This window comes from Bactrocera oleae, chromosome Y, assembly GCF_042242935.1.
Source record: "Bactrocera oleae isolate idBacOlea1 chromosome Y, idBacOlea1, whole genome shotgun sequence".
Classification (NCBI taxonomy): Eukaryota; Metazoa; Arthropoda; class Insecta; order Diptera; family Tephritidae; genus Bactrocera; species Bactrocera oleae.
The window spans coordinates 4,579,229-4,723,407 of record NC_091542.1 but is presented as its reverse complement, the minus strand read 5'-3'; the positions used below and the strand labels follow the sequence as shown (position 1 = coordinate 4,723,407).

Here is a 144,179-nt window from a genome sequence, read left to right as displayed (position 1 = left end):
TACGATGCACTCCAGTACCATTGATATTCTGGCAAGGACATGCCAGAATTGGAGTTTAGAAAGTGTATATCTCAAATTCGTATAAAATCATGTGTCGTTATTGTCGGAGGACATGACAGGGAGCAGCCGTTAGTTGTCAATTACGAACAAGGCAAAATTGCTTAGCCTTTACTGAAAATTTAAAATAATACAGTTGCTGTTTTCAGGGTTGTGAAAATTAAATGACCGCAATATACAGAGAAAAATGAAACCTTTTTGTATCTATAACTATATCAATTACAACGTATAAGTTGCTTATAAAACAAATAAACGAATATTGAAAGTCCTAAGCTCCGACATAACCGACATTTAAAATCTTTTAACTATTTTAATTACACATTTGAAATTTAACGTTAAACCGTTGTTCCTGAGTTAGTAGTGACAATTTTCCGGTAGTTATTCATATCTATACCGAATTTTTCACGAAGTAAGAGAAGTAGTGGCACCATGAGTGTACATAACTCTGATGTATATTGATATTCAATGAGAGTCTTCGGGATTCATCTGATTCATTCACCATAATAGAAACATAAATCGTAATTTGTTGTAATTATCTAAAATCTTTTGATACTATTTTTAATGCCTTTCAGTTACTCACTTAATTGGCAATTATGTTCCTATAGATATAGGTTTTTATAAAAAAATAAAAATAAAATTTCCCGCACCATTATTCTATTAATTTTACTAAAACTTTTTTACTAAGAACTAATAAATTAAGTATATTTCTTGAATTAACAAAAGTGTTTACAATCTATATGCCGTTCTATGCTTCTTCTTCTTAACTCAAAAGAATTACGTCACAAGATGGCGGTTGGCGTAATCTTGTATTCCATCATTCTTGACATATGCTGTCGTCGTAACCGATGCAAAACCGTTGACCGTATCAGTTGATATGACCTATCTTATAAGAAGACGACATGTCGGCCACTAATTATAGCCTAATGCTTTGAACACAAAGACGGCTACACCAGAGCGAAATCGAACAACGGTAGATCGATTTCGTTGTCGGCGTTCTACAACCTTACGCCTTCCGTAATAAGGTGGCCTTACCTGCGTAGCGGAGGCTATGCGCAACCGGACAGACTTTCTCCTACACTAATGGGTCCAAAATAAGAGCCAGTTAGAAAATAATTATAAAAACAAACCGAAGCGTGGTCCACTGATTGCGCGGGAACTATCTTACCTAAAGCTGGAAGTGCCGTCAGTGGCAGCTAAGAGACAAAGGTCAGCTGAAGAGGCTAAGCCGTCAGCTAAGAGACCGAAGACTAAGGGCGTGACGCCTGCAAGCTCTTTTGCTGATGTGGCGCGGAACCGCGTTATTATTGGGGTGCTGGAAGTGGGTGCAAGCCGCACTGACGAATGGGGCGTTGAAGGTGCTAGTAAGCAATCCAGATCCACCCCCGGTCATGTACGGATGCAGGATGGTATCAGGGTCAGATAAAGATGATAGCGTACGATGAAAAGAGATTGATCCAGCTATATAAGGCCGCAATAGCTAAGGTGAGGGAGCTCTACCCCGGAGCCAGGCTCGTAGTGACAATAACACACGATTATATATGAAAATGAACACAATACGCGACGGCGGCGAATTTCGCCCACCATATCGATTTTGAGATAGAGCTATTTCTAATTTTACCGCCGACCGGGGCGTCAAAAACGGCATCACCATTTCAAAGAAAGATTATTTTATGTTAAATCTTCAGGATTTTGAAAAAAACTGAAGAAAATGTCTGCGTTGGCAATATTAAGATTGTTTATGTTTTGTTTCGTCATTTATTGTGATATTTTGGAGCACAGAATATACATTAGCTGCGACGAAAATCGTCGGTACTGTGTTTTACACGGCGGCAACACTCGGCGAAAATTCGTCCGACGGCGTCGTCCGTATTTTACTTAAGTTATAACGTCGTTTCTTACAAATCATTATTCATGTTGTCTTCGTTGCGTATGTTACTTCGAATATTTTGTTTTTAATTATAATTTACAGGATTATAAACACAGTCAAATATATATTATAAAAAATCTAAATATATAAAACTTCAGTGTCTGTGTGAATGTTCCGAATGGGCTCAAAAACGAGTCAACTTATTAGAGTTGGGATATCCATGTGCTTGGGTCAATCTAAATGATAGGATATTCATTACTTAAATCAATGGCCTCAATATTTGATAATAAACTGATAATCAACGTTGATTATTTTTATTAATCGTCAGTTCCATAAGTGTGGAATAGAATGCACCTTTAACGTTATTCTTTACAAAAAAACTTCAATTACTCTGTTTAGGAAAGTGCCACTCAAAAAATCTAACCTTAATATCCGTAGCAGAAATAGTCGATGTACACATGTTGAAAGAGCTCATGAATCAATTGAACAGAGAGCAGAAAGAAATGCAGCTCAAAGAATTCGCACAGCTGAAATTCGTGCCCGAGAATCACAAGCACAACAACATATAGATTCCTTTAGAGAACAAAACCGAGAAAACCATCAGACCAACCGTGCTGTAACACGTGGATCATTTGTTCGTCTTACATTTAATTATGAACCAGGCATCAATTGCTCGGCTGATTCAAAACTTACTTTTGGTGCGATAGACAAAATATGCAATTATTGTCAGGCGTTAAAATTTCGCAATAGAAGACCGGCATGTGTTGCTCATCAGGAAAAGTTGTATTGTCACCACTCCCTACTCCACCTGAACCTTTGAAATCCCTTCTTTCTTGCATTTCAAATGAATCACAATTATTTTTGCGCAAGACAAGAAAATTTAATTCTTGCTTCCAAATAAAGTCGTTTGTGTTTTGTCATCTGATGGTCGTAATTTTGAGACAACATTCATAATTCAAGGCCGGGAATACCATAAGTATGGTTAATTTTTCCCAATGCCAAATGAAGAACGAAAATTTCTTCAGATCTATTTGATGGGCAATAATGAAGAACGTGTAACAACTCGATGCCAGTGATATTTCATTGAACAAGCAGAAGAGAGAGCAATTGTTTTGTCATTAGAATTATTTTAGTTCAATTGTTAAAACGTGACAATTATCAAATTGTCATCCAAACGGACAAAGTACCTACCTACCTTATATTTGCGTCCAGGTCACGTTTTTTAATTCGTAGTACGTTGTCTATATAATTTTTCACGTTCTTCCAATTTTCTTCGTTTTGGAGCATGACAGTTATGGTGTTATCCGCATTCAGGGTGCCGACCAAAGTGTAGAGCCTATTTCGCTGCGTTTGCCAGCGTGTGCATTTGAAAAATGTGTGTTCAGCGTTGTTGTATATACAGGACGGCTCTTCGACTTTCCCCATTTTATATAGATACTTCCTAAAATAGTCATAGCATCTGAGTAGTGTAGAAATCCACCACACCATGTTCCCTGTTAGACCATTCTTTTATGTTTCGGATTAGCCTGGCCGTCCATCTACCGTGGCGTCCTTGCTCCCAGCGAGCTTGCCATTGTTCCAAGGTGTCGCTCTTTATTTCCTCTTTTGTAGCGGCAGCGTCTGTTCCGTGTTTCTTCAAGGTCCACATTTTCTTTCGTTCAAATGCTAATAAGTCGATGGGTGTGCCCGCTTATTACATATACAGCTTCGCCCGAGACTGTACGGTATGCCGACGCTACTCTTAGAGCAGCTGTGCGATACACTTGTTCGAGGGATTTGCGTCGATTACTTTTTGTTAATGTGTCTGCCCATAACTCTGCTCCGTAGAGCAAGACATTTAGTGTTGTCGACATCAAAAGCTTCCGTTTTTCCTGTCTGGGTCCTCCGATATTAGACATCAGCCTGCTCAGTTGGCTAGTAATTATGGACGCTTTTTTCGCAGCGTGTTGAATTTGTGCCCAGTAGGTAAGGCTGGAGTCTATTCTTACCCCCACGTAGTTGACAACCTTTTGTGTCCTTAATGTTTCTGTTGTTGCCCTCATGTCTACTATAGTCGGAATATGCTTCTTTGTTAGCAGTACCAGCTCGGTTTTTCAGTGGCAAGTTTGAGACCTTTCGCATCAAGCCACATTTGTGCTCTGATCATCACCTGGTTTAACTTCCTGCGCGCATCTTCGGTGTCTTTCGCAGTGATTATCGCGGCGATGTCATCTGCGTAGCCTACAAGATAAGTATCGTCGGGCATATCGAGGCTTAATATGCCGTCGTAACTGACGTTCCAGAGGTCTGGGCCGAGAATTGATCCCTGCGCAGCTCCGGACGTGACCTTCAAATGTCGTGGTCCTTCGGAGGTTTTATACAGCAAAACCCTGTCTTCCAAATAGCTTCTCACCATTATGCTGAGATATGCGGGTATTTTAAATTTTTCTTCTAATGCTTCAATCATGTTTTCCTATCGAGCGCTGTTGAAGGCGTTCCGAACGTCAAGGGTGGCGAGTAAAACAACTCGTCTAAGTTTATTGCATCCTCTGTGCGCTTCTTCTACGCTCCTCATGACATTCTCAATAGATCCCAGTGTTGATCTACCCGGTCTGAAACCGTATTGTTTCGGTGATAAGCCGCCTGCCGTCGTGATTGCTTCTTCTATCCTCGGTTGCAGCATTCTCTCGAGAAGCTTACCGGCTGTGTCAAGCATGCAAAGAGGCCGGTATGCTGATGGGCTATCTGGATCACCTTTTCCTTTACTAATTAACACGAGCTGTTGTTTTGTCCAAATTTCTGAGAATACGCCGGCTTTTAAGACAGGTATTAAACAATCCGAGTAGCACGTTTAGGCGTCTTTCGGCGATTATTTTTAGTACCTCTGCTGGTATTCCGTCTGGTCCGGGTGCTTTGTTTGATTTAAGTTTTTTTGCCCCCGTTTGCAACTCTTCGATGGTGAAGAGGAGTGCGTCGTTGGGTGGTTCCGTCGGTCTTATTTTCTCGGCCCTTGTTTCATGTGTGGGAAATAAGGCATTGACGATTTTGTCCACTTTATGTGCGTTCAGTTGGGGGGGTGGGGCCCGACCACCTAGTTTTTTCATAACGACTTTATACCCTAGACCCCACGGGTTTATGTTTAGGTCATTCCGAAGCTCTTCCCATTTTGCATTTTTGCTAATTTCGATAGCTCGCTTTAGTTCCTTCTTCGCGGCGTGGAGATTATACATTTCTGTTGTTGCGTTTCCTCTTCGTCTGTTTCTTGTGTAGACCCGTCTTAGGTGAAGGCACGCTCTTCTTAACTGAGCAATGTTCTCTGTCCACCAGTATGCAGGGCGTTTTTGTCTCCTGCTTTGGCTCCGAGGCATTCCTTTCCTACATGCTTGGGTGATTAGCCTCATTGTATTCTGTACGTTTTCTCTTACGTCGCCTATGTCGTATTTTGGGAGGTCTTGCTTATCAATTTCTGAGATGAGTGCCTCGCTATTAAGTTTAGATACATTCCAGTTTCTTGTGTGCCGTGTAAATTGTTCTGGGTGACTGTGTTTTGGGGGTCTATTTCGAAGGTTATGTACTGGTGGTCACTGCCAGTGTAATCCTCCATAACCTCCCAGCGCTTTACTATGTTTGCTATGCGCTCTGACGCTAGTGTGATATCTGGTGTAGTTTCTTCGCAGCCTGGTCTCCTAAATGTCGTTGCTGCTCCAGTGTTGAGTACCATTGCGCCGAGCCTGGCGGCCATGTCAAGTACGCGTTTACCTCTGGAGTCAGTATTTCGCATTCTCCATTCAATAGCTTTTGAGTTAAAATCTCCTGCTATTGTAAAGTGTCCTCCGATATCTCGGGCTGTGTCTTCTATGCTGTCTAATTTGGCTTGGAAGTCCTGGATATTGTCGCTACTTGCTACTGGGGGGAAGCCAAGTCGCGGCAGTGCCGCTTTTGTCTTCTATCCATATTCCACTCTGTTTCCTTTTGTACTGCTCGCTTATAATGACAACGTCGTAATGGCGCTCCGTTGTCATTTGAGTCAGGAGTGCGTCCGCAGTTTTACTTCTGTGCATGTTGGCTTGGAGAACTTTCATTTGTCCACGAAGTCTTTAAATACCGTGCATTTGCTTGAGCCCAGTAGGTTATCCGTTCGGCTAAGTTTGGCCTCTGTGCATATGCAGCAGGTTGGAAGCTTGTTGCACTCTTTAAGCCTGTGTCCCGGATGGCCGCATTTTATACATATACCTTGCCCTCTTCTGGCTGGTCCCTTGCAATCCCAGGCAAGGTGTCCTGGTCCGAAGCAACGGAAACATCTTTTGATAGTCTCCTTTAGTCGTAGTCTGCAGCTGATCCATCCAATTTTGACTCTCCTCTGTCTTAGCAGTGTATCTGCTTTAGCACTTGGCAATGTAATGAATGCTCTGACCTGCCCTCTACTGTTGGGTGGAGAGATGTTTACTTTTGGGTCAGGAACTGGTTCTCCAAGAGCGCTCTCTGTTGCTTCGATCACTTCTTCCTTTGTCGTTAGGGAATCGAGATCTCTAATCTCCACTGTAGACTTTGGTTTAAGGTCGGCTACTGATGCGCTCTCTTTTAATGTACTCTTTAGAGATTCGAAGAAATTCGGGCTTGCCACTTGGCCTTTTTTTAGCTCCAGTAAAAGTGCTCCTGCTCTAGTTTTTCGTATTCCCTTTATTTTGACTCCTGTTTCGTCGGGCTTTAAGTTTGTTTTGATGTCCCTAAGGACATCTGCGTAGCTGTTTCCTTTTGTTGGCTTAATAATAACAGCTTCCGAGAGTCTTTTTGGCCTGATTTTGGCGTTGGCCTTTTCTATTGGCTTTCCTGAACCACCAGTTTTTGTGGAGCCCTTTGTTGATTTTTGACGCTCGTCAAGTTTCCTTTGCTTCTTCGGCATCGCTGTTTTCCACAGCTCGGCCTCTCCCTTTCGGGGACGTGTAGCGGTGCGTGTTTCTGCCGGGCTGGTGGCCCGTCGTTTGGATGTAGTAGCCTGGGGCGTTGTCATCGGTTGATGATAAGTTTCGGCTATAGGCTGCGGTTTCTTCTCTGACATCATCCAGTTCCTTCGGTAGCTTTTAATGATGTCGAAAAGCTCTTCCAGCTGAGCTGCTCCGTTTTTTACGTCGAGAATGACGTTCTTCTGTTTAGCCATTGCCTGTTTCATTTTTTGAATGACGGCTCCGCACTTTTCGAGGGACTCTTCTTCTGCCAATCGCGTTTTGTGCACGAACTCCTGTCTCGGGGACTTTTGTGGGGTATGGGTTATTTTTGCCGATGTTGGAGTGTTGTGTTCCGTCATTGGTCTTTCCAGGATTGCAGCTGAAATCGTCGTTGTAGACTCGGTCGGTACCAAGTTTCCTTGGCGGGTATTCGCGCTCTTTTTGGTCACTGGTGTTAGTTGTGACGCTGGCGATCGCAGAACCCTGCTGCTTCTACGAAAAGCGTTGTTGTATTCGTCGTTTCTGTTGTTCTTCTTGTTGTGATTTCCTTTCGCTGTTGTCGTTTTTATTGTTTTGATTTTGGTTTTGAGTGTTCATGTTCAATTGGGTCTCCGCTTCAAGCCGCTATCGCCGCACGTTGTACAGTCGCCCTGACAAAGGGCCCGTGGTTGTCTACACTTACGGTAGGTCACGCGAGGGTTGACACAAGTCCTCATGAGAGATTGTGTTCAGAGCCAGCCTTGAAGACCTGCCAGGGTTTTAACGAGACGGAGGCGATTGTGATATTAGCCTACCAGCCATTTCAGCAAGGTGTCACCCTTGCTCTCTGAAGTGGTAGAATATCACTCTCATCAGCCCGAAAAACAATTTTGTCCTATCAGTTTTTTCCAGTATGCCTTAATCAGGATCTTATGAAATGTTGAAACACTAAAACTGACAAAAAACATGCGAATACAACTCTAAAATGAACCAAAAGCACAAGAGTTTTCTAAGCAATTACTGAATCTTGGAAACGGTGAAATAGAATATCATCAAGATACGCAACATACAAGTATTAGATTGCCAGCTAATTTCTGTACTGTCGTTCAACCTAAAAATGAACTGATATAAAGTGGCTTCCCAGACATACTAAATAGCTGTTTAAATAATGACTGGCTTAGTAATCGTACTGCGTAAACAGCTTACTCAAATATAATTAATTTATATCTGAGCCACAGCAAGCCGTGGCCGGGTCTTCTAGTATTATATATATTCCATATAATGTTAGAATTGGAGGTTATAAAGTGTATATCTCAAATTCGTATAAAATCATGTATCGTTATTGTCGGAGGACATGACAGGGAGCAGCCGTTAGTTATCAATTACGAACAAAGCAAAATTGCTTACCCTTTACTGAAAATTTAAAAAAATACAGTTGCTGTTTTCAGGGTTGTGAAAATTAAATGACCGCAATGAACAAAGAAAAATGGAACCTTTTTGTATCTATAACTATATCGATTACAACGTATAAGTTGCTTATAAAACAAATTAACGAATATTGAAAGTCCTAAGCACCGACATAATCGGGAACAATCTTTTAACTATTTTAATTACACATTTGAAATTTAACGTTAAACCGTTGTTTCTGATTTAGTAGTGACAAGTTTCCGGTAGTTATTCATATCTATACCGAATTTTTCACGAAGTAAGAGAAGTAGTGGCACCATGAGTGTACATAACTCTGATGTATAATGATATTCAATGAGAGTCTTCGGGATTCATCTGATTCATTCACCATAATAGAAACATAAATCGTAATTTGTTGTAATTATCCAAAATCCTTTGATACTATTTTTAATGCCTTTTAGTTACTCACTTAATTGGCAATTATGTTCCTATAGATATAGGTTTTTATAAAAAACTAAAAATAAAATTTCCCGCACCATTATTCTATTAATTTTACTAAAACTTTTTTACTAAGAACTAATAAATTAAGTATATTTCTTGAATTAACAAAAGTGTTTACAATCTATATGCCGTTCTATGCTTCTTCTTCTTAACTCAAAAGAATTACGTCACAAGATGGCGGTTGGCGTAATCTTGTATTCCATCATTCTTGACGTATGCTGTCGTCGTAACCGATGCAAAACCGTTGACCGTATCAATTGATACGACCTATCTTATAAGAAGACGACATGTCGGTCACTAATTATAGCCTAATGCTTTAAACATAAAGACACAACTACACCAGAGCGAAATCGAACAACGATAGATCGACTTCGTTGTTGGCGTTCTACAACCTTACGCCTTTCGTAATAAGTTGGTCTTACTTGCGTAGCGGAGGCTATACTTTCTCCTACACTAGTGGGTCCAAAATAAGAGCCAGTTAGAAAATAATTTTAAAAACAAGCCGAAGTGTGGTCCGCAAACACTAAAGGAGCAGAAGCCTAAACTGGCGACAGGAAAGCAACAGCAACGGAGGCAGTCCACACCAACCCCTGTAGCCCTGCTAAACAGGGGAAAGAGGGAGATCCCAAAGGTGATGCTGCGGGTAGTGCTTCAACCAGAGAATTACCTACTTTTAAGATTGAGGACCCAGCGAAGGCAAAGTATGCAGAGAACGACGCGCTGCATATCTACTGATGAGGAACTCACAAAAGAGCTTCAGGAATCCATTGATTGCGCGGGTGCTATCTTACCTAAAGCTGGAAGCGCCGTCAGTGGCAGCTAAGAGACAAAGGTCAGCTGAAGAGGCTAAGCCGTCAGCTAAGAGACCGAAGACTAAGGGCGTGACGCCTGCAAGCTCTTTTGCTGATGAGGCGCGGAACCGCGTTATTATTGGGGTGCTGGAAATGGGTGCAAGGCGCACTGACGAATTTGGCGTTGAAGGTGCTACTAAGCAATCCAGATCCACCCCCGTCATGTACGGATGCAGGATGGTATCAGGGTCAGATAAAGATGATAGCGTACGATGAAAAGAGATTGATCCAGCTATATAAGGCCGCAATAGCTAAGCTGAGAGAGGTCTACTTCGGAGCCAGGCTCGTAGTGACAATAACACACGATTGTATATGAAAATGAACACAATACGCGACGGCGGCGAATTTCGCCCACCATGACGATTTTGAGATAGAGCTATTTCTAATTTTATCGCCGACCGCGGCGTCAAAAACGGCATCACCATTTCAAAGAAATATTATTTTATGTTAAATCTTAGGGATTTTGAAAAAAAATGAAGAAAATGTCTGCGTTGGCAATATTAAGATTGTTTATGTTTTGTTTCGTCATTTATTGTGATATTTTGGAGCACAGAGTATACATTAGATGCGACGAAAATCGTTCGTACTGTGTTTTACACGGCGGCAACACTCGGCGAAAATTCGTCCGACGGCGTCGTCCGTATTGTATTTAAGTTATAACGTCGCTTCTTTCAAATCATTATTCATGTTGTCCTCGTTGCATACGTTACTTCGAATATTTTGTTTTTAATTCCAATTTACAGGATTATAAACACATTCAAATATATATTATAAAAAATCTAAATATATAAAACTTCAGTGTCTGTGTGAATGTTCCGAATGAGCTCAAAAACGAGTCAACTTATTAGAGTTGGGATATCCATGTGCTTGGTCCAATCTAAATGATAGGATATTCATTACTTAAAATAATGGCCTCAATATTTGATAATAAACTGATAATCAACGTTGATTATTTTTATTAATCGCCAGTTCCATAAGTTTGGAACAGAAGGCACCTTACACGAAATTCTTTACAGAGAAAACTTCAATTACTATTTGTAGGAAAAAAAATCTAACCTTAATAACCGTAGCAAAAAAACTCGATGTACACATGTTGAAAGAGCTCATGAATCAATCGAACAGAGAGCAGAAAGGAAATCAGCTCAAAGAATTCGCACAGCTGAAATTCGTGCCCGAGAATCACAAGCGCAGTGTGATAATCGTCGACAAGAAAATGCATTGAGATTCAGGGTGGCATTCAAAAGTTCAAAAAAGTATTCAAAAGTTATTATTGGTGCGATGGAAAATTTATGCATTTATTGTCAGGAGTTAAAATTTCGTAATGGAAGACCCGGCATGTGTTGCACATCATTAAAAGTTGTATTGTTACCACTCCCTACTCCATCTGAACCTTTGAAATCAATTCTTTCTGGCATTTCAAATGAATCAAAATTATTTTTGCGTAAGACCTGAAATTTTAATTCTTGAAAAATTCAAGAAAATTTCAGAGCTCTTTTATAGGCAATTGTGAAGAACGTTTAACAACTCGATGTCAGCAGCGATGAACAAGCAGAAGAGAGATCATTCGAATTATTTTTGGAGGACAGTAATCTTTTGGTTCAATTATTTAAAAGAGTGTTACCACAACGAAAAGGTGACAATTATCAAATTGTCATTAAAGTAGACAAAGTATCTTTGGGAGAACACCGATTCAATGCACCAACCGTTGATGAAGTAGCTATTTTTATCATATATCATATCATATCAACATTAAACAGTGTGACTTGTCAAATGTAATGAATTAAATAAAAAAGAACGAACTGCTATGCATATCGATTACGAAACATGCAAGAATACATACAGAATGCAACGACTTGTAACCCAAGTTGGCAGGAAATCAATCAATTCATCGTCACGATATTACTGCACGAGAGTTTAAGCACAAGTTGAAATCTTTGATTGATTTCATTGTAAAATATTCAGTTATTGGGAAAATGTCTTGTTGGTTGTATTCAATTGAGTGGCAGAAACTAGTATTACCTCATGCCCACATTTTAGTTTGTCTTGACGCTAAAATTAATCAACAACAAAGAAAATAATACAAGTATAACAGTGGCGACCTCCCACCGAATGCGGGTAATAACTATAACAACAATGGCAACAGATCAAATCAAACTAGAATGTCATACCAGACAACAAACAAAAATTATAATCAACCGAGAAACTTTAGCTCACAAAGAAACCTTAAACAACAAAGAGACGGAAATCAAACACGAAATTATAACCAATCAGGAAATTATAATCGATCCGCAATAAACCAGAGCCTATGGATATTGGCAATGCAAATATAAATTTTCGGTGGGACCCACAAAACAATTACCCCATATAATAATAGACACACACTTAAGAAAGGTATATTTCATCATTGAAACTGGAGCAGAGTTCAGTCTAGTCAATAAAAATATTTGTAACCCGAATTGGCAAAATGAAGTAAATTTACAAGTGACAGCAATGGGAAGAGAAACGCAAGTTAAGAAACTTTGTCGATTCCCAATATTTAAAAAGATGTCATATGCGAATTTCTTGAATGTAGTTCCAACAAAATTTTTGATGGACTCATTGGTAACAATAAATAACGATGCTAACGAAGATAAATGCGATAATAGATTACCCAAACAGAACTATAAAAATAAATAAAGCAATAATTAATTTTTACCTAGGAAAAGAAGAAGAAGTAGGTATATAACATAAAGAGTTATAAAGAAAATGAGGCGGCAATATTCAATAACAACATAAAAAATAAGTGTCACAGAATTCGTTGACACTAATCATCTTAACAGTATGGACAAAACATACTTACAAAATACTAAAATGATAAAAGCGTATTTTATAACGACAATGATAATCTAACATTTACAAGTGTCTATTTTCCAACCTTTTGGAAGTATTACACTCACCACTCAACTTCAATATCGTTTCGCAATAATTGAATACACTTGAATATTTTTCGCAGTAATCGAGTAAACTGAATTTTAATATATCTAACACCCACTTGATACAATGTCACTTGCGACGCAGCGCATTAAAAAAAAAGAAAAATGGAAAAATGGATTGATTGTCCGGTTCAGGTTCGATACTTCTACGGGAATCAGCACGGTGACGAGATGTCCACTTCGAATTTTGATACGCAAAAGAGGCCAGCCGCTACCCGTGTTTTGGTTTTGTTGATGGTTGGTGGGGTGATCGCCGGTGTGTTGGATATCCTGGGTGGTAGTGTCGTTGTGTGAGGTGTATGGTGAATGTTGCGAGAGGTGATGTGGTGAATGTTGCTGATGTGTGATGTAGACTGTGTTAGTTGATGTGTAGATTGTGTTAGGAGTGTTGGCGTGTATGTTTTCGGGACGACGTAGGCTCATTTAGCCATCCCGGCCCCCCTAGGCGAATATTAGCCTAGCAGACGCTGAAGTTGTTGCAGCGTGTATACGACGCTGCTCAGCCCAGTGGCACGGCGCGGTGGTAGCCGAAGCTGGCTACGGCGCGTAATTGCTTCGTTGCGTGGGCGCCAGGAACGCGGCTCCGGAGGGGGGGCCAAACGGCGAGGTCGTGATGATGTGTGTCTGGGGAGTCGCCTGACTACGCCGCGGCGGTGGGATTCAGTTAGTCGACCACTGTCGCGCCTCGCGGTGCGGTGAAGGAGTGTGTGAGGCTGCTCACCGCACATCTGACAATGGCCCCTTGACTCACATGCGGTTGTTGCATGGGTGTGCGCCAGACAATTCAGGCAGTGGCCATGCGCCTGGGCGATTTGCTGTCGTTGGACTGGTGGCATACCTTTAAATATGCCGCAATGTTGCAAGCGGTGTGGGCGACGACATAGCGGGCATCGGAGGCGATGCTGCTCCGCAGACAGCGGGGATGACGGGGTTAGTGGCCGCGTGCCACTACGAGGAGCGATTGGAGGGGCTGTGGTAGCCGTAGTTCGGGGTGCAGGATTTGCCCCAGGGCGTGGCACATTAACGGCCGAACGTATTGCTGGCGTTGGTGTTGGTGCATTTCCGTCCATAATGATCTATATGGGAAAAAGTTATTTAGATTATAAGTTTGTCGCATGATTGAGTTGGAAATTTGGGCCACGTTAAGTGGCATAAATGGGTCGTTTTGTCGATCGACCTTTTACCGGATTTAGGTTTTTTTTTTTGATTTATTAATTTTAGCGGTTTTTGGTTCTTATCGGGTTATTATTTACGTTTGTTCGGTATTATCGGCGGTGGGTAAAAAGCATAGTTTTACGAGCGGTCTCGTTAATGTTCCGGTTTGCGTACGGAGATCGACTACTCGGATGTGACCATCGGAACCATGGTGAAGGTTTTCTATGCGGCCAAGCCGCCATTCAGTAGGGGGGAGACAATCATCGTGTACTAGCACGCAATCTCCAAGCTTCGGCGCCTTTTCTGGAGCTTTCCAGCGGTACCTCTTGTGGAGGTCCTTTAGATAATCTTCTTTCCAGCGGCGACTAAAATTGTGATGGAGAATTTTGATTCTTTCCCATCGGTTTAATAAGGATAGCGACTCCACGTCTGGCTCAGGTATGGCCAGAATGGGTGCTCCTTTGAGAAAATGCCCAGGAGTTAGGGCGGTGAAATCGGAGGGATCTTGCGAGAGGATTGTGATTGGCCGTGAATTGAGTACGGCTTCAATTCGAATTAATAAGGTCGAGAATTCTTCATAATTAAACTTGTAGTTTCCAGCTACTTTTTTGAAGTGGGATTTGAAGCTTTTTACAGCTGATTCCCATAAACCACCCATATGAGGAGCGCTTGGGGGGATGAACTGCCAATTAATGCCTTGGGGTGCGTACTTCTGTACAATCTCAGGTGAGACTTGTTGGATAAAGTCCACAAACTGTTTCTCAGTGGCTCTTTTGGCTCCAATAAACGTTTTGCCGTTGTCACTCATAATTTTTGAAGGAAAACCACGCCGTCCGACGAAGCGAGCGAATGCCGCGAGAAAAGCCTCTGTCGTCAGATTTGTACATAGCTCAAGGTGAACAGCTTTTGTCGTAAAACAAACAAAAACTGCCACATAGCCTTTCATTAAAGTGGGAGATCTTAACATTGAAGCCTTTATCTGGAAAGGCCCAGCAAAATCGACACCTGTTGTTGTGAAGGGCAGAGCAAAGTTGCAGCGTTCAGGTGGAAGTGCTGCCATTATCTGCGTTCGCATTTTTTGCTTGTACGTTGTGCAAACTTTGCACATGTAAATGCACTTTTTTATTTGAGGCTTAAGACGAGGGATATAAAACTCTTGGCGGACTATTTGTTGCATGAGGCGGTGCTCGGCGTGTAGCATCAGTATGTGGACATAATGCAGATATAATGTGGCAAGCCGTGCTTTTTCTGGTATGATTATAGGATGTCGTTCGTTGTATGTCAGGCTGGAGTTGACAAGCCGACCATTCGCACGAAGCAAACCCTTTGTGTCCAGAAATGGATTTAGTACTAAAAGTGAGCTCTTTTTATCGATTGGCTTCGAATCTTTTAGCAATGATATTTCTCGGCTGAAGTAGCGAGTTTGAGTAGATGCGATAAGAGCGCCTTTTGCTTTTTGTAAGTGTAGGTGCGTTAATGTATCGCATTGGGGGTATATTGGAGGTGTTCCGTTAACTTTAGTTTTGAGCTGCTCTATAAATTTGATCATGTATGCAACTACTCTGAGGGCTCGGGGGTACGATGAGAATCGCTCAAGGATGTCAGTATCATCCGATGTTGCATGAAAGGAGTCGATTTTTCGACTTTCTGGGGCAATTATATTGCGCATGGGCGATTGTGGCCAAGAATCGGGAGATTCTGTTAACCATCGGGGGCCATTCCACCAGAGGGTGGTGGTGGCAAGATGCAGGGGTTTGCATCCTCTTGTACCTAGATCAGCAGGATTGTCAGCACTGGCTACATGTCGCCAAGTGGCTGATCCTACTAGGTCAAGGATTTGAGACGTTCGATTGGAAATATACGTCTTCCATGCATGTGGTGGTTTTTCTAACCAGGCGAGTACGATTTCAGAATCGGACCACAGATATAGTTTGTATTGTGCCATGTTTAAATGCGTTTGTACGATGGACACGAGTTTGGCTAGTAGTAGCGCTCCACATAATTCAAGTCGTGGTAGACTTATTGTTTTTAAAGGAGCCACTTTTGCTTTTGCTACTAGTAAGTGGCATGTGGTCGCATTGTCGCTTTGTGTGCGAACATATATAGTTGCGCAATATGCCTTTTCAGAGGCGTCACAGAAGCCGTGTAGTTCGACTTTGTGCTCTGGGGCATAATTTACCCATCGTGGGATTTGTACCTGTGAGATATCATGTAGATTGCTCGCAAACTGGGACCACTTTTCTAAACGCAGTGGTTTTACTTGTTCGTCCCAGTCGGTACCATCTAACCATAATTCTTGTATTAGAATTTTGGCTTGTATCATAACTGGCGAAAGCCATCCTGCGGGGTCGAAAAGTTTCGCCACAGAGGATAGAATTTGCCGCTTTGTTATGGCAGATAATGCAGATATTGACTCTGTAGTGTATGAAAACTGGTCAGATATCGCATTCCATTGGATCCCCAGAGTTTTTGTTGTACTTTCCTTTTCGAATTTAAGGAAATTAGTATCTAACAAATTTTCATGTGGTATATTTTTTAGAATATTAGGGTGATTCGCCGTTATCTTTTTCAACGGAAACCCTGCGGTTTTGAGGGCTTGTATCACTTGTGATAGTGACTCGTATGCTTGTGGAAGACTGTGACTTCCAGACAAGATATCGTCTACATACGTTTGTGTTTTTAACACCTGGGTTGCCAGAGGAAATTCTGACTTGGTGTTTTCTGCCAATTCGTGCAGTGTTCGAATGGCTAAATATGGAGCACAGTTGACGCCAAAGGTAACTGTTTTTAATTTATAGTCGCGGAGTGGACTATTGGGAGATTTTCGGAATATAATTCGCTGAAAATCTTGATCGTCTTTATGTACGACTATTTGTCTATACATTTTTTCGACGTCTCCGTTAAATACGTATTTGAATATACGCCAATTTAAAATTAGTAGCATTAAATCTGGTTGGAGCGTGGGTCCCGTAAATAGAATATCATTTAGGGAATTCCCCGAGCTAGTAGATCTTGATGCATTAAAAACAACTCTTACTTTAGTTGTTTTTTTGTCTGGCTTTACTACTGCGTGATGAGGCAAGTAAAATGAGTGATATTTGCCATTTGTGATTTTTTCGCATGGGCTTACTTCCTCCATGTGGTTTAAATGGAGGTATTCTTCCAACACGCCATCGTATTCTGGCTTAAGCTCACCTTTTTTAAGTAAGTTTTTTTCCATACTTAAAAACTGCTGTATAGCAGAGGTGCGAGAGTGACCTAAGGCGATTGTGTTAGGAAATTGTTGTTTTAGTGGTAGTCGTACGACATACCGACCATTATTTGATCTAGTAGTTGTGGCTTTGTAAAAGTCTTCACAATACTGATCTTCAGGGGTTGTGATTGATATGGGGGGGAGTTCTTCTAACTCCCAAAATTTTTTCAATTGTGAATTGAGGTATTCGTTTGAGATTTCCTCAACCTGAGTAGTCATGGTTGTAACTGGTTCCGGAACTAGTCCACTTAGGATCCAACCGAAAATAGTATTTTGTGCCAGAAGTGTATTTGAAATTTTCTCAATACCTTCGAGTATTATCTGTGGTATGAGATCGCTGCCTAATAGAAGGTCTATTTGAGCGGGAGTGTTGCAGTTGGGATCTGCCAGCTTTAGGTGTGAAACCTTTTGCCAATGCTTGCTATTTATGTGATAGCTTGGAAGCATATTTGTAAGTTGCGGTAAGACTATTGCTTCTGCTTGTATGTGCTTATCCGCTTGGGGGGAAATTAAGGTAATGGGGCAGATTTTATTCGAGTTTTGGACTACTCTTCCGCCCATTCCCGTAATTTCAAAATTGGCTAGTTTTGTTGGCAGTTGTAGCCTATTTTGAGCCCTAGACGCTATGAATGATCGTTGTGATCCTTGGTCTATTAAGGCTCTAAGTTTAAACAGCTCTCCTCGGTGTTCGATGGAGACGACTGCTGTGGGTAGTAGTACTCTACTTTGATTTTCGCTGTGTAGCGTTTGGGTTTTTAATGCCTTTGAGCAGCATGGTGCTTCTTGGCAATTATCGGGATTTCGCACTTCGGGATTTGCTGTTGTAACTAAACCCGTGGCTCTTTTTGTATTTGCGCTGTTTGGGGGTGAGCTGGAAAATGTGCTGTAATGCAGCATTGAATGATGTCGTTTATGACAATAAACGCAATTAAATTTGCTTTCGCACTCTTTAAGTGTATGTGCATGTGATAGGCAATTTGTACAAAGTCTTTTCGTTTTTATAAAATTGTTTCGATCGAAAATATTCATCTTTTTGAATCTCTCGCAAGATTTGAGCTTATGCCCCCCTGTACATAGTTCGCATGACGTTTGCTTGTACTGTTCGGATGTGAACGTTTGATTTTTGAAGAAGCTTCTATTTAAATTGTTGTTGCTACTGGCTTGGGGTCTGTGGAAGCTTCTATTTAGGTCATGTTGAACGGGTTTCGTTCTGACCATTTTTTTATCTACCCTTTCTGCGATTTCATATTGGGTAGTTAGGAAATCTTTCATTTGTTGCCACGTGGGGCATTTTCTTCGTGATGAGAGCGATTGTTCCCATAGAAGTAATGATTTTTCTGGTAATGCGGCAGTGCATATGTTTACCAGTATTGGATCCCAGCTGTCTGTGGGAATATTTTGTGTCGATAAAACCGACAAAGAATTTGAAACAGTGGATTGAAGTTTGATAAATTCTTCACTAGTTTCCCTTTGAATTTTTGGCAAGTTCATTAATATCGATATTTGTTTATCGACCAATATTCTTTCGTTTTCGAATCTTGATTTAAGAGCTTCCCAAGCCAGATTGAAATTATCGTCATTTAGTGCGAACTGTTTTACTATGACGCCTGCTTGACCTTTTGTTTTGTATCGGAGGTGATACAATTTTTGCGCATTTGTTAATTTTGGGTGGTTTATGTAAACGGCTGTAAACATGTCCCGGAAGGACGGCCATTGTTCATAACCACCATGAAATATTTTTGTATCACATGTGGGCACCTTGAGATGTATGCCTGAACTTGCCTCATGACTTTGTACTTGTGGCAGCTCTACTCGCTGATTTGGAGTAGGTGCAATTGCTTTTATTAGCTTAAGTTGATCGAAAATCATTGCTTTAGTTTCTTCGAATTGGTCTAAGCAGTTTTCGTATTTTGCGTAAGCCGAAGATTTGAAATTTTCGGGTAGATCTGAGTCGTCAGATTCTACAATTGCGTCATATGCAGCTTGGAGACGTGACCAAAAATTGTCAAGATTGTCTTTTTTGATTTCTAATACCGATTCAGAATTATCCTGAATCGGCGAAGATGAGAATCTAGTGCAGTATCTTATTAAACTGTCACTTTCCGAAATGAATTTTGTGTAAGAAATGTCTCTACCCCTTTTTTGTTTTGTCGCACCTTGTTTGGAGCGTGTAGCTTCTGCAGGTGTGCATGGACTTTTTTCGTCCGAAATCATTTTTGGTACTTTTAGAGACTGTGTTGTTTTTGAATCTTTTGAGTCTGAGCTCATTTAGAAATTGTGTGAAATAAATTAAAAATTCCTCAGTGTCGACTGATGGATAATTCAGAAAATATCTTCGTATATACTCGTATAAATGTGTGAACGAAAGCTATTGTTAGTGAATATAGTTTTTCACTTCGAACCAAATTAATATTAATTTCCGTATATACTTGTATGTATAACCGAAAAAAAAATTTTTTTTTGTTGATTAGCGTTCTTAATTTCAAATAAATAACTGAAATTCCCGGATTTAGTTGTTATAGATACCGGTTCGTATTTATTTTTAATTTAATTTAATTTACCAATTTATTGAATAAATTTTTTATCTAATTTATTTTTTATTTTTTGATGTCCTTATTTAGGGGTATATAGGTATACCCTAATGCACGGACTTGTAGTTATGTATATATGTACTTGTGCAATTGAGAGCTCGTTGAAGAGATCAATGCACTTTGTACCTATGTACTAGTAAGCACGAATTATTTGTGCTGAAAAATTTTGTACGCAATCCTGCTTGCTTGCTGCAAGGGGTATTGCGGGATATATGCCAAAGTGGACTTTGAATATAAATATAAATTTAGTTTGAACCAATATGTATGTATATTGTTCAAAATTTTGTATTATTTATATAAGATAGTATGATTTTTATTAAATAATGCGCGTTTTATTTACCGAACCGTATTTACCCTATGTACATATATACGGTATATAAGTATAAGCGTATTGTATATTGGAAGTAATGTAAAAAAGCGAATTATGTATAATCGTAAAAGAGCGCGAAAGAGAAATTGGCAATCGCATGTAATGGCGCAATTTTCCGTAAGCACTGTAGTATGTATGTAAGGTTTTAATTGCATGTATAAATTATGTATAGGATATATACATATGTATGTAAAATACGATATGTGATATACGATATTAATATTTAATATTTAATGTTTAAATACATATGTATGTATACGTAATTATGCACTGTATATTATTTTTATATATGTAATTGTTATATATACGTAGAAGTAATTGTAAGTACTCCTTTTTGTACGTATATATATTATATATATATATATATATATATATATATATTTTTTTTTTTTTTTTCGTTTAACTTCGTTTATTGTATATATGTATGTATATTTATTTTGCCTTTTATGCTTTACGTTTGACTTTTCCTTTGCTCACATATATTTCGCAATCCTGCTTACTGCTTAATTAAGCGTAAGGGGTATTGCCGAAAAAATTTGTAAGTATTGAAATACTTAAATTTGGGGCTTTTTTTTTTTTTTTTGTATATTGTGTTTGAATACACGAAGGTAAGCAGATACAGGTAGTCAATTATTATATATTATGAACATATATATATCTGTCGTATATGTATGTGTATGAATGTACATATATAATACAATAAACGGTTTTTCGTTATTTGAACCCGCAATTTAAACCGGTAAGTTAGACCAAATTGGCACCCGTTAACAAGATATTGAACGGTTTTTTGATGTTTTATTACAGTTTTGAACAAAATATAATATGTAATTCGCAATGAATATACATATGTATGTGCATAAATATAAGAAAAGGAATCGAATGGACTCACTTTGATTTCCTCCAAGGGCTTTTGGGGAATATGTATTGCGTGTATATAATAGTTACGTGTATGTACGTCTATGTGTTCTTCTGTGTTGCTTTCCAATTCCTTTGTCCTCTGTTGTTTCTGATTTTGCTAGGTGTTGCTTTTTGTGTATTTCTTTTTGTTAATTCGCGCCCGTATGTGTTGTTTGTATAAACTTGTAATATTAAATTTGGTTTTAGGATCGCGCCCGCAATGACTTTGGGATTATTTTCGCGCCCGTTTTGTGTTTATTGTTGTTATTTGTATGTAAATTAATATGTATTTTAAACTTATATCTCTCTGTTTTTTATGATTTTATCACACCACTTTTCAGACACTGTATTTTATGTTGTTAATACATTTTTTAGTTTTGATATGTATGTATATAGGTATATATATATATACTTATTTTTATCTTTTTTCGAAAACACTGTGCATATATGTATAAATAACTTTTTATATATGTGTTTAATACACTTCACCGCACTTTGGATGCTTGTTGTTTTCACTTTGTCACTGCACTTGGGTTTTTTTTTTTTCCAATAAATGCACCGATTCTTTTTTTTTTTTTTTTTTTATGTTTTATACCCCATAGTGCCGTCCACTAGGGCTCGAAGGACCATGTCTATTTTCCAACCTTTTGGAAGTATTACACTCACCACTCAACTTCAATATCGTTTCGCAATAATTGAATACACTTGAATATTTTTCGCAGTAATCGAGTAAACTGAATTTTAATATATCTAACACCCACTTGATACAATGTCACTTGCGACGCAGCGCATTAAAAAAAAAGAAAAATGGAAAAATGGATTGATTGTCCGGTTCAGGTTCGATACTTCTACGGGAATCAGCACGGTGACGAGATGTCCACTTCGAATTTTGATACGCAAAAGAGGCCAGCCGCTACCCGTGTTTTGGTTTTGTTGATGGTTGGTGGGGTGATCGCCGGTGTGTTGGATATCCTGGGTGGTAGTGTCGTTGTGTGAGGTGTATGGTGAATGTTGCGAGAGGTGATGTGGTGAATGTTGCTGATGTGTGATGTAGACTGTGTTAGTTGATGTGTAGATTGTGTTAGGAGTGTTGGCGTGTATGTTTTCGGGACGACGTAGGCTCATTTAGCCAACAAGTTCAACAAAACATAAAATACTAAACAAAAATGATATTCGGGCTTACTCTAAAATTTATCGATACCCAGAAATACATAAACCAGAAATAGAATAATAAATAGATTAAATATAAATCCGAGGTATAATAATAACATCATCTAGGCCTTACAATAGCCTTATTTGGTTGGTACCTGGTGGCGTCTTGTGATTGGCTACGGGAAATTGAACAGCGTAACTACGGAAGAGAAATTTCCAATTCCAAATATAGACTACATATTTGACAAATTAGGTCAATATATTTCAACACTTGATTTAGACAAAGGTTTTCATCAAATAGAAATGGACGAACGGGGCATACATAAAACAGCGTTCTGCACTGCAAGCGGACATTATGCATTTCTTAAAATGCCTTTTGAATTGCGAAATGCACCAGCAACGTTCCAGAGGTTAATAAACGAAATACTAACAGAATATGTCGGGTAAGTTTGCATTGTATACATGGATGATATACTAGTATTTTCTACAAGCGTAGAAGAGCACCTGGAATTGTTGAGTACAATTTTGCTAAGGTTAAAAAAAAAATGCTATTTCTTAAAACAAGAGACACAATTTTTAGGCCATATGATTACAAAAGAAGGTATTAAACCAAACCCAGAAAAAAATTAAGCAATAGAAAAGTTGCATATCACATTATTAAAATACGAAAATAAATCAAAATGATAAATATTATATAAAAGTATTTAATAAAGAGTTAATAATAGCAAATCCAATTTTAGTTCACCCACATTTTAATAAAGCTTTAATTCTAGTGACAAGCAAATTTTCTTTAGGCGCAGAATTATTACAATCTGAGAGTAAATGGGCATGAAAAAAAGTATAGTACAATAGAAAAAGAGTTACTTCCATTAGTTTGGGCAACGAAATATTACCGTCCATACTTTTTTGGCCTACACTTTATTATTAAAACAGATCATAGACCATTAGTTTGGCTGAACAACCTAACAGAACTAAATGCTGAACTCCAAAGATGGAAAATAAAGCTGAATGAGTTCGATTTCGATATTAAATACATAGAAGGAAAAGCAAATGTAATTGCAGTTGGTTTAATCAGACTAAATTATGAAAATAATAATATGATGGAATTGAATTAAAATGAAATATTTAATGATTATTACTACAATAGATACAGTACACAGTGCAGAAACAGACGGAAAATGCAATCAATAATTCAAAGAGCGCAAAGACAAAGAAAATAATACATCAAAATAAAATAAGAAACATAATAAACGTAACAAAGGAAAGCGATATTTTAAAAAAAGTACAAGAGAATCTACCCGAAAAACGATTAGCCGTAATCTACAGTCCAGATGATAAATTATTTCTACAATTTCAGGAGTTATATTTAAATTCTTTCGCAAATAATGCAAAATTAAAAAAACTAAAAGCAACCGCAATTTTAAAAGATATAACAGACAAAGGAGAACTTTCAACATCGATAGAAGAGAAACACCTCGAAAATAAACACAGGTGAATAAATAAAATTTAGATGAAATAAAGAAAACACACTATTACCCCAAATTACAAAAAGAAATACAGAAATACATCAATAATAGTGAAACATGAAATAAAGCGAACTTCGATAGAAACCCTATCAAACATAATTTAAATATTACGGAAACTCTTAAAAAACATAACGAAATTGTACATTTTGATATTTGCTATCTACAAAAAGGCGTAATGTACCTTAGAAGTATTGATAAACTTACAAAATATGCAACAGCTAAATCATTAAAGGACAGAACTTGGATATCAATTGTAAATGCTATAAAAGAATTAATTCAATATTCAGGCAAACCGGAAACTCTAGTAACAGACAACGAATTAGATACAGTACCAATAAAACATTTCTTAAAGGACATAAAATAAACCTACAGGAAACGCAGATGTTAAAAAGATTGCACTCCACTTTGAATGAGCACTTAAGACTTTTTAATACTTAAGCCAACAACAATGATAATTTGAAAGAAAAAGTATTCATAGCAATAACTGCCTATAATAATACCATACATTCTACGATAAAAAAGAAAACAATTGATTTCATAAATAACCTACTTTCCGAACCAGAACTAATAAAACTCTCAGAAAACCTACAAAAACAGAAAGAAAATGTATTAAATACTATTTATAAAAAGGAAAATAGAATAAACACACAAGATTTTTAGAATATATATATAAAAAATCATAGAGTTAGCAAAGCACAACCAAGATACAAGAGAATAGACAATTTTAAAGAAGAGGGAAATCATTTAATATCTACAGATCCAAAATTTAAAAAAGCATACAAGACATAAGACTCAAGTCAAACGAAAATTTAAATTTCAGGATCATAATGGCGAATATTCCTATATTATTAACGATAATAACGACAATTAACGCACTTCTACAAATAAAGAAGCTTGACAACCAATCGCTATACGCTAAAATAAGGATAAGAGAGATATAAAAAGTGAATCATAGGATAACGATAATACTGTAACGAAGCCGCCCCTGCTTCTTGTGATTTGCTGAGATATACTCGCCGTGTCCAGAACTCTTTAGAATAAATTTGTAAACGATGGGGCCTTTTACAAATCGTATTTTATTAAAATTACCATACATTCACAATTTATCCTTTACTTTACTGTTCAATGCTGTGTTCCGCGTTGTAGTCGCGTCGCCCGAGCGGAGCGATATGCGACTTAGGATGACTTTCGCCCACCATGAAGATTTTTGAGATAGAGCTATTTCTAATTTTATCGCCGACCGCGGCGGCAAAAATGGCATCACCATATCAAAGAAAGATTATTTTCAGTAAAAATATTAAGGATTTTCAAAAAAAATGTCTGCGTTGGCAATATTAAGATTGTTTATGTTTGGTTTCGTCATTTATTGTGATATTTTTGAGCGCTGAATATACACTGGCTTCGACGAAAATCGTCCGTATTGTGTTTTACACGGTGACATCACTCGGCGAAAAACCGTTCGACGCCGTCGCCGAGTACAACGAATATTCGCCGTCGCCCGTATTGTGTTTATGTTATTACGTTTACGTCCTGTGGTGATGATGTCAAACCAATACGTTGTATGAGGACGACGCTCGGATGTTTCTGCCGACGCTCGTGTAGGCTTAGTGTGCTTTTACATTGGGACTCTTTTGACCCTCATTATCGGCAAATTCTCTTTTGGTGTCGCTTTGAGCAGTCACACGAGCAAAAAGAGTCCAGCAACTCGAATCGAGTTTTCTGTTTGTGCGGTTCGGCTACGCGACACTTAGAGTGTGTTGCATAGTTAATTTGTATGTTGGGATGGTGGTCCCACATTTTGCTTGTAATGAATTAGCATGAATGTGGTAGAACAATATGCATAATACCCGCTTAATAGTTTCAAAGAACTACTTAAGACGGGCATTCCCTAATCCACCAGAATGTATTGAATACGCGCTACTAATATTTTCAAAATTTTTAATCCTTGAATTAATTACAATTCTCATTCTAAATAAAATAATATTCGAACTAACTCCTTTGCGGTTAAAAGAAATAAATATGAAAGCATCTTAATATATTATGTTAATATAAGAAAGTACAGTTACCATAATTATTAGAATCTTTTATGTATACTTGTACATTATTTTATTTAATACCGCTTTATGTTATTAAAAATGTAAATTGAATATGTTTGAGTATCTTAATTTTCTCCTTAGTTTTCCTTTTTCTGCGTCTTCATGCGTTGTGTGGGCTAAATTCCGTATGGATATTTAGTTCTCACGAGAAAGAAAAGTTCACCCCAAAGAATTGAAGCAAATCTATATATCGATCGACAGCATTCCCGTGTGACTTGACATGAAACGTCAGTCACTATAAAACGTGGTATAACAAAAAAGAATCAGACTTGGAATAACAAAACGCAAATGACAGCTATGTAATGACGTATGGATGACAATTTGATATTTGTAAGAAATCAATAATAAAACTATTTCTATTAAATAAATAATTAACAATTATAATGATAGTGCCATTGCCCATTCGTATAAACAGTGAAGTGAATTATAAAACTCGGTATGGTTGAAAATTTGAGTTTGAGTTTGAGTGAAGTTTAATTAATAATGCCGCGACCAAGACGATCGAATCTTTCCCGACAAAGCCGTGATGCAAGAAGAATACGAAATACTGCAAATGAAAGGACTGAAGAAGAACAAGAAATTGCACGTGAACAGCGCCGCGATAGTATGGCTCGACTTCGTGCTTCTCAATCACGAGAACAAAGTCAAGCAGCCCGTGAAACAGCTCGGTTGGCAATGCAGAATCGTCGAGCAAACAACAGAGGTCAACAAATAGATAATTTGCGACACAGAACAAGATATTTATCAAGTGCTGATTTGAATCGAGCAGCGTTTCAATACGATTGCAGCAATGATTACAGCTTGCATCCTAGCGTTTGCATTGGGCAAATGGACGTAGTTTGGGAGTATTATGGTGCATTAAAGTTTTCCGGAGAAACGCCTGGATTATGCTGCCTTAATGGTAAAGTGAAATTGCCATTCTTGACTCCGCCACCTGAGCCATTGTATTCATTGCTTTGTGGCGAAACACAAGAATCACGCCACTTTCTTGCAAATACTTAAAAATACAATGGTTGTTTCCAGATGACGTCATTTGGGCAAGATATTATCGAAGAACGAGGATTTAATCCGACATTTTTGTACTTATATAGAATGTAGTTAAATAATAACTTACTTTATCTATTGGTACCTATGTAGTATATTTGCTGATTCTGAACTCTACTCTCCCATAGAAAAAAGTTTTTATAACCCAGTTAATACTGTCTGGTTTTTATTAGAAAACGATAATCATTGGGATACGACAATCGCTGAAGCCATTACCTCTGCATCTCCAAGTCAGATACGCACATTATTCGCTATCATAATTTCGACATGTTTTCCATCAAACCCAAGTAACCTGTGGCACAAAAACGATATTGAGATGAATGAGGAGATACATAATCGTGCTTTACTCTTGATAGAAGATATGTGTTACCTCATGTGCGGTAATTTATTAATCAGGTTAGGAATGCCAGCACCATATCGTGAAATGAATGACAAAGCGAGTTCACTCACCTGTTCAACCTATATCTTAGATTGATGTCTCTAATTAACGTGCACTTGTGCGGCTACATGAATCAAATAATTGGCGCCATATTAGCTCACCCTGTTTAGGCGCTAATGGCCACAAAAGGGTGACACGTTAAATTCCAAAGTGTTTTTTGGTCAATTGTTTTAAAACGACAACGACAACGTACAAGGTGCAACAATCTAATGATATTATTCAGTGACGCAATGTGCAATGAAGCATTGATTGTTATAGAGAATCATTGCATTGTCATCAGCAAGATGTAGGTGGAGAAGCTCATTCAGCATTTAAGCTACTATTAGACATTTAAAATAACAAATATGCAGTGCGAAATAAAAAAAAAAAACAATCGCCCATGGCCAGAGTGAAAAATTATCATTTGTGATGAATGCACTAGGGCACACAAACTTTCGTTTGAGGCATTGAATAGAATTTTGAAAGATATAAAAAACAACGACAAACTATTTGGTGGAACTCTTTACTTCTTTCAGGTGATTTCAGACAGATACTTCCCGTTATTCCACGTTCAACGTATGCAAATGAAATCAACGCTAGCTTAAAATCATCGCGACTATGGCGTAATATTGAAAAAGTGCATATGATAAGATTCATCTGCCGAAACTTCTTATAACAACTGTTAGATATTGTCAATGGAGGAATTGCTATGCGTTAAAATACTGGATGCATAAAATTACCGACGAATTTTTGCACATTCATTAACTCACAAAATATTCGCACTTAACTTTAGATATAGATTGGCAATGATGATCAATAAGTCACAAGTCCAAACGTTGTCTGTTTGTGGCTAAGATTTGGATACAATATGCTTTTCCACGGACAAATCTTTGTGATATGTTCTCGAGTGGGCAAACCCTCCAGTTTGATTCTATTAGCTAAGTACGGACTAAGCAAAAATATTCTTTATTCGATTTCGTTGGGAAATTAATCTTTTTTTATTTTTAATTAAGAATAATTTATTAACATAAATAAACTAAACTTTAATCGTCTACAACTCTTCATTCCTTTTTCAATTATATTTACATCCCCAACACACAAATACTTTTAAAAAATAACGTATATGGCAGATCAACGTTTGCCGGGTCAGCAAGTTATAAATAAAATTAATTAAATAATTTCAACCAAAACAACAGGAATGACATGGAAATGTTATATGAAGAAATAAAAAATATAAAAGCAAAAATAAATATATTAATGCCGATAGAAGAAAACAGAAAACGTAGAGGATTATTGAATATTGTAGAAACTACACAAAAATGCCTTTTTGGAACAATGGACAATGAAGATAGGGAAAACATATAACAACATCTAGAAGTAATAGGAAAAAATAATCATAATATAATAAGAGCAGTAAGTCAACATACAAGTATATACATAAATGACAATTTCAACAAAAATATCAATATATTCAATAGAACCATACAAGACGACAGGATAAAAATAAAAAAAAACCTTGGAAAAAACAGATGATCTACTCCAATTAAATGCTTAGACTTAAGCACTTTGAAAGCAAAATTGAACAAATTCAGGACAACATAGCTTCAGCAAAGCACAATATATTACATATACTAGCTGACCCAGCGAACTTCGTACCGCCTAACAGTCAATTAATGTCGTGTTACCTTTTAGCTGAACAAATTTAGGCTTTGATGAACGTAATACAATGATATCAAATAAGTATGAACATACCTACATAGATAGATATATAAAAGTACTAGCTTTTACCTGCGGCTTCGCTCGCATCGAATCCATCAAATAAGTATCAGATATCATTATAGTAGAAACGGATCAATAGAAAGAATATATTTTATTGCTTGGTTTGGATTACTTACTTGAAAAACTTACTAAATGCATTGAATTTTCAAATTTTCAAATATACTTTATTGAACCAATACAACAAAGATTCAAATATATTTCACTATAACGAAAATAAATAATTTTGAAATGTAACAATTAAAAATAAGCAATATAGATGATTAATCAAGGATATTTTTTAAACTACAAATATATTATATGTTTTTCCGCTGGGTGCAAATATGTGTAAATTCCGCTACATATAGTTGACCGAAGCATGACATTTCTAAATGCACTTCTGCCACCTGTAATGTTTGTCCTTGTGCTTTGTTTATAGTTACGACAAAGCTAAGCCTGACGGGAAACTGAACTCTTTTAAATTGGAATGGAAGATCAGTAGTAGCAGAGGAGCATTTAAATTTCGAATAAGAATTACTGGTACATTTAGTTTCAATTTAAGCTTATGAGATGGTACACCCGACAGTTCAAGTGAATTTAAAAACTCAATAGGATATGATGTATTTAATTTAATTCTGTATCCATAATTGTATCCAGTGACAAATATTCCATCATTTCTCCTTCCACCTCTTTTAAAATGTCATTATTGATTCTATTAACAACTTCATTCTTCATCATTTCCCTTTCCACCTCTTTTAAAATGTCATTATTGATTCTATTAACAACTTCATTTTTTGTTGCTAATATTTCTTTCGCGCACAGCCCCTGATCACTACTCAAATTTTGTTGCAATTCGGAAAACACGTTGGCAATGAGATCCACATCAAAGTGATACATAACCTTCAGCATCAACATCTAAACAACCATCTCCAATTTTTAATAACAGTTCAGCATAAAATCCCGAATCCGTGTCATTATGAAGATTCGTTTTGAGACTGAGTTTTTGAACTCTCGACCATAGGATTGATCATTTTAAGCGTGGTTGAATTTCATCAGCTGGTATTCCCTCTGAATAACCGGAAAACTTTGGCGAAAATCGCCAGCCAGTAAAACTACCATTCCTCCCATTATATCCGTTCTATCTCACAAGTCCTGAAGAGTTCGGTTCAAAGCTTCTATAGGCTTTTTCTGAGACATTGTACATTCATCCCACACTAAAAGCTTATTTTTACTGAAATTACAGATGGGTGAATCTTCCTGTGCAAGATTTAATGGTAATGGTAAACGGAATGTGCCGTACGGCCGCTGTTTAAAAGCGTTGCTGCAATACCCGAAGAAACTACAGCAAGTGCTATTTGTCTGTTTTTTCTGATGTACATTAGTAATAAGTTGAGCAAAAACATTTTTCCTGTTCCTACTCCATCTTTGACGGATTCTATTCTATGTAAAACTTGACAGAAAACATGAGCTTTCATTCCAAAATCATCAAATTTTTTTCCAACCATTGTCAAAACCTTGTTTTCAATTAGAATTAGCGTTTGGTTGTAAATTTGTTCATTGAAAGTATCTGTATGTACTTGCTGAAGTTGATGTAAAATATCTTCAGCCATGTATTTTTTGTACTGATCCCAAAGAGTTTGAGGGTTAGAAAGACCGAAAGAAGATAAAAGTGTAGCGTAAAGTTCCCTTATTCTATCTGGTTCTAATTTTCTAACAATCGTCCTGCCTCACATGCTTCTCTGTATGTTTGACATCTCTGACCATTAATAATTTTAAGTTCTGCAAAGCTAGTTGGACCTCTAACATGGTGCAATAACATACGCAGACAAAAGCATTCGAAATTTGTAACGTGCACAGTATAGACACGACCAAGAGCATCTGATGCTTTAACCATAGGTTGATTTTCTACAGGTGTACGTTGAATGCGACGTTGCCATTGTTTTGGTGAGGTATTGCATCAATAATAACGCGGGACCTCAGAGTACAACAATGTCTTTGTAAAAGTATCATTCTGACAATGCTGGAAAAAGGCAGTCAGTGTGGTCTCAAGGGGAGACAACATTCTGTCTTAAAAAGTATTGTCATTAAAAAACAACGATCCATGTCGCTTCCTTGCTACTGACATATCTTCTTGCGTGGTAGGTTTGTATTTCATTGGGGACCTGCACAGCATCTTTGTTATCCAAATTGGAGATGCCGGATCAGATTGGGCGTTAAAAATTTTACACAAAATTTGCAAATATGGCACAACCCAGCTATTATCAAAGCTCTGGATTTCCCCACTGCGAGCCCGAATGTTAATATGTTTACCACCATCAGCAGGCGCCCTTTGTCTATATAACGGGTAACCCTTATCTCTGTGAGCTGTTTCTCAAATCAGTTCTCAAGGATATTTTTTTGTACATAGGGTTTCGAGTTCCACAGAGCCAATGAATCAAGTTTTTAATAAGAGTGTCGTACAGATTTTTATCTTCTTCTGTGTCTGGAATTTCAGCGCTAATTATGTTGTCAATGTGATTAGGAAGTAGCTTCTGTTTTAACCAAATCAATATGTGCACATGTGGTAGACCTGGTTTTTGCCATTCAATGGAGTACTTATGGTACCGTACGTCTCCAAATATTTTTCCTTTAGTCACAACGTTCATTAATTTCTGAACCATTAAACGAAATACGCGAGCAACTTTCTGGCTGGCCTTTTGAACAGGCATAAGTTCTTGAGTTACATTCCGTCACGAAGGTAAAAGTTACAAAGAAGTCAGGCCTTCCATAAGTTCGTACTTAAGTTAATGCGTCTTGAGTGTACTCATTCAGATAACGGGGACTGTTCACAAAATTGGACGTCAGAATAACCATTTTGCCTCTCATGTTCACCACGTGGAGTTCGATCAGTGATATTGACAACTTTGTAATTATCTGAATGTCAGTGTCTATCGTACTTTTAAAAATGTTCACCAAATCATTGTAACTGTGTAACATTCGTTGAATTTTTAATACTGTTTCTCTTTCTACTCCGTCAATATACTAGCAACGACGATTTACTTCATTTTGTTCATCACCCATAAAATACACCTGCCAAAATTTATACTGATCATTATTTCCTGGAAATAGTGATCCAGTTTGATGATATATTTGTCCTTGTACAGTAAAGGTTGGTGAAAAGCCGGGCATTTTTATCCCTTTATCAACTCCGAAGGATGTCATTTTAAAGCAAGAGTTTCCTTATTTTACTTAGAAGTCGTTTTGACTCATCTGTGAGACTAAACAAAAAAGTTTTTAAAGGTTCTTGTGGTTCACCAAGTAATGGAAGTGAAACTTTACCAGTGCTGCAGCACATTTCAGTAGTTTCATCTTTCCATTTAAAAACATCACAATACTGACATTTTTTATCCATTGAGCCAATAACAACTAAGGGATGATTAGAATACTCAACTAAGAATCATATTGAAAACCAGTACCATTAAATACAGACCAATCCTTAGTCATACAATTTCGACGAGGCGTGATCCTTACTTCTGCATCATGAATTCATCTTGCCTGCAATTGTTCTTGCGTTTCCGTCGCTCTTCTAGCTTCCTGCTGCTTAGCTTGTCTTTCCGAACGTACTCGTGTCTGATGAAAAGTTTCAGCTGCTCTCAAAACACGTTGGCGCTCTGCTTGCTGTTGTCTTCTCAGCTCTGCGTGAACTTCTCATTCTTGATTTCGTGCAATTTTAGCTTTACGGACCGACGAAGAACTTCTTGATAGCGCAGATTTCCGCTTTCGAGGCATTTTAAAAGTATATAAGAGTAACTAATTTCTCTTTGTTATTTCTCTGATTTACGTTTTTTATACATTTTTGTTTCCTTTAATTTTTACATTTTTCGACAAACAATCATATCTGCCAAACTGTTTTTTTCAAAATTCAAAATTTTCTAATTTATTTTACAAACATATATAATCCGCCAAAATAATGTTCTTAATAATCCGTAAAAAGTTTACATAATATATAGGTAAAATAAAAAGTTCATTCGGTTTTTATCTAAGAGATTATGTTATTGTACATAGCATTAGTGTTACGTGTCGCATCATGTCATACCATACGGCGGTGAAAACGTGTTTATTCGCGCTAAAAGTTTGTCTTTGACAGTTTTTCGATTGATTGACACAGTACGTTATGAGCGCTCGTCAAAGATGGACACCAGCAAAGAGAAAATTCGCTATATTTAACAATTTTTCTTCGATCAAGGCGAAAAAGCAGCCAAAGCGACTGAAAAATTAATTTATTTTATGGGCCCGATACTGTAAATGAACGTGTAGCATAAAAGTGGTTTGCTAGGTTCCGTTCCGGCAATTTCGATGTCAAAAATGCACCACGCTTCGCTAGGCCTGTCGTCGAAAATTGCGATAAAATCATGAAAATAGTGGAAACAGACCGTCACGTGAGCACTTATTTAATTGCTGAGGAATTAAAGATAAGCCAGAAAACCGTTTGGAACCATTTGCATAACCCTGGATTCAAAAAGAAGCTCGATGTTTAGGTGAAACACGAACTAACGCAAAAAAACATGATGGACCGAATTTCCATCTGCGAATCGCTACTGAATCGCAACAACATCTACCCGTTTCTGAAGCGGATTGTGACTGGCGATGAAAAATGGGTCACTTACGACAACATCGAGCGCAAACGGTTGAGGTCAAAGCTCGGGGAAGCGGCCCAGACGGTGGCCAAGACCGGATTGACGGCCAGAAAGGTTTTTCTGTGTGTTTGGTGGGATTGGCAAGGAATCATCTACTACGAGGTGCTGCCCTATGGCCTAACGCTCAATTCGGCAATCTACTGTCAACAACTGGACCGCTTGAAGGCATCACTCATCCAGAAGAGGCCATCTTTGATCAACAGAGGCCGAATTGTGTTCCATCAGTTCAACGCCAGGTCACACACGTCTTTGGTGACGCGCCAGAAGCTCCGGGAGCTCGGATGGGATGTTCTAATGCACCCACCTTATAGTCCGGACCTGGCACCAAGTGATTACCATATTTTCCTGTCCATGGCGAACGCGCTAATTGGTGAGAAGTTGGCCTCAAGTGAGGCCTGTGAAAATTGGCTCTCCGAGTTTTTTGGCAATAGGGACGCAGTTTTCCACGAGAGGGGTATAATGAAGTTGGCATCTCTTTGGCAACAAGTTTACGAACAAAACGGCGCATATTTGACTTAAGTCGGACAAATGTACACAAAGTTATCATCTTTTGAAAAATCAATAAAAGCCCGAACGAACTTTTTACTTTACCTAATATTTTTTAATAAAAAGTATCCTATGTTCATTGTGAAACCTCCAACAGTATGTGTACAAAGCTTCATGATGATTGGTTAAGTAGTTTTTGCGTGAAATCGTAACAAACAAACGGACTATCGCAATTATAATATTTTATTATAGATTTGATTGTGATCAACAGAAAGAGAATACAAATAAAATTTTGCTGAGAAAAATGTATATTCATACATTTTCTAGATTGAGGCCACAAATAGTCATTGATTGGCCCTGTGATTTGTTAATCGTCATAGCGGAGGCAAGACGACTCGGCAATTGAATTCGTTTTAATTCAAAGGGCATATCCGTTGGGATCATCGGAACCCTTGGAATACGAACTTCCTCATCTTTAAATTTTTCTATGAGCAGCAACGCGTGAATCACATCGCTCGTCAGTTTTTTTATCACCAAACGTGTTCCATTGCACAGTTTTGGTTGGTTTAAATTTCTATGCATGATGACTACCGAGCCAACCTTCAATTGCAAATTGTTCGGTGGTAAACCAGGCGCATCCAAGGAGTTTAAAAATTCAGTTGGATAATTAGTGGCTTTATCTTCGTTCGTTACGCAGTCGATAGATTTCACTTTCCCACTAAGGCAGCACAAATCAAGCATTTCACCAGCAAATTTCAATACGCCACAATACTGGCAAAGAACTACCAATACTAACTAAACGATGCAAGCTGTAGTCAATGGTGCAATCGAATAGAAACGTTCGATTCAAATCATTTCTTCTTGTATTGGGTTGGCAACTAAGTAATTGCGGATTTCACTCATAGATGGCTTCAGTGGAATTTTTAGATTTGCTGGCGTAGTTCAAATATAAAACACATTTTGTTATTTGATAGTTGAAAATTTAGCTGTCCATAAGTAAAAAAAAGTGTTTTGATCGGTTGTGTAGTTTTCGTAGATCAAAAGGAACATTTTCGTCATATTTTTCTTTTTTATTTTCACAAAGGGAAAAACGCATCGCAGGCTCACAAAAAGTTATGTGCTGTTTATGTCGACGTAGCCATAAAAGGTGTTGTATTCCATCATGACTATGCAAGGCTACACACATCTTTGGTCACTCGGCAAAATTATTTGAGCTTGGTTGGGATGTTTTGCCACATTCACCATATAGTCCTGACCATGCACCATCGGATTACTTTTTGTGTCGTTCTTTACAAAACTCCTTGAATGGTAAAAATTTCAATAATGATGATGATGTCAAATCGTATCTGATTCAGTTTTTTTGCTAATAAAAACCAAAAGTTTTATGAGCGTGGGATTATGATGGCAAAAGGTCATTGATCAAAATGGGCAATACATTACAGAATAAAGTTATTAAGTTCCATGGAAACATTGTCTTTGCGGTTACTTAGTTGCCAACCCAATACTTCGAAGATTATCTCTTTGTTGATCTGTCCGATTAGCTCGACGATTTCTCGTTTCTAACCTAGCCGTTTCACGGGCTGCTTTTCTTTCTTCTTGTGTTTGAGAAGCACGAATTAAGGCTCTTCTTCGCTCCATACTAACGCGGTGCTCTTCTCGTGCAATTTCTCGTTCTTGCTTAGATAATTGACTCGCGATTTCCCGTTGCCTAATTGCATTACGGCTTCGCTGGGAAAGATTAGATCTTCTAGGAAGCGGCATTGTTATGAATAGTAATACTGAATATGTGCTTGCACAAAACCACACAAGACAAACAAATTTACTCTTTGCAAATAATTTTAAAGAGTACCTGAACTTTCGAGACAGAGACAATAGTTTAGATAATAGACTGCTACTTTGGATAGTGCACTTTTTAACCTTGATTAATCTTAGAGAATTAATTAATCTCACAGACAACATAAAAATACATTCACTTTTTCGTAAACGTATAAAATAAATCTTAGGAGTTGTTTTCGAGAATATGAACTTTAATTTAAAGAATATGAACGTTAATAATTTGTCATTACTTCTGAACGAATGTCAACCATTACATATAATATTTGACAGGATGGACAAAAAATGTTTGGCAGGTACGAAACAAAGTAACAATTAGGGAAAATGATTCATCTTTTATAATTACGTTTTCGTCGAGTTTTAGCCGATCTCGAGTTATAAGTGTTGTAACAAACCCGACTTTTTTGTATATATATAGATTATCAACATAGGAAATCGAAAGATTCAATATTGGTATTTATAAATTAAAACACGAAGAGACATCACTCCTCTCATATAAAGATGATACCTTACTCTTAGCTTTAAAAATACCGATTACATACATTAGAACAGAAATATGCAATTACAATGGGTAATAAAATATATAAATATACTGAAGAGACACATTTCAAAAATCTGAAAGAAATTAACATTTGTCCGTTCAACCAATTTAAATTTGAATATAATAATGAAACAATAATCGATTATATCGAAGTCGACACAATCCTAATAAAATCTGCACATAAAATAGAAATGTAACAAAACTGCGACAATAGAGAAATAATACTTGAAGGAAATGCACTAATAAATCTTTGTGGCAACACTTCAAGCTCTAAAGCTATAATTTTTGACTGTGAACTTTTGTGTTTTTATTTATCAAAATTCTTCAAGTCTTATTGATTTTTTTTACTGATTTAATACAAATGTTTAGTGATTTAACTCTGAGTTACAAGATAAATATTAAATGTTTTTAAGTTTTGTGCATTATTAAAATATTTAAACTTTCGAATTTTTGGTACCGAGTCAGCTTTTGATCGACTGAACAGAATCGGTGGAGTTGTTCTATTTGCCGTGCATTTCTAAATCCCATCTGAAAATGTTCTTGTTTCAGGGACCGACTCATTTGAATTTAAATGTAGGAGAGTCTACGTTAATAGTTGCTTTATTTATTTAACCCTATCTCACAAGTATATATCACCCCATTCGGACTTATCTGTATACATGCAGCATGCTTCTTTAATTAATAGTGCTACCTCGATGGCAAATGATGCAGATTCCATAATTGTATTAGGTGATTTTAATTTACCTTGTGCTTCGTGGAAACCTTTCGATGACTATATCGTGCCGATTTGCAATCGGTCATGTTTTAATGAGTTTTTCGAAAAAATGTCCGAATAAATTCGGTAAACGCTTTGATTTAGTATACGTTGATACCTCTTCAAAGTGTCCCGTTATTCAAAGTAATCCTCTTGTTCTACCAGAGGATTCATATCATCCTGTTTTGGAAATATCTGTCGAAATCTCAGGCAATGTACAGGATAATAATCACTTCGTGCTTCTGTACTCGGTTTAATTTTGCAAAAGCTAATTTTAAAAAGTTAAATACAGAACTTTCTACAATAAAACTCGAGGATAGCTGAACGGATTTATCTGATCTTGGTCTTGAAATGTTTGTGGAGATCTAGGGAAGGTTTAAGGTGAGAAAATTTCATGTACAATAATTGCCGGGAAAACCCTCAAAACAGCCCTTTTCTATTTCCCATACTAAGGTTTTCTAAATAAAATGGTGAGTCAATTTCTAATTTATTACCGCTGCATAAAGTTCAAATTTGCGTGCGCGTTGGAGGATCTAATGTCGCGTTCCGAAACTTTACCAAAGTGAATCGCAAAGTCGACTAAATTGCATAGTCATAAAATACATAGTACATGAATAGTGTTCGGCTTGGAGAAACTTAATTTTAGCTCTGTTGTTAATTTCTCAGATTTTTTTTTTATAAGATTGATAAATATTAAGATTTGTCACAAATTAAATTTCTGAACGGAATCATAATATTTGAATTTAGATTTGGCAATCAACAAATATGTCAATCCAAGTTGTCGCATTTCAGAAGACGGAAAACCCTATTACGATATTGAGTTACGATGTCTACATCCTTATATCTTTGTGGCTACGTGTGCTAGAACTTTCTTTACTTTGGTGATGCTTTGTGATAGTGATTAAGTATTGCCTCTTATTTCGTGATTTTCTTTACTGCTAAATGAGAGAAAAAATTTCTCACTTCGATGAAAAACAAAAAACAGTAAAGAACAATCAAAATAATAATTAAAAATTTAAAAAAGTAAGGTTTAGATATAATAAATTGATTAGTTACAATTTACGATGCCGAGGAGAAGACGACCTGACTTAGGTCATCGCAGTCAATCAAATGTGCGAAGAGCTAACCGCACTGATAACCAGAGAGAAACAGATCAAGAAAATAGTCGTATTGCGTTCTTTAGTGAGTGACAATGTAGGAGATAGGCTTAGAATGCAACGAGTTCATGCACATCACACAAACAACAGCAAGCGAGACATAATGAAATTAAGCGAATCCGCAGACGCAGTGCTCCTGTGATTCTTGAACGAGTTGCATTTAACTATGATCCGACAATTGATTAATGTGCCGACAAATCGGTAACAATTAGGAAAATTAAAATAGTTTGTAAATATTGTACAGATTATTTGATTCTCCTGCTTGTGAGGTGAATTTCCCGACTGAAATTTTACGAATGTTCGTAAGTAAGTAAACGTTTAAACAAGTACATATATAGAATTAGTTTGAAAATGAATGAATACGATGCAACACGCGGTAGCTAATGTCGTTTTCATGATATGAGTTTAAAAATATATTTTTTCGCGACGCCGAAATGCGTGCACTTTACTTGTATTGATATTCTTAAGACTGACTTGTTGCATAGATCTTACTGCTATTTATACTAACTAGTATGCTTACTTATTACTAGTTGATAGTTTCTTTACATATAACATATTTTTTGTTTAGATAGAGATTTGTATTGTTCTAAGATAAGGTTGTTTTTATGTATTTTGTTAATGATATTTTAATACATTCTGGTTGTTTGTTAGAGATAAGAATGTTTTGATGCATTTAGTGATAGATAGGAATACCTACATTCCTTAACTCTCCCCTATGTTAAGCAAAAGTGTCCTCACTTTTTAGTGTTGTTGTTTTCTAAAACGGATTAATTCTGTTTCGTATATTTTGTCTGCAAGTTTCCTTTGGTTTACTTACTGTCTCATTTTGTTGCATTGGCATATTTTGACCAAAGTGAAGAGTACAAGTGTGATTAAGCTGAGGACGCTGTATAACATGAATTTTACAAGGTGTCTTCTATATCATCTGTGTGTGAATGGATTGCGCTTTTTACATGTTGCTCGTGAGTGATGTAAGTTTTTTCATAAATATTTGTAGATTTTTTAAATTTATTAATTTCGGTCCTTAAATGGGATGTCCAATTCATATGTGTTCTCCATCTATGATTATATAATATTACCGTGATCCAATACAAGTATAGGTTTGTTATTTTTTTGAGTTATGTTACGTTTGGCTTTCTTCCCTTTTAATAGAGGGGATTATCCTCTGATAAATTTGTGCATATTTTTATTCCTACATTATTTTTGCGTCTAGTTACTCTAACACATTTGTGATTGCATTTTCGTCATTAATACATTTTTTATTTCATTTCATTTTTCATTTTATTGTTAGTGAAGTTATATTATATTATATAATTTACAATTGTTCGTGGTAAGGGGATATTTATAGATTTTATTATAGTGTTTTGGTATAGACAAACATGTATATCTGAATACTCTAGTATGTTTATTACAGATGTATCAAACTCTTCGTTTCTTATAGTGTCTCTGATGTCGTTTATGTTTAACGTGCCTGAATAGCAATTACCATTTTTTGAAAAATTTATTGTATTCGTGATGGTTACAAGTTCTTGGTGGACTTCATTTAGCACCATGTTTTCAGTTATTGATTTAGGATCTAAAGTTTCGAATATCTTTTCAAATTGTGAATTTATTTTTCTTTGTTGGTTGTTATTTTCTTTAAGTTGATATATACCGGCTTTGCTTTCTATTAAATCTTCATGGCCTGGTATGCCTGTGACGAATTTTAAAATGAACCTAAATAATTTAGAGATCTAGTTATGCGATGAGATAGTTCTAGTTGGGATTTTAAAGCCTAAATTTTATTGATTATTATTGGTTCCTCTTGGTTTATGTTGTACATACCTCTTCTTCTGTTTTCGTAAGGTGTCAATATTTTAGTTAAATTGGTGGTACGGGTATGTATTTGTAAAAAGATATACGAAATCAGTCTCAGTTTAAAACATATTTTTTATTTGGTAAATCAGTTATGTGATCACTGAACGTGGAAGTGGCTAGTAGTGGGAGAATTATTAATTTCCATATGTCGTTTGTTTTCTAATGCTGTCCTTATGTATAACTTTCCCTTTCTTTGTTAGGATCGTGCTAATTTGCTGTCTTGATAGAGCATCAGCGACTACATTCTGATGTAGTCTAGTTTATATACCAATTTCCGACCATATTCCTCTATTAAATTCTTCCATCTTTTTAGTTTACTATTTGGGTTCTTTTCAGATATAGAGTAGATTAAGGATTGATGGTCTGTATATGTTGATAGATTAGCTATTCCATATAAATAATTTCTTAATTCCTGTGGCGCCAATACAATGTCTAGTAGTTCTTTTTCATTGGTATTATAGTTTTGTTCAGTTTCATTGAGTGTTTTTGATATAGAGGCAATAGGTTGTCTATTTTGGGACAGTACTGCACCTATGGCAAAATTGCTGGCGAAAAGTCAGGTTGATAAAGTTCTACTTGAGCCTGGAAAGCATTCTTGATTTTCTCTATAGCTTCTATAGGTGCTTAACTTGGTTTTTATTAATTATGCCGTTGTCACCACGTAAGTGTATAGTCAAAGGTTGTGCGATTGCTGCAAAATTTTGAACAAACTTCCTGTAGTAGTTGGCTAGTCCTAAAAATTGTCTATGTTCTTTTCATGTCTTTGGAATGGGATATTCTCTTGTTGTTTAAATTTTCTTGGGGCGTACGGTTACCCTATAGTGTTTAATTATGTGTCGCATTTTGAAGTGCATTGATTATAGTTCGTATGTGTTCAGTATGTTCTTCTGGTGAGGAAGAATATATTATATTAATACGTGATCAATATATAAAAATATGCAATTTTCGGAAAAATTTCGTCAACACATCGCTGAAATATTGCCGGTGCGTTTTTAACCCAAATGGTCTTTGATCGGCAGTATAAATTTAATTTCGTGGTATGGTTGCTTAACACGTCGGCTGTTGTACCTACTATTTTTGTGAGGATAATTCATATGCACTATAGTATTCTTGTGAATGCCTTGATATCCTCCATGAACTTCCAGGCTTAGGCTTTCCATGACCGATACGAGTTTTTGTCTCCATCGAACCTGGGTAATATCATTTGCATCTGTTATTGCAAAAGGAATTTAACGGCATTCCGTGATAGTGGTGACGCTCTGGAATATGTTCTGATTTATCTTTATACTGGTGAGCTCTTCCTGTAGGGCAATTAGTTGCAGCGAAATAATTTGGTCAGGGTGTCAATTTGTGCTCTGGCTTGTGCTGCTTTGGCCATATTTGTTTCGTTCTTATTGTACTTCTTTTGGTTTTTGAAGAGGAGGAGTATGATTCGTTCTTCCGTAGATCCTTCGGATAGGTATGCCTTTATTTCCTTTACTAGTAACTGTTGTTTTATCCTTCTTCAGGATTGTTGTTTCTATTCCTCTTCAGGATTGGGGATTTGTTTGAGAGTTCTGTTTTTCGAGGATTTCTCTGGCTAGTTGGATAACAAGTTAACTTGTTGTCCTTGGCGAGCCCTCAGTTAATATCTCTTTCACGATATGAGTTTAAAATATATTTTTTTGCCACGCCGAATTGCGTGCACTTTATTGATATTCTTAAGACTGACTTGTTACATAGATCTTACTGCTATTTGTACTAACTAATGTGTTTACTTATTACTAGTTGATAGTTTCTTTACATAATACATTGTTTGTTTAGATACATTTGCATTGTTCTAAGATAAGGTTGTTTTGATGGATTTTGTTTAATGTTATTTTGATACATTCTGGTTGTATGTTAGAGATAAGAATGTTTTGATGTTTTGATACATTTTGGTATAGATAGGAATACATTCCTTAACTCGTTCGCGTCGCCTGTTTGGTATGCCTGCCTCGTCTCAACTGATTACTCGTTGTCTGCCTTGTCACACTATTTGAAATCTGCCGTATTGCCATCTAACGTTCACAATCTGTATAATTGTTAAAAGTTACGTTGGCGAAACGCAAGCTTCTGCGCCATCCACCCTCTTTTATGTAGTGCAATGTTAAACCTTCTGACCGAAATAAAACATGAGGTTATATTATGTATTTTATACACCAACCCTTTGCTTATTGAACTGTGCTCCAAAGTCCTTGTGGAGTGGTCCTTAGGGGGTTATGTATAGTTAGAAAGCAAAAAAAAAGAATAAATTTTCCAGAAGTATCTGAAAAAACTTTTAAATTTATTGACCCAAAAATACTTAGTAGTAGTAAAAATATTAATGGGAAAAGAGCTGCAGCTGATCTCCGTGAGATCCTCTCAAAAAGGACCGTTTTTGGTGAACACTATATTTCTAAATTGGATCATTAAAAACCCCAGCCGATTTCGTTTAAGTATTGTTAATTCTAGTAATTAATCGAAGGAAAAGCAAAATAAAATTTTTTGACAAACTGGTGGTTTTTCAAAAACAACAGCGATTTTTTCCGAAATTTCGGCCTTAAATTGTTTATAAAAACAAAAATATTTATCAGAGAGAAAAAATGTTCGATTAATTACTAAAAAATATATATAAAAAACTCGTTTTAAAATTTAAGACTAATCGGTTTAGACGTTTTCGAGTATGTTGGTCACCGACTTTAAAAACACCTTTCTGAGAAAAACGCGTTTAAACTTTGGAATGCACTTTACATGGGATAAAATTATTTTTGTTAACTTACATGGAGTCCTCTATTCCAGGCCCAAATAAAAGACCCTCAGCATATTCGGCACATTCTAATAACTCGAACTGACTAACTGTTGTCTGCTCATCTTCTTTGTCGGTGTAATTCCTCTTGTCGTCATTTAAAACAATAGTGATGTCGTTCCTTCATTAAATATGCCGGGAGCTATGTATGCAGCGATTTTCACAGTTTTCGAACCGGCCGGAACAACAAATAATATTTACATAGTTAATACTTAAACATCCTTCGTATATTGAATTCGTTATGATATCTGTAGGGACGTACTCTACACTATTTCTCACAGGTTATAGATCTGTAGTGTCTGTGCCTGCTGGTTGTTCACCAGGCTTTTCAGAGATTCCTTACTGCATCCAGTCCATTCTTCAAATTTTTTGCGTATTATCCTAGGGGTAGTCGGGTGCTTTGATTGCCTCCCAAATGAAAGGAGTAGAGTCTCATCCCTGCCATCCTTAACGTCTACTACAGTCAGTTCATCTGGGGGATGTTTAGGACTGTTTCACTGACTGTTATCATGTTTCCCGAGGCTATTTATGCTTCTGACTAAACCCGCGTCGTAGACGATCTTCTTTAAATTGAGGAAGAGTTCGCCAGAGGCTGCCTTACTATTTCCAGAACGGTTCCTCCCACAGGCTTCGAAGCTCCCAAACCGCTTCCATAACCTATAGCAATGAGTGGTTGTCCCTACAGTTTAGGATCTTGACATTATTAGGTGTACCCGAGTCTTCATCCAGTCTTGAGGAGAGCGCATCTAGTAGTTTCATTTCTTGGTCGTTTTTTCGGCTTTGCTGTTTGATATTCATTCCTCTATTCGGTTTGCGAGTCTCAGATCCATGGAAATGTATTGCGGACGTAATGCAAAGTGTGCTCGGCTTTCCTCCATTTTTGCCGTAGCCCAAGCCAACCTTTCCCCCTCCTCTTTCGGCCGGTTGGACTGGCAGCTTAGTCATGGATTTTCATCGCTGCTTTGTAGGTTACTTTTGCTTTCATCCCCTCCTTATTGGGTTTTGCTCTCGGCCTAGTCTTTATTGCCGACATAGCACCTTTGGTATCCCTCGGTGAGCGGGGCAAAGCTTCTTCTTCCATAGTATTGACGCCCGCAATGCTTTTCATACTTTCCGCCCCCTAATTGCGTTTTGTGTTCAGGGAACCTTTACGTTTTATACCTACCACAAGGAACCTCATTAGCATTTGTAGAAGTAGCCATACACCCTCTAGGAATATGTATACCTAGCTCTGCCTTAGCTAGACGCCGCCTACTCTCACTGCCAAAGTCTACTCAAGAAACTAGTCTAGATGTCATGCCGTGATGGTGATAACAAGTTAATTCTTCGTCAGTTTAATAAATTCAAGCATATCATCACGAGTTTTTACCCTCCCCATGCTATTCTATTTAGAGAGTATCTTTCGTTTATTCCGCAGTCTACAATATTTATGCTCTTGCATATTCGATACACACAGAAGTAAATATAAGATTATGTACATGTATATATAAATGATAAGGAGGATGGGACGAGTTAAATTCCGAGTGATTGTCTGTCTATCCGTCTATGCAAGCGACAACTTGAGGCAAAATTAAGGTATACTTGTATTGATGAAACTTCGTACACATGTTCCTTGGTAACAAAGTAAATACTCCCACAAAACGCCGTTAATCGAAAGCATATAAATTTTCTGGACGTACTTTACCGATTTCAACCAAATTTGATAAGTTGTATTACTCAGACAATCCTCCATTGCAGTGCAAAAACGGGTGAAATCAGACCACGCATATTTCCCAAATAAAATAATTTTAAATTCAGCTGATTCTTTCACTTTCCAGTCTACAAATCAAGAACAAATTAATGTATCTCGATGAAACTTTGCACGAATAGTGCATTTTAGGTGTGAACCACAGTTTCTATGCGAACTTATCGAGAATATCGGTAAATCGGTCACATATTGTATATTATTGAAATTAGGAGAGAATGCTTTCCTCATAATAATATGTCTCTATTATAAATATCATTTATACCGCAAATATCGGAAAATATATCTTATTTACACCCGCACTTTAAACTTCCTTACTTATTTTTTTCTAAGCCGGTTAATAAGCATTAAAGCCTGCGACCTGAACCAGAATTTGTAGAGCACTTCATTTTCCGGAGAGTACGGTTAACTTTAATTATATTTAGTAATTCCGTTACCTTGGTTTATGCTGTCAAATAAAGCGTATATACAAGTATGTACGTAACCCTAACATCATTTATATACTATAGAACGATTTGTGCAACAAAAGCATTTTTTGCGTGTATGTACTCGACTTACTTTTTTCTTTATGTGGCAGGTTATTATTTAAATTAAAATAAAAAAATAATACTCGGGGTTCCAAACAGAGGGTCTCGATAGTGCAGAGGTACCATGCTTTCCAGTACGGCATTTCCATGCAAAGTGAATTCAAAATCGATTTTGGCGGTCCTCTCCCGAGTATATTGACGAGTTATGATGTTGGTAAACATCTTTGCCGAATCCGGAAGTATCGCATGAAGACCGTACCGTTCGTGTCCAAGAAACAATCACGGTTGTTGCATCGTCGATTCAGGCCAGTCCAAGATTTTCATGTCTTCGAAATTTAGAGTTAGTAGACGGTTATTACAACGGATAACTCATGATGACTTAAACCTGTTTTCGTATAAGGTTCAAATAACAGTTGCTCTAGATTTGCCTATTCAGCTAGAATTTTGCCAAAAAGTTATTGAAATGACCGAAGAAGACAATTCCTTGATACCCGTTTATGTCATTTTGATCTAAACGAAAATGGGAACAAGCAAGATTGCCGTGTTGATGTAAATCTTAACCAGAAATAATCCACAAACGAGCCATTGTGTGGTGCGCAATTTTATCAAGGTGTATTGTCGGGCCATACTTCTTAAAAAAACTGCGCCGAAGACGTATCCCTTTCAATAGCATTTGATTCCAGCAAAATGTACTAACTACATACATAGCCAAACCGGTTATTGCGGAGCTCAATCAAAAATTTTTAAACAAATTGACATTAAGAAATTCCATTTTCAGCTGGCACCAAGGTTGCCTGACTTTTTTTTACGGGGTTATGTCAAGCAAGAGGTGTACAAAGCAAATCCCAGAAATCTCACTGATTTGAAACAGTATATTAAATCGATGAATAAGGCAATCCCAACTTCAACCCTTCAGGTCACAATGTATAATTTTCTAATAAGGTATCTAATATGCGTGGTTGAGCATGGACATCATTTACAGTCCATAATTTTTGAAAGTTATTAATTATGTAAAATAAAATAAAATTTTTTATATAATAAAAAATAAATAAATGTAGTGCACTGATATAAAAAATAGCTAATAAAGTTTGCTTTTGTAGCACCATTCGTGCCCCACCCTATAGTTTTGTTCACTTAACGGTTGTTTGTAGCACCTGAAATTAATCGAGATAGAGTTGCCCACGAGATGCCAACCTCATTATACTCCTCTCGTAGAAGGCTGCGTCCCTATTGGCAAAAAAATCGGAGAGCCAATTTTCACAGGACTCTCTTGAGGTCTAGAAAAGATGGTAATCACTTGTTGCCAGGTCCGGACTATAAGGTGGGTGCATTAGGACCTCCCATCCGATCTTCCGGAGCTTCTGGCGCGTCACCATAGACGTATGTGGGCTGGCATTGTCCTGATGGAACACAATTCGGCCTCTCTTGATTAAAGATGGCCTCTTCTGGATGAGTGCTGCCTTCAAGCGGTCCAGTTGTTAGCAGTAGATGGCCGAATTGAGCGTTTGGCTATAGGGGAGCAGCTCGTAGTAGATGATTCCTGGCCAATTCCACCAAACACACAGCAAAACCTTCCTGGCCGTTTGCGCTCGATGTTGTCGTAAGTGACCCATTTTTCATCGCCAGTCACAATACGCTTCAGAAACGGGTAGATTTTGTTGCGTTTCAGCAGTGATTCGGAGATGGAAATTTGGTCCATCATGTTTTTTTGCATTAGGTCGTGTAGCACCCAAACATCGATCTTCTTTTTGAATCCAAGGTTATGCAAATGGTTCCAAACGGTTTCTGGTTTATCTGTAGTTCCTCAGCAATTAAATAAGTGCTCAGGTGACGGTCTGTTTCCACTATTTCAATAATTTTATCGCAATTTTCGACAACAGGCCTCCCGACGCGTGGTGCATCTTTGACATCGAAATTAACGGAACGGAACCCAGCAAACCACTTTTGTGCTACACGTTCGTTTACCATAACCCATAAACTAAATACAATTTTTCAGCAGCTTTGGCTGTTTTCTCGCCTTGATCGAAGAAAAATTGTAAAATATAGCGAATTTTCTCTTTGCTGGTGTCCATCTTTGACGAGCACTCACAACGTACTGAGTCAATCAATCGAAAAACTGCCAAAGACAAACCTTTAGCGCAAATAAACACGTTTTATATTTTATATACTCACGCCGTATAGTATGACATGATGCGACACGTAACACTAGTACTATGGACAATAACGCCATCTCTTAGATAAAAACCTGACTTACCTAATATTATATTATATATGGTCGATGAAAGTATTTTGTGAGTTGATGAATATGCAGAAATCCCTCAGTAATTATATATAAAGCAATTGTTTTGAAAATGTTTCTGGAGATAAATCTTGAAGCATATATGGCATACATACATGTTCACTGTCAGTTATATTTTTTCATTATTACGCCACAGTCACGATGATTTTAAGCAAGTGTTGATTTTATCAGCGCACGTTGAACTCGGGAAGTGGTTGTCGGCAATCACCTGAAAGGAGTTACAAAGGCCGCCAAATTCTTTGACGTTGTGTTTTATATCTTTCAATATCGTATTCAATGCCTCAATTCATGCATTCGTAATGATAATTTTTCATTGTCTCAGCATTGTGGCCAGTGACTAGTGGTTTTTGATGTTGCAGCCTGCATTATTTTACTGAGTTATTATGAATGTTTTATGAAAATTAAATATCAAACGATGAAGTACACCATTTGGTGTTGCCATCATAAAACTTTTCACTACACTGGAATTAAATATTTTGTTCAAAGTAAAATGTTTTGTGCAAAAAATTTGTAAATGAATCGACTAGTTGGTTCTAAATTAAAAAATTTCAAATAAAACTCTGGCGAAAAGTTGCTGCGGTCCGCGTGTTCTTGATGGTTCGAATCATGCAAACTCTCTTTCTCCTCTGGTCCTGTGTTAGTGCGGTTGGAGTGTTGTATCGAGTTGTGGTGTGATGTGATGTGTACGTGTGGGTGGTCTGCGTGGTGTGATGTCTGTAGGGGTGGTGTGTGTTTGTGAGTGGATTCTTCTTCTGAATTGTGTTGATGTGGTGGTCAAAGCCGATGTGGACGGCGACACAGGGGAAATCGACTGCGTTGAGGATACGTTGCTGGTGCCGAGGAGGCTGCTAGTGGTCGCGTACCACTATGAGGAGCGGTTGCCGCTGTTGTTCGTTGCGCTTGAATTGTCCCAGGGCACGGCACGTTAATAGCGGACCTCACAGCTGACGTTTGTGCTACAGCCATATCCACATACATATTTATTTATATAAAGAATATATACTGCCACTGTATGTGGCAGGAGTGGATTGTCATCAGGATCGATCATTGCATTTAGAATGGTTAGCATTTTCAACGGTTTTGTTATTTGCGGGTTTATCGGTTTGCTATACGATTATTTCATTAGCGTTGCGGTAATACTGTTGGATTGTTCGTTATTGCGGTTATGTTATTACTGCCAATTATTACTTTGGAGAGCGTACTTCCGAACAATTTCAGGTGACACTTGTTTAACAAACTCCACAAACTATTTTTCAGTGGCTCTTTGGGTTCCAATGAAGGGTTTGCCATTGTCGCTCATATGTTTTGAGGGGAAGTCACGTCGTCCGACGAAGTGAGCGAAGTGCCGCGAGAAAAGCCTGCTTAGTCAGATTCGTGCATAGCTCGATATGCACTGCTTTTGTCGTAAAATAGACAAAGACAGCCACAGTAAAATCGACACCTGTAATTGTGAAGGGCAGAGCGAGCTTGCAGCGTTCCGTTCCGGTGGAAGTGCTGCCATAATTTGCGTTCGCAACTTCTGGTTATGTAGAGTGCAGATCGTGCACATGAAAACAAATTTTTTTTATTTGGGGCTTAAGTCGGGGCATAAAACTCTTGGAGGACTAGATGTTGCATTACTCAATGTTCCCCGTGAAGCATAAGTATGTGGATGTAGTTGAAGAGTAAAGTGGCAAGCCGTGGCTTTTTGATATGATTATGGGATGGCGTTCGTTGTAGAGTCAGCCTGGAGTTGACAAGCCAACAATTCGCACGAAGCAGACCCTTTGTATCCAGACATGGATTTATCACTAAAAGTGAGCTCTTTTTATCAATCGGCTTCGAATTTTTTGGAACAATTATATGGCGCATGGGCGATTGTGGCCAACAATCGAGAGATTCTGTTAACCATCGGGGACCATTCCACCAGAGGGTGGTGGTGGTAAGTACTCTTGTACCTAGATCGGCAGGATTATCAGCTATGGCCACGTGTCGCGAAGTGGCCGATCCCACTAAGTCAAGTATTTGAGAAGTTCGATTAGAAATGTACGTCTTCCATGCATGTGATGCTCTTTCCAACCAAACTAGAACAATTTCAGAATCGAACCAGATACACATTCTATATTTATTCATGTTTAAACACACACAGAGCTCAATTCGAGGTAGACTTAGCGTTTTTAGAGGAACCGCCTTTGCATTTCATACTAATAAGTGGCTTGTGGTCGCGGTATTGTTTTGTGTGCGCACAGTATGCCTCCTCAGTAGCATCACAGAAGCCGTTTAATTCGGGTGTTCCAAATCAGTTGCGAACTGAATCCATTTTTCTAAGCGAAGATAGCCATAATTCTTGAATCAAGATTTCCGCTTGTGTCATAACTAGCGAAAGCCACCCTGCGAGGTCGAAAGAGCTCTTCTAACTCCCCAAATTACCTTAACTTGAGTGGTCATGGTGGTAAATGGTTCCGTAACTAAACCACTTGGGATCCAACCAAAAATAGTATTTTGTACCAGAAGTGTTTTAGAACTTTTCTCAATACCTTCGAGTATTATCTGTGGTTTGAGATCGTTGCCAAATATAAGATCTAGAAGTAGTAGTACTCTACTTTGATTTTCGCTATGTAGCGTTTGAGTTTTCAATGCCTTTGAGCAACATGGTGCTTCTTGGCAAAATTTCAAATTATTTTTATGAAGCATTGAATGATGTCGCTTATGACAATAAACGCAATTCAATTTACTTTCGCCCTCTTTAAGTGTATGCACATGTGACAGGCAGTTTGTACAAAGTCTTTTTTTGTTTTAGGAAGTTATTTCGATAGATAATTTTAAATTTTTTGAATCTCTCGCAAGATTTAAGCTTATGCCCTCCTGAACATAGCGCAAGACGTACATTTATTTTGCTGAGATGAGAGCGATTGCGTTTTGAAGAAGCTTCTATTTAAATTGTTGTTGCTACTGGCTTGGGGTCTATTGAAGCTTTTATTAAACGTGTTAAACGCTTTTCGTTCTGACTATTTTTGTGCCTACCTTTTCTGCGATTTCGTATTGGGTAGATAGGAAATTTTTCCTTTGTTGGCATTTTCTTCGTGATGAGAACGATTTTTCCCTTAAAAATAACGATTTTTCTAGTAATGCTGCGGTGCATTTATTTACCAGAAGAGGGTGCCAGCTGTCTGTGGAATTATTCTGTGTGGATAAAACCGACAAACAATTTGAAACAGCGGATTGATGTTTGATAAAGTCTTCACTTGTTGAATTGAATTTTTGGCAAGTTCATTAATATCGATATTTGTTTATCGACCAATGTTCTTTAGTTTTCGTATCTTGATTAAAGTGCATCCCAACCAAATTGAAATTATCGTTATCTAGTGCGAACTGTTTTACTATTGCGCCTGCTTGACCTTTTGTTTTGTATCGGAGGTGATACAAGTTTTGTGCATTTGATAATTTTGGGTAGTTTATGTAAACGGCTGTAAACATGTCTCGGAAGGACGGCCATTGTTCATAACCACCATGAAATATTTCTGTGTCACATGCGGGCATCTTGAGATGGATGCCTGAACTTGTCTCTTGACTTCGTAGCCTGGCAGCTCTCTTCGCTGTTGAGGAGTAGGTGCTACTGGTCTAAGCAGTTTTCATATTTGGCGGAAGCCGAGGACTTAACTTATCGCGTCATATGAAGCTTTGAGACGTATCCAAAAATTGTCGAGATTTTCTCTTTTGATTTCTAATGCCGATTCATACTAAATAACATAACTTGTATATGTTTTTGTATCATAAATTGTATTGGCTTTTAATTATGTATGTTTGAATTTATTTGCCTTTACTTATTTTACCCAATCCTGCTTATACTTCATAAAGTATAATGGGTGTTGCCGGAAATAATCTCAAAATATGTAGCTACAGAGTACCTTCTGCTCAACGCAAAACGAGACTTTATCCATAACTCGACAAGGACATGACATATGGCCATACTTTTTTTTTGCTTAGGTTGGCAGGACTGTTATATGTTTACATATCAAATTTGAGCGCGATCTGTCATATAGTTTTTTTTTTAAGGCACTATAAACAAGTCAACCTCGAGTGTTTTTTTCGAATTTTACTATGGAAATTAACATTGAGCAAAAATTGTTTGTTTGAATAAGTGAGACGGACGCAATGAAAATGTTGCAGAAGGCATATGGGGAGTCTTGCCTATCACGTGCACGTATTTTTGATTGGTATAAGTCGTTCAAGGACGGCCGTACATCGCTAGAGAACTTGCCCCATGGTCGCCATCCAGCAACGTCAATAAACGAAGAAAACGTCGAAAAAGTAAAGAAAATTGTGTTGGAAAATCGTCGTGTGACTGAAAGAGAGATAGCTAGTGAGCTCAACATATCAAATGGATCCGCTCATAGCATTATTCACGATGTTTTGGGCATGAGACGTGTGTCTGCTCGACTTGTTCCAAAATCCAGCTCATACGTCTCGTCTTGTACGCGATTATTTGACCAAAAACAACGTAAATATTGTTCCGCAAGCACCGCATTCGCCCGACATGGCACCGTGTGACTTTTTTCTTTTCCCTAAACTCAAATCGCAGCTTCGTGGAAAGCATTTTCAGTCGATTGAAGTCATAAAAGAGAATTCGAAGAAGGAACTGAAAGCCATACCTAAAGCGGCCTACCAGAAGTGTTAGGAAGATTTGGAAAAAAAGGTGGCATATGTGTATCGTCTCTAATGGTGACTATTTTGAAGGGGATAAAATAAATATTGAAGAATAATTAACCGCTTTTGTTGTTTGAGCTAGTCTCGTTTATATTTGAGCAGAAGTATAATAGTTTTATTTACCTACCGGTTGTTTGTATCACCTTAGGTTATATATCTATATATATAAAAGAAAGTCGTGTTAGTTACTCCACTTATAACTCAAGAACGGCTGAACCGATTTAGCTGAAAATTGGCAGGGAGGTAGTTTAGCCAGGAGAAGAACATAGGCTACTTTTTATCCCGATCGACAGCATTCCCGTGTGACTTGAAATGAAACGTCAGTCACTATAAAACGTGGTATAACAAAAAAGAATCAGACTTGGAATAACAAAACGCAAATGACAGCTATATGATGACGTATGGATGACAATTTGATATTTGTAAGAAATCAATAATAAAACTATTTCTATTAAATTAATAATTAACAGTTATAATGCTAGTGCCCTTGCCCATTCGTATAAACAGTGAAGTGAACTATAAAACTCGGTATGGTTGAAAATTTGAGTTTGAGTTTGAGTTTGAGTGAAGTTTAATTAATAATGCCGCGACCAAGACGATCGAATCTTTCCCGACAAAGCCGTGATGCAAGAAGAATACGAAATACTGCAAATGAAAGGACTGAAGAAGAACAAGAAATTGCACGTGAACAGCGCCGTGATAGTATGGCTCGACTTCATGCTTCTCAATCACGAGAACAAAGTCAAGCAGCCCGTGAAACAGCTCGGTTGGCAATGCAGAATCGTCGAACAAACAACAGAGGTCAACAAATAGATAATTTGCGACGCAGAACAAGATATTTATTAAGTGCTGATTTGAATCGAGCAGCGTTTCAATACGATTGCAGCAATGATTACAGCTTGCATCCTAGCGTTTGCATTGGGCAAATGGACGTAGTTTGGGAGTATTATGGTGCATTAAAGTTTTCCGTATGTAGTATATTTGCTGATTCTGAACTCTACTCTCCCATAGAAAAAAGTATTTATAACCCAGTTAATACTGTCTGGTTTTTATTAGAAAACGATAATCATTGGGATACGACAATCGCTGAAGCCATTACCTCTGCATCTCCAAGTCAGATACGCACATTATTCGCTATCATAATTTCGACATGTTTTCCATCAAACCCAAGTAACCTGTGGCACAAAAACGATATTGAGATGAATGAGGAGATACATAATCGTGCTTTACTCTTGATAGAAGATATGTGTTACCTCATGTGCGGTAATTTATTAATCAGGTTAGGAATGCCAGCACCATATCGTGAAATGAATGACAAAGCGAGTTCACTCACCTGTTCAACCTATATCTTAGATTGATGTCTCTAATTAACGTGCACCTGTGCGGCTACATGAATCAAATAATTGGCGCCATATTAGCTCACCCTGTTTAGGCGCTAATGGCCGCAAAAGGGTGACACGTTAAATTCCAAAGTGTTTTTTGGTCAATTGTTTGAAAACGACAACGACAACGTACAAGGTGCAACAATCTAATGATATTATTCAGTGACGCAATGTGCAATGAAGCATTGATTGTTATAGAGAATCATTGCATTGTCATCAGCAAGATGTAGGTGGAGAAGCTCATTCAGCATTTAAGCTACTATTAGACATTTAAAATAACAGATATGCAGTGTGAAATAAAAAAAAAAAAACAATCGTCCATGGCCAGAGTGTAAAATTATCATTTGTGATGAATGCACTAGGGCGCACAAACTTTCGTTTGAGGCATTGGATAGAATTTTAAAAGATATAAAAAACAACGACAAACTATTTGGTGGAACTCTTTACTTCTTTCAGGTGATTTCAGACAGATACTTCCCGTTATTCCACGTTCAACGTATGCAAATGAAATCAAAGCTAGCTTAAAATCATCGCGATTATGGCGTAATATTGAAGATGTGCATATGACAGTAAACATGCGCGTTCATATGCTTCGAGATTCATCTGCCGAAACTTTTATTAACAACTGTTAGATATTGTCAATGGAGGAATTGCTATGCGTTAAAATACTGGATGCATAAAATTACCGACGAATTTTTGCACATTCATTAACTCACAAAATATTCGAACTTAACTTTAGATATAGATTCGCAATGATGACCAATAAGTCACAACCAAACGTTGTCTGTTTGTGGCTAAGATTTGGATACAATATGCTTTTCCACGGACAAATCTTTGTGATATGTTTTCGAGTGGGCAAACACTCCAGTTTGTTTCTATTAACTAAGTATGGACTGAGCAAAAATATTGTTTACTCGATTTTGTTGGGAACTTGATCTTTGATTATTTTTAATTAAGAATAATTTATTAACATAAATAAAGTAAATTTATTAATATAAATAAAATAAACTTTAATCGTCTACAACTCTTCATTCCTTTATCAATTATATTTACATCCCCAACACACAAATACTTTTAAAAAATAATATGGCATATCAACGTTTGCCGGGTCAGCTAGTATATATAAATGATCAGAATTAATAGACGAGTTGGAATCCGGGTGACTGTCTGTCCGTCCGTCCATTAGTGCAAGCTGTAACATGAGTAAAAATTGAGATATCTTTATGAAACTTCGTACACATGTTTTTTGGTACCGTAGAATGGTTGGTGTTGCGAATGAGCGTAATCCCGCCACTACCACGCTCACAAAAAGACATTAATCAAAAAGAAGTAAATTGCCAAAACTAAGCTCCAGCTAATATGTTTAATGTGCACATCACCTAAACCGCTAAAGCTATAATAACAAAATTCACTGAAAACAAATGTTTTTAGTTATCTATTGACAGTGTGAAAACGGGTGAAATCAGATAACAACCCCGTCCACTCCCCATATAACGGTACTGGTAAAAACTACTAAAAGCGCGATAAATTATGTACTAAACACCCCAGAGACATTAAATTTTATCTCTGGGATAGTATGAGATTACTTTATAGGAACCGCGTTCAAACTTAGACAGAGCGTGTGATACAGCCCACTTATAGGGGAAAATCCACATCCTGTTACCTGTTCAACCGATTTCAACCAAATTGTGTGTTAGATATATAATTGCCAACACCTGAAGTAATTTCCCAGGCTTTGATTCTTGCAAGTTTGAATACTATAAAATTCTCGGTTACATCCTTACTTGTTTGTTATTGCTTTTATTAGAACGGATTTATGTAATAATTAATCCGCAAATGTATACATTTTAACATACATATAATATTAGAAAATTTACAAAAACTAAAAGAAATCGATACGACTCATTTTGATTTCCGCCAAGGGGTTTTGGGGACAATATTATATATCATATGTATGTATGGTATATATGTAATTGTGCGTGTACTTTTCGTTCTGTGGCCCTGTCCTTTGCTAGTTAGCTGTGCTGATTTAAGTAGCTGTTGAGGTTTTTTGTTTTAATTCGCGCCCGTTCTGTTAGGTTGTGTATGTATTTTGGTTGTTTTTTGTTCAGATTCGCGACGGTATTTAATTTGTGATTATTTCGCGCTCGTTTTCGTTTTCACTGCTTCTTGTAAATATGTTTGTGTCACTCAACACTCCACACTTTACTCTGTTTTTTTTTTTGTTGAAATTAACTTTTATATATGTTTTGTTTGTTTTCTATGTGGATATGGATGTCAATCCACTGCACAGTACTTTTCAGTAACTTGTTATATAATATATGTATATATTTTTTTTCTTTTTTTAGTATGTGTATATATGTGTTCTTCGACTGCATATCGCTCTTTAGTCACTTGTTATATTAGGTAAAGTAAAAAGTTCGTTCGGTTTTTTATTGATTTTTCAAAAGATGATAACTTTGTGTAGATTTGTATGATTTAAGTCAAATATGCGCCGTTTTGTTCGAAAACTTGTTGCCAACGAGATGCCAACTTCATTATACCCCTCTCGTAGAAGGCTGCATCCCTATTGGCAAAAAACTCGGAGAACCAATTTTCACAGGCCTCTCTTGAGGCTAACTTCTCACCATTAAGCGCGTTCGCCATGGACAGGAAAAGATGGTAATCACTTGGTGCCAGGTCCGGACTATAAGGTGGGTGTTCTGGCGCGTCACCAAAGACGTGTGTGACCTGGCGTTGTCCTGATGGAACACAATTCGGCCTCTGTTGATCAAAGATGGCCTCTTCTGGATAAGTACTGCCTTCAAGCGGTCCAGTTGTTGGCAGCAGAGGGCCGAATTGAGCGTTTGGCCATAGGGGAGCAGCTCGTAGTAGATAATTCCTTGCCAATCCCACCAAACACACAGCAAAACCTTCCTGGCGTTCAATCCGGTCTTGGCCACCGTCTGGGCCGCTTCCCCGAGCTTTGACCACGACCGTTTGCGCTCGATGTTGTCGTAAGTGACCCATTTTTCATCGCCAGTCACAATCCGCTTTAGAAACGGGTCGATTTTGTTGCGATTCAGCAGCGATTCGCAGATGGAAATTCGGTCCATCATGTTTTTTTGCGTTAGTTCGTGTGACACCCAAACATCGAGCTCCTTTTTGAATCCAAGGTTATGCAAATGGTTCCAAACGGTTTTCTGGCTTATCTTTAGTTCCTCAGCAATTAAATAAGTGCTCACGTGACGGGGTGCTCTGTTTCCACTATTTCCATGATTTTATCGCAATTTTCGACGACATCCCTCTCGACGCGTGCTGTATCTTTGACATCGAAATTACCTGAACGGAACCTAGCAAATCACTTTTGTGCTATACGTTCGTTTACAGTATAGGACCCATAAACTAAATTAATTTTTTCAGTCGCTTTGGCTGCTTTTTCGCCTTGATCGAAGAAAAATTGTAAAATATAGCGAATTTTCTCTTTGCTGGTGTCCATCTTTGACGGGCGCTCACAACGAACTGAGTCAATCAATCGAAAACCTGCCAAAGCAAACTTTTAGCGCGAATAAACACGTTCAGCGCCGTATAGTATGACATGATGCGACACGTAACACTAATACTATGGACAATACGCTATATTTAAGATAAAAAACGAACGAACTTTTTACTTTACCTAATAGGTATATATTTGTTTTTTTATGTGCATATATGAACGCAAAGATGCTTCACAGCACTTCAATTAAGTCATATATATTATATACATATTGTATATACATTTCTTTTCGTTTGTAAAGTTTTTTCAGTCCTTAGTGCTTCTCACTATGGCTCGAAGGACCATGAATACTGTTTTCGTTTGCACTCACCGTTTAAATGCATTTATTAAAACAAAAAAATTACGGTGGAGATTTACGATCTTAAAAACGCGAAAAGTTGCTACGGGCGGCGTGGTTTTGACGGCTCGAATCATGCGAAGGAAAAGGCCCTCTGGACCTGTGTTAATCTGTTTTGAAAATTGGGTTGTGTCGAGGTGTGATGTGATGTGTATGTGTGGGTGGTCTGCGTGGTGCGTGCGTGATGTCTGCATGGGTGATATGTGTTAGTGGGGGGAGTCTACACAGTTGGCTTTTAAACACGTGAGATTACAACATATAGTTATATATGGGGAAAACATGGATTTTAGAAATGCCAATAGCAAGGCTGCGACATTGTTTGCTCTTGAGACTTATGTATTTATAGGCATATCGATATTCAAACGAATGGGAAACTGTAGCCTCCTGAATAGAATCGTAGATTCAGGTGGTAACAATAGTTAGTTTATTATTTTCCTCACAATTTTTTCATATTCTTTCACCGTTTAAACCTTCTGTAGACTTCCACAAATATTTTAACACCAAAATTAGCTGAATCAGCCCAACCGTTATCGCCTTTTATCGAAATTCACTATTAGCCATTGAAGTAACCTCCAATCAGCCATGCATATGTGGCAAATATTTAGGAAATTATTCATTGCGACTTGAAAGGTTGAAGTTAGGATTGCCGCAATTATCGATTTAATTGACTGATTCAATTATGTCAGATTTCTGAGTTTTGTTTTTTATACCTCTTGCTCGAAATATCCCCATAAAAAAAGTCTGCTGTAGTCAGGTCAGGAGACCTTGATGGTCAGTGGAAAATGAAGTTTCTCGATATTAATTTGTTTTAAAATTTTCGTTGAAGCTCGGCAATAACTGGTCTGGCTATGTGTACATTTGCTCCATCTTGCTTGAACCAAACGATATTGGAAGGGATACGTCTTCGGCGCAGCTTTGGGTAAAATAAACTCATTCAACAACTTTAAATAACAATGCCATGACAGTTGCTGTTACATCGATTTCTTCACAGAAATATAGCCTGACAATACACCTTGATGAAACTGCGCACCAGACAGTGACTCGTTCTGGGTGAACTTCGTCACGTGGATTATTTCTGAATTTGATTAACTCCATATATGGTAATTTTGCTTGTTTTCATTTCCGTTTAGATCAAAATGGGCCTCATCAGACAAAAACAAGCGATTTATGAAGTTATTGTCTCCTTCGGTCATTTCAATCATGTTTTGGTAAAACTCTGGGCGATTAAGCAAATCTTAACTGGCTTGTTATTTGAACTTTGTATGGAAACAGGTTTAAGTCATAATGAGTTATCTGTTGTAATGACCGTCTCCTAACTCCAAGTTGCGAGTCGAAACTACGGATCTCTATGGTACGGTCTTTTTGCCATACTTCCAGTTTCGGCAAAGATGTTTACCAACCTCATAAAGGTCCATCTATTCGGGTAGTACAACCAAACTCCCGTTTGAATTCCCATTGGACGGGAATGATGGACTGCAAAGCGGGGTACCGTTGCACTATCCAAACCTTCTTTTTGGTATCACAAGCCTTCGTTTTTAAAAGATTTAGGTAACAACCTGCCAAATAAAAAAATTAGCTCGATTACCCAAACAGAAAAAAAGTTATTACATTTTGTTTTTGTAGCGCAATTCCTGAGCCACCCTGTACTTTCGCAAACATTACTATCCATACAGACGTAAAAACAGAAAGAATACTTTATACAATTTATTGCTTTAAATTAGCGTATCTTTTACTAATTCTGCATGAAAATTGTCATAATCTTAAAAATCTGTAACTAATAGAAAAAACTTGTGACTTAAAACCATGTAGTTTTAAATATTTAGTTTAAGGTAATTTGTCGACACGAGTACACATGAGAAAAAGTGAAGTTGTATTGACTGTTATATTTCTTGCCGTCATCGAAGCGAAGGTAACATAAATATAATAAAATATAATAATCACTGGATAAGTGCTTTTAAAATTTCGGAGTAAGGCTATTGTAGATCCATCTTGAAGAAATGTTATCATCAATCATTCACCTAAAAATAAACGAGTTACCCGTAATAATATCACATAACTTTCGGTTGAAAACTAGTTCACCTATCGTTATTAAGAGTAATTACAATCCACATCAATTATGCAACGGTACACTTTTGGTAGTCAAATATTATTGTATCAATTATTATGACTCGGAATATTTAATGGAGAAACGGTTCACTCGCACCTTTTCCAATAATACTGTCAGAATATCTGATACAAATAGAGCTGAATTAAATTGAATTTTAAAATATTTATAATTAATAATTAAAAGTTTTATTGTTACAAATTAAAAATTATTTGCCATTTCAATATCTCAAATATTATCAACTAACATATTTGAAATTTACTCATTTGTTACAAACTTGAATATAAAATTAATAAAATAAAAAACTCAAAATCATAAATCTTATGTTTAATTGTGCTCGATAACAAAACTAAGAAAATTTTAATGGATGTACATATTTTAACCTCATGTGTTAAAGTCATGGTTACGGAAACACAATACATTTAATGGAATTTTTAGCAGAAATCTCTGATAGGGCTGGGTAATTAATCGGCGATTTAACAGACAAATGGATTGCAAGGATGGTTGCTTTAAAATCATTTTTTAATATTTACGGAAATGTTTACAATTAGGTAGGAATATCTAATGATCTGACATGCCGGCTGCCGTAATTCCGAATTTTCGGCGCCACCATTCCAGTAAATTTATGAAAACTAAGAACGTTAGTTAATTTTAATTTTACAAGGCCGGAGAGAATGTTAGCCAGTACTCTACTGAAATGAATTTTAAGTATAAGTTTGTTGATCTCATATTAGTAAGTGTTTAAAAAAAATTACTTTTTTATAGCTCGTGAGCGTTTTGAGCAGTTTGTATAGTAACATAAAAAATTTAGTTTATTAATTGATATGTTTTTTCAGTTGTTGTTTTGTGTTATAAATAAATCGAAAGAATATTTCACAAAAATCAACTATATAAATCCAACGTCTCTTAACTTTAGTCAGCGAAAAGTAAATATATATCAAGGGGTAGAATGGTTTTAACTCCCGAAACTATCGATTGGCCCGATTATAAATAACTATGCAGCTCTATCGGTATCTAATTTATAATATCGCAACAGCAAGCCGCATTTGCAGTTGCATCGCCAGGCATTGCGGCTACTGTTTCAGATGATGAGCAAACGAAGCACAGGCATTTATAACAATCTAAACTCAACTAGTAACATAAGAAAAACCAGCGAAATAGCTACAGTGTTGACAAAAAGTTAAATCATTAAGCAATGCAGATGACAATGCAAAATTTAAACGGCTACGAGGAGTTTTCGGTGGAGCTGCCTTACTACTTCTGGTGATTTACTACAGACCGGTCATTCTTCGATTTTCTTAAACCAATGAGATTGAAGAAAGTTTAAACAATTCACCAGAAAAAATATCCCGAGCAATTCCTAGATACTGGTATAATAAAATTTGCACTGCTGTAAAAAAAAAAAAAAAAAAAAAAAATTAACTTCAGTTTATTTTCTTGAAAATAAAAATTAATTAATTAGGTCTTGGTAATCGCGCTACAATAGCGCCCACATATGCAAATGTTATCGAAACTTATTTCCAGATACAACAGTTATTTTCAGACGATATGATAATTTAAAATCAATGATTACTGTTGTTGATAAAAATGACAACGTGAATTTTCAAATTTTATTACAAAATTTTTAGATAATCCGGAATCGCATCAAATATTGCTTGGTTAAAAATTAGTTCCCATGCATGGTTATGCAATGGTATACCTTTGATAGTCAAATATATAAAATCTGTTTCAAAGTGGACATGGTCCCGCATACTAAACGCTTACTGCACATACATTCTTAACCGCGGAATCTATATCAACCAAATTAGCTGAAAATAGGATCTTCTACCATTTCTTCATACACTATGAAAATGGGTAAGATCAGACAATAACTACAAACACACCCCATATAACAGTTATATTGAAAACTTATAAAAGTCTGATAGTCCACTGAAGAAATACGCCACATGCATTAAATTTCACAATTACGATGGCAGGAAAGCGATTAACTTTTACGTCCAAATACTATCAAAATCGGATTATAACTTTTCAAGGACCTAGACGCCAAACATATCAGTCAATCTGTAAGGTAACATATAGTATTGAAATTTGGGGTAAATATTTTTGTGATGACAGCATACCCTTTTGCCAAATATGAATAAAATCGGGTCAATCCTTCCCTTAGCCTTCATAGACCTGTTGGCTTTATACCGTATCTGCGAGCTATATACAAAAATTCCTAATGTAATTCTTAATGCACGGAATTTTAAACATGCGTTCCGCTCCTTACGAGTATATATCGGTCAATCCATGAAGTTTCTTAGTGAAATTCAGCGAGTCCTTATTTCTGGTAATAATATGCCCTATTACTAAGATTGTATAAAATGAAGTCAAAATATTTCTTAGTCTCCATATACGTTATGTAAGAAAATTGATAAAAAATTATATAAGAATTTGAAACTACCTGTCGGCTTTGTACCGTACTAGAAGAACCCTCGCACTGTTACCTATGCCGGAACACCACTCACTATTCGTGCTACTCAGCTTTTGAACCTATTCTCAAGTTTAGGTTAAAGACAGGTAAAATTGGAATTAACTCTTTTTTTTGTACAGTATTTTACATATTTCGCAGTTTAGTTCTAAAATGAATGTATTATATTATATTTAAATTCAATAGTGACGGCATATGCGGCACCTAATTAGAAGAGTTAAAGTCGGGATTGCCTCAATTACCGATTTAATGAGCTACCTTAGTTCAGTCAAATTTTTAAGTTTTGATTTGTATACCTCTTGCTTGAAAGTGAAAAGTGGAGTTTCTTGATGTTCACTCCATCTTGCTGGAACCAAACGCTATTGAAAGGGTTACGTCTTCGGCGCAGTTCTGGGTAAAAAAACTCATTCAACATCTTTAAATAACGGTGCCCTTTGAAAGCTACTGTGACACCGTTACAAAGAAGTATGGCCTTTGATGAAAATGTGCACCACACAGTTTTGGATTTGACGCACTGCATATATGGTAATTTTACATTTCCGTTTAGATCATACTAGTTATCATCAAACATAATTAGGCAATTTATCAAGTTATTGTCTTCTTCGACCATTTCATTAATTTTTTAGCAATAAATCATCATGAATGGCCGTCCGCAAAATCCAAGTTGCGTCGATAAGTTGAAACGGCAACAGCCCCGATTGTTTCTTGAACACGAACATACGTATCTCGCTAGTACGACCATCTTGCGATATTTCCAAATTCGGCAAACATGTTTACCAACCTCATAGTGTTCCATCTATTTGAGGTAGTGCCGCCGAAATCTCGTTTGAATTCCCTTTGGACGGAAAGGACGGACTGCAAATCGTGTTACCCCTGCAGTATCCAAACCCTCTTCACGGTACCTAAAGCATTCATTTTTTAAATTTATATAATAAACTGCCAAACAAAAATTAAAGTAAGTCGATTACTCACACAAAAAACAAAGAGACTACGGCTTGTTTTTGTAACGCGATTCGTGAGCCACTCTGCAACAGACGAAGCTGTCCCCCTCAGGGTACGACCCTTCAGATATTCGTTGTGGTTGGCTTTGTTACTCAAAATATTTAATAGTATTAATTATGGTGATTAATGATAAAATTCTAATTGAATATGTATAATACTGATGATGTATATTGTTTGTATAGGAAAAGCTGGGGTTATTGTTTCTTGGTAAATTAGTTCTTGTGGTTGACTATCGTATTTCATGGTTTGGCCGACACCACAATCACTAATTTACTACATTTATCTTTCATTATTTTAACTATCTTAATTCTATAAATATTTGTTGGTAAGAAATATTTTTCAGATACATTAGAAAAACTGTTATCTGTGAGAAGTTTTATTGATTTTAATATTAACATTATATTTGTTAATTGGATTTTTATGTTTAAAATTGTATTTGTCTTTTCATTACAGTTATTTGGTATAGAACTATTATTGTGAACTTTTGCAGTAATGCGACTAAGTATATCTGCTTTACGTTTTCGGATCCTTTTTAACACGCTTTTATTAGCTTCACTTGTATGTCTGTCTGTTAGTTTGTAACTCTCATTAATTAAATGCGGTTTTAATATTTGTCTCCAGAATTAAGTTGAATTCTAAATAACCTTGTTCTCTACACTTTTGTACTCCTAAGTATGTATCTAAACCGAATTTTTTGTCCTTACTTGAAAAATTATTAATTTGCATATAATTAACACTATTTTCGGCTATATATACTCTTTCTGATATTACTATGTCGTCGGAAATGATGGTGATTTCAAACCAAAACATACCGTTCTAATGTTTACAGGTAGCTAAATAGTTTTCCTTGACTCCTCTTCTATTGTATACATTCGTCGGTGAACTTTCTTTTTCTTCTAGTTCTATGTTTATCTTTCAGGTCTTAGTTTCCAATAAATGCAATATATGTGCATTGAATCCATCAAACAAGTATCAGAGATCATTATAGTAGAAACGGATCAATAGAAAAAATATATTTTATGGCTTGGCTGGGATTACATACTTGAAAAACTTACTGAATGCTTCTTTTTCTTCTAGTTCTATGTTTATCTTTCAGGTCTTAGTTTCCAATAAATGCAATATATATGCATTGAATCCATCAAACAAGTATCAGAGATCATTATAGTAGAAATGGATCAATAGAAAGAATATATTTTATTGCTTGGTTGGGATTACTTACTTGAAAAACTTACTGAATGTTTCTTTTTCTTCTAGTTCTATGTTTATCTTTCAGGTCTTAGTTTCCAATAAATGCAATATATATGCATTGAATCCATCAAGCAAGTATCAGAGATCATTATAGTAGAAACGGATCAATAGAAAGAATATATTTTATGGCTTGGCTGGGATTACATACTTGAAAAACTTACTGAATGCTTCTTTTTCTTTTTCTTCTAGTTCTATGTTTATCTTTCAGATCTTAGTTTTCAATAAATGCAATATATATGCATTGAATCCATCAAACAAGTATCAGAGATCATTATAGTAGAAATGGATCAATAGAAAGAATATATTTTATTGCTTGGTTGGGATTACTTACTTGAAAAACTTACTGAATGCTTCTTTTTATTCTAGTTCTATGTTTATCTTTCAGGTCTTAGTTTCCAATAAATGCAATATATATGCATTGAATCCATCAAGCAAGTATCAGAGATCATTATAGTAGAAACGGATCAATAGAAAGAATATATTTTATTGCTTGGTTGGGATTACTTACTTGAAAAACTTACTGAATGCAATGAAGTTTAAAATATAGTTTATTGAATTAATACAACAAATATTAAAATATATTTCACTATAAAGAAAATAAATAACTTTGAAATGTAACAACCAAAAATAAGAAATATAGATTATTAAACAAGGTTATCGTTATAAACTATATTATACGTTTTTCCTTTGGGTGCAAATATATGTAAATTCCGGGCCTTAGATACACGCGAACAGGCTACATATAGTTGACCGAAGCATGACTTTTCTAAATGCACTTCTGTCACACTTTTTCATTTACCAACCCTATTAAAATAGTAATGCCAAGTATATGCTGTCCCAATTTCGTTATCCGAAGTCGTGTTCCATTACATAGCACAGGAACATTTAAATTTCACATAAGATAATTTTGAGATGGCACACCCGACAGTTCAAGGGAATTTAAAAACTTCGCAGGATATGAGGTACTTAATTCTGTATCTATAATTGTATCCATCATTTCCCCTTCCACCTTTTTTAAAATGCTATTGTTCTATTAACAACTTAATTTTTTGTTGCTAATATTGCTCTTGTGCATAGCCACTGATCACTACTCAAATTTTGTTGCAATTCGGGAAAAACAGGAGCTATGAGATCCACATAATTTTCCACTAAATTACAAAATTCTCTTGAAAGTGATACATTACCTTCAGCATCAACATCTTAACAACCATCTTCAATTTTCAATAACAGTTCAGCATAAAATCCCGAATCCGCGTTATTATGAAGATTCGTTTTGAGACTGAGTTTTTAAACTCTCGACCATAGGATTGACGATTTTAAGCATGCTTGAATTTCCTCTGCTGGTGTTTCCCTCTGAATAACCGGAAGAGTTTGGAAAAAATCCTCAGCCAGTAAAACTACCACACATCCCATTATATGCGTATTATCTCGTGGGTCCTGAAGAGTTCGGTTTAAAGCTTCTATAGCATTCTTGTGAGACATTGTACATTCATCCCATACTAAAAGCTTACATTCTCGGAGCATCCTATCTCGAGAACTATTTTTACTGAAATTACAGATCCTGTGAAAGATTTAATGGTAATTTCAAAGCGGAATATGTCGTTTAAAAGCGTTGCTGCAATATCCGAAGAAGCTACTGCAACTGCTATTTGTCTGTTTTTTCTGATGTACATTAATAATAAGTTGAGCAAAAACGTTTTAAAGGTTCCTCCTGGTGCACTGAGAAAGAAAACTCCACCTTCGCCGGATTCTATTCTACGGAAAACATACTCTGGAAGTAATAGAGGAATTAATTTTTCCATTTGACGGTGCAGTGCTATGAAATCATAAACTAGCTCTCGAGCAATTTCATTGTTAAAATCATAATCATTATCTCTTCGAGGACTTTGCGTCCCAAAATCACTTAATTTTTTTCCAATTATATTCTATTGTAAAACCCTTGTTTTCAATTAGAATTAGCACTTGGTTATAAATATGTAAAGTCATATCTCAATGTACTTGCTGAAGTTAATGTAAAATATCTTCAGCCATGTATTCTTTGTACTTATCCCAGAGAGTTTGAGGGTTAGAAAGACGGCTATATATATATATATATATACGGCTTCCTCCATAGTTTCGTCCCAATGATTATCCTTTCTTGACAATCGTCGTGCCTCACATGCTTCTCTGTATTTTTGACATCTCTGACCATTAATAATAAGTTCTGCAAAGCTAGTTGGACCTGTAACATGATGCAATAGCATACACATACGAAAGCATTCGAAATTTGTAACGTACATGGTATAGACATGACCAAGAGCATCTGATGCTTTAACCATAGGTTGATTTTCTACAGGTGTACGTTGAATGCGACGTTGCCATTGTTTTGGTGAGGTATTGCAACAATAATAACGCGGGACCTCAGAGTACAACAATGTCTTTGTAAAAGTATCATTCTGACAATGCTGGAAAAAGGCAGTCAGTGTGGTCTCAAGGGGAGACAACATTCTGTCTTAAAAAGTATTGTCATTAAAAAACAACGATCCATGCCGCTTCCTTGCTACTGACATATCTTCTTGCGTGGTAGGTTTGTATTTCATTGGGGACCTGCACAGCATCTTTGTTATCCAAATTGGAGATGCCGGATCAGATTGGGCGTTAAAAATTTTACACAAAATTTGCAAATATGGCACAACCCAGCTATTATCAAAGCTCTGGATTTCCCCACTGCGAGCCCGAATGTTAATATGTTTACCACCATCAGCAGGCGCCCTTCGTCTATATAACGGGTAACCCTTATCTCTGTGAGCTGTTTCTCAAATCAGTTCGCAAGGATATTTTTTTGTACATAGTAATAGTTTTAATATCTGGAATTTCAGCGCTAATTATATTGTCAATGTGATTAGGAAGTAGCTTCTGTTTTAACCAAATCAATATGTGCACATGTGGTAGACCTGGTTTTTGCCATTCAATGGAGTACTTATGGCACCGTACGTCTCCAAATATTTTTCCTTTAGTCACAACGTTCATTAATTTCTGAACCATTAAACGAAATACGCGAGCAACTTTCTGGCTGGCCTTTTGAACAGGCATAAGTTCTTGAGTTACATTCCGTCACGAAGGTAAAAGTTACAAAGAAGTCAGGCCTTCCATAAGTTCGTACTTAAGTTAATGCGTCTTGAGTGTACTCATTCAGATAACGGGGACTGTTCACAAAATTGGACGTCAGAATAACCATTTTGCCTCTCATGTTCACCACGTGGAGTTCGATCAGTGATAATGACAACTTTGTAATTATCTGAAAGCCAGTTGTCTATAGTACTTTTAAAAATGTTCACCAAATCATTGTAACTGTGTAACATTCGTTGAATTTTTAATACTGTTTCTCTTTCTACTCCGTCAATATACTAGCAACGACGATTTACTTCATTTTGTTCATCACCCATAAAATACACCTGCCAAAATTTATACTGATCATTATTTCCTGGAAATAGTGATCCAGTTTGATGATATATTTGTCCTTGTACAGTAAAGGTTGGTGAAAAGCCGGGCATTTTTATCCCTTTATCAACTCCGAAGGATGTCATTTTAAAGCAAGAGTTTCCTTATTTTACTTAGAAGTCGTTTTGACTCATCTGTGAGACTAAACAAAAAAGTTTTTAAAGGTTCTTGTGGTTCACCAAGTAATGGAAGTGAAACTTTACCAGTGCTGCAGCACATTTCATCAGTTTCATCTTTCCATTTAAAAGCATCGCAATACTGACATTTTTGATCCATTGAGCCAATAACAATTAAGGAATGATTAGAATACTCAACTGAAGGATAATATTGAAAACCAGTACCATTAAATACAGACCAATCCTTAGTCATGAAATTTCGACGACGCGTGGTCCTTACTCCTGCATCAAGAATTTTTCTTGCCAGCAATTGTTTTGGCGTTTCCGTCGCTCTTCTAGCTTCCTGCTGCTTAGCTTGTCTTTCCGAACGTACTCGTGTCTGATGAAAAGTTTCAGCTGCTCTCAAAACACGTTGGCGCTCTGCTTGCTGTTGTCTTCTCAGCTCTGCGTGAACTTCTCATTCTTGATTTCGTGCAATTTTAGCTTTACGGACCGACGAAGAACTTCTTGATAGCGCAGATTTCCGCTTTCGAGGCATTTTAAAAGTATATAAGAGTAACTAATTTCTCTTTGTTATTTCTCTGATTTACGTTTTTTATACATTTTTGTTTCCTTTAATTTTTACATTTTTCGACAAACAATCATATCTGCCAAACTGTTTTTTTTAAAATTCAAAATTTTCTAATTTATTTTACAAACATATATAATCCGCCAAAATAATGTTTTTAATAATCCGTAAAAAGTTTACATAATATATAGGTAAAATAAAAAGTTCATTCGGTTTTTATCTAAGAGATTATGTTATTGTACATAGCATTAGTGTTACGTGTCGCATCATGTCATACTATACGGCGGTGAAAACGTGTTTATTCGCGCTAAAAGTTTGTCTTTGACAGTTTTTCGATTGATTGACACAGTACGTTGTGAGCGCTCGTCAAAGATGGACACCAGCAAAGAGAAAATTCGCTATATTTAACAATTTTTCTTCGATTAAGGCGAAAAAGCAGCCAAAGCGACTGAAAAAATTAATTTATTTTATGGGCCCGATACTGTAAATGAACGTGTAGCATAAAAGTAGTTTGCTAGGTTCCGTTCCGGCAATTTCGATGTCAAAAATGCACCACGCTTCGCTAGGCCTGTCGTCGAAAATTGCGATAAAATCATGAAAATAGTGGAAACAGACCGCCACGTGAGCACTTATTTAATTGCTGAGGAACTAAAGATAAGCCAGAAAACCGTTTGGAACCATTTGCATAACCCTGGATTCAAAAAGAAGCTCGATGTTTGGGTGAAACACGAACTAACGCAAAAAAACATGATGGACCGAATTTCCATCTGCGAATCGCTACTGAATCGCAATAACATCTACTCGTTTCTGAAGCGGATTGTGACTGGCTATGAAAAATGGGTCACTTACGACAACATTGAGGTCAAAGCTCGGGGAAGCGGCCCAGACGGTGGCCAAGACCGGATTGACGGCTAGGAAGGTTTTGCTGTGTGTTTGGTGGGATTGGCAAGGAATCATCTACTACGAGGTGCTGCCCTATGGCCTAACGCTCAATTCGGCAATCTACTGTCAACAACTGGACCGCTTGAAGGCATCACTCATCCAGAAGAGGCCATCTTTGATCAACAGAGGCCGAATTGTGTTCCATCAGTTCAACGCCAGGTCACACACGTCTTTGGTGACGGGCCTGAAGCTCCGGGAGCTCGGATGGGATGTTCTAATGCACCCACCTTATAGTCCGGACCTGGCACCAAGTGATTACCATATTTTCCTGTCCATGGCGAACGCGCTAATTGGTGAGAAGTTGGCCTCAAGTGAGGCCTGTGAAAATTGGCTCTCCGAGTTTTTTGGCAATAGGGACGCAGTTTTCCACGAGAGGGGTATAATGAAGTTGGCATCTCTTTGGCAACAAGTTTACGAACAAAACGGCGCATATTTGACTTAAGTCGGACAAATGTACACAAAGTTATCATCTTTTAAAAAATCAATAAAAATCCGAACGAACTTTTTACTTTACCTAATATTTTTTAATAAAAAGTATCCTATGTTCATTGTGATACCTCCAACAGTATGTGTACAAAGTTTCATGATGATTGGTTAAGTAGTTTTTGCGTGAAATCGTAACAAACAAACGGACTATCGCAATTATAATATTTTATTATAGATTTGATTGTGATCAACAGAAAGAGAATACAAATAAAAATTAGCTGAGAAAAATGTATATTCATACATTTTCTAGATTGAGGCCACAAATAGTCATTGATTGGCCCTGTGATTTGTTAATCGTCATAGCGGAGGCAAGACGAATCGGCAATTGAATTCGTTTTAATTCAAAGGGCATATCCGTTGGGATCATCGGAACCCTTGGAATACGAACTTCCTCATCTTTAAATTTTTCTATGAGCAGCAACGCGTGAATCACATCGCTCGTCAGTTTTTTTTATCACCAAACGTGTTCCATTGCACAGTTTTGGTTGGTTTAAATTTCTATGCATGATGACTTCAATTGCAAATTGTTCGGTGGTAAACCAGGCGCATCCAAGGAGTTTAAAAATTCAGTTGGATAATTAGTGGCTTCATCTTCGTTCGTTACACAGTCGATAGATTTCACTTTCCCACTAAGGCAGCACAAATCAGGCATTTCACCAGCAAATTTCAATAAGCCACAATACTGGCAAAGAACTACCAATACTAACTAAACGATGCAAGCTGTAGTCAATGGTGTAATCGAATAGAAACGTTCGATTCAAATCATTTCTTCTTGTATTGGGTTGGCAACTAAGTAATTGCGGATTTCACTCATAGATGGCTTCAGTGGAATTTTTAGATTTGCCAAACCCGACTTTGTTTTATATATATAGATTATCAACATAGGAAATCGAAAGATTCAATATTGGTATTTATAAATTAAAACACGAAGAGACATCACTCCTCTCATATAAAGATGATACCTTACTCTTAGCTTTAAAAATACCGATTACATACATTAGAACAGAAATATGCAATTACAATGGGTAATAAAATATATAAATATACTGAAGGGACACATTTCAAAAATCTGAAAGAAATTAACATTTGTCCGTTCAACCAATTTAAATTTGAATATAATAATGAAACAATAATCGATTATATCGAAGTCGACACAATCCTAATAAAATCTGCACATAAAATAGAAATGTAACAAAACTGCGACAATAGAGAAATTATACTTGAAGGAAATGCACTAATAAATCTTTGTGGCAACACTTCAAGCTCTAAAGCTATAATTTTTAACTGTGAACTTTTGTGTTTTTATTTATCAAAATTCTTCAAGTGTTATTGATTTTTTTTACTGATTTAATACAAATGTTTAGTGATTTAAATCTGAGTTACAAGATAAATATTAAATGTTTTTAAGTTTTGTGCATTATTAAAATATTTAAACTTTCGAATTTTTGGTACCGAGTCAGCTTTTGATCGACTGAACAGAATCGGTGGAGTTGTTCTATTTGCCGTGCATTTCTAAATCCCATCTGAAAATGTTCTTGTTTCAGGGACCGACTCATTTGAATTTAAATGTAGGAGAGTCTACGTTAATAGTTGCTTTATTTATTTAACCCTATCTCACAAGTATATATCACCCCATTCGGACTTATCTGTATACATGCAGCATGCTTCTTTAATTAATAGTGCTACCTCGATGGCAAATGATGCAGATTCCATAATTGTATTAGGTGATTTTAATTTACCTTGTGCTTCGTGGAAACCTTTCGATGACTATATCGTGCCGATTTGCAATCGGTCATGTTTTAATGAGTTTTTCGAAAAAATGTCCGAATAAATTCGGTAAACGCTTTGATTTAGTATACGTTGATACCTCTTCAAAGTGTCCCGTTATTCAAAGTAATCCTCTTGTTCTACCAGAGGATTCATATCATCCTGTTTTGGAAATATCTGTCGAAATCTCAGGCAATGTACAGGATAATAATCACTTCGTGCTTCTGTACTCGGTTTAATTTTGCAAAAGCTAATTTTAAAAAGTTAAATACAGAACTTTCTACAATAAAACTCGAGGATAGCTGAACGGGTTTATCTGATCTTGGTCTTGAAATGTTTGTGGAGATCTAGGGAAGGTTTAAGGTGAGAAAATTTCATGTACAATAATTGCCGGGAAAACCCTCAAAACAGCCCTTTTCTATTTCCCATACTAAGGTTTTCTAAATAAAATGGTGAGTCAATTTCTAATTTATTACCGCTGCATAAAGTTCAAATTTGCGTGCGCGTTGGAGGATCTAATGTCGCGTTCCGAAACTTAATTGCATAGTCATAAAATACATAGTACATAAATAGTGTTCGGCTTGGAGAAACTTAATTTTAGCTCTGTTGTTAATTTCTCAGATTTTTTTTTTATAGGATTGATAAATATTAAGATTTGTCACAAATTAAATTTCTGAACGGAATCATAATATTTGAATTTAGATTTGACAATCAACAAATATGTCAATCCAAGCTGTCGCATTTCAGAAGACGGAAAACCCTATTACGATATTGAGTTACGATGTCTACATCCTTATATCTTTGTGGCTACGTGTGCTAGAACTTTCTTTACTTTGGTGATGCTTTGTGATAGTGATTAAGTATTGCCTCTTATTTCGTGATTTTCTTTACTGCTAAATGAGAGAGAAAATTTCTCACTTCGATGAAAAACAAAAAACAGTAAAGAACAATCAAAATAATAATTAAAAATTTAAAAAAGTAAGGTTTAGATATAATAAATTGATTAGTTACAATATTGTACAGATTATTTGATTCTCCTGCTTGTGAGGTGAATTTCCCGACTGAAATTTTACGAATGTTCGTAAGTAAGTAAACGTTTAAACAAGTACAAATATAGAATTAATTTGAAAATGAATGAATACGATGCAACACGCGGTAGCTAATGTCGTTTTCATGATATGAGTTTAAAAATATATTTTTTCGCGACGCCGAAATGCGTGCACTTTACTTGTATTGATATTCTTAAGACTGACTTGTTGCATAGATCTTACTGCTATTTATACTAACTAGTATGCTTACTTATTACTAGTTGATAGTTTCTTTACATATAACATATTTTTTATTTAGATAGAGATTTGTATTGTTCTAAGATAAGGTTGTTTTTATGTATTTTGTTAATGATAGTTTAATACATTCTGGTTGTTTGTTAGAGATAAGAATGTTTTGATGCATTTAGTGATAGATAGGAATACCTACATTCCTTAACTCTCCCCTATGTTAAGCAAAAGTGTCCTCACTTTTTAGTGTTGTTGTTTTTTAAAACGGATTAATTCTGTTTCGTATATTTTGTCTGCAAGTTTCCTCTGGTTTACTTACTGTCTCATTTTGTTGCATTGGCATATTTTGACCAAAGTGAAGAGTACAAGTGTGATTAAGCTGTATAACATGAATTTTACAAGGTGTTCTTCTATATCATCTGTGTGTGAATGGATTACGCTTTTTACATGTTGCTCGTGAGTGATGTAAGTTTTTTCATAAATATTTGTAGATTTGTTAAATTTATTAATTTCGGTCCTTAAATGGGATGTCCAATTCATATGTGTTCTCCATCTATGATTATATAATATTACCGTGATCCAATACAAGTATAGGTTTGTTATTTTTTTGAGTAATGTTACGTTTGGCTTTCTTCCCTTTTAATAGAGGGGATTATTCTCTGATAAATTTGTGCATATTTTTATTCCTACATTATTTTTGCGTCTAGTTACTCTAACACATTTGTGATTGCATTTTCGTCATTAATACATTTTTTATTTCATTTCATTTTTCATTTTATTGTTAGTGAAGTTATATTATATAATTTACAATTGTTCGTGGTAAGGGGATATTTATAGATTTTATTATAGTGTTTTGGTATAGACAAACATGTATATCTGAATACTCTAGTATGTTTATTACAGATGTATCAAACTCTTCGTTTCTTATAGTGTCTCTGATGTCGTTTATGTTTAACGTGCCTGAATAGCAATTACCATTTTTTGAAAAATTTATTGTATTCGTGATGGTTACAAGTTCTTGGTGGACTTCATTTAGCACCATGTTTTCAGTTATTGATTTAGGATCTAAAGTTTCGAATATCTTTTCAAATTGTGAATTTATTTTTCTTTGTTGGTTGTTATTTTCTTCAAGTTGATATATACCGGCTTTGCTTTCTATTAAATCTTCATGGCCTGGTATGCCTGTGACGAATTTTAAAATGAACCTAAATAATTTAGAGATCTAGTTATGCGATGAGATAGTTCTGGTTGGGATTTTAAAGCCTAAATTTTATTGATTATTATTGGTTCCTCTTGGTTTATGTTGTACATACCTCTTCTTCTGTTTTCGTAAGGTGTCAATATTTTAGTTAAATTGGTGGTACGGGTATGTATTTGTAAAAAGATATACGAAATCAGACTCAGTTAAAACATATTTTTTATTTGGTAAATCAGTTATGTGATCGCTGAACGTGGAAGTGGCTAGTAGTGGGAGAATTATTAATTTCCATATGTCGTTTGTTTTCTAATGCTGTCCTTATGTATAACTTTCCCTTTCTTTGTTAGGATCGTGCTAATTTGCTGTCTTGATAGAGCATCAGCGACTACATTCTGATGTTCTAGTTTATATACCAATTTCGCACCATATTCCTCTATTAAATTCTTCCATCTTTTTAGTTTACTATTTGGGTTCTTTTCAGATATAGAGTAGATTAAGGATTGATGGTCTGTATATATTGATAGATTAGCTATTCCATATAAATAATTTCTTAATTCCTGTGGCGCCAATACAATGTCTAGTAGTTCTTTTTCATTGGTATTATAGTTTTGTTCAGTTTCATTGAGTGTTTTTTATATAGAGGCAAAAGGTTGTCTATTTTGGGACAGTACTGCACCTATGGCAAAATTGCTGGCGAAAAGTCAGGTTGATAAAGTTCTACTTGAGCCTGGAAAGCATTCTTGATTTTCTCTATAGTTTCTATAGGTGCTTAACTTGGTTTTTATTAATTATGCCGTTGTCACCACGTAAGTGTATAGTCAAAGGTTGTGTGATTGCTGCAAAATTTTGAACAAACTTCCTGTAGTAGCTGGCTAGTCCTAAAAATTGTCTATGTTCTTTTCATGTCTTTGGAATGGGATATTCTCTTGTTGTTTAAATTTTCTTGGGGCCTACGGTTACCCTATAGTGTTTAATTATGTGTCGCATTTTGAAGTGCATTGATTATAGTTCGTATGTGTTCAGTAAGTTCTTCTGGTGAGGAAGAATATATTATATTAATACGTGATCAATATATAAAAATATGCAATTTTCGGGAAAATTTCGTCAACACATCGCTGAAATATTGCCGGTGCGTTTTTAACCCAAATGGTCTTTGATCGGCAGTATAAATTTAATTTCGTGGTATGGTTGCTTAACACGTCGGCTGTTGTACCTACTATTTTTGTGAGGATAATTCATATGCACTATAGTATTCTTGTGAATGCCTTGATATCCTCCATGAACTTCCAGGCTTAGGCTTTCCATGACCGATACGAGTTTTTGTCTCCATCGAACCTGGGTAATATCATTTGCATCTGTTATTGCAAAAGGAATTTAACGGCATTCCGTGATAGTGGTGACGTTCTGGAATATGTTCTGATTTGTCTTTATACTGGTGAGCTCTTCCTGTAGGGCAATTAGTTGCAGCGAAATAATTTGGTCAGGGTGTCAATTTGTGCTCTGAGTTGTGCTGCTTTGGCCATATTTGTTTCGTTCTTATTGTACTTCTTTTGGTTTTTGAAGAGGAGGAGTATGATTCGTTCTTCCGTAGATCCTTCGGATAGGTATGCCTTTATTTCCTTTACTAGTAACTGTTGTTTTATCCTTCTTCAGGATTGTTGTTTCTATTCCTCTTCAGGATTGGGGATTTGTTTGAGAGTTCTCTTTTTCGAGGATTTCTCTGGCTAGTTGGATAACAAGTTAACTTGTTGTCCTTGGCGAGCCCTCAGTTAATATCTCTTTCACGATATGAGTTTAAAATATATTTTTTTGCCACGCCGAATTGCGTGCACTTTATTGATATTCTTAAGACTGACTTGTTACATAGATCTTACTGCTATTTGTACTAACTAATGTGTTTACTTATTACTAGTTGATAGTTTCTTTACATAACACATTGTTTGTTTAGATACATTTGCATTGTTCTAAGATAAGGTTGTTTTGATGGATTTTGTTTAATGTTATTTTGATACATTCTGGTTGTATGTTAGAGATAAGAATGTTTTGATGTTTTGATACATTTTGGTATAGATAGGAATACATTCCTTAACTCGTTCGCGTCGCCTGTTTGGTATGCCTGCCTCGTCTCAACTGATTACTCGTTGTCTGCCTTGTCACACTATTTGTAAGCTGCCGTATTGCCATCTAACGTTCACAATCTGTATAATTGTTAAAAGTTACGTTGGTGAAACGCAAGCTTCTGCGCCATCCACCCTCTTTTATGTAGTGCAATGTTAAGCCTTCTGACCGAAATAAAACATGTTATCTATTTTATACACCAACCCTTTGCTTATTGAACTGTGCTCCAAAGTCCTTGTGGAGTGGTCCTTAGGGGGTTATGTATAGTTAGAAAGCAAAAAAAAAGAATAAATTTTCCAGAAGTATCTGAAAAAACTTTTAAATTTATTGATCCAAAAATACTTAGTAGTAGTAAAAATATTAATGGGAAAAGAGCTGCAGCTGATCTCCGTGAGATCCTCTCAAAAAAGACCGTTTTTGGTGACCACTATATTTCTAAATTGGATCATCTGAAATTAAAAACCCCAGCCGATTTCGTTTAAGTATTGTTAATTCTAGTAACTAATCCAAGGAAAAAGCAAAATAAAATTTTTTGACAAACTGGTGGTTTTTCAAAAACAACAGCGATTTTTTCCGAAACTTCGGGCTTAAATTGTTTATAAAAACAAAAATATTTATCAGAGAGAAAAAATGTTCGATTAAATACTAAAAAATATATATAAAAAACTCGTGTTAAAATTTAAGACTAATCGGTTTAGACGTTTTCGAGTATGTTGATCACCGACTTTAAAACCACCTTTCTGAGAAAAACGCGTTTAAACTTTGGAATGCACTTTACATGGGATAACATTTTTTTTGTTAACTTACATGGAGTCCTCTATTCCAGGCCCATAGAAGACCCTCAGCATATTCGGCACATTCTAATAACTCGAACTGACTAACTGTTGTCTGCTCATCTTCTTTGTCGGTGTAATTCCTCTTGTCGTCATATAAAACAATAGTGATGTCATTCCTTCATTAAATATGCCGGGAGCTATGTATGCAGCGATTTTCACAGTTTTTGAACCGGCCGGAACAACAAATAATATTTACATAGTTAATACTTAAACATCCTTCGTATATTGAATTCGTTATGATATCTGTAGGGACGTACTCTACACTATTTCTCACAGGTTATAGATCTGTAGTGTCTGTGCCTGCTGGTTGTTCACCAGGCTTTTCAGAGATTCCTTACTGCATCCAGTCCATTCTTCACATTTTTCGCGTATTATCCTAGGGGTAGTTGGGTGCTTTGATTGCCTCCCAAATGAAAGGAGTAGAGTCTCATCCCTGCCATCCTTAACGGCTACTACAGTCAGGTCATCTGGGGGGACGTTTAGTACTGTATATATTTTTTACCAGTATGGCCGCACTTACCTTGTTCATTGTGCTCGGAAAGTTTGTTTGCGACTTTAGTCCAGATATCATGTTTCCCGAGGCTATTTATGCTTCTGACTAAACCCGCGTCGTAGCCGATCTTCTTTAAATTAAGGAAGAGTTCGCCAGAGGCTGCCTTACTATTTCCAGAACGGTTCCTCCCACAGGCTTCGAAGCTCCTAAACCGCTTCCATAACCTATAGAAATAAGTGGTTGTCCCTACAGTTTAAGATCTTGACATTATTGAGCCCGCACCATCAAAGTTGGCGTAGATGTACCCGAGTCTTCATCCAGTCTTGAGGAGAGCGCATCCAGCAGTTTCATTTCTTGGTGATTTTTCGGCTTTGCTGTTTGATATTCATTCCTCTATTCGGTTTGCGAGTCTCAGATCCATGGAAATGTATTGCGGACGTAATGCAAAGTGTGCTCGGCTTTCCTTCATTTTTGCCGTAGCCCAAGCCAACCTTTCCCCCTCCTCTTCCGGCCGGTTGGACTGGCAGCTTAGCCTTTATGGATTTTCATCGCTGCTTTGTAGGTTACTTTTGCTTTAATCCCCTCCTTAATGGGTTTTGCTCTCGGCCTAGTCTTTATTGCCGACATAGCACCTTTGGTATACCTCGATGAGCGGGGCAAAGCTTCTTCTTCCATAGTATAGTATATAGCAATGCTTTTCATACTTTTGGCACTCGGCGTGACTTCCTTTAGTCACAACGTTCATTAACTTCTGAACCTTTAAACGAAATACGCGAGCAACTTTCTGGCTGGCCTTTTGACCAGGCATAAGTTCTTGAGTTACATTCCGTCACGGAGGTAAAAGGTACAAAGGGTCAGGCCTTCCATAAGTTTGTACTTAAGTTAATGCGTCTTGAGTGTACTCATTCAGATAACGGGGACTGTTCACAAAAGTGGACGGCAGAATAACCATTTTGCCAATGTCGTTAGGTCTAATGTTGTCATCTGCGTTAATCGCATCTTGTAGATGTATGTAATATTCAGTTCGTAATTTATCTGCATTACAAAGCCTCTCATGTTCACCACGTGGAGTTCGACCAGTGATAATGACACCTTTGTAATTATCTGAATGTCAGTTGTCTATCGTACTTTTAAAAATGTTCACCAAATCATTGTAACTGTGTAACATTCGTTGAATTTTTAATACTGTTTCTCTTTCTACTCCATCAATATACTAGCAACAACGATTTACTTCATTTTGTTCAGCACGCATAAAATACACCTGCCCTAATTTATGCTGATCATTATTTCCTGGAAATAGTGATCCAAGTTGACGATATATTTGTCCTTGTACAGTAAAGGTTGGTGAAAATCCAGGTATTTTTATCCCTTTATCAACTCCGAAGGATGTCATTTTAAAGCAAGAGTTATACTTCCTTATTTTACTTAGAAGTCGTTTTGGCTCATCTGTGAGACTAAACAATAAAGTTTTTAAAGGTTCTTGTGGTTCACCAAGTAATGGAAGTGAAACTTTACCAGTGCTGCAGCACATTTCATCAGTTTCATCTTTCCATTTAAAAGCATCGCAATACTGACATTTTTGATCCATTGAGCCAATAACAATTAAGGAATGATTAGAATACTCAACTGAAGGATAATATTGAAAACCAGTACCATTAAATACAGACCAATCCTTAGTCATGAAATTTCGACGACGCGTGGTCCTTACTCCTGCATCAAGAATTTTTCTTGCCAGCAATTGTTTTGGCGTTTCCGTCGCTTTTCTAGCTGCCTGCTGCATAGCTTGTCTTCCTGAACATTGTCACTCTGCTTGCTGTTGTCTTCTCAACTCTGCGTGAACTTCAGATTCTTGATTTCGTGCAAGTTAAGCTGTACGGACCGACGAAGAATTTCTTGATAGCGCAGATTTTCGCTTTCGAGGCATTTTTAAAGAAGATAAGAGTAACAATTATTCTTAAATAATAAATAATAATTCGGTATTCATACGGATATAGTGACAGAAGAAATAACAATGAATAAAAATTCAAAATAGCTGAAGGTACAATCTATAGAAGTATAGTGTTTAGTCTCCGTAGCTTAGTAAATTGGGTTGGATGTTAACGTGGCTGTCGGTAATATAGTGTGATGGTATTATAATATTCAGGCTTGAGCCTCATTACAGGAATGCTAGATGGTGTTAAAGTAGCCAGATTAAGAGGTTGTATTCACAAAAAAATGTCTTTATTTTATTTAAAAAGTTAATATTTTTCATTAAATAAAAAGTAACCTTTGTTCATTCTGACACCTCCAAGAGTATGTGTACAAAATGATCATGATGATCGGTTAAGTAGTTTTTGCGTGAAAGCGTAACAAACAAACGGACTCTCGCATTTATAATACTTGTATTAGTAGAGACGTCAATTCCGATAATTGATTTGATTTTCTTTTAAAATGTAATTAGGATTAACAAAAAAAAAACCCTCGTCTACCATAATACAGTGTGTCTCACGATTCGTGTTACTAAAGCAAACCGTAATAACTGTTTTACATCAATGTTGCATATATTTTTTTTTATTGTGATGCTAATTTTATTTAATTTTATATAAATTATTACTTTTAATAATTTTTTTTATAATAATAACCCAACGATTACCCTCCTCCCGCCCAACCGACGCGAGGGGCGCAAAGAATTAGCCGAGTCAGAAAAGGCAAGAGAGTTTTTTAAGTGTTAAGATCTAAAACTGCTCAGCTACAGAACAAAAATTTCAACAGCTAAGATCTAAAGTTACAATATAATAAATTGTTACATTTTCATTTATTAAGAGAAAACAATAAAGTCTTTTCAATTTTGAAAAGTGAGTCAGATAAGTCAAATGTGCTGGAATGAGAATTAAAATCATGACATATACGGCGGAATGGCTCGTTTAGTTCAAAATTTGATCTACAGGATCTTAGCAGTGAAGGTCTAAACTGCCTCGAAAGGCGAACCGGGATATTAAATTTAATTTCAGACCGGAGAAAAGAACTACTAACAGTTCCATTCAAAAGTTTCACTAAGAATATTATACCAAGCATTTCCCTACGACTAGAAAGTGTAGGTAGATTAATAAGTTTTAAACGACAATTGTATGGAGGTAGACTTACCCTAGAATCCCATCGGAAATGCGCTAGGACGAAAAGTAAAAATTGTTTTTGAACAGACTCTAACTTGTTAGAATGGATTTGGTAGCTAAGGTTCCATACAACAGAGCCATATTCCAATATAGGTTTAGCCAAAGTTGTATAAAGTGTTTTAGTACTATACGGATCTCTAAATTCTTTAGATCAACGTTTACCAAAACTGAGGACAGCTTTTGCTTTCAAGACCATGGTATCAATATGAAGACTGAAATTAAGCTTAGGGTCCATATTAACTCCCAAATCAACATAGTTAGTGGACCGTTAATAAACTCCATGCTCAACCACGCATATGCGACACCTAATAAAAAAATTATTCATTATGGCTAGGGTTGAAGTTGGGATTGCCTAAATTATAGATTTAATGGACTGCTTCAATTCAGTCAGATTTCTGAGTTTTGTTTTGTATACCACTTGCTTGAAATATCCCTATTAAAAAGGTCTGGTGTAGTGAGGTCACGAAACCTTGAGGGCCAGCGGAAAGTGTTCTTTCTGGAACCAAACGATATTGAAAGGAATACGTCTTCGGCTCATTCTCAATCTCTTTCAACATCTTTAAATAACGATGCCATGATAGTTACTGTTACACCGATTTCTTCAAAGAAGTTTAGCTCGACAATACACCTTGATCAAACACACCATACAGCGACTCGTTCTTCGAGAAGTTCCTTTTCGTGCAATAATTCTGGATTTGATTCACTCAATATATGGCAATTTTGCGTGTTTACATCAAAATGGGCCTCATCAGACATAATCAAGTTATTGTCTCCTCCGTCCATTTCAATAATTTATTCGCAAAATTATATCGACAGTACGGTCTTCTTGCGATACTCTAGATTCGGCAAACAAGTTTACCAACTTCATAATGGTTAATCTACTCGGGCTAGTACCGCCAAACTCCCGTCTGAATTATCTTTCGACGGAAATGACGTACTGCACAAAATGGTACTACTGCACTATCCAAACGGTACCCAGAGCATTAAAAAAACCTAAATAATAACCTGACAAATAAAAGAAAAAGTAAGTCGATTACTCACACAGTAAAAAAGTTACTACGGTTTGTTTATGTAGCTCGATTCGTGAGCCACCCTATATACGGTAATGATGACTTATTGTTTTTATCTAATAAATATCCTATCTGTTGTCTGAGGCTCTTTGTCAAAAACTTCTCATGCTTTTGTTGGTTTGGATGTCTTTGTTGTTTCTTATTCTTACTGTTATAGTTATTTTCTTTTGGCATAATTGCGAACATGTTATTTCTTATGAACATATTTATAATCGTCCATGTCCGTGTGAATAGTACGTTTTTCGTCATTTGTTTTATGTTGAATATAATCAATATTTTAGATATACATTAAGACCAGAAAGTTTCCAGAAATTGTAAATAGAGCGACAATTTTTTAATCTCCATCAATATTTATTTTGTTGCCTCCAAAATGTGCTTCTTCTGAAGCGATACACAAATATGCCAACTCTTTTTTCAATCATCGAAACATGTCTTGTATGCGCTGTAAGGGGTTCCCATTGCGAATTTTCTTTTACGGCATCAATGTCTTTTCGTGCAAACGCTTTAAAACGCTCAAATAATAATCTTTGTTGCCATCATGATGAACCAAACCGCGAATATCGAAAAATGAAACAAAATCCGGAAACTCTCTGGTTTTAATATATGTTATTGGCATTCATATTCTTATTTTTTTGTTTTTAAATCCCTCGCTCCTGTGAAGTATAATTTTGAATAACATCTGCAAGTCATGGTTACGGAAATATTTACAATTAGGTAAAAATTTCTATTAATCTGACATGCCGGCTGCCGCAATTCAGAATTTTTGACGCCACGGTTTTCAAGAAAATTTATAAAAATTAAGTACGTTAATTAATACGTATAATATTAATTTTAGGAGGTCGGAGAGAATGTTAGCCAGTACCCTACCTAAACGAATTTTAAGTATAAATTTCTCGATCATATAACATGTAGTAAAGATATAAAAAATTTACCTTTTTATAGCTCGTGAACTTTGAGAGCAGTTTGTATAGTAACATGAAAAATTTAGTTTATTAATTGCTTGGTATTTTCAGTTATTGTTTATTATTTGTGTTAAAAATAAATGAAAGATGTTTCAGAAAAAAGAAGAATACAAACCCAATGTTAATTAAGCCAGCGAAAAGTAAATATATTTCAATGGTTAGTATTTTTTAACTCTCGAAACTATCGAATGGTCCAATTAGAAGTAGTTGTGCAGCTCTATCGGTAAGTCATACTTCGCTAGATGATGAGCGTGCAAGAACATGGACGTGGTTCCGCCTCTTTAATGGTTTAATGCACATATCTTCTAAACCGCGGAGGCTATATCAACCAAATTAGCTGAAAATAGGATATTTTACCATTTCTTCATACACTGTGAAAGTGGGTAATATAATATTAGATAATAACTACAAACACACCCCATATAACAGTTATATTGAAAACTTATAAAAGTCTGATAGTCCACTGAAGAAATACACCACATGCATTAAATTTCACAATTACGATGGCAAGAAAGGAATTAACTTTTACGTCCAAATACTATCAAAATCGGATAATAACTTTTCAAGGACCCAGACACCAAACATATGAGTCAATCTGTAAGGTAACATATAGTATAAAAATTCGGGAAAAATTTTTTTTTGATGACAGCATACCCTTGTCAAATATGGATAAAATTGGGTCAATACTTTCGATAGCCTTCATAGACCTCTTGGTTTAATGTCATATCTGCGAGCAATAGACAAGATATTCTAATGAAATTCTTAATGAAGGGATTTTTAAACATCCGCTCGACTTTGTACCTTTAGCGAGACCTTATTACTGGTAATAATATGCCCTCATACTAAAATTTGATAAAATGAAGTAAAAATATTTCTTAGTCTCCTTATACGTTATGTAAGAAAATTGATAAAAATCATATAAGAATTTCAAACTTCTTGTCGGCTGTGTACCGTACTAGAAGAACCCTGCACGTGTTACCAATGCTGGAACACAACTCACTATTCGAGACTACTGAACTTTCGAACATATTCTCAAGCTTGTTTTAAAGACTGTATAAATTACAATTAACACTATTTTATGTTTGCACAATATTTTATATATTTCACAGTTTATTTCTCTTCTTCTTGATATTAATTTACTTTCAACATTGTCGTTGGAGCTACGCAGACGTAAGCGGGGTAGCTATGTGCGCAGTTGCTCCATCTTGTTGGGTAAAAAACTCATTCAACATCTCTAAATAATGGTGCCCTTTGAAAGTTACTGTTACACCGTTTTCTTCAAAGAAATATGGCTCTTGATGAAATTGCGCACCACACAGTGGCTTGTTATGGGTGAAGTTCTGCCTCGTAGATTATTTCTCTATTTGACACACTCCATATATGGTAAATTTGCTTGTACATTTCCGTTTAGGGCAAAATAGGTCTCATCAAACATAATCAGGTAATTTATCAAGTTAGTGTCTTCTTCGACCATTTCAGGTTTTGGCAATAAATCGTCATGAACTATACGTTGTAACGGTCGTCTGCTAACTTTAAGTTTCTAAGTTGATAAGTTGAAAGTCAAAATTCTTGATTTACCTGAATTGACGTTGCAATAGCCGCGATTGTTTCTTGAACGCGCACATTCGAATTCGGTAGTACGGTCTTCTTGCCATACTTCCAAATTCGGCAAATAACCTTCCGTTTGAATTCCCTTTGGACGAAAATGACGGACTGCAAAACATGGTACCGTTGTAGTATCCAAACCCAAGCATTAATTTTTAAAATTTAAATAAAAAATAAAGGAAGTCGAAAAAAGTGGTTACGGTTTGTTCTTGTAGCGCGATTCGTGAGCCACTCAGCATCAGATGGTACAAATGAAACCCCCTCAGGGTACGCCCCTTCAGATAATCGTTGTGATTAAATAAAATTTTAGTTTAATATGTATAATTCTATTAGAAAAGAGTGCATGCCCTATACAAGTGAGTTGCTGGAAGATTGTTGGAAAGAAGTAAAATATATTAGAACATTATATTGTTAGCAGGCAACTTTAAATATTCTTTCTGCAAACTCTGCGTCTTAATCGCAGACAAGTTTTCTAAAAATACCAAAGAAAACAAAGAAGGCTTTAACTATGTTTACACTGACTCCTGCTATAATCGTATATCCACTACAAATTTGGAAAATTTGTCAACAACTGTTAAAACTGTTTTTCTAATAATAATGTATTGATGTGTATTATTTGTATAATGTAATTTGGAAAAGCTGGGGTTATTGTCTCTTGGCAAATTAGTTTTTGTAGTTGACTATCGTATTTCATGGTTTGGCAGACATCACAATCACTAATTAAGGTGGCAATACTTCAAGCTGTAATTTATTGCTGTGAACTTTTATGTCTTTTATTTTACAAAAATAATATTAAATTTTAATTGAGTCAGTTTTTGTTTAATTTTGTTTTATTTTCTCTCTTATTTTTCTCATATACTTCTTTATTCACAGCTTTATTGCGTGTAACACACTAATTTATTATATTTATATTAGATATTTTTTACTTACTCTTTTATTTGATCATCATTGATTCTTCTTTGTTGTTAATTATGTCGTGTTGGGGTGGTTACACACTGTAACTTTAAAAGCGTATCAGATCGCTATGTTTCATGCTGGCTTTGTGATGGGCTTACCCATATTAAATGTGCTGGAGTGATAAGTAGAATTTTAGATTATATTTTCTACTGTAAGGTATTGCGTTGGTCCCGTTTAAATTAAAGGTCTCTTGAAATCGATATATTTCAAGTTTATAAGCAGCAATGGCTTTAGTGAAATCGGTCGAGATCTTGAAATTGAGGCACTACGAAAAATTGTTCAAATCTTTTAAGTGTCTGAAAGTTTCTCACGAATCCTCTAAATCTGCTCCTAAGCGTAAACGTCCTTCCGATGAAGTAAAATTAAGTTCTTTTCTACAGAAGACTACGTCTTTTCCAAATAACTTAATAAATCTCTCTTTTTTTTTGCCCTCAAGGTGATAAGCCGTCAACTTCCAAAGAGCTCAATTCCCCAAAAGCTCTATCTAATAGTAATAAGTGTCTTACAATTCTATAGGCTCCCCCTAATAACTTAGTAGCACCTGATAAAAATTTGATAGTTATTCCACCTAAAAAATCTATATTTATTTCTAGACCTAAAGATACCTTGGTGTAGGATATTAAGTCTTACAGGTCGCCACGTCTAAAAATTGATGATATCAATATCCGTGAATTTAACTTCAATTATGATAGAAGTATATCATCGTTTAAAATAGACGTATCTCTTGAAACATTCAAAATGATCTTAGATAGCTCATTCTGGAAACTTGGGGCTTTTGTACGATAATTTAAGTCTGAACTTAGAAATCATACTGAGGAAAACATTGTTAAATTACCAAAATCAACCACTGATATAATAAACTGATTGGAAGAAATCTAGCTTCTGTACTCGGTTGCAAAAGCTAATTTTAAAAAGTTAAATTGAGAACTTTCTACAATAACATGGCCTAATTATAATGGTGATCTTCAATTGAATGTCTCACATTTTAATAACATTATTACGAAATTATCTGAAAAGTATGTTCCAATAGTAATTGTTAATAAAAGTAAAAGTATGTAGTTTTTCGGTTCACTTGTCGACTATTCTAAATATTATGTATTGCGTCGACAATATTTTGACCTAAACAAAAAATGTGATAATAATTCCTTAAATAAGGTAAACAAAATATTGTACGTATATATACATATATACCTATATCCAATATGTTTGCAGAATTTTTCAAATCAAACTACTGTAATAATTCTTCTAAAACTTTTTCTATCACCACGTGCTGTGTCCGAATACTTTAATTAACGTTCCAATTATTTCTGAATAAGACGTCCTACTTAATTTAAATAAGTTAATACCATCTTTTAGTTTCGGCCCAGACATGATACCCTCATGCTTCCTAAAAAATAGTGCCAAATATATTATCAGTTATACCTAAACTTTTTGAAGCTTTCATCACTGACCATATAATATTTTCAATTGCTTCGTTAATATTCTCATCTCAGCATTGATTTCGTAAAGGGAAATCGACTCTAACAAACTTGCTTGAATTTGTAAACCATGCATAAGCATAAGGAAGTTATATACAGAGATATTAGCAAAGCTGAGCTTTCAGCCAAGATTTCTTAAATAAGCGCTTCTTATCTTCATAATACAAGTAGAACACAACGTGTGATATTTGAGGATACTCCTTCAGATACAATTAATGTCTCTCAGATGTTGCGCAAGGTAGTCATCTTGTCCTACTCTGTTCTTGTTGTTTATTAACGATATTTCTTCAGTAATACAATTCTCAAAAATTTTATTATATGCTGATGACGTAATGCTTTTAAATCATACACTTCAACTGAGGAAAGGTGTGATAGAAACGATTTGCTTTTAAATTTCCTTGCTTTTCTCGTAGATCTGTGCATCCCTCTCCTTATGTAATAAACCACCATATTCTGGAGCAAGTTTTTAACTGCGTTGATTTGAAAGTTAATATGAAGCCTAAGCTTAATTTTTGTCTTCATATTGACACCATGGTCTTGAAAGCAAAAGCTGTCCTCAGTTTTGGTAAACGTTGATCTAAAGAATTTAGAGATCCATATATTACTAAAACACTTTATACAACTTTGGCTAAAACTATATTGGAATATTACTCTGTTGTATGGAACCTTAGCTACCAAATCCATTCTGACAAGTTAGAGTCTGTTCAAAAACAATTTTTACTTTTCGTCCTAGCGCATTTCCGATGGGATTCTAGGGTAAGTCTACCTCCATACAATTGTCGTTTAAAACGTTTAAAACTACCTACACTTTCTGGTCGTCGGGAAATGCTCGGCATAATATTCATAGTGAAAACCTTGAGTAGAACAGTTTGCAGTTCTTTTCTGCTGTATGAAATTGAACTTAATATCCCGGTTCGAATTCGAGGCAGTTTAGACCTTTACTGTTAAAAACCTGTAAATCAAATTTTGAACTAAACAAACCATTCCGCCGTATATGTCATGATTTTAGTTCTCATTCTAGCATATTTGACTTATCTGACTCACTTTTCAAAATTAAAATGACTTTCTTGTTTTCTCTTAATAAATGTAAATGTAACAATTTATTATATCGTAACTATAAATTTTGTTTGTGAAATTTTTGTTTCTGTATTTTGATTATTGATTTTTAGAAAATTCTGACTACCCCTAACCCCTTAATTCCGCACGTATGCTGATTGCGCTCCTCGCGTCGGTTGGCGGGAAGCGGGTAATCGTTGGGTTTTAATTATTATAATTATAATTGACCAATGATTATTATTTGTACATTTGTTAAGTACATCTTGAATGATGTTAAAAATGTCATCTGTGGCAAAAATAGCGTATACTTATTTGGGTTTTAAAATTGTTTTAAATATGGTTAGTTTTTCATTATAAAACGAACTGTCTGTGATGATTCTCTTTAATTTTTGAAAGGGGTTGAGTTCTTTATTTGAGAAAGTTTATTGACTTTAATCTGCACATTATATTCGTTAATTGGTCTTTTTTATGTTTAAAATTGTATTTGTCTTTTTATTACAGTTATTTGGTATAGAACTATTAGTGTGAACTTTTGCTGTAATGCAACTAAGTGTGTCTGCTATTACGTTTTCAGATCATTTTTCTATAAAATTTCATAATTGTATTCTAGTAACTGAAGTTTCCATCGAACAAATTTAGAATTTGGTTTTTTAAAATCCATTAGCCACGTTAGTGCTTTGTAATTGGTGTTAATTTTAAAATTTTTCCCGTATAAATAAAGACAACAGATATTTGTTTTTCATTGTTGGGTGTATCTCGAGAGAGGACAGCTCCTATAGCAACATTATAACGAGTTTGGGAAGAGTGAAAGGTTTTGAAACATTTACATATATATTATTGCATAATAGATTTTTACAAGTGTCAAAGGCGGATACGAGCTCTTCGCTAATTTTTACAGCATCTTACGTTTTAATACCCTAGAAGACCCAAAAATTATTTTATTTATTTTCTGGCCTATGGAAGTGGAAACCATTTAATAGCGCTGATTTTTTGTTTAGATTTCGTTTCATCCCTTTATCTGTAACCACGTGATCTAAATATTTGATTTCTCTTCTTACAAATTTAGATTTTCAAGTTGAAGTGCCAAGTTGGCATAATTTAGTTTTTTAAACACTACTCTTGGTTCTCTAATATGTTCTTGTAAGAATGCAAAAAAATTATTTTATAGTCTAGATATAAGTTTATAACACTTTGAAATGTGGCTGAGGCATTGGTAGCACCAAATAGCATTCTTACGAACTCAAAGTGTCCGCCTTGCCGCGGAAAATTATCTTTCGGATACATCCCGATTTAATGGTAACAATCTTGATATAACGCGTTATAAAATGTACACTATTCATTAGATATTTGCCTACAATAGCTTTCTCACTTACTTTGCAATAATTCACTACTAATAGCCAATTTTTTTATTTGAAGTGTCTAGTTTTTTGATAGGAAACACTTTAGAGCACCCCTTGGAGAATAAACATATCTAATTATGTATTGTTCCAGTAGGTTGTCGATTAGTTTCCTAAACTTTTGACGTTCAATTTGGCTATATCAAAAAGATTTGTTTGGAATGGGAATTTGGTCTGTTGTTCTAATTCGGTGTTTTATTAAATTGGTGAAAGATGTTCCAGGCAGAGTTTTAAATTGTATTATTTCTTCAATATTAAGGGGTTAAGTTCTTATTTAAATCTGAATAACTAAATGCCGTTTTAATATTTGTCTTCAGAATTAAGTTGAATTTTAAATAATCTAGTTCTCTTACTTTTGTACTCCTAAGTATGCATCTACGCAGAATTTTTTGTCCTCATTTGAAAAATGTTTAGCTTCCATATAGTTAAGATTATTTTCGGCTATATAAACTCTTCCCGATATTACTATGTCGTCGTAAATAATGGTAATTTCAAACCAAAATATGCCGTTCTAACTTTCACAGGTAGCTAAATAATTTTCCTTGATTTCTCTTCTATTGTATACATCCATCGGTGATCTTTTCTTCTAGTTCTACGTTTATCTTTCAGTCCTTCGTTTTCAATACATTCAATATGTCAATTCCGATTAGCTCAACAAAGTATAAATGAAAATTAAACAAAGGAAATAAGAATTGCAAAAAGTCAGAGAATTCTCTAAACAACCGATTCATAGCTCTGTTGTATACTTGGAATTAGTTTAGCACCGTTTTGATGTCTATCGGTGTATGTAATATGATTTGATTTTCTTTTAAATTAGGATTAACAAAAGAAAAATAAACCCTTGTTTACTATAATAGGGGGTGGCTCATAAATCGAGCTACAAAAACAAACCGTAATACAAGTAACTTTTTTTAAATGAATGTTACATAATTTAAAAACCTGTAAATCAAATTTTGAACTAAACAAACCATTCCGCCGTATATGTCATGATTTTAGTTCTTATTCTAGCATATTTGACTTATCTGACTCACTTTTCAAAATTAAAATGACTTTCTTGTTTTCTCTTAATAAATGTAAATGTAACAATTTATTATATCGTAACTATAAAGCTTAGTTTGTGAAATTTTTGTTTCTGTATTTTGATTATTGATTTTTAGAAAATTCTGACTACCCCTAACCCCTTAATTCCGCACGTATGCTGATTGCGCTCCTCGCGTCGGTTGGCGGGAAGCGGGTAATCGTTGGGTTTTAATTATTATAATTATAATTGACCAATGATTATTATTTGTACATTTGTTAAGTACATCTTGAATGATGTTAAAAATGTCATCTGTGGTATACTTATTTGGGTTTTAAAATTGTTTTAAATATGGTTAGTTTTTCATTATAAAACGAACTGTCTATGATGACTCTCTTTAATTTTTGAAAGGGGTTGAGTTCTTTATTTGAGAAAGTTTATTGACTTTAATCTGCACATTATATTCGTTAATTGGTCTTTTTTATGTTTAAAATTGTATTTGTCTTTTTATTACAGTTATTTGGTATAGAACTATTAGTGTGAACTTTTGCTGTAATGCAACTAAGTGTGTCTGCTATTACGTTTTCAGATCATTTTTCTATAAAATTTCATAATTGTATTCTAGTAACTGAAGTTTCCATCGAACAAATTTAGAATTTGGTTTTTTAAAATACATTAGCCACGTTAGTGGTTTGTAATCGGTGTTAATTTTAAAAATTTTCCCGTATAAATAAAGACAACAGATATTTGTTTTTCATTGTTGGGTGTATCTCGAGAGAGGACAGCTCCTATAGCAACATTATAACGAGTTTGGGAAGAGTGAAAGGTTTTGAAACATTTACATATATATTATTGCATAATAGATTTCTACAAGTGTCAAAGGCGGATACGAGCTCTTCGCTAATTTTTACAGCATCTTACGTTTTAATACCCTAGAAGACCCAAAAATTATTTTATTTATTTTCTGGCCTATGGAAGTGAAAACCATTTAATAGCGCTGATTTTTTGTTTAGATTTCGTTTCATCCCTTTATCTGTAACCACGTGATCTAAATATTTGATTTCTCTTCTTACAAATTTAGATTTTACAAGTTGAAGTGCCAAGTTGGCATAATTTAGTTTTTTAAACACTACTCTTAGTTCTCTAATATGTTCTTGTAAGAATGCAAAAAAATTATTTTATAGTCTAGATATAAGTTTATAACACTTTGAAATGTGGCTGAGGCATTGGTAGCACCAAATAGTATTCTTACGAACTCAAAGTGTCCGCCTTGCCGCGGAAAATTATCTTTCGGATACATCCCGATTTAATGGTAACAATCTTGATATAACGCTTTATAAAATGTACAATATTCATTAGATATTTGCCTACAATAGCTTTCTCACTTACTTTGCAATAATTCACTACTAATAGCCAATTTTTTTATTTGAAGTGTCTAGTTTTTTGATAGGAAACACTTTAGAGCACCCCTTGGAGAATAAACATATCTAATTATGTATTGTTCCAGTAGGTTGTCGATTAGTTTCCTAAACTTTTGACGTTCAATTTGGCTATATCAAAAAGGTTTGTTTGGAATGGGAATTTGGTCTGTTGTGCTAATTCGGTGTTTTATTAAATTGGTGAAAGATGTTCCAGGCAGAGTTTTAAATTGTATTATTTCTTCAATATTAAGGGGTTAAGTTCTTATTTAAATCTGAATAACTAAATGCCGTTTTAATATTTGTCTTCAGAATTAAGTTGAATTCTAAATAATCTAGTTCTCTTACTTTTGTACTCCTAAGTATGCATATAGTTAAGATTATTTTCGGCTATATAAACTCTTCCCGATATTACTATGTCGTCGTAAATAATGGTAATTTCAAACCAAAATATGCCGTTCTAACTTTCACAGGTAGCTAAATAATTTTCCTTGATTTCTCTTCTATTGTATACATCCATCGGTGATCTTTTCTTCTAGTTCTATGTTTATCTTTCAGGCATTAGTTTTCAATACATTCAATATGTCAATTCCGATTAGCACATCAAAGTATAAATGAAAATTAAACAAAGGAAATAAGAATTGCAAAAAGTCAGAGAATTCTCTAAACAACCGATTCATAGCTCTGTTGTATACTTGGAATTAGTTTAGCACCGTTTTGATGTCTATCGGTGTATGTAATATGATTTGATTTTCTTTTAAATTAGGATTAACAAAAGAAAAATAAACCCTTGTTTACTATAATAGGGGGTGGCTCATGAATCGAGCTACAAAAACAAACCGTAATACAAGTAACTTTTTTTAAATGATTTTTTTTTTTCTTCTACTGCAAATTTTATTTTATATTATATAAATAATTACTTTCAAACATTATGGATCGTATATAACTCCATGCTCAGCCATGCAATTGCGCACCTTATTAAAAAATTATCCATTGTGGCCAGGTTTGAAGTTTGGATTGCACCAATTATAGATTTGATGGACTGCTTCAATTCAGTCAGATTGCTGCCCTTTGTTTTGTATACCTCTTGCTTGACATATCCTCATAAAAAAGGCGCAGTCAGGTCAGTAGACCTTGAGGGCCAGCGGACAGTGTTTGTGTGTTGTTTTCAAATTTTCGTTGAAGCTCCGCAATAACAATATTTTGACCTAAACAAAAAATGTGATAATAATTCCTTAAATAAGGTAAAAAAAATATTGTACGTATATATACATATATACCTATATGTTTGCAGAAGATTTCTTAAATAAGCGCTTCTTATCTTCATAATGCAAGTAGAACACAACGTGTGATATTTGAGGATACTCCTTCAGATACAATTAATGTCTCTCAGATGTTGCGCAAGGTAGTCATCTTGTCCTACTCTGTTGTTGTTGTTTATTAACGATATTTCTTCAGTAATACAATTCTCAAAAATTTTATTATATGCTGATGACGTAATGCTTTTAAATCATACACTTCAACTGAGGAAAGGTGTGATAGAAACGATTTGCTTTTAAATTTCCTTGCTTTTCTCGTAGATCTGTGCATCCCTCTCCTTATGTAATAAACCACCATATTCTGGAGCAAGTTTTTAACTGCGTTGATTTGAAAGTTAATATGAAGCCTAAGCTTAATTTTTGTCTTCATATTGACACCATGGTCTTGAAAGCAAAAGCTGTCCTCAGTTTTGTTAAACGTTGATCTAAAGAATTTAGAGATCCATATATTACTAAAACACTTTATACAACTTTGGCTAAAACTATATTGGAATATTACTCTGTTGTATGGAACCTTAGCTACCAAATCCATTCTGACAAGTTAGAGTCTGTTCAAAAACAATTTTTACTTTTCGTCCTAGCGCATTTCCGATGGGATTCTAGGGTAAGTCTACCTCCATACAATTGTCGTTTAAAACGTTTAAAACTACCTACACTTTCTGGTCGTCGGGAAATGCTCGGCATAATATTCATAGTGAAAACCTTGAGTAGAACAGTTTGCAGTTCTTTTCTGCTGTATGAAATTGAACTTAATATCCCGGTTCGAATTCGAGGCAGTTTAGACCTTTACTGTTAAAAACCTGTAAATCAAATTTTGAACTAAACAAACCATTCCGCCGTATATGTCATGATTTTAGTTCTCATTCTAGCATATTTGACTTATCTGACTCACTTTTCAAAATTAAAATGACTTTCTTGTTTTCTCTTAATAAATGTAAATGTAACAATTTATTATATCGTAACTATAAAGCTTAGTTTGTGAAATTTTTGTTTCTGTATTTTGATTATTGATTTTTAGAAAATTCTGACTACCCCTAACCCCTTAATTCCGCACGTATGCTGATTGCGCTCCTCGCGTCGGTTGGCGGGAAGCGGGTAATCGTTGGGTTTTAATTATTATAATTATAATTGACCAATGATTATTATTTGTACATTTGTTAAGTACATCTTGAATGATGTTAAAAATGTCATCTGTGGCAAAAATAGCGTATACTTATTTGGGTTTTAAAATTGTTTTAAATATGGTTAGTTTTTCATTATAAAACGAACTGTCTGTGATGACTCTCTTTAATTTTTGAAAGGGGTTGAGTTCTTTATTTGAGAAAGTTTATTGACTTTAATCTGCACATTAGATTCGTTAATTGGTCTTTTTTATGTTTAAAATTGTATTTGTCTTTTTATTACAGTTATTTGGTATAGAACTATTAGTGTGAACTTTTGCTGTAATGCAACTAAGTGTGTCTGCTATTACGTTTTCAGATCATTTTTCTATAAAATTTCATAATTGTATTCTAGTAACTGAAGTTTCCATCGAACAAATTTAGAATTTGGTTTTTTAAAATCCATTAGCCACGTTAGTGGTTTGTAATCGGTGTTAATTTTAAAATTTTTCCCGTATAAATAAAGACAACAGATATTTGTTTTTCATTGTTGGGTGTATCTCGAGAGAGGACAGCTCCTATAGCAACATTATAACGAGTTTGGGAAGAGTGAAAGGTTTTGAAACATTTACATATATATTATTGCATAATAGATTTCTACAAGTGTCAAAGGCGGATACGAGCTTTTCGCTAATTTTTACAGCATCTTACGTTTTAATACCCTAGAAGACCCAAAAATTAATTTATTTATTTTCTGGCCTATGGAAGTGAAAACCATTTAATAGCGCTGATTTTTTGTTTAGATTTCGTTTTATCCCTTTATCTGTAACCACGTGATCTAAATATTTGATTTCTCTTCTTACAAATTTAGATTTTACAAGTTGAAGTGCCAAGTTGGCATAATTTAGTTTTTTAAACACTACTCTTAGTTCTCTAATATGTTCTTGTAAGAATGCAAAAAAATTATTTTATAGTCTAGATATAAGTTTATAACACTTTGAAATGTGGCTGAGGCATTGGTAGCACCAAATAGCATTCTTACGAACTCAAAGTGTCCGCCTTGCCGCGGAAAATTATCTTTCGGATACATCCCGATTTAATGGTAACAATCTTGATATAACGCTTTATAAAATGTACAATATTCATTAGATATTTGCCTACAATAGCTTTCTCACTTACTTTGCAATAATTCACTACTAATAGCCAATTTTTTTATTTGAAGTGTCTAGTTTTTTGATAGGAAACACTTTAGAGCACCCCTTGGAGAATAAACATATCTAATTGTGTATTGTTCCAGTAGGTTGTCGATTAGTTTCCTAAACTTTTGACGTTCAATTTGGCTATATCAAAAAGGTTTGTTTGGAATGGGAATTTGGTCTGTTGTTCTAATTCGGTGTTTTATTAAATTGGTGAAAGTTGTTCCAGGCAGAGTTTTAAATTGTATTATTTCTTCAATATTAAGGGGTTAAGTTCTTATTTAAATCTGAATAACTAAATGCCGTTTTAATATTTGTCTTCAGAATTAAGTTGAATTCTAAATAATCTAGTTCTCTTACTTTTGTACTCCTAAGTATGCATCTACGCAGAATTTTTTGTCCTCATTTGAAAAATGTTTAGCTTCCATATAGTTAAGATTATTTTCGGCTATATAAACTCTTCCTGATATTACTATGTCGTCGTAAATAATGGTAATTTCAAACCAAAATATGCCGTTCTAACTTTCACAGGTAGCTAAATAATTTTCCTTGATTTCTCTTCTATTGTATACATCCATCGGTGATCTTTTCTTCTAGTTCTATGTTTATCTTTCAGGCCTTTGTTTTTAATACATTCAATATGTCAATTCCGATTAGCTCATCAAAGTATAAATGAAAATTAAACAAAGGAAATAAGAATTGCGAAAAGTCAGAGAATTCTCTAAACAACCGATTCATAGCTCTGTTGTATACTTGGAATTAGTTTAGCACCGTTTTGATGTCTATCGGTGTATGTAATATGATTTGATTTTCTTTTAAATTAGGATTAACAAAAGAAAAATAAACCCTTGTTTACTATAATAGGGGGTGGCTCATGAATCGAGCTACAAAAACAAACCGTAATACAAGTAACTTTTTTTAAATCAATGTTACATAATTTTTTTTTATTCTACTGCAAATTTTATTTTATATTATATAAATAATTACTTTCAAAAATTATGGATCGTATATAACTCCATGCTCAGCCATGAAATTGCGCACCTTATTAAAAAATTATCCATTGTGGCCAGGTTTGAAGTTTGGATTGCACCAATTATAGATTTGATGGACTGCTTCAATTCAGTCAGATTGCTGCCCTTTGTTTTGTATACCTCTTGCTTGACATATCCTCATAAAAAAGGCTGATCAGACATAATTTATTACAATAAGTTATTGTATTCTTCGGCCATTTCAATAATTTATTCGCAAAATTTCAGGCGAATAAGCAAATTTAGAAATTAACACACTTACTATTTGAACTTTGTACGGAAACAGGTTTAGGTCATTATGAATTATGTCTTAGGGGTATTTTTGCGCAAACGCCTGAAAACGCTCAAATAATACTCTTTATTGACCGTCTGTCCCGTTAACACGAAAACATGATGAAAATGCGAATATCGAAAAAAAAATAGTTTCCGGAAACATTCTGGTCTAAATATATTCATATTCTTATTATTGATTCTTTCTTTTAACATTTTTCTTTGCGTAATATATTTCTTTGTTTTTAAAGCCAACTCAGAAGCTTCTGCAAGTTGGTCGAATTCTCTCCTGTGAAGTCTTACTTTGGATAACATCTGCAAGTCGAGGTTACGGACACTCAATACATTGAAGGAATTTTTAATATAAATCTCTGATAGTGCTGTTGATTCCAGTAGATTTGTAAAAATTAAGAATGTTAATTAATTTTAAATTTACAGGGTCGGAGAGAATATTAGCCAATACTCTACCGAAACGAATTTTAAGTATACATTACTTGATCTCATATTACATGTAGTAAGTAAATAAAAATATGTACTTTTTTAAAGCTCGTGAACACGATAATAGATTGTATAGTAACATGAAAAATTTTGTAAATTAATTGTTTTGTGTCTTCAGTTACTGGTAATGATTTGTGTTATAAATAAATCGAAAGAATGTTTCCTAAAAATGAAGTATACAAACCCAATATTAATTATGCCAGCGAAAACCAATATATACAAGGTGCGTTCCAAAGTAAACAGTAAAAAAGTAACAAAGTAAACTCTAGTGGCGCCATCTATATATCGACTAGTGCGTTAGAATCTGCTGTCCTTTATCGACTTCCATTAATTTTCATGACATTGCATCTATTAGACGTGAAGTTATTGCGTTTTAAGTGTCAGTATGTTTTTGTCATCGGTGCGAAAATGAGCTTCGAACAACGAGCCAACATTATATTATTGTATATTTCAATAGATGAAAAAAGTTTATGGCGATGATTGTCTATCCGGTAGCAGAGTGCACGAGTGGTTTCAACGTTTTCAAAGTGATCGTGAGGACATAAATGAGAAATGACCCGAAAACCAAAAAATCGCACCTGGAGAAGTCAAAAGTGAAGACAATGCGGATTTGTTTGATTTTTAATGCGCCGTCTCATCGATCGACGCTTGTGGCCGATTATTTGACCAAAAATCACATTTTAACAATCAATCACTCCCCGTATTCACCTGATATGACACCGTGCGACTTTTACCTTTTCGGAAAAATGCTTTTGCCGATGAAATGAAAACGTTATGCAGACGTGGAGGTCATTCAAAAGGCCGGGCAACGAGCTAAAACACTCTTTCGATATGCTTTTGGACCGTGCAAAAAGCTGTAATAAAGCAGAAGGAGACTATTTTGAATAAAATTAATTGATTTTTCCTATAAAACCATTTGTTCTCTCTGTTTTTTAAAGTCCTGTTTACTTTGGAACGAACATTGTATATATATTGGTTATGGCTGGCTTAATTAATATTGGGTTTGTATACTTCATTTTTAGGAAACATTCTTTCGATTTATTTATAACACAAATCATTACCAGTAACTGAAGACACAAAACAATCAATTTACAAAATTTTTTATTTAGTAGTATTTTTTAACTCTCGAAACTATCGAGTGGTCCGATTATAAATAGTTATGCAACTCTACCGGTAAGTCATTTAAAATATCACATCAGAAAATCGCATTGGCAGTTGCATCAGACAACTTAGAAGATCTATGAACGTCTATTTTTTTTTTCTCTGATTGCATCGCCAGGCACTGCGGCTACTTTGTGAGATAATGAGGCACAGGCATTCATAACAGACCAAACACAACATGTAATATTATATAAGAAAACCAAAGAAATAGCTGCAGTGTTGAGAAAAAGTTAAATCATAAAGCAATGCAGATAACAATGCAGAAGCTGCAAATGGAAAGGAATGGAGCTGCGTTACTACTTCGGGTGATTTCCTACAGACCGGTCATTCTTCGATTTTTTTAAATCAGTGATATTAATATCCCGAACAATTGCTAGATATTGGGAATGGTAGAGTAGAATTTGCCCTGCTGTACACAAAAAAAACTATAATTAAATGTATTTTCCTGGAAATAAAAGTTAATTACTCGATTTTAGTAATCGGACTGCAATAGAGCCCACAAATGCAGATGTTAACGAAAATAAATTCCAGATACAACCAGAGAACGTTATCATAAAATTTCAGTCAGAGAATTCACCTCACAAGCAGGGAATCAAATAATCTGTACAATTACAGTTTTCTTAAGAAACCAAACCGGCGAATATTGAAGTGAAATGATGGTGATATGTATGCCAACCAGGAGATGTTGATATGGCAGTTGAAATATATTTCCTTTTATTGAACTATTATTTATTATTTTCTAAATTATTTTATGCTAATTTATTCTTACTTTATTATGAGTTATTAGTAATAATTTTAAAATATGTTGATGTATAATATTTCTTAAAATAATTCTTATTCTTGACACCATTATGGAGTCACAAAAGTACAGAATTGTGTTTTGCCGACGGCATTTCACATTCATGCTACATGTTACTTTTCTCAGGGAATTGCGTATGAAAAATTGAAGGAATTGCGTTTTGCCATTGGCTTTTCAAATTCCAGCTTCAATTTTTCTTTTCAACTAGGGAATGGCTTGTACATCCAATTTATGTATGCTTTTACGGTTTGCCATTAGCATTTTGAATTTTCTATGCATATACTTTATCCGAGATGTACTGAAAAAGTAAACGAACGCAGATCGGTTGTTATCGCTTCCCTTGCCGCTTTAACCAGAGAACTTGTTCTAAGTTCTCTTTGCTCTAATTACTTTGCCTATAAATTATTGTTAATACGTATATTTATATATGAACGTGCATACATATTGATGCAAATTTTTACGAGCCACGGAAATTATATCCTAGAATTGTAAAATATTTTAAATATTGCCACTTTTGTCACTTTTTTCTGTGTTTCGTGAGCTTGCACGGTTGTCGCGAACCGTACGCTTGTAGATAATTTAGCTTATTGCACATGTGCCAGCGTTCATGAATGAAAATGTTGGTGTGGTGTCTTTATGTACTATAATGTTTGTCTTATTTTTCTATTCTTCCGTAATTACCGCCCGTATCAAACCAAATTTGTCAAAAGTTACGCCGTAGTTGCAACACAGAATTCAGTTGTTCTCTTTTATTTTTATTTTACCAGTGTAGCCATTATTCTATACATGATTTTTCACACACTTAATTTTTTAGTTATTGTTGGGTCAAGTGATTTAAAGGATACTAGAACTAACATAAAAATTAATAAAATGAATTACTAAAATGTTGTTATTGAATTATAACGTTTTTTGTTACATATTTTAAAAATACTTACCTTAACAACCCTATGTGAAATACTCACCTTAACCTATTACAATAATTTCTAGAAGTTCGAAATGTAATCATATGATACTTACTCCTTTTTGTACCTAACACACAAAAAAAGAAGGTGATCACATAAAGTGTACAATACAAGTTAAAGAAAAATTTAATAAATGTACGAAAAATAAAAAATATAAAAAATACATATGTACATTCGACTGCTTTTTTAAAACAAAAATTGTTTTTTCAATCCCATGGTGAAAATTTGTTGGAAATTCCATAAAAAAAATTCCCTAAAAATTTGGGACTTTTTAATATTAAGTACTAGAACAAGGCCTGTTAAAATTTCCCATATAAAATACACGTAAAACTGGATTTTTTTCTTTTTAATTTTATAACTTAGCGGCGTTTGGTGGGATTATCTCACCCGTCATAAGGTAATCCTCAGAATTGAACGCTCTACAAAAGTCTCCATTGCGGTAAAGTTATAACTTGCACCTGCGGGGTAGTGCGGGCCCCCAAACTTAAGTTTTCCATGAAATTCGCGTTTCTTTGGATTTATCTCGTAAACAACACTAGCTACAGAAAAATTGTTAATGACAAACTTGTAGGAAATTTAATTTGCTACAAAAACTCACCAACTCCAAGATAGAATACCGCATTAACGTTTTGGCCTGGCGGAACGAATTCTTAGTGGACAATGCCCTTGGAATCATAAAAACAAATCAGCATTGTCTTCACTTTTGACTTCTTCAGGCGATTTTTTGGGTTTCGGCTCATTTCTCATTTATGTCCTCACGACCACTTTGAAAACATTGAAACCACTCGTCCACTCTGCTACGGGATAGGCAATTATCGCCATAAATTTGTTTCATCAAAATTTAATGTTGGCTCTTTGTTCGAAGCCCATTTTCGCACCGATGACAAAAACATACTGACACTTAAAACGCAATGAAATGTTTACTGGAAGTCGATAAAGGATAGCAGATTCTAACGCACATCGACATATAGATGGCGCCACTAGAGTTCTAACTTTTTATATACTGTATTGAAATGAATGTGAAGTGATTCTGGGATTCCGACCTTTATGTAATTTGCGTAATCTAAAATTTTCAATACGGTCAGTTGTTCGCAGATTTTCGCAAAACCATTGAGTTTATTTTTTTCGTTTGGCTTTTCGTTTAATCTACTATATACAAATAAGTCGGGGTAAAAAAAATAAGTTATTCGTTTCCTAACATTTCAATTGGAAACCATCAAATCAATAACGTGTATTTTTATTCAATTTTAACAGCAGGCATTTGTCTTTAAGGTGGTAAGTTGAACTGTGTAAATTATGTGGATCGTGCATTTGAGGTTAAATTCACTACTCTGTCCATAGTCCAAAATGCCTAGAGGACGACGTGCAAACATCGGCCGTCGCACAAGACATGCAAGTCAGCAACAAGTGTATTCACAGCCTTGGCAATGTCCTCTTTTGTAGTGATTTCGTCGAGATCACGTATTTCCACCATATCACGTTAGGGCTTTGATCTCCGCTTTGTTTCCCAGCACTTTTTCGAACTTAAATTCACCTGTGCTCTTCATTTGTGCCTCTTTAAGCTCCAATAGGACTTGCCTTTTGGCGGTCTTTCCAATCCTAGACACTTTTTTCCCTAGTTTCAGCAGTGAGTCATCTTTTCTGACAGTCCTTAGGATATCACTGTCTGACATATCACCGGTTTTCTCTTTGGTCGTTCATGTTTCACCACAATCCAGCCGTCTTGCTTTCGCTTTTCTTCCTCCTTGTGTGTTCACATGCTTTGCTTCCTTGCTTTCGGCTCCGGACTTATTCTCCGCTTCTTTATGGGAGGTTTTGTTTCTCTTGAGCGGTGTCCTTCTTTTTGGCGGCATTTCTTCGCGGGGCCTAGTTTCCGCAGTCGTTGGCATCACGAGCATACTCCGTCGTGCTTCCTTATTTACAACGTGTTCATGAGCACTCGCATGCAGCTTTGCTATCAAACCGAGTAGATCTCTTATGTTGTTATTGATATTGCTTCAATCAGCTTTTTCCAGGGGTGTGGTATCATTTAGCGCTGGTGGTGACGACCTTGCTCTCAGAGGTTTGTCAACACCAATGTTTTTGATCGGGGACCCACACAGCTTTGGTGATCCTTTAAAGGGGTCTTGCGTTTGTGCAAAAGGCGTCGTTTGGGAAGAGTTTGTTCCTTCACTTTGTTTTCACTTTCGCTCTAGCTTGCTATGATGCCAAAACTGTTACTGTTGTTGTTGTTGGTTTTATGTCTCTCCTTATTATCCATGTGCTTATGTTTACCAGCACATCGTGTGCAGGGGCGGGCCGAAATAGACAGGAACAGATGTACCCTCGGGGCCACTTCCAGTTCCTGAGTCCTGTCCTTCGCTTTTCCAATCCCTCCGCCTAATGCACACTGCTTGACCAGGGACCGAAGAGACTGGTTCCTGATCCACATCGCGGCAGACACAGCGGCAGAGCATGCTCACATCACTCTCAGTGCGCCGCGCTGTGTACCGGTCAGTTCTTGATGACAGCCGACAACCTAACATGGTGTACAGATGCTGACCAGAAATCCGCCCATTATGAGTCCGACGTGCCTAGATTTTTTATAGGGGGGGGGGGGTCCTCATTTCAATAAGGCGGTGTATATTCGCCATAGTCACAAGAGCTTCCACGGATCTGCTAGCTTTTATACCGCATCCTTCACTCCCTGCCGCTCATCGTCGGGGATTGCTTATTTATTCTAACTTATTTCGCAACTGACCAGCTACTACAGGCCGTTCGCCTATCCACCACCTACCTACGCCTCCGGTAGCTTAGAGCCCAGCAAAAACGAACAAATCCGATAGCACAGACCACTCCATCCGAAGCAGTTGTTCTCTGGATGCATGCGTCTGAACTCACTGGAGGATGCGACTCGCGCGCAGGTCCCCTCAGCAGCAGCGACCACCCAAGCGGTCGATTGAAGCGGTCTTGCGGTGGCACAACCCACATCTCCTGCACCAAATCGATCCGTGGGTTAATAGTTCGGTATTACGACGTTGGTCCGCACAGGATTCGCAATCTCCAGCACTTGGGACAGACACCGGCACCTTTTGGGAGATCCCAACCGGGATATTGATATACATAAGTATGTATGTACACACATAAATTAATAATATTTTATTTATTTTGTAACATTTGAAATTAGAAAATTATTAACAAAGGAATGTAGGCAAACGCATGCTCGGTGGGATGTGTAAGGCGTTTGCTTTATGAATGAAATAATCTAAATTATTGCATGTGTGACAGCGTTCATGAATAAAAATGTGGGTGTAGTGTATTTTGTACTTTCTATTGGTTGGCAAACATTTGTACGCATATATGAATGTATGTACTTGTAGATATGTGTATGCATTACTTATTTTGAAATGTCACACACATGTACATATAGAGCAGTGTGCGCACATGTATTTATTGGTTACTAATAATATCAAAAATTCTATAGAAATATAAATGAACTTCATATTGAGTACAAGTTAGCACCAAAAAAGCTACCCCTCCCTAATAACACGAAATCAAAGAATGTTAATAAATAGAGAAGGCTCAAATGTTAGCTGTGCTAAAATGTAAACTATTAAAAGGGAACATCGAAAATGCGCAAATTTAAAAGTTCAATTACACCACGTCAAAAAGGTACCTTCCCCTCATGATAATCATACTCAACAACCTACACCACTTTACTTGGAACCAAGTGAATTTTCACCACCTTAGAAAGGAACGGATAATATATGTATGCACAAATGTTCTTTGGCATGCGTGTTAAGGAAAATTAGAATAACAAAAATAAATAATTGAATTTGAAGAACATTTGTATAATGAGGATAAAATTAAAATAAAATTAAAATAAATTTAATAAAAAAGGTTTTTAAAAATTGAAAAAGAAATACAACTACATCTGTGCTAGGATGTAAGCTCAGGCAAATATTTGATGTAAATTTGCAATAAGGAGCTGTGCTATACAAGCAGCACCACAGACAATAACAAAGAATTGGTGTCAAATCGGTGAACTCAAACAGCTATTGTTGTTTCTTAGTTTCTCATAATCTTTTTATATGTGAATATTCTTTAAATTGCCTTTCCTCCATTCGCATGTCCAAATGTAAACTGTTGTAAAAAAACAAAAATTCGAGCAAGCGACAAAAAAAGACGTAGACGCACCATCATCGAAAAATAAGCGCCAAAAAATTCATTCATAAGGAACGCGCGTATGCTACTAAACGAAGTGCGATCTTTTATAACTCTGCACTCTGGTCAACCAAATTTGGTTTTCATATGGAATTCCTACAGCAAATACGCGAAAATGAAGTTTAAATAAAAATGAATGAAATTTAATTTGAATGTCTACAGTAAAATTGAAGAATCACCAATATTTAAATTTTACAATTGATCCTACCATTCTCCTCGCATTTGTATGTTGCCCAAAAGCTGCTTCCTCACGACGATGATAAAAATTAGAAATTGAAGAATTTGTCTGATGATCTCTTCAGAAAAGAGAATTGGCAACATGGCCTATTAATGACTTTAAATATTAATATTGTATAAGTTAGTTATATGTATATATTCTTAATCTAGAGAATTTCCTTTATGCAACCATACTCATTTTAACCCTGAAGTCTTGGGATGGTATACTAAAATTTCCTCTATTCTTTTGATATAATATTTAAGAGGATGCGAGAATAAAATGAAAATTGTTACCGAACGGTACATTTATGCTCTTATAGAGTATAATAGTTTTGTTTAGCCTACGATTGCTTGTGTCACCTAAAAATAATCAGGTTAGAAGTAGAATCAATATGTATACACAAATGATCAGGATGAAGACACAGGTTAAAATCCGAGTGACTGTCTGTCCGTCCTACACATGTATAATATATTTTTATATTTTTTCCGTCAAATAATTATAAAAACCTAACTGGCGCCTGAGCAATGCTTTAAGGGAAATTCAAAGAAACTTCCATGTAAACTCAGAACTCGAACGGAACAATGAACACAATTACCAATACGACAATGACGGCCAAAACCGACTGCCTAAACAGTGACTTCAATAACAATCGTTCCGATACAACACATATGTATGAGAATCAATCATTTCTAGATCTGACAGGTATACATTTTTTAGGTTAAATAGCTCTTCGTAGCCTTATTTCAAATGCAAAACGAAGAGTTGGGTCTGAACCAAATTAATTTTATTCCGAATAAATTTGGTAAATGCTTAGATTTAGTATACGTTGATACTAATCGTCTTCAAAGTGTTCCGTTATTCAGAATAATCCTCTTGTTCTACCAGAAGACTCGTATCATTCAGCTTTGGAAGTATCTGTCGAAATCATGAGCAATGTACGGGATAATAATTATCAAACTTCGTGCTTCTGTACTCGGTTTAACTTTGCAAAAGGTAATTTTATAAAGTTAAATAGAGAATTTTCTACAATAGCATGGCCTAATTAAAATGGTGATATTGAGTGTTTCTCATTTTAATAATATTATTACGAAATTATTTGAAAAGTATATTCCAATAGTAATTGTTAATAAAAGTAATAGTAGAAGTCCGTGGTTTATAAAACGGTAAAGCATGGTGGCGGGTCAATCATGGTTTGGGATGAATAACCAGAAATATTGTAGGTCATCTTGTACTTATTGATGGAATCTTCGGAAAGAGTAGTACCTGACCATTTTACAACGATATTTGATTGCAGTCATCGAAGGTTTGAGTCTTGCTGCACAAAACACACGACCTGCCTTGTACAAGATTGGATAAAACGTCAAAAATTGTCGTTCCTTACATGGAACTCTCAGCCACCGAATCTGATCAAGGTGCAGCTAGCGAAGTACCTTAATCCTCTTAAGGGGTCAACCGAGTTTTAAGAGCGGATTCGAGAAGTTTGAAATGCAATGTCCTCCGATTTTATATCGAGATATAAGAAGAGTATGCCTAACCGGTTTAACGCTTTGAAAACAAGCAAGAATGTTTGGACCAAGTATTAATTTTATGTTTTTTTGTATAGTATTATGTTTTAGTATCACAATACATATAATATAATATCAAAACTGTAATGTTGAGTTTTTTCTGCGTTATTACTTCTAACCATATTGAATTGTTGTCAGCTTCATCGCAACATAAGATAAAATGAACATATTGCGCGGTACGTATTTCGCACAGAACCATTATTTTCAAAATAAAATTGCACTATTTGCAAGCGTTGTTCAGGCGTGCGTCTATTCATGATGAATTGCCAAGCCAAACTGAAAGTAAATCACTTAACAGCTGATAGTTTGTAGTAATAATTGAAGTTATTATTCTTTTATATGATTCACTTCACTTTTGCCTGTCGTAATTATGCAGGTATCATCGGCTAATGTGGCGATTGTGCTGTTTGTTTGTGCAGATATATAGGAGTGGTCCTAGCCCACTTGCTTGAGGTACACCTTCCGTTTTATTGGTTGTACAGTGGAATATGCTTGTCTCTGCCTGATTCTGAAAAGCAATGGTTTAAGCTAGATTTAAGTAGATCGGTTAAATTCCGCGGAAGGAGGAACCTTAATTTATGTAACAAGCCATGCTGTATCTTGGGTTATCGAGAACATACGTTATATACACAGACTTTAGCAAAGCTTTCGGTAAAGTAAATCTCTCGATTATCATACATAAACTTGATCTGCTGGGCTTTTATCCAATATTTCTTCAATGGGTAGCTTCCTATCTTTATAATAGAAAAAAACGAGTGTTATTTGAGGATGCACCTTCAGATACAAGTAATGTTTCTGCAGGTGTTCCGTACGGTAGTCATCTTGGCCCGATTCTGTTCTTGTTGTTTATTAACGATATCTATTCAGTAATTGAACTCTCAAAAATTTAATATACGCTGACGACGTAAAGCTTTTTAAATCATACACTTCAACTGAGGAAAGGTGTCTGTTGCAAACAGACTTCCACAATTTGGTTGCATGGTGTGATAGAAATGATTTGCCATTGAATCTCAATAAATCTAAGACGATGTGCTTTTCCTGTAGATCTGTGCACCCCTCTTCTTATGTAATATATCACCATATTGTGTAGTAAGTTTTTAACTATGTTGATTTGGGAGTTAATATGGGCTCTAAGCTTAATTTTTGTCTTCATATTGATACCATGGTTTTAAAAGTAAAAGCTGTCCTCAGTTTTATTAAACGTTGGTCAAAAGAATTAAGAGATCCGTATATTACTAAAACACTTAGTTGTATGGAACCCTAACTACCAAATCCATTCTGACGAGTTAGAATCTATTCAAAAACAATTTTTACTTTTCTACCTCCATATATTATATGTAATGATTTTAATTCTCATTCTAGCATATTTGACTAATCTGACTCACTTTTCAAAATTAAAAAGACTTCAATTTTTTTCTCTTAATAAATGAAAATGTAACAATTTATTATATTGTAACTTTAAATCTTAGCTGTTGAAATTTTTGTTTCTGTAGCTGAACAGTTGTAGACCTCAACACTTTAAAAACTCTCTTGCTTTTCTGACTCGGCTAATTCCGCATGTATGCGGATTGCGTCCCTCGGGTCGGTTGGACGGGAGGAGGGTAATCGATGGGTTATTATTATTATTAAGAGCGGACACATTTTGAAAATATTAGTAGACACAGGTTCCAATAAAAATTGTATTCAATCAGATGTAATACCGAATTTTAAAACAAATGATAACTATTTTTCTGCAAACTCTGTTAGCGGTAAAATCAAAATTATTCATCACACTTTTCTAAATTTATTTAGTATAGATGAATGCAATTTAAAATTCTTCTTATTACCAGCTCTTTATCAATATTTGGAAACGATAGGATAAAATATAATAATTATCAGTAGTAATACATACTAAAGAAAATTTAATGATTGTAGCAAATAGACTTAAATTCAGCTCCACAAACATAAAGCTCAGGATGTTAATTCAATCCAAATCCGCGATGAGCATATGAATGCTTCAGAAAAAAACGAAATTAAAAAACTTTTGCAAAAACACAAAAACTTATTTTCAGAATCAAACGAAAATTTAACTTATACAACAAAAGTAGCAGCAGAAATATTAGTTTAAAGCAAGAAGTAGAACAACAAATAAATAAATTTCTAGAGGACGGTATTATTAGGAAATCCAGAACACCATACAACTCACTCATATGAGTTGTACCCAAAAAAGGCGACGCATCAGGCGAAAAGAAATTTAGACTGGGTATTGATTACAGAAAACTAAATACGGTTGCTATTGCAGACAGATATCCAATACCAGAGATATATGAAGTAGTATCCCAATTAGGAGCAAGCCGAATATTTTCTCCGTAAAGCTAATATGAAAGTTCAAGCTGACAAATAAAAATTCAATAAAGATCAAGAAGAACTCTTAGGATTTATAATTCCATATGTTGGAATTTCCACAAACCCATCGAAGGCGAAAATTATTGCAGATTTTCCCCAAAACACTTAAGGACCTTAGATCGTTTTTAGGACTTTCAGGATACTATAGACGCTTTATAAAAGATTACGCGAAGTTCTTCCTGGCGAAAAAAGGGTGTATGCATTAATTCGTGCGGTTTTCTAAGAGAGGGCTCTACTAGTATTATTTCGCGTCGTATTCATCTGTGGCTATATTCATTTCAAAGGTACTGCCATTTCGCGTCGTTTTCAGTAGATATAAATTGTTTGAGGGTGAACAACAATTTGTTTCATTCATTTGAAAATGTCGAAATTTGTACCAGATAAAGTGTGTATTTTACTGGACGTTTATGGTGACCATGCTTTAGCCGAACGAACGTGCCAAAAGTGGTTCGCGCGGTTTAAAAGCGGCAATTTCGACTTAGACGACGGAGAACGACCCGGACAGCCAAACAAGACGAAGAATTGGAGACATTGCTCGACGCAGATGCATGCCAGACGCAAGAAGAACTTGCAAAAGTATTAGGAGTTGATCAAGCAACCGTTTCCAGACGATTAAAATCATTAGGATTCATCCAGAAGCTTGGAAATTGTGTGCCTGATGAATTAAAGCCAAGAGACGTGGAATGTCGATTCTGCATGTCGGAAATGTTGCTTCAACGCCACCAAAAGAAGTCGTTTTTGCATCGGATTGTCACTGGCGATGAAAAATGGATTCATTATGATAACCCAAAGCGCAAGAAATCGTATGTGAAGCCCGGCAAACCATCAACATCCACGGCAAAGCCGAATATCCATGCTGCTAAGGTTATGCTATGTACCGAAAACAATTGATTCGTTTGAAAAAGGCCATCGTGGAAAAACGACCAGAATATGCGATCAGACACGAATCAATAATTTTTCATCATGACAACGCTCGGCCACATGTTGCAAGGCCAGTTAAAAACTATTTGGAAAACTGTGGGTGGGAAGTTCTACCTCACCCGCCTTATAGCCCAGACATAGCACCTTCCGATTACCACTTGTTCAGATCAATGCAGAATGCCCGGAGTACGCTTCTCTTCAGAACAGGGTATCAGAAATTGGATTGATTCTTTCTTGACCTCCAAGCCGGAGAAGTTCTTTTGGGATGGGATCCACAAACTGCCGGAAAGATGGGCAAACATCATAGCTTCCGATGGGCAATACTTTGAACATTAAATGTATAACAATTTTTTCACAATAAAGTCTTAATTTTCGTAAAAAAACCGCAACGAATTAATGCATACACCATATTTCAAAAAAATTCAATAAAATAAAATCCACATTGACATCAAGAGACGTCATTTTACAAAATCCTGCAGCAGATGCTCTCTCTAGACCATTTCAAATAAACTTATTATCAGTAGCCACAATCTCTGATAGCTCATCTCCTAATCTAATTCGCGCAGTAGAAGCTCCAATAAATGTTTTCAAAAACCAAATATTCCTATTAATAGAACAAAAAAATAGCTTTCCATTTAAATTACCCTTCCCAACTTACCATAGACATATAATTATCAAACCAATTTACTCAACAGAAGACTTATTAGCAATTTTAAAAAGACGATTCAACCCTTCAGGGTAATTACAAAATAACACACACAAAAAAAAGTAAAAACGTAAAATCGAATGAAGACCAGGAAAACCAAATATAATAAAACATAAAAAAGTTCACCGAAATGCAATAGAAAATAAAAAACAAATTCTATAAAAATTTTATTTTCCAAAAATGTTACAAAGGATCAAAGTAATAGTTAACTAATACAGCATTTGCGCAGTAAACAAACGCGATAGACATGTTATATGGTGATTTGGAGGGTCTAATGATACCATCTTTGACCAGTTGCTTAGTTGCGTTAACAACGAAATCAGAGACTCCGTTTGGATACGGATATGGTTTGGCATAGATTTTTTCATTATCTATAGTGCGGATCGTGGCAGTGACCGAAGTGCTAAAGGTTAATGCCTCGTTAAAGGTTGAAAATCTTCGAATTTGACCTTCTCAATATCATGCTTTTGAACTCCTTTTGGCGGGCATGGACACTACAATATCATTAACAACTGTAAAGTTTACACTGTCATCGTAATGGAAGCTCAATTTGTTGATTTGTTTTGGTATTTGATATTGCTATTTTGTAAGTCCAATCCCGCTCCTGCTTGTGTTAACAAGTCAAGTACGAAATATGGTAAAATTTGGCCAAACATTTTCATAAGGCAATTGTTTGTTATTTTGCTAGAGCCGAGATCACTACTTTTTCGACATGAATTACTTTTTTTTGCTCCTTTACGGGCTTAATGTAATTATTTGCCGCCCCTGTATCGATTAATAATTTTAAAATTCTCCCACCCAACTGTCGCTTGATGTACAGCAGGAGGAGTTAGTGCGCTGCCTAAACTTGGAAGAAAAGTCAATTTCCATAGGCTCTGGGGCCCGTCCCTGTTCAGTTCTTCCTCTATGCTTACCCTGCTTTCCCTACTTTGCATAGGCGCGGTTTCTGTGGTCCTCTTTCCCCTGCTCTCTTTCTGTTATAGCTTTAGCGTATGAGTCCGTGAACATGCTACGCTCGATGCTAGCTTCTGCTTCTCTAGCTAATGCCAAAGCAGATGCTAGATCCTTCGGCTGAGCTGGAAAAATAATAGCTTTGAGTAATTTTTTAAGACATGCAACAAAATCGTGGAGCGCATCAGTCCTAACCTCATCATTGTTGTTAATTTTGGAATGTTTTACATTGGATCCGGTAGACTGCACCCTCGCAGATGTTAGAAGGTTTTACATAGAATTCCGGTAGATGGACTTTTCTCGCGGCTAATTATACGTTGCGTGCTCGAGAGTAGGAAAACTATCGAATTTATTTGTTTACACCTCTCAAGGATTAACCAAAAATATTGTACACTCTATGGTACTACGATAACTTCAGTTTTTGTAGATAATTAACTCTAAGAATAAATACCCGTTATAGAATAGATTCAACCCTTTCACAATCAATTAAAATGACTTCAAGTTTTCATTCAATACAGCTTCAACAATTAACATCTCTGAAATCATTCTAATATATACCTACATACAAGGTATTATGAAGTTGCCGTCTAGATATCAATCCCGACTTGGCCACTGTTTGGGACGATTCACCGGCCTTCGACCACGACCATTTTCGCTTGATATTGTCACATGTGATCCATTTTTCGTCGCCAGTCACCATCCGCTTCAAGAAAACTTTAAAATAGCGCGAATTTCGGCGTTAGTGAACTCCATGTTTACACGTCTATAACTGTTGAACGCAATATCCAAACTAATCATGCATAGCGTTGTTCTGTAGGTTATGTCAAGACCTTTCAAATTATGTATAGTGTTGCCAGATACGAGCTCTGTAGCGCTTTGTACATAGCCGCGAAATTTAAAAGACAAAAAAGCGGAAGGGAGATATATGACAACCTTATATATTTTTTTTTTAATAACTCGATATATCACAATCCCATATTTTGCCGTTAGTATTTTATAACTAATTTAGTGCTAATAATTTGGAGATAATCTTAAACGAACTTACATGGTGTGGAAAGTAGAGTAACTCTAACCAGAAAATATTGGCCGCCATTTGTGTAGTTGGTGCAGTACACTTCTGCCTTTTATTACACAAAATTAACTTAAGGCTAAACCTAAAAGTTGAACCCATAAGCTACAAAGCTACATTTGCAGCATAGTCAAATATTATATAATGTGAACTCTCAGCGGAGCAAATAGGTAAAGGTAACTACAGTTTCTTAATTCTTATGTGTTAACTTGTATATGTACTATCACACAAACATAAATATGTCTACAGCCAAACAAACATACAATTATATTGTTATACTTCTAAGTTCTCTGTGTCAAATTTTCTTCCAGCATGAGCGTCGCTGCCTACAAGCTATTTCTCCCGACGATGGCTGAATTCAATAAGAAATGTCGCAACAGTGTCGGCTGCTGAACAAAAATCACAAATCTATGAAAATTTCTTATTTTACAATAGAATCGAAAAATCAAAAAATTAAAAATGTTTTCTGTTAACATACACATAGCCAATACTGCGTTCACCCGACACATTTTTTTAAGTGAAGTAAAAACACAATGTAAATGGGTAATTCCGTTCAAATTTTTCTTCTTAATATTCCTAAGTTCAAAATGCAAAAACAAAAATGTATATTCCACCAGAAAGTCTGCGTTCAGTTAGCTTGAATTGGAAACACCGTTACTTCTCATGAATTTGTTCCTTCTTTTTTGGTAGATTCTATTGTGTTTTAATATAATAAGTCGTATAAAGAGCTCGTGACGCGTTTTAATAATATAATATTTAAAAAAATGGAAACCAAAGGAAAGGAAATTAGTCTGTCGAAAAGAAAAATTAGCATTAAGTTGTGAAAAGATGGCGAAAGTTTCAGAAAAACTTTGCAACTGGGTAACTATTGGAAGAACGTATTCTTCTGCCCGTACGTAAACAACGTGTAATATCGTAAACAATTAAAAAAAAAACCGAATTTTAACGTCAAAACCGCGATCTGGCCGGCCAAAGTCTAACTATTTCCGCAGTATGCTTTGGGTCATTATCTTGTTTGAACCAAAACGTCGAAGATAATCCAAGATTCTCTGCACTTTGTTTCAAATTGTTTTTTAAAATGTTCAAATATCAATAATCCATTGTGGATTCAATAAATTCAAGCTGACTCACACCATAATTCCACCACCTCAGTGTTTAACTGTACCAACAAGATTTTGCTTTTCAAGGGCAGTTCCTGACTTGCACACAATATAAAGAATAAATACATGTAAAAAATTTGAACTCAATAACCTATTTATATTGTGTTTTTACTTCACTTAATTAGCTATGTATATGTAAATATGTATTGAATGTGACCAGCTTTTTTTGTTACGCATTGGTTAAATTGTCAAGTGTCGATAACTGCTCACTAACCAACTCATTCATATGTGAGAAACACCTTGCAAAAGAGGAAGAGGCAATTGGCCTAAAAATGTAAAAACAGTGTGCTATAATTTTTTTTAATATCACATACGGTGCACTTGTATATTGATTGTAAGAGTGTGTTTTGTTATTTGGTTATGGGTGCCTATATGTGTGTGAACAAGAAATTGAGAACTCTTGTATGTTCTCTAGTTTGTGTGTGTGTTTTCTTCTCTGCTTGTGGGTGCTCAAGTAATTTTGTGTGCATGTTTTGTACTTTGTTTGTGGGTGCCCATTTAATTGTGTTTGGCTTACATTGAATTTGTAAATTTTTGTAATGTATGAATGAATCATCTACCCTCTAATATTAATGTAAAAATAAGTAGGAGAGGGTTTCGGGTGTAACCGAGCATTTTACACTCACACACTATTTTAATACTTTTTTATATTGTTATATATGTATATTTATTATATATTGTTATATATATTTATGTAATTAATTATTCTTTTTTAAATGAAGAACCTAGTGTCTCCCTAAGCTCTTCCGATTTCCTAAAATGGAAGTTGCTCGAAATAATTGGGCAAGGGCCTGTAATCTACAGTTCCCAATAGAAAAAAATTAAGACACTTTCACAAAAAAAACTTTTCATTATAGCGAATATTAAATGAAGCTCTTCCAGTTTTGTATATAAAAACCGAAGATTACGGAGAGAATATGTCATTGCAGTGGAGTTTGCGCCGATTGAAAAAACCTATGGTGGGCAGATGGAAAATACGGCACTTAACGATATCTCATTTGAAGAATTTTAAGATTATTCACGCCTTCATGAGATAAAAATAAAATGCGAAAACAGTGAAGGGATTACTGGTAATTGTCATGACCATTACGATGGGGTAGCTAAAGGGTACCAAAGGAATGCTTTGAAGCAATCCAAAACCATAAAAAACTAATAAGGAAATTCTTCTTACTGCCAAGAAGTGTTAAGCTTTTGAGAAAAATGTGTTTTGGGGGATGGTACTCTATCACTTCGAACCGCGGAGGAATGGTTTCGACGATTCAGAGCCGGTGAAAACGACACCATGGATAAGCCAGCCGGCGGAAGACCTGTGACGACAAATACCGATCAAATCATGGAATACATCGAGTTAGACATCGCCCAGGAGATGGGAGTTAGTTACCAAACCATTTGAACCATCTGCAGAAGGCTGGATACAAAAAAAAGTTTGATGTTTGGGTGCCGCATAATTTGAGGCAAAAAAACCTTCTGGACCGAATCAACGCCTGCGATATGCTGCTGAAACGGAACGAACTCGTCCCATTCTTGAAGCGGATGGTGACTGGCGACGAAAAATGGATCACATACGGCAATATCAAGCGAAAACGGTCGTGGTCGAAGGCCGGTGAATCGTCCCAAACAGTGGCCAAGCCGGGATTGACGGCCAGGAAGGTTTTGCTGTGTGTTTGGTGGGATTGGAAGGGAATCATCCACTATGAGCTGCTCCCATATGGCCAGACGCTTAATTCTACCATCTACTGCGAACAACTGGACCGCTTGAAGCAGGCGATCGACCAGAAGCGTCCAGAATTGGCCAACAGGAAGGGTGTAGTGTTCAGAAGCTAAGGGAGCTCGGATGGGAGGTTTTATCGCATCCACCATATAGCCCGGACGTAGCGCCAAGTGATTACCACCTGTTCCTGTCCATGGCGAATGCCCTTGGTGGTGTGAAGTTGAACTCAAAAGAGGCTTGTGAAAAGTGGCTGTCCGAATTCTTCGCAAATAAGGAGGGGGCTTCTACGAGGAAGGTATTATGAATTTGCCGTCTAGATGGAAACAGATCATCGAACAAAACGGCGCATATTTTAACTAAATCCGATCACTGTAACACTTTTTATAAAGCATTGAATGAAGAGATTTGACAACCTTATATGTATGTACACACATAAATTATTATTATTGTAACAATTTAAATTTGAAAATTATTGAAAAAGTAAAATTGAATATGCTGACAGCAAACCGCAAAAGCACACATACATATTTGCATACATTGGATGTAGCAGAAAAAGAAAAATTGAAGCAGGAATGTGAAATGCCGACGGCTAAATACAATTCTGTACTTTTGTGACTCCATAATGGTGTTAAGTACATGAATTGTTTTAAGAAATTTATCAAAATACTTTTAAAATTTACTAATCCTACGTTCTAAAGTAAAAATTAATTAAAATAAAATAATTTAAAAAATAATAAATAATTGTGCAATTAAAGTGAATATATTTCAAATGGCATATCAATATTATCTGTTTGGCATATATATTTATTATATTCTCTCCAAATTAGCCGTTGGGCATGTTAAGAGAACTATATGTGAACAGATTCACGGCTGTTATAAAAGCAAGAAATGTTATTTGTTTCTCCTGCGTGTGTACCTTCTCGTTCTTCTAAGTTCTCTGCTTGAACTCTATGTTTAAGTTTGCTTCGAAGTTTGTAACAGCAAGAAGAAACGTCGGAGACCCTATAAAATATATACATAAATGATCAGCATGATGAGCTGAGTTGATTTAGCCATGTCCGTCTGTCCGTCTGTATATATGCAAACTAGTCCCTCAGCTTTACAGCTCATTTGTTGGAATGGCCAATATCGGACCACTGTAGCATATAGCTGCTGATCAATTGATCGGAAGCGAGTCCTTGTTTTTTTTTTTTATTTGACGTAATATCTTACGGTAATTTGTCATGGATGATTACTTAAGGCAACAATGCAATCTCCAAACAAATTGTACAGATCGGACGGCTATATACTATGGACAACTGTTTCATTTGACGAGGCACCCTCACGATATTAGATCGGAATCAAGTAATTATAAGGAACATTTGTATCTGTTAAGGATATTATAGCGTGCAAATACCTCTAGGATTAGGAAAACTCTACATTAGACAAGTAAGGAAAGGCTAAGTTCGGGTGTAACCGAACACTTCATACTCTAGCATATTCCAAGGATCACATATGGAGAAATTCCTTTAATTAATTAATTTTATAAATATTTAATTCATTCACTAACCGATATATTCAGCACAGAGCTGATTAGAATAACAAAAATATTTATACATAGTATATGGGAGTTTGGGTAATTCGACTCTTAATATGGCCACAACGTAGGGTCCTAACCACTAGGCGACGACAATTTTTTTTTTTGACTGGTAACTCTGGCGACAAGTAAACATGTGCCAATACTGCACCTAGATATTTACGTAAATAAATCGTGTTAAAAGGGAATTTAAATTTATTATCACAAAATATTTTAACTTATGAGATATAGCTGAACAGTTTTGTGTATTAACTTATTGATTCTAAGCCATATCCAGTTTATAATCTGTGTCAGTGTTGTATTGACGATTTAGAGCTTAAAATGATTGGCAATGCGGAAATCAATCAAATAATCGCTGCCAATCCACCTAGAATTACTATTTCAGAGGCTGGTGTCACCCAATCTCCAAGAAGCCCACAAATTGCATCGCAAGCTGAGAAAAATTACAGAGGAAGATCAAACCTCTGACTTTCACTAAAGTTAAAGGAAGCTGAGATGGCAATATCAGGGAGCTACTGAAAAGAAAAAGAAATATGACTATCCATCTCCCATGACCTTGCAAATCAAAAAGAAACAGTGAAACAATCTAATAAAACTTGCCGAAGAGAAAAAGAAACTCGGAATGAAAACATTTCTGAAAGGTAATAAGCTTAAAATTAATGATGACTGGTTCCTCTGGGACATTCAGTCGAATGCAGCAGTCCAAAAGCGGCCTGTACACATGAAGAACGGCAACAATAATTACGCCAGCTCTTTTGTAACTCAAAAATCAAAAAACTAATTATCTTCGCAAGGAGTTCTAGCGGCAGCAGCACTCTATTCAACTACATTACTACACCAGATGCTGATTTTTACTACTTGTACATATGTGAAACTTACACAATCAAATTACAAGCTGGTTGGCAGAACGACTATGCACTATGTTCAAATGCAATAAAGGAAAAAAGTACTGACCGGGTGGGCGTGCTATTATTTTAAAGGCTGAATACCAGGCAAACATCTTATACGTGTTAGACAGTTGGATATTTGAACATGTTAAATCAACCTGTTTTGAAGGTACAAATTGCTTGTATTTATTTCAGACGCTCGAGAGACATGAATGGATCTTTGGAACTACTTCAGCATGTTTTAGATGAGTTGGCTGATACTTATGGGCATCTACCTATTCATATGTCTGGCGACTTCAACGCCCCGCTGGGAGTTCTTAATTCAATTCCGGTAGAGATAATTATTGGCGCTGCGCTAAACCATGACAAAAATACTTTGAATAAACTTACTTTTGATTTTCCATTTTTCAACGAACGCCAAACGAAAACTACGCAACCGATCAAAAACTTACTTTTACTGATTCACGGCTGAATTACCAACTATCAAATAACAGAATGTATTTTACGGTTGGAATATGCCAGCAAACCTAAAAATTCAACTGAAGCCATCTATGAGTGAAATCCGCAATTAGTTGCCAATCCAATAACTCATAATAAAGAAAAAATTTATTTACATTAAATAATTAAAAACATAATAAATAATAGTTCAATAAAAGGGAATATAATTCAAATGGCGGATCAATATTCATGTTTGGCATGCATATTTATTATATTCTCTTCAATATTCGCCGTTGGGCATGTTAAGAGAGATGTGTACAGATTTACGGCTGTTATAAAAGCGAGAAATGTCTGCCCGTTGTCCGTTGGGTTATATATGCTAACTAGTCCCATATATAGCATATAACCATACAAATTGAACAAGATCAATTGATTAACATCTTACCGAAATTTGTCGTGGATGATTACTTAAGACAACAATGAAAGATCCGAAGATATTGTACAGTTCGGACGGCTATAACTTATAACTATAAACTGAACGATCGGAATCAAGTCAAATCGCTGTTATAATAACTGAACGATCGGAGTAAAGTGCCTGCATGGAAAACTTTTTTATTTGATGAGAAATATTCACGAAATTAAATCGGAATCAAGTTATTGTAAGGAACATTTGCTTCAGTGCAACCGAAGTTAATGTTTATTCTTATATACTCTCGCAACTTGTTGCTACAGAGTACATGTATATATACAATATAAAGAAATCTCAAACAAGTATACCATTTGACTACGCGACAGTATACAATATTCGGTAGCGTCCGAAATTAGATCGTCCTTACTTTTTATACTCTCGCAACCTGTTGCTACAGATCATAATAGTTTTGTTCACCTAACGGTTGTTTGTATCACCTAAAACTAATCGAGTTAGATATAGGGTTATACTAACATATGATCAGGATAAAGATACGAGTTGAAATCCGGGTGACTGTCTGTCCGCCTGTGCAAGCTGTAACTTGAGTAACAATTGAGATATCTTAATGAAACTTGGTACACATGTTTCTTGGTACCGTAAGACGGTTGGTATTGCAGATGGGCGTAATCGGACCACTGCCACGCCCATAAACGCCATTAATCAAAAACAAATAAATTGCCATAACTAAGCTCCACAACAAGCTACAATACTCTTATTTGGTATACATTTGGAGGGGCATCTTGCAGTGGGTTCCGCCCCTAATAGTTTAATCTGCATATCTCCTATATCACTGAAGCTATAATAACAAAATTCACTGTGTACAAATGTTTTTAGCTTCTCTATCGAAGGTGTGAAAATGGGTGAAATCGGGTGACAACCCCGCCCACTCCCCATATAACGGTACTGTTAAAAACTACTAAAAGAAAATAATAAGAACTTAGCCTTTCCTTACTTGTTTAAGTAGGTTTTTTCTTTACTTAAAAATTACCGTGTTGCAGAGGTGCGAGTGTTGTAGTGGTAGTCGTACGACGATTTGCAAAAGCCTTCACAATACTGATGTTCAGGGATTGTGATTGATTAGTGGGGGGAAAGTTCATCTAACTCCCAAAATTTCTTTAATTGGGAATTGAGGTATTCATTTTAGATTTCGTCAACTTCAGGTATCATGGTGGTAACTGGATCCTTAACTAGTTCTCTTAGGATTCAACCCAAAACAGTATTTTGTGCTAGAAATGTGTTTGAAATTTTCCCAATACCTTCGTGTATTATCTGTGGTATGAGATCGTTTCCTAATAGAAGATCCATTTGAGCGGGCGTGCTGCAGTTGATATCTGCTAGCTTTAGCTGTGAAATCTTTTGCCAATGCTTGCTATTTATGTGATAGCTTGGAAGCATATTTTTTAGTTGCGGTAAGACTATAGCTTCTGCTTGTATGTGCTTATCTGCTTGGGCGAAATTAGGGTAATGGGGCCGATTTTATTTGTGTTTTGGACTACTCTTCCTCATTCCCGTGATTTCAAAATTGGGTAGTTTTGATGTCAGCTGCAACCTATTTTGTGCCCTAGATGGTATAAATGATCATTGTGATCAATGGTCTATTAAGGCCCTAAGCTTAAACAGTGCTGTAGGATTTGCTGTTGCAAATAAGCCCGTGCATCTTTTCATATTTGCGCTGTTTTATGGTTTGCTGGAATATGTGCTGTAATGAAGCATTGAATGGTGTCGTTTACGACAGTAAACGCAATCAAATTTGCTTTCGCACTTTCTAAGTGTTTTCGGATATGGCAGGCAGTTTGTACAAAATCGTTTTATCCCTCCTTGTATATTTTTCACATAACGTTTGTTTGTAATGTTCGGATATGAACGTTTGATTTTTGAAGAAGCTTTTATTTAAATTGTTATTCTACTGGCTTGGGGTCTCAGTTTCTATTGAGGTCGTGTTGAATACCTTTTGTTTTAGTTGTCTTTTTGTCTGCTTTTTCGGCGATTTCGTTCTGGATAGTTAGGAAATCTTTCATTTGTTGTCACTTGAGGCATTTCTTTTTAACAATTTGATACAGTGGATTGAAGTTTGATAAATTATTTACTTATTTCTTTTTGATTAGTTCATTAATATCATTATTTGTTTATGGTCCAATATTATTTCGTTTTTGTATCTTAATTTAAGAGCTTTCCAACCAAATTGAAATTATCGTTATCTAGTGCGAACAATTTTTGTGCATTTGATAGTTTGGAGTTGGTTTATGTTAACGGCTGTTAACATGTCCTGGAAGAACGGCCATTGTTCATAAATACCATGAAAAATGTCTGTGCCACATGCGGGCACCTGGAGATGAATGCCTGAACTTACCTCTTGACTTTGTACATGTGGCAGCTCTACTCTCGAAAGTGGATTAGTGGAATTGCTTTAATTAATTTTAATTTTTCAGTAATCATTGCTTTTGTTTCTTCAAATTGCTCTAAACAGTTTTCATATTTGGCGTAAGTCAAAGAAATGAAATTTTCCGGTATATCTGAGTCGTCAGATTCTACTATCGCGTCATATGAGGCTTGGAGACGTGTTCAATTGTCAATATTGTCTTTTTTGATTTCTAATTTGAATCCAACTAAAATTATTCCAGCCCTTAGGTACCTAATATGTGGCCCCCAGTTCCTATTGCAAACCCCATTTCTCTAATAATAATGTATATTTGAGTTTATTAATATAAAATTGGGTGACTAACTAATATCAAAATTTTCAGACATCACCATTTATATATATATAACGTTAGCTGACCATTCGTTCCGGTTTAACCAGGGCAGTCCGGATTCCGAGTAAAGCGTCCCGGATGCTCTGGGCTTTGAAATTAGAAAAAAGAATGAATTGAATAAACTTGTGTTGCTCTCTCACCTATAATATATCGCGATTTTCAGTGAATTAGAATATGGGAAAAATCGATGACTAAAAAACCCGTTTCGGATTTTGCCGGGACAATATGGTATCTAAATATAACGTCACATCTATATAGATAAGTTTTAGGTGATACCACAACCGTTATGTAAACAAAACTATTATATTCTGTAGCAACATATTGCATGAATATAAAAATATGTATTTAATATTTTGATTCAAAAACACAAATGTTTTGGTACAAAACATTTTCTTGATATACATTTTTACCCATTGTATATAAGTCCATATCTATATTGATTAGTTTTAGGTAATACGAACAATAGTTAGGTAAACAAAACTATTACACTGATCTTTAGTGGTTTTCAATATATTAATTTGAGCCCGCAGTTCATGAAACTATCTTTGTTTCCCTTTTACACTACAAAGAACAGAAAACATGCATTAAGATAACAGCTTATAATGTCAGTTTTATTTTGAAAAAAAATAAGAATACATTTAAGTAAGCAGAGAAATAAATTTCTAATTTGTTATATTTCAATAATTTCCTTTTATGAGCTTTACTTTTATAATTTTGGTAATTTGTTTTTAAGGACCAGCAGTAATCTACCATTATATGACGACCCATTCCCTTGCTCCCATTCTTCCATCACTTTTAGATCCTGTTTGAACCTCTCTCTTTGTTCCTCACTAAAATTTTCTTAATTATTCAAAAATTTATCCAGATCGGAGATAGTCTGACTTGATACTCAAATTTGTTTCTATATTCTTAAACTTGCAAGAATCCAAGTTGGCTAAGATATCAATTTGTTTTTGTAGAGCTGTATTATACTCTGCCAACATGTGCCAAATGCAGAATCAATAAATTATCGCACACTCTCTGAACTGAGGAATACCTGTTTGTTAAATTTCACAGGGACGAAGTCACGAATATATCATATAAATGTTGATTTTTCTATGTTTGCAATGGGGTGCTCTCGTGTTCTTGTACATTTTAGTATAGGACTGCAATTCTACAATTAAAGACGGAAATATTGACCGGATAATACTCGATTATTGTAAGAAAATGGTGATGTGCTCGATATATGGAAAAAAGCACAAACCAACCCATGCTTTTCTCACAATAATACTTGTACAAATATTTTTCAGCCTATATTTCTGTCAGTTTATACAAAATAAGGAATTATTTTTCACTTTTTGGTTTGAAGTGGTTTAAAAGCATGTTTTTTTTTGTATTTTGAAACTATATTTATTTTTCACTTTTTAGTTTAATGTGCTTTAAAAGCATGTTTTTTAATATTTTAAAACATATTTCTTATATAGCCACTCGTATTTTTTAATTATTTTTTTCTGGGACGAACTATTTATATGAAACCGGTTACATGTAATATCGCATTGAGAGTTAAATCGCCAGACATTGCTGCTATTATGCTATATAATGAGCGAAAATAACAAACTAAACGGAACATGTAACCTAAAAGAGGGTTGATAAAAAGTTCAATTATAATTTGAAATGATATAGCAGTTATTGTCAAGCTATCAGATATATTTAAAACCATTCGGTACTCTTGTTGATGAAAATGAAAACGTTACTTTTCAAATTGTATTTTTAAATTATCTAGATATACCCGGAATGCCATCACATAATCATCGGTTGAGAATTAGTTCACCTATTATTCTTCAGCTTAATTTCAATACACCTAAACGATTACAGGAAATATTAATGCAGCAACCATTAAATTTAAATCAAATCATTTCTTGCTTGACATAACCTTATAAACCAAGACTTGTGCAATCAGATCAGGTGACCTTTCCGGCCAGCCGAAAGGGGAGTTAATTTGTTTTTAAATTTTGGGTGGAGCTCCGCAATAACCAGTCTGGCTTTATGTATTTGAACTTTTTTTTTTTTTTTTATATAACCCAATGATTACGATTAACGAGGGGCGCAATCAACATACGTGCGGAATTAGATGAGTCAGAAAAGGCAAGAGAGTTTTGTAAGTGTGAGATCTAAAACTGCTAAGCTACAGAAACAAAAATTTCAACAGCTTAGATTTACAGTTACGTTATAATAAATTGTTACATTTTCATTTACTAAGAGAAAACGATAAAGTCTTTTGTATTTTGAAAAGTGAGACAGATAAGTCAAATGTGCTGGAATGAGAATTAAAATCATGACATATACAGCGAAATAGTTCGTTTAGTTCAAAATTTGATCTACAGGATTTTAACAGTAAAGGTACCTACCTAAGGCGAAAAATAAAAATTGTTTTTGAACAGACTCTAACTTGTCAGAATGGATTTGGTAGCTAGGGTTCCATACAACAGAGCCATATTTCAATATAGGTCCAGCCAAAGTTGTATAAAGTGTTTTAGTAATATACGGATCTCTAAATTCTTTATACCAACGTTTAACAAAACTGAAAGCAGCTTTTGCTTTCAAGACCATGGTATCAATATGAATACTAAAATTAAGCTTAGGGTCTATATTAACTCCCAAATCAATATAGTTAAAAACTTGCTACACAATATGGTGATATATTACATAGGAAGAGGGGTGCACAGATCTACGGGAAAAGCACATCGTCTTAGATTTATTTAGATTCAATGGCAAATCATTTCTATCACACCATGCAACCAAATTGTGTAAGTCTGTTTGCAACAGACACCGTTCCTCAGTTAAAGTGTATGATTTAAAAAGGTTTATGTCGTCAGCGTATAATAAAAGAGAATTCTATTACTGAAAAGATATCGTTAATAAACAGCATGAACAGAATCGGCCCAAGATGACTACGTTGCTTAAAACCTTAAATATCACTTGCGTGTTCTATTATAATGCTAGGAAGCTATCCATTGAAGAAATCTTGGCTGAAAGCCCAGCAGGTCAAGTTTATGTATGATAATCGAGAGATTTACTTTACCGAAAGCTTTGCTAAAGTCTGTGTATAAACCATCCGCACGTTCCCTAAAACCCAAGATACATGGTTTACACATTCAAACAAGTTTGTTAGATTCGATTTCCCTTTACGAAATCCATGCTGAGGTGAGGAAATTAACGGAGAAATCAAAAAGGTTATATGGTCAGTGCTGAAAGCTTCAAAAAGTTTAGGTATTACTGATAGTTTCGCGCTACCTCTATAGTTTTCAATGTTAGAATTATAAATGACTGTTTCCATATTGAAAGAAATATGCCATATTTAAGAGAGGAATTAAATATCCTTGTCAAAGGCAAGTAAATATATTTGGCACTATTTTTTAGGAAGCATGAGGGTATCATGTCTGGGCCGTAACTAAAAGATGGTTTTAACTTATTTGAATTAAGTAGGATGTCTTCTTCAGAAATAATTAGAGCGTATAATGAAAAAGTTTTGGACGAATTATTACAGCAGTTTGACTTGAAAAATTCTGCAAACATATTGGATATAATAACATGGTCACTTGAAATGATAGATTTGTATTTCATCGCGGACGGAAATTTGGAAATCCTGCGTTTGGAGTTGACGAAATCAAAAAAAGATTCTTTTTTACTTTATTTAAGTAATTATTATAACATTTTGGTTTAGGTCAAAATATTGTCGACGCAATACAGAATATTTAGAATAGTCGACAAGACACTCAATTCAATGTCACCATTATAATTAGGCCATGTTATTGTAGAAAGTTCTGTATTTAACTTTTTAAAATTAGCATTTGCAAAGTAAAACCGAGTACAGAAGCACGAAGTTTGATGATTATTATCCCGTACAATGCCTGAGATTTCGACAGATTTTTCCACAGCAGGATCTGAATAACGGAACACTTTTAAGAGGTATCAACGTATACTAAATCATTAAGCATTTACCAAATTTATTTGGAATCAAATTAATTTGGTTCAGATCCAACTCGGAAATTTTTCGAAAGCTTTCCACGAAGCACACGGTAAATTGAAATCCCCTAATACGATTATTGAATCTGCATTATTTGCCATCGAAGTAGCACTATTTATTAAAAAAGCATGCTGCATGTATACAGATAAGTCCGAATGGGGTGGTATATACTTGTAAGATAGGGTTAATAAATAACTAACCATCAACATAGAATCTAATACACTTAAATTCAAAATGAGTCGGTTCCTGAAACAAGAAAATCTTTAGATGAAATAGAGGAATGTATGGAAAATATTTGAAATTCGCTGTTTAAAATCTCATTATACAAAATGTGAAGTTTTAGCCGTGTTAATGTAAATTCAATTATATGGAAATTAAAATTGCAGCTGTTTAAATTCAAGTCGGCTAATTTTGTATTAAAACCTCTAACATTTTGAGAATAAATGCTAAGCAAATTTCTATCAATCAATAATCTATTTAAATCGGTGGTTGCTTGTGGTAAATTAGCAATGTTTTCAGTATGACTTCTAAGTTTAGGCTATCTAAGATCTTTTTGAATGTTTCAAGAGATACGTCTATTTTAAACGATGATATACTTTTATCATAATTGAAGTTAAATTTACGGATATTGATATTATATCATCAATTTTTAGCCGTGACGAACTGTAAGACTTAATTCCCTTAACAAAGGTATCTTTGGCAAGTCTAGAAATAAATATAGATTTTTTAGATGGAATATCTACCAAATTTTTAACAGGTGCTATGGGATTCTCTAGAATTGTAAGACATTTATTACTATTAGATAGAGCTTTTGGGGAATCGAGCTCTTTGGAAGTTGACGGTTTACCACCTTGCGGGCAAAGAAAAGAGGGATTTATTAAGTTACTAGCTGACCTGGCGAACTTCGTACCGCCTAACAGTCAATTAATGTCGTGTTACTTTTAGCTGATCTAATTTAGACTTTGATGGACGTAATACAATAATACAAAATAAATATGAACATAGATAGATATATACAAGAATTTTATTATGATAAACAATACATACAGAACGAGAATACAAATAAAAATTAGCTACTTCAAACACGTGTCAAAAAAAAAATTATTAAATTAGAGTATGTTGTTTAGCATGTGATGCACTCGGATTAACTCTATTCATTCAAGTACCTTGTGGTAAACGACACTCTTTGTTTTTTTTGTCATGCGCAAGAACAAAAAAAGCGGAGCAAAACATGCATTTTCTAGATTGAAGCCACAAATAGTCAATGATTGGCCCTGTGATCTGTTAATCGCCATGGCGGAGGCAAGACGAATCGGGAATTGAATTCGTTTAAATTCAAAGGGCATATCTGTTGGGATCATCGGAATCCTTGGAATAAGAACTTCCTCATCTTTAAATTTTACTTTGAGCATCAACATCGCATCCAAGGAGTTTAAAAATTCAGTTGGATAATTAGTGGCTTCATCTTCGTTCGTTACACAGTCGATAGATTTCACTTTGCCACTAAGGCAGCACAAATCAGGCATTTCACCAGCAAATTTCAATACGCCACAATGCTGGCAAACAACTACCAATACTAACTAAACGATGCAAGCTGTAGTCAATGGTTCTTGGATTGGGTTGGCAACTAAGTAATTGCGGATTTCACTCATAGATGGCTTCAGTGGAATTTTTAGATTTGCTGGCGTAGTTCAAATATAAAACACATTTTGTTAATTGTTAGTTGAAAATTTAGCTGTCCATAAGTAAAACAAAAGGGAAAACGCATCGCAGGCTAACAAAAAGTTATGTGCTGTTTATGTCGACGAAGCCATAAAAGAACGGTGGTGTCAAAATTGGTTTGCCAAATTTGGTGATTTTTCACTCAAAGATGAAAACCACTCTGGTCGTCCAGTTGAAGTGGATGACGACCTAATCAAAGCAATAATCAATTCGGATCGTCACAGTACAACACGTGAGGTTGCAAAGGAGCTTCAGGTATCACATACATGCATTGAAAATCCCTTAACACAACTTGGCTATGTTGAAAAACTGGATACATGAGTTTTTAACGAACTGAAAGAAATGCATTTGTCGCAATGCATTAACAGCTGCGATTTGCTAAAGAAACGTAATGAAAATTAGAGATTTTTAAAACAAATGATAACTGGCGATTGGTTGTTTACAACTATAACAACTAACGAAATTAAACAATTGATAAATCGAAAAGGTCTTGTATTCCATCAAGACATTGTAAGGCCACACACATTTATGGTCACTTGGCAAAAATTATTGGAGCTTGGTTGGGATGTTTTGCCACATCTACCATATAGTCATAGCCTTGCACCATCGGATTACTTTTTGTTTGGATCTTCACAAAACTCCTTGAATGGTAAAAATTTCAATAATGATGATGATGTCAAATCGTATCTGATTCAGTTTTTTTGCTAATAAAAGCCAGAAGTTTTATGAGCGTGGGATTATGATGGCAAAAGGTCATTGATCAAAATGGGCAATACATTACAGAATAAAGTTATTTAGTTCCATGGAAACATTGTCTTTGCGGTTACTTAACTGCCCACCCAATACTTCGAAGATTATCTCTCTGTTGATCTGTACGATTAGCTCGACGATTTCTCGTTTCTAACCTAGCCGTTTCACGGGCTGCTTTTCTGTCTTCTTGTGTTTGAGAAGCACGAACTAAAGCTCTTCTTCGCTCCATACTAACGCGGCGCTCTTCTCGTGCAATTTTTCGTTCTTGCTCAGATAGTTGACTCGCGATATTCCGTTGCCTAACTCCATTACGGCTTCGCTGGGAAAGATGAAATCTTCTAGGACTTGGCATTGTTATGAATAGTAATACTGAATATGTACTCGCACAAAACTACACAAAACAAACAAATTTACTCTTTGCAAACAAATTTAAAGAGTACCTGAACTTTCGAGACAGAGACCATAGTTTAGATAATAGACTGCTACTTTGGATAGTGCACTTTTTAACCTTGGTAATTATTAATCTTAGAAAAATCACAGACAACATAAAAAGACATTTACTTTTTCGTTAACGTAAAATTATAAATTTTGGAGTTGTTTTCGAGAATATAATATACATATAGTATTTGACAGGATGGACAAAAAATGTTTGGCAGGTACGAAACAAAGTAACATTTAGGGAAAATTATTCGACTTTTATAATTATGTTTTCGTCGAGTTTTCATTATTTTTAAGATGTATTCTGCTATTCGGGGCCATGAAAATTGGTAACAAATCTGACTTTGTTTTATATATATAGATTTGGAGGAGACGTAGTCTTCTGTACAGAAGAACTAAGTGTTACTTCATCGGAAGGACGTTTACGCTTAGAAGCAGGTTTGGAGGATTCGTGAGAATCATTGAGGCACTTTAAAGATTTGAAAAATTTTTCGTAGTGCCTAAATGTTTTTAAAGCCATTGCGTGTCTCCCTATAAACTTTAAATAGATCGATTTTACTAAATCTACAATTTAAACAGGACCAACGCAATCCCTTACAGTCGAGAATAGAATCTAAAATTCTACCTATCAGTCCAACACATTTAATATGGGCAAGCCCATCACAACGCCGGCATAAAACATAGCGCTCTGACTCGCCTTTAATGTTACAGTTGGGGAAGTTACAAGACATAATAAACAACAAGAATGAAGATCAAATAAAAGTAGTTTTGTGCACCTAACGGTTGTTAGTATCACCTAAAACTAATTGAGATAGGTACAGGGTTATCTCTCTATTATATTATATATAAAAGTTTTCTGCTGCTGTCGAGAATCAACTAACATAAGAGCGAGCTAGCTTTGCATACCACAAAGGCGCAAAACTCCGCCTAAAAGTCGGCTTTGATTATCTATTATATATAAAAATTTTCTGCTGCTGTCGAGAAGCAACTAACATAAGAGCGTGCTAGCTCGCGCTCGGCGGGGGGCGGACGTAGCCGAGCGTCCCGACGCGCAGCGGAGGGCGCCTAGTATATACTCATGAAATATGAACATATCATACGGTGTATTATATTATATTTAAGATTATGATTTTGTTATCTAATTTGCTTATTATTTTCAAACGTAGATTGCAAATAATAAAAAAAACTTTACGATTCAGAATTGAAAAATATGCATAGTTCTTACTTTTCACACTTATAGGATCAACCCCTAACTTTTAGTTAATAATTTTCATGTATCTATTCTATGAATCAACCAGTTAATCCCGCCAGGTGCCTTCCGTTGTCACTTTTCGACCAGCAAAAGGGTGAAAAAAGTCGACTTATTGGGTATTTTTCACGAACGAAACAGCGCTTGATTGTGCTTTAAATAGACCAAAAATTTGTCACGCAATTTAAATGGCCTCAATCGATTATTTTAATTAATATTTCAAAATATATGTAAAGTAAATGGACAATTGTATCCAACCTGTAAAGATAAATGCTTGTTAGAAAATAACAATCATTGGGACAGCATGCTTGCTGAAGCAGCATTATACTGCATTATTATCGGCGACATGTGCTCCAACCCGATCACAAATGTTGTAGGATAATTAAAATTTTTTGATGATTTGATATTGTATCGACATAGTACAAGGTGAAACGGTCTAACGATATCATTCAGTTAAGCAATGTAGTGGTGATTGCTACTATCAGTCATTTCGATATAAATCGTGAAACGAAATATGGTACTTTTGAATAGGCAGCCACTGTCTCTCACAATGTTCCACTCCTAAATGATGATGATGAATAATTTGCGACCGCATTGTACTGGAAGTATCGGCACGACATAGTCCCCCTATGCGTTTTTTGAATGCACCAGTGTTTCGCTACTTCTTGCTGGGATACGATCAAACAGCAAATTTACTAGATGGAGACAGAATAGCACATTTAGCATTCAAATTAAACCAGATGCAGTGTGCAAAATAAAACCATGGATGAATGCACTATGGCATGCAAATATTCACTTGAAGCATTGAACAGGATATTTAAAGATCCTCCTTCATTAAAAATTACATGCCCCAAACATTGATAGTGTTAGTAATTTCTAAAAATAGTCCCTATAAAATATATTTCTTAAAAATAATTATTTTCAGCTCTCCAGTAGAAAATAGGGATTAATATACGCATCTCAAGGGCCAATAGCTATTATCAAATACCTTGCAAATTATTTTGAAAGAGTAACAAATTTGTAATGAATTTAAGGTACATAAAATATTCCATATAGTAAATGTTTTTATAAATAAAGACGAAAATGTTATAGGAAGTAGAGTACCTTATGAGTACCATATGAATACGTGACAACAGGACATTGCCTGTAATCTCTTTGATTATCAAACGTGTACCGTGGAATATTCGAGTTGGATTCAAATTACTCAAAAAATAATAGGGGAGCCCATTTTCAACCGAAGATTATATGATCCCATTACGGGTATATCCAGAGAATTAGGAACACAATTTGACAGTTTTTATTTCACTTTCATTTTCGTCATCAAAAGTTGCAATTGATTTAAAATACAATACAACAACTGGCAACAACTGTTGAATATAGATATTAGTTTGCAGTTCTATTTTACCATTTCTAATTTTTAGATAATGTTCTTAATATATTTGGGCTGGTTTATCAATTTGCAACTGGCCGCACATACTTATGGTCAATCAAATCATCTCATAACTCACTATAAGAAGAATTGTTTGAACTTTCGTTAATCTCATTGACTTAGCAAGAGCTAAGAATGACCGATCAGTCGGAAATACCCGGAGAGTAGTAATTTCATTGTTTTTTTAATCTTGCATTGTTCTGTGCAATGTTTCGAGAATATTTGTGGGCCATTATGCACTCATTTCAATTAGGATAGAATTTTTTTCAACACTGGATTCCGCTAATTTTTCAGGTTGTTGCGTTTAGCTTATTTTGAATTTCTGTGCATCGTTCGTCTTTCATATTTATGAACAGCTTTGAATTTTAAAAGATAAAATGTATCCTATGTCCATCGCCTGCTAAAGAGGTAGCCCATTTTCAACCAACCCCGTTCAGCCGTTATTGAGTTATATATTATATAAAGAGCGTAACTAATAGGACTTATGCATATACTTGCACCTATTTACATTTTACATATGTATACATATATTAGAGCAGGTTGCAGAATGAGGCAAATATTTTACGGATCGTTCTGAACAATTTTACCTAAGAGAATATATTTCTAAATCCCGTTTCGAGTAAGCGATTTTTAGGCGAAGGTTATAAAAATTTCTTCGTCAGTTTTTGAGATATCCGAATGAAATTGAATACATAGATGTATTTTGAGATCCTATTAGTCATTTTGGAATCGGTCAGAGCGGACAATTACAACATACCTATATGTACATATATTATATAATATTTTTTATTTATTTTATTTAACAAGAAAACTTATTATGAATAATTAATTCACAAAGGGAAGCGCTAAGGCTACTAAGATATATTGGATATTTTATTAGGGTATTCATAAGGTGTCATATTGTAATATTGTCTTATCTTTTATGACTGTCATACCAACGCTGTGGTTGTTTCCCATGCAAAACCACACGGCGAGGTATGTATTTTGAGTGTTCTATTTTATCAGAGTACCTGTCTACTTTTTTATTGTTGATGTTTAAGTGGCTAAAATTAAAGAAATAAATAAATTTCATCAATTTCTTTAATTATATGGAAAGAAGCCACGATATTCAGGAAAATTAAGTTAAAGAGAAGTGAAATATAAAACATATTTTGTTGTTTCTGTGGTTGCAATGTAAACCAAATTGTCGCCATTTCAACATAAAGAAGCTTCAGTTTTATTTTTGTCACTTTTGAATTCTTAATATTTCATTACCAGCTGGTCCAGTGTAAAAATATTACATAATATGACATAGAACAATTAAGGGGTGCTCACAAGTGTCGTATTTTTTAAGACCATTGATATACAACATAAGCCATAAGACGAAGCTTGTGAATTGCCTATATATTTATAAAATTGCTTGAAAATAAGTTCTAAAGTATATCTGAACAATGTCAACAAATAAGGAAGAGCTAAGTTCGGGTGTAACCAAACATTTCAAATGTTTACAACTGCAAGGATCAAATCCAGGGAAATATCATCAATTAATTGATTTTATAAATATATAACTTATACACTGATCGACATGTTTAAACATGGTTTAAACCAAACCATATTTTCCAAACAGTAAAGCATGGTGGCGGTTCAATCATGGTTTGGGGTGTAGGTCGTCTTGTACGCATTGATGGAATCATGCGGAAGAGTAGTATCTTTCACCAAGCCAATGAAACGAAACACATGACTCGCCTTTTAGAATATTAGATAAAACGTCAAAAATTGTCGACCCTTACACGGCTCCCTCGATTAAGGGGGTAAATAAATTTTGGGAGAGGATTCAAGAAATTTAGAATTCAATATCATCCGATTTTGTATCGAAGTATACAAAGAGTATGCCTAACCAGTTGAACGCTTAGTTTAAAGTTTATTTTTGCAAGTTTTTTCTGTCAGTGCTCTTTCTAGTTCAGCTTTGCATCCAACGTCGTACCGAGAAATTTTGCCGAGGCGGATTCTCCAGTTTACAAGGTGCGTTCCAAAGTAGAATCTGCTATCCTTTATAGACTTCCAGTAAAAATTTCATGACATCTCATCTATTGGAAGTGAAGTTATTTATATAATATTTGTCATCGGTACGAAAATGAGCTCCGAACAAAGAGTCAACATTAAATTTTGTTTTAAAATTGGTAAAGCTTTTACCGTAACGTTTCAATTGATGAAACAAGTTTATGGCGATGATTGCCTATCCCGTAGCAGAGTGCACGAGTGGTTTCAACGTTTTCAAAGTGGTCGTGAGGACATAAATGAGAAAATCGCCTGGAGAAGTCAAAAGTGAAGACAATGCTGATTTGTTTTTATGATCCCAAGGGTATTGTCCACAAATACTTTTTTCCATCCGGCCAAAACGTTAATGCGGTATTCTACCTTGGAGTTTTGAAGCGATGGAAGTTGGCGTTTGTTGCACGATAATGCGCCGTCTCATCGATCGACGCTTGTGGCCGATTATTTGAAGAAAAATCAAATTTTAAAAATCAACCATTCCCCGTATTCACCTGATATGGCACCGTGCGACTTCTGCCTTTTCGGAAAAATGCATTTGCCGATGAAAGGAAAGCGTTAAACTTAAATTTAACACATTGTGTCCAAGTTGGTCCAACATGAATCGTAAGATAGTTTAAATCTCCAATTAAAAAAAAAAAATATTATTAAAAATAAAAAAAATATATATCGAAATTTATAAAAAATTAAATAATATTTTTAGTAAAATGCCAAAGAGAAAATTTTTACATTGACAAATATGTGTAAAATTTTTTATATTAAACCTCGAGTATAATTACCGGGTTTCGCTTTTATTTGTAATTAATACTTTCACTGTATTAAATAGTTTATAGTATATGTAAAAGAATTTCATGTATATCATAGCCATAGAATCGCATGACCAAATATACTATCTATAATATGCGAATTAAGCACTGAAATGTGTTGCCAAGTTCAAATCTCGAAAACAACTGAACCGATTTCTCTAATTCTTTTTCTAAAATATTGCTGAAGTTCAAGGATGGTTCTTATGCAGAGAAAAATTTAAAAAAGTTATCATCTATAATACTAGCTCACCCGACGAACTTCGTACCGCCTAACAGTCAATTAATGTCGTGTTACCGTTTAGCTGATCTAATTTAGGCTTTGATGGACGTAATACAATGATACAAAATAAATATGAACATAGATAGATATATAAAATTATTTTATTATGATCAATACATAGAGAAAGAGAATACAAATAAAAATTAAGTACTTCAAACACGTGTTAGGAAAAATAAGATTACATTAAAGTATGATGTGTAGCATGTGATGCACTCGGATTAACTCTGTTCACCCAAGCACGTTGTGGTAAACGACATTCTTTATTTTCTTCTCATAAAACGGATAGTTTACCGACACGTGAACATGCCACGTACAATAGACCATGAGAAAAACATGCATTTTCTAGATTAAGGCCACAAATAGTCAATGATTAGCCCTTTGTTAATCGTCATGGCGAAGGCAAGACGAATCGGAATTGAATTCGATTAAATTTAAAGGGCACATCCGTTGGGATCATCGGAATAAGAACTTCCTCAAACTGGTAGTGTTTTTCGGAAATAGCCAGATAGTAAAATCATTGCACCACCAAAACATCTCGCGCTATTGCGATAGATCTTTTAATGTTCAGTCAAGAGCTTCCAATGCGCGTTTGTGCTCCATTGTACATTCGTCCCATATTATGATTTTTGATGCTACAAAACATTGGCCATTGCGGAGTGCTTCGAAATGTTACATGTCGCTTCAGTAATTGAAGGTTAAATGGCATTTTTAGCGCTGAGTGAGCCGTCAGGCATCCGTCTAACAATGTGACCACAATTCCAGAAGAAGCACTTGCTACCACAATTTCTGATCTCGCACGTACAGTGGTCAAAATCAATGACATGAGGAAAATTTTTCCGTCTTTCCATCCCCGGCAGGGGCATCCAGAAAAAAATAAGCCACCATTTCCAGCATCAATTGCATCAATCAATGTATCATAGACTTCTCTTTGTTTAGGATTCAACTCTGGTACATTCCTTCGAACTGATTGTACTAATTCATGTGAATCATATTCACGTCCACGTTCCAATTCTCTATTAAATGCGTTATTCATTCCGCGATCGGGCACTGTCATTCCTAACCTGACTAACAAACTGCCGCAAATGAGGTAACACATATCTTCGATCAAGGGTAAAGCCTGGTTATGCATCTCCTCATTCGCCTCAATATTAAGATTTCTTATGCTAACACGAATTAAATGTAAAATGTCTTCTGACATGTTATCTTTGTATTTGTTCCACTGGTCACATGGGTACGATGGGAATCATCGAAATGATAATAGCAAATAATGTGCATATCTGATTTGGAGATGCAGAAACAATTGATTCAGCGATTGTTGTGTTCCAATGAGCATCGTTTTCAAGAAAATGTATCTCTTGACATACTGCAGGAAATGTTGGGCACACTATACCATTAACAGTTCGTAGTAATTCAAATGATGGTGGCCCTCGAACATGAACCAACAAGAACCGCAAAGAGAAACATTCATCATTCTTCGGATGACTTGTGTAAATACGACCAAGAACATCAACTGCATGGCCTTGCTTTCGACGTATAGCGTTCCAAGTGTAAAAGCGTGCCATCTCTGAGTACAGCAATGTTCGTGCGAACGGATCGCCTTGACAAATCGCAAAGAAACTGGTCAGTGTTGTCGCTGGAGGTGTTGCGGCACGTTGATCAGCATTCGACGTTGTGAAATAAACTCTCTGACAGTTCTCTAGATGCACCCCTAAATGTACAACAGTGGGATGACGTTCGTGAATAGGGAATGATAATATACGCCAAATTACTTCATTGCACATATCTACCCACTTGATAGCGCGTAATTTCATCGTTGGTATTGGATGTTTGGATACCAAAAATTACCATGTCGCTGTCTTTCGTGACATATTTGCAAATGTATTTAATTGGCTCGATCGAATTACTATACTCAACATTACAAGGTGCCTGGAATGTTTTGATAAGAAGTGGCGAATATTGAACAACCCAACTGTTATCGACCACAAAATCGCTTCCTTTTACTTTAGTTGTGATAGTTCTACCATTATCATCGGGCGATCGACGCTGGATAACCATCGTTGCCTGTGAAGGTCCCTGCCGTCATTTTTCGTGGATACCGTTTGGAGCACTTGCCGTTGACCACGCACGGTGATTGGCGGTTGATGGTGCCACACGGCCCATGAATCATATTCTTTAGTACAACATTATGTAGATCTGGGTTAGTTTCAGGATCAGGAATCTCCGTACCTATGATACCATCCATTTGATCCGGCATAATTCTTTCGAATAACCAAATTAGAATATGTGCATGCGGCAAGCCTCGTTTTTGCATTCAATTGAATACATCCAGCATTGAGTAATCCCAAAGACGTGTTGTTTAACAATGTAATTAATCAGTGACTGGATTTTTTGCTTGAAAACACGTGCGGTGATGTCGTATTGATCACTTGATGTTGGTCCGGGAAGCACCAGCTGAGTAAATTTCATCCATTTTGGATTACATGTAAATGCAATGAATAGATCTGGGCGACCATAATGACGAACATATGTCATTGCATCTTGCGCATATTCATGCAAATGACGCGGGCTACCTGCGCATGTCGTTGATAAAATAGTCAATCGACCAACATCTCCTTCTGAGCTCATTGCATCGCGTAAATGGATATACTCTTCCTAACGCAATTTAGCTTGGTTTCGCCGAATGAAATTCAGGCGCTCCGTTTCGATTTTAACGTACATGTCAACGCAATATTGTTGAAGCAGTCGACGAAATCGCAAAAAATAGATGTCATAATTTTCACGAATTATCAAACGATATGCATTATAAATCATCGAACTAACCTTGTTAGTTTCCTCACCTGAAACAAATACAGTAAAATTTGTATTTTAGAAAAAAAAATCTTTGTCTGTATTCCTTGAAGGGGTAAAGAGAATGTGACCACTAATTTTTGTTCAATATTTTCTAAACCAACAACCCCTAAAGGGCTTACAACCCTTACAGCTACTCTCTGCTAAATTAGTAGTGACAGCTTTTTTGTTGATACCAAAAACAAGCAGAATAAAATGTATATATTAAGTTAAAATGAAAACTATAATATTGATGCTTACCATTCAATGGATTAATCATTTTGATATTGAAATGATATCCATCGTCTCCTTGCCAAAACATCAGCGGGTATTATATTGCGTCATCCTTCACCATCACTTGGCATGCGCTCTAATGCAGTCTTGCACAGCATGATGTTCATGGATCAGTTGCTGCAGATCTTGGAAATTTGCTCTTTTCATAGTTGTGTTGATCGCTTGATGCCGGTCAAGTTGTTCTTCCATATTGACCCTGAATTATATTTGCAGGAATTTATGCTGTGCATCTTCAAAAGGTTGCAATGATCCAATGCGATGGTAAATTTGGCCTTGAATCTGTAAAGTCAAAGGCATAGTTAGATTTACCATCACTTTTGTATTCAAATGGTAACATGAAATTTTTGGTTTAGAGACAAATACAGAAATCTAACAAATTACATTCCAACAATTTTTTACCATCACTGAAAATAAAGTAAAGTTTAAGGTAATAAACATAAATTCATTTGAAAAATGCCATTGTATTTTTGAGTGTTCGCTAGAAAATGTCGTGATTGTTGTGTTTCGCCATAAAGTATGGAACACAAGGGCTCTGGTGACGGAGCCAAAAATTAAAATTTCACTTTGCTACTAAGGCAGCACAAACCAGGCGTTTCACCAGCAAATTTCAATGCGCCACAATGCTGGCAAACAACGTCCATTGGACCAATGCTAACTAAACGATGCAAGCTGTAGTCGATGGTGCAATCATATAGAAGCGCTGCTCGATTCAAGTCAATACTTGAAGCATTTCTTCTTATACTTCGAAGATGATCCCTCTATTGATCCGTATGATTAGCTCGACGATTTCTCGTTTGTAACCTAGCCGTTTCTCGGGCTGCTTCTCTTCCCTCTTGTGTTTGAGAAGCACGAATCGTTCTTGCTCAGATAGATGACTTGCTCAGATAGATGACTCGCGATGTTTTGTTACATAATTGCATTACGGCTTCGCTGGGAAAGATTAGATCTTCTAGGACGCGGCATTGTTATGAATAGTAATACTGAATATGTACTTGCACAAAGCCACACAAAACAAACAGATTTACTCTTTGCAAACAAATTTAAAAAGTACCTAAACTTTCGAGACAGTGACAATAGTTTAGATAATAGACTAATACTTTGGATAGCGCACTTTTTAACCTTGGTAATAAATCTTTAAAAAATCATAGACAACATAAAAAGACATTTAGGTTTTCGTTAACCTATAAAATAAATTTAAGAAATTGTTTTCGGAAATACAATAGTATATCACTGATTACTACTTTGGATAGTGCACTTTTTAACCTTAGTAATTATTAATCTTAGAAAAATCACAGACAACATAAAAAGGCATTTCCTTTTTCGTTAACGTATAAAATAAATCTTAGAAATTGTTTTCTAAAATATAATCTTAAATTTATACAAAAAAAATTTATGAACGCACGCGTAAACTTTAATAATTGGTCATTATTTCTGAACGCATGTCAACCATTACTTATAGTATTTGGCAGGACGGACAACAATTGTTTGGCAGGTACGAAGCAAAGTAACATTTAGGGAAAATGATTCATCTTTTATAATAATGTTTTCGTCGAGGTTTCTTTATTTTTAAGATGTATTATGATAAAAATCCAACGAACCAAAAACCACGAAAATTGGTCTAGCCAATCTCGAATTATAAGTGTTGTAACAAACCCGACTTTGTTTTATATTATCTATAGACTAGAGGACTCCGTCTACGCGTTACTGTGGCTATTTGTGCTTGATTTGGAAGTGATCCGCCAGGTTATTCTTACACCGCAAATAACGTTTTCGTTTTTATTCATAAATATAATTTTGCTGTATTGGATAGTTTATAATTAATTTATACCTTAGCCACAACAAAGTGTGGACGGGGTCCTCTAGTTTCTGATATACCTATATGTTTTAGTACAAACTTGAATATTATAAAAAAATATTTTGGTATAATACCTTGAAACTGGGCATGAAATTTGATGATGTGATCTGGAAACAGTTGTTATATTTCTGAATGTTGGCCAAGAAGGGCTTAGAATCATTTTCAATCCCAGAAACTAAAGAGCGTAAAGGATCTGGTGGTGGGACCAATTCTGGCAATTTTACTTTGTCTCCAACACAACATAAGTCATTAGATTCACCAGTGTATCTTAACCCCTTACAATATTTACAAAATATTTTCATTTCTGCAATTGTAACCGATTTGTCGACACAGTAATCAATTGCTGGATCATAGTGGAATGCAACTCGTTCAAGAATCGCAGGAGCACGGCGTCTGCGGATTCGCTCAATTTCATTATATCTCGCTAGCTGTTGTTGTGTTTGATGTGCACGAACTCGTTGCATTCTAAGCCTATCTCGACATCGTAAATTGTAATTAATGAATCTTACTTTGTTAAATTTTTAAATATCATTTTAATTCTTCTTTACTATTTTTTGTTTCTTATCAAAGTGAGAAATTGTCTCTCAATACTTGGTCACTATCACAAAGCATCACCAAAGTAAAGAAAGATATCGCGCACGTAGCCACAAAGATAACTAACAAAGATCGATAACTCAATATCATAATCGTTTTTTCGGTTTTTGGAAGTGTGACAGATTAGATTGACATATTTGTTGATTGTCAAATCTAATTTAAAATATTATGATTCCGTTCAGAAATTTAATTTGTTACAAAACTTAAGATTTATCAATCTTATAAAAAAACTAAATCTGAGAGATTAACAATAGAAGTTAGCCAAAATTAAGTTTCTCCAAGCCGAACACTATTTTGTACTATGTATTTTGTGACTATGCAATTTTCTTTTGTGACTTTGCAATTTAGTCGACTTCACGATTCACTTTGGTAAAGTTTCGGAGGGTTTTTAAACCTTCCCTTAATCTCCTCAAACATTTCAAAACCACGATAAAATAAATCCGTTCAGCTGTTCTCGAGATTTAGCGAGACTAACGAGCAGCAATTCATTTTTATGTATATAGATAAATTATTGTATATGAACGAGAGTCAAGTTAGTTACAATATTTATAACCCAAGAACGGTTCAATTCAACGGCTGAAAATTAACTGGGAGATTACTTATAACCAGGTGGTGGACTTAGGATACTTTTTATCTCTTTATGTTAAAAGTCAATACGATTCTTAATACAAAAATTATATTTTAAACTTCAAGCATGGGTTCAAAATTTATTTGAAGATTTTATTACTTAAAAAACAAAAACCATAACAATAACAATAACTTCTGGCGAGTCAACAAAGACGTGTGTGGCCTGGCGTTGTCTTGATGGAACACAATTCGGAATCTGTTGATCAAAGAAGGCCTCTTCTGGATCAAGCGGTCCAGCTGTTGGTAGTAGAGGGCCAAATTGAGCGTTTGGCCATAGGGGAGCACCTCGTAGTAGATGATTCCTTGCCAATCCCACCAAACACACAGCAAAACCTTCCTGGCCATCAATCAGGTCTTGGCCACCATCTGGGTCGCTTTCCCGAGCTTTGACCACGACCGTTTGCGCTCGATGTGGTCATAAGTGACCCATTTTTTATTGCCAGTCACAATCCGCTTCAGAAACGGGTCGATTTTGTTGCGATTCTGCAGCGATTTGCAGATGGAAATTCGGTCCATCATGTTTTTTGCGTTAGTTCGTGTGACACCCAAACATCGATCTCTTTTTTGAATCCAAGGTTATGCAAATGGTTCCAAACGATTTTCTGGCTTATCTTTAGTTCCTCAGCAATTAAATAAGTGCTCACGTGACGGTCTGTTTCCACTATTTCCATGATTTTAACGCAATTTTCGACGACAGGCCTCCCGACGCGTGGTGCATCTTTGACATCGAAATTACCGGAATCGAAACCTCGCAAATCACTTTTGTGCTACACGTTCGTTTACAGTATCGGGCCCATAAACTAAATTAATGTTTTCAGCCGCTTTGGCTGCTTTTTCGCTTTGATCGAAGAAAAATTGTAAAATATAGCGAATTTTATCTTTGTTGGTGTGCATCTTTGACGAGCGCTCACAAGACAAACTTTTAGCGCGAATAAACATGTTTTCAGCGCCGTATAGTATGACATGATGCGACACGTAACTTTTTACTTGACCAATATAATTTTCACAATTATTTCTCTGGCGTAATATCATTTCAAATAATATTAAGAAATATATTTTTAATTTCAGTTTCAATTTGGCTCAAATAATGACGGAGACGAGTCAAGAATGGAATCGAAAAAGGTATGTATAAATTCAGCTCAGTGCTTGTAAATGTATATTCAAATTATTATATAAGGGCCAACAAATATCTCGATAGCTAATATATTTCTTCCATATCTACGTCAATTAGTTTAAATGTTACAAATAATATATAATTTCCATAATTATTGCATTGGTATAATATCATAACATTAGTCTAAAATAATATTAATAAATATACTTTTGCAACATATTACTATAGAGTATACTAGTTTTGTTTACCTACCAGCTGTTTGTATCATCTAACACTAGTCTAGATAGATATATGGTTATATTGTATATATATAAAAAATAAGGAGGACGAGACGAGTTGAATTGCGGATGTCTGTCTGTCCACCGGTCCATCTATCTGTGCAAGCTGTAACTTGAGTAAAAATTGAGATATCGTAATGAAGCTCGGTACATATATTTCTTGGCAAGAAACTGAGGACGTGTTCGTAGATGGACGCAACCGATCCACTGCCCACAAATCGCCATTATTCGAAAATTTGTAAAATTCTATCACTGTAATTTGATACAGGGGATTGCAGTAGCAAGCGGCACTTGTAATAAAACTCTAATAGGTTAAGATACTTCATAAGCCACTGTATGAACTTATACCACACATAAATATCGGACGATATTCTGGTTATTTTAATGAAATTTAGAAGGCAATTTTTTCTAATGACAGTGTATTTTTGTGCCTTAATCGGATTAAATAAGCAGAAAACTTGCCTTAATTTCCATATAACTAATATCCAAGATTTTGAAACATCCAGCTGACTTTTCTCCTTATATACGTATGTTTATATTATATTTAAATATTTATAAAATTGCATCATCAAATCCGGGAATACATTGATTTAATAAGTATATAACTCAACACTGACCGACATATTGATTAAACCAAACCATGTCTCCCTAACAGTAAAGCATAGCGGGTTAATCATTGTTTGGGGTGTATCACCAAAACTGGTGTTAGGCGTCTTGTACGCATTGATAGAATCATGCGTAAGAGTAGTTCATTTTACAACGAAATTTGCCGACAGTCATCGAAGATTTGGGTCTTGCCGCTGAAAAAGTTATCTTTCAGCAAGACAATGACACGAAACACTTGACCCTCCTTGTAGAATATTAGATAAAACGTCAAAAATGTTTGACCCTTACATAGCGCCCTGGATCACCGTATATAAATCCAATCGAAAATTTGTAGAATCATGTTAAGACGCAGCTAGCGAAGTACCTTAATCCTCTAAAGGAGGTAAATTAGTTTTGTAGGCGGATTCAAGAAGTTTAGAATTCAATATCCTCCGATTTTGTATCGAAATATACAAAGAGTTAACCAGTGGAACGCTTAATTTCATGTTTTTAATAGTACTAGTTTAGTTTAAAGTTTAGCTTTGCAACTATTTTCTGTGTGTGCTTCTTTTAGATTAGCTTTGCATCCAACGTCGTGCCGAGATATTTATTCCGAGGTGGATACTCCAATATTTCGTGTACATAAGGGATTAAGTCTACTTTTGTTAGTGCAGTTTACGTGTGTTGACTTTATCTCGTTAAAGGTTACGCACCATCTCTCTGTTCATATCAATATTTGGTTGATTGAAGTTATAATTCTGTTAGATGATTCACTTCATTTTTGCCGGTCGTAGTAATGCAGGTATCATTGGCTATAGTGACAATTGTGCTGTTTGTCAGCGCAGGAATATCGCTAGGGAACAAGATATATGGGAGTGGTCCTAGGAGATTTCCTTGAGTTCAGTGGCGGATTTACAGATTTGGCGGCTGTAGTTTTTTTAGTTTTGCCGCCCCTACTACCACTAAAATTTGATAGCTTTGTTTAAGTTTTCATAAATTATACTTTCTATCTTTAAAAATATATATTCTATATTAAAAATATGTTTAAATTATAAAAGCATTACGATAACTTTCTGCGGGAGTTTGAATTCGCAAAATCATTGATTAGGTCGTAAAGTGTTTAGATTTTCTTGACTTAAGGTCGATCGTAGATAGTTCTTTACTCTCTTCAAGCAAGAAAAACTTCTCTCACCAGAACAAATTTTTTTGCTGGCGTACATAAAGCAATACGAAGTGCTATATCCAAGTTTGGATAAATAAAGATGTTGTCGCATGAAAGAAGACAGACTTTTCAATGAACCTTATTAAAATTCTTTCCGAGGACAGGTAGGCTTGAAAGTGTACGCATTCCTAAACTAAGTCTGTTTTTAAATCATTAGGATACGTTTCTTCCAAAAAACTGGCTTTTTCTGTCAGACAATTAAATAAGTGCTCACGTGACGGTCTGTTTCCACTATTTCCATGATTTTAACGCAATTTTCGACGATAGGCCTCCCGACGCGTGGTGCATCTTTGACATCGAAATTACCGGAATCGAAACCTCGCAAATCACTTTTGTGCTACACGTTCGTTTACAGTATCGGGCCCATAAACTAAATTAATGTTTTCAGCCGCTTTGGCTGCTTTTTTGCTTTGATCGAAGAAAAATTGTAAAATATAGCGAATTTTATCTTTGTTGGTGTGCATCTTTGACGAGCGCTCACAAGACAAACATTTAGCGCGAATAAACATGTTTTCAGAGCCGTATAGTATGACATGATGCGACACGTAACTTTTTACTTGACCAATATAATTTTCACAATTATTTCTCTGGCGTAATATCATTTCAAATAATATTAAGAAATATATTTTTAATTTCAGTTTCAATTTGGCTCAAATAATGACGGAGACAAGTCAAGAATGGAATCGAAAAAAGTATGTATAAATTCAGCTCAGTGCTTGTAAATGTATATTCAAATTATTATATAAGGGCCAACAAATATCTCGATAGCTAATATATTTCTTCCATATCTACGTCAATTAGTTTAAATGTTACAAATAATATATAATTTCCATAATTATTGCATTGGTATAATATCATAACATTAGTCTAAAATAATATTAATAAATATACTTTTGCAACATATTACTATAGAGTATACTAGTTTTGTTTACCTACCAGCTGTTTGTATCATCTAACACTAGTCTAGATAGATATATGGTTATATTGTATATATATAAAAAATAAGGAGGACGAGACGAGTTGCATTGCGGATGTCTGTCTGTCCACCGGTCCATCTATCTGTGCAAGCTGTAACTTG

The 144,179-nt window shown here is 35.5% G+C and overlaps 1 long non-coding RNA gene across 1 annotated transcript; it reads left to right on the top strand.

Moving 5' to 3' along the window:
- The first annotated feature begins 59,275 nt into the window (after window positions 1–59,275).
- Window positions 59,276–143,795, top strand: LOC138858297 (uncharacterized). The gene is made up of 3 exons (XR_011397446.1): window positions 59,276–59,345; window positions 140,971–141,024; window positions 143,740–143,795. It is a non-coding gene; the product is annotated as an uncharacterized lncRNA (long non-coding RNA).
- Window positions 143,796–144,179: the final 384 nt, after the last annotated feature.